The sequence below is a fragment of the Vulpes lagopus genome, chromosome 14 (assembly GCF_018345385.1).
Source record: "Vulpes lagopus strain Blue_001 chromosome 14, ASM1834538v1, whole genome shotgun sequence".
Taxonomy (NCBI): Eukaryota; Metazoa; Chordata; class Mammalia; order Carnivora; family Canidae; genus Vulpes; species Vulpes lagopus.
The window spans coordinates 28,217,799-28,355,720 of NC_054837.1; the positions used below are offsets into that span (position 1 = coordinate 28,217,799).

General features: G+C 42.3%; 4 protein-coding genes across 10 annotated transcripts; 2 read left to right on the forward strand and 2 right to left on the reverse strand.

The window, feature by feature from the left end:
* The first annotated feature begins 1,946 nt into the window (after positions 1-1,946).
* HVCN1 (hydrogen voltage gated channel 1) lies at positions 1,947-38,921 on the forward strand. 6 transcript variants are annotated; one of them, XM_041728482.1, is made up of 9 exons: positions 2,138-2,490; positions 2,880-2,958; positions 6,807-6,891; positions 7,811-7,850; positions 26,805-27,074; positions 31,465-31,569; positions 34,202-34,433; positions 36,658-36,770; positions 37,123-38,921. In XM_041728482.1, exons 4-9 carry the CDS (start codon positions 7,830-7,832, stop codon positions 37,186-37,188), a joined length of 807 nt encoding a protein of 268 aa, XP_041584416.1. In that variant the 5' UTR covers positions 2,138-2,490; positions 2,880-2,958; positions 6,807-6,891; positions 7,811-7,829; the 3' UTR covers positions 37,189-38,921. The 6 variants fall into 6 exon arrangements, with proteins under 6 accessions (XP_041584415.1, XP_041584416.1, XP_041584418.1 ...); XM_041728484.1 differs by having other exon boundaries at positions 2,138-2,386; XM_041728481.1 differs by lacking the exons at positions 2,138-2,490; positions 6,807-6,891 and adding an exon at positions 1,947-1,967.
* Positions 37,499-67,780, reverse strand: TCTN1 (tectonic family member 1). 2 transcript variants are annotated; one of them, XM_041728475.1, is made up of 15 exons: positions 67,482-67,780; positions 63,044-63,164; positions 56,608-56,738; positions 55,101-55,252; positions 52,644-52,731; positions 50,848-50,957; positions 49,329-49,355; positions 44,705-44,839; positions 44,036-44,161; positions 43,563-43,648; positions 42,873-43,013; positions 41,301-41,463; positions 39,192-39,317; positions 38,403-38,547; positions 37,499-37,587 (listed from the first exon to the last, which is right to left on the reverse strand). In XM_041728475.1, the coding sequence occupies exons 1-14, from the start codon at positions 67,699-67,701 to the stop codon at positions 38,404-38,406; spliced, it is 1,770 nt and encodes a 589-aa protein (XP_041584409.1). In that variant the 5' UTR covers positions 67,702-67,780; the 3' UTR covers positions 37,499-37,587; position 38,403. The 2 variants fall into 2 exon arrangements, with proteins under 2 accessions (XP_041584409.1, XP_041584410.1); XM_041728476.1 differs by lacking the exon at positions 63,044-63,164 and having other exon boundaries at positions 67,482-67,618.
* On the reverse strand, positions 47,138-49,251 carry LOC121475298 (U6 snRNA-associated Sm-like protein LSm2). Its single transcript, XM_041728485.1, has one exon. The coding sequence runs from the start codon at positions 47,837-47,839 to the stop codon at positions 47,552-47,554; it is 288 nt and encodes a 95-aa protein (XP_041584419.1). The 5' UTR covers positions 47,840-49,251; the 3' UTR covers positions 47,138-47,551.
* A 21,757-nt stretch (positions 67,781-89,537) lies between the features above and the next one.
* PPTC7 (protein phosphatase targeting COQ7) lies at positions 89,538-130,338 on the forward strand. The gene is made up of 6 exons (XM_041728705.1): positions 89,538-90,975; positions 114,534-114,713; positions 119,638-119,836; positions 123,310-123,433; positions 125,215-125,344; positions 126,438-130,338. The coding sequence occupies exons 1-6, from the start codon at positions 90,753-90,755 to the stop codon at positions 126,494-126,496; spliced, it is 915 nt and encodes a 304-aa protein (XP_041584639.1). The 5' UTR covers positions 89,538-90,752; the 3' UTR covers positions 126,497-130,338.
* Positions 130,339-137,922: the final 7,584 nt, after the last annotated feature.

Consider the following 137,922-nt stretch of genomic DNA (forward strand, 5'->3'; position numbering starts at 1 on the left):
CTGCCTGTGTCTCTGCCTCTCTCTCTCGCTGTGTGACTATCATAAATAAATTAAAAAAAAAAAAAAAAAGATTGCAGACAAGAGATTTTCTCTTTTCAATCTTTGTCCTCACTTCCTTTCTGGTCTCACTGCATTAGCTGGGGTCTTCCATACAATGTTGAACAGAAGCCATGACGGTGGGCATCCTTATCTTCTTATGCTCAATATTCACTTAACAATTTATGCAGTAGAACTGTAAAGCACCTACTATGTGCCAGACTCCGAGCCAAGGATAAAGATGGGACAAAATTGAGCTCTTTTCCTGTCCAACTGAGAAGACTGAGCACTAGAAGCATTCTGTGGACAGAAATATTGAAAACATCACTAAAGTCTCCCTACTTGTTATGCTGTTCTCAGGATCCTGATTCCTAAGAAGTATAGAAATAGGAACACCTGGGTGGCTCAGTGGTTGAGTGTCTGCCTTTGGTTCACGGCATGATCTTGGAGTTCCAGAATCGAGTCCCACATTGGGCTCCCTGCGAGGAGATTGCCTCTCCCTCTGCCTGTGTCTCTGCCTCTCTCTTTGTGTATATCTCTCATGAATAAAAAATTTTTAAAAAAATCTTAAAAAAAAAAAGAAGTATGGAAATAGGTCCCTGCTGGTGGGGGTCCCAGTCTCCAGGGCATGGGTAAGTGGGCACTGGCAGTGGCAGCCTTCCCGAGGACCATGGCAGTGCAGGACAAGGAGGCAGCACATGGGAAGGATGATAAGAGGTGCCTCCAGAAGGTGTCAACCCCCTCTCAAATAAATAAATATTTTTAAAAAAATGGACCAGATTGTGGTTCAGGGACTGAAATAGGAATGTTGCAATAACAAAATGTGACTGAGAAGTCAGACCAGACTGAGATCTTTTTTTTTTTTTTCTTTTTAAAGAGAGAATGTAGGGGATTGTGGGGGGAGAGACCATGGGCAAAGGGAGTAGGAGAGAGAGAATACTCAAGCAGACTCCCTGGAACATGGAGCCTGAGTCTGGCTGGATCCCAGGACCCTGAGATCATGACCTGAGCTAAAATCAAGAGTCCAATGCATAACCAACTGAGCCATTCAGGTGCCCCCAGACTGAGATGTTTTAAGAAAGCCTACTGCCGGGATCCCTGCGTGGTGCAGCGGTTTAGCGCCTGCCTTTGGCCCAGGGCGCAATCCTGGAGACCCGGGATCGAATCCCACATCGGGCTCCCGGTGCATGGAGCCTGCTTCTCCCTCTGCCTGTGTCTCTGCCTCTCTCTCTCTGTGTGTGTGACTATCATAAATAAATACAAAAAAAAAAAAATTAAAAAAAAAAAAAAAGAAAGCCTACTGCCCTACAGGAGTGGGGGAGGGGGCAGGATGGGGAAAAGTAGACTCAACAGAAGCCAGTAGAAACAATACCACTGTGCTAGGCAGACTACAGACCCCTCAGAGATGTCCCCATCCGACCCCCCAGGACCTGTGAATATGCCATGATACCTGGGGAAAGGGACTTTGTAGGTGTGATTAAGAATGTTGAGAGGGGAAGAGGAGACTGGATTATCCGGGTGGGCCCAGTGTCACCACAAGGGATTCCAGGAGCCTGGGAGAAGAGTCAGACCTAGAGGGGAGGAGGGCAGATGAAAGCAGAGGTCAGAGTGAAGCCACCAGCAGCTGAGGAATGCAGCTCAGAGACAAGGAACCGGATTCCCCCCTAGAGCCTCCAGAAGGAATACGGCCCTGCCAACACCTTGACTTTAGCCTTATTAAGGCCACTTGGACTCTTGACCTCCAGAGCTGTAAGATAACAAATTTGTGTTGTTTTTTAAGCCCCTGAGATCGTGATAACACGTTCCAGCAGGGACAGGAAACTAATACCGCCCAAGGACAGAGCCTCCCCCCACCCCCGATTACGCCAGGAGTGGGAGCCTCCATCCTGAGGTTTGGGAACACTGATTCCAGGGCAGTGCCCGAGACAAGTGTGAGCAGAGGGCTGGGGACGCCCTGGGAGGACAGGGACCCCAGGACGCCGGGCCTGGCAGGCGAGGGCTCGGCCTCCAGGCGGGAAGGCCCCTTCCTCCAGCCCCGCCGCCTCCAGGCCGGCCTTAGGGCCTCGCGCCCGCGCCCGCGCCCGCCCCTCCGCACGGCGCACTCAGCGGGTCCAGGCCGAGCCCGGGGCCACCCTCCGCGGGACGGGAGCGCGGCCAGAAGCCAGCTCGCCGGGGAGGGCGTGGGCCGGCCCCTCGGCCGCGGGAGGAAGGAAGCGCTGCCCTCCCCACGCCTTCCCGCAGGCCAGCCCGGGACGCGCCTCGGTCCTTCTGCGGGAGCGCGGGCCTGCGGCGGGGGCGGGGCCGACGGGAGGCGGCGGGCGAGGGCCGGGCCCCGGGGCCGCAGGAGCGGGTTAGAGGGCGGGGCGGGGCGGGGGGCAGCGGGGAGGAAGGGGCGGGCGCGGGCGCGGGCTCCGGGCTCCAGACCCGCGGTGGCCGCCGGCCGGAGGGCGCAGGGTGAGTGCTCCGGGGCGGCGCGCAGCCCCCGCTCCAGCCCTCGCGGCCAGAGCCCTGCGGGGAGCGGACCCCCGGCCCCGACTCGGGGCCCCCCGGCCCCGTTGCCCTCTGCTGCAGCGTTGCACGGCGCCTTCCAGCGCGGGCGGACCGGGATTCCCCGAGGGACTCCCTACCTGGTCCAGGGTCGGGTGGAGGGGCAGGGCCGCAGACACACAGCTGCCCCGGGACCTGGGGGAGGCCCCTCTTGGCCCCAGTGACCTCCCCTTGAAAGCGGGAGCGCGGACAGCAACTACCCTCTTGTGCTTACCTGGGAGGCAGGTGCCTGCCTTCATCACCTGCTGAGCGCAGCAACAGGTAAGGCGAGTACCATCCTTGTCTCCCTCCTACAGGTGAAGAAACCGAAACTCGGGCCAAGCTACTTGCCTTGGGTCCCCCGCCAAAGGAGGCAGAGACAGAACTTACACCCAGGTCTGTGTGAACCTCTAAATCCTTTGATTCATCACCTCCGCCTCCCTAGAGAGACTGCAGGGAGAGAAGTGAGGATAAAGGTAGTACTGGGTATTCCAGGAGGAGGCTGAGCTGAGCAAACCTCCAGGGCAGCAAATCCTTCACCTGGAAATACTTTTATGTTTTTTTTTTTTTTTTGAAGATTTTATTTATTTATCTGACAGAGCGAGCGAGCACAAGCAGGGGATGCAGCAGGCAGAGGGAGAGGGAGAAGCTGTGGAGCTGGATCCGGCTCCATCCTAGGACTCCGGGAAGGCAGAGGCTTAACAGACTGAGCCACCCAGGCCCCCCCGGAAATACTTTTAAACACTTCTTGGGGCAAGATGTGCTGAGGAATGAGAATGGTGCGTTGCGAGTTAAACTCCAGGACACAGAGGTGCAGCCCCCCTCCCCAGGAACTTACAGACCTCTACGTAGGACCTCTGCTGGGTGCCGGGGCTCTTGGAGGCTTTGCCTTGGGACTTCACCTCTCCATACCTCGGTTTCCTTGACTGTCTCATGGGGTTAAGCATGCTACTTACCCACAGGATTGCTGAGATTAAGTGAGATGCTTGGTATAAAGTCTCAGCCCAGCAACTAGCCCGAGGTTACTATGGAGCTGTTCCCCTCTGAAAACACTCTGGTTCCAGACGCTTAACCTCAGGTCAGGCAGGGCTATCTGAGATCTGCAGTATTTCCGGACAGCTTCACCAGCAGCTGGAAGCTTCTTGAGTAAGACCAAGGCTCGTGGAGGCAACTTCTCACACTCCTGAGTCCCTGGTGGAAAGACTTGCAGGAGCAGCATTTTGAAAATGGTTGGGTTGAGGCTTGCATAATTCCAGAACTACTCTGCAGTCCCTAAGCCCTTCCGGATCCCTGGCTTAGCAAGAAGGAGGAAGCCCAGAGTCTTATTGCCCCCAAATCCGCTCCTCATCTCATCCCCCACATCTAAGCCAGCAGCAGGTTCTACTCCTCAGCATATCCTGAATCTGGCCATTTCTCTGCATCCTCATCATCTTTTGCCTCCACTTGGCCTCCCTGCAACCACCCTTGACCCCTTGTCTACCAAGCCCTCTGTGAGATCAGACGCTTGTGTCTTGCTACCATCCTCCCACTGCAGCCACCCTGACCTCCTGTTTCTTCCTTGGACTTGCTAAGGGCCTTTTTGTTTTTCCCCACCTTCTTAGGGCCTGTGCACGTGGTCTTCCTTCTGTAGGAAATGCTCTCCCCGGTCATCTTCTTGTGACTTACCTCTTTGCAATTCAGGGACCGCTCTACAAGTTGCCAGATCAAGTCTTCCCTGACCTTGACCCTGGCAGGAGCCACACTTGCCTGCTCTCTTACTGCGTTCTTGTTTCTCTTTCTTCCCATGCTTAGCCATGAGTGATGCCAACTTGCTTATGTGTTTCCCTGGTTCCTTGTTTGTTCACTTGTTTGTCACCAGGGCCCTGACTTTTTTCTTTTTCACTTCAACCATCAGGGTTCAACTTGTCATTGCTTAACAGCATTCTTTCTGTTTCTACACAGACCTCAGAATTGTCATTCCTTCTAACAGCCCCTTGCCTTCCTCAGCTATTCTCTAAAGCGGGGCTTGTGGGGTCTTTCCAGGTTCTAGCCATCATATCCAAATTAGCTTGTCCACAATGCACGTGGTTTGGGTTTTTTGTTTTGTTTTGTTTTGTTTTTTTTTGCTACCAAATGATTTTGTTTGAGATAATGTTTTCCAAACTGATGTATTCAAGTCAAGAGTATGATTATTTTGAAGGCACTTGCCATTTATCACCAGAAGGTCACTGAGGAAAAACCATGCCTGGCCATATGGTGCAAGTTTTCCTGCAGCCCCACAAGCACTGAGTTTTATCGCTTTTGTTTTCTCTAGTTTAATGGGAAGGTCATGTATGTATGTTTAACTTTTCTGTTGCTTGAATTAGTGAAGCTAGGTGTTTTTCTATATATGTGCCAATTCTATTTCCTGTCTTGTGAAGGAAGGAAATCTCCAAGGCACCTTAATTACTCCCTTCACCTTTGCTTATACTAAATGTTCCGCTTGAGCCTGTCTCATGAGAGCAGGGCAAGGGCCCCCGGGGGCTAGAACAGGAACACATTGAGGCTGAATTCGGCTGGTTGCAGAAGCTGTTCTGCAAATCAACCAGCAGGAAACTCTTGAGAGTCCCTTGTGCCTGCAGCATGATACTAAGGAGAGAAAGAACTTAGTTTTCCTTAGTCTTTGTGAATAATTTTTTCTCAAATTATAAAAGCACATGGGATGCCTGGTTCTTCATTGGAACATTGGGGAAGCAAAAGATTGGGAAATAATCTAAATTCTGATCACTTGTGGGACTACACACATTCTTACGGAGTCGTCCCAAGGAGTGTACTTGATCTAGCACACACTGATCTAGAACAATCAAACATACTGTATTCATCTCCTATGGCTGCTATAACAAATGACCACAAATTTTGGATGGCTTAAAACAACATGAATTTTTTACTTTAAAGTGCTGGTGATCAGATGTCCAAAAGCAAGGTGTTGGCAGGGCTGCCTTCCCTTTGGAGGCTCTAGGGGAGAACCTGTTTCCTTTCCAACTTTTAGAGGCTGTTCACATTCCTTGGGTTGTAATCCTTTCCCTCCTCTTCAAAGCCAGTAGAGTAACACCTTCAAATCTCTGACTCCCAACTTTGCTTCTGTACTCACATATCCTTCTGTATCTGATTCTCCTGCTGTACTTATAAAGACCTTTACAATTACATTGGGCCCACCCAGCTAATCCCCACCTTGGGAGCCTTGATAGAATCACATCTGCAAAGTCCCTTTTGCCATATAAAGTGACATACCGATAGGTTCTGGGGGTTAGGACAGGTGTGCCTTTGGGGGTCATTATCGAGCCTGCCACACCCCAAAGGGAAGTAAGCAAGGTTCGGAGCAGTGTGTGTAGGCTCACATTTGTTTAGGTTCAAAAAGAGAAAAAGAATAAATATGGATCCACTTGTTAGAATACCTATGAAGGCCACATAGGAAACTGGGTAGGAGTGGCTGCTTCTGGGAAGAATGGGTAGAAAGTAGGCTAACTGGTCATAGTGTATCTTTTTTGAATTATTTCAGCTTTTTAGTACATGCATGTATCACCTACATTAAAAATAAATTTTAAGGGGCATCTGGGTGGCTCAGTTGGTTAAGCATCTGCCTTTGGCTCAGGTCATGATCTCAGCAGGGAGTCTGTTTCTTCCTCCCGGTCTGCCCCCTCCCAACTCATGTGAGCTCTCTCTGCTTTCTCTCTCAAATCAATCAATAAATCAATAAATAAATAAATAAATAATCTTTTAAAAAAATTTTTAAGAAGTAACACATACTCATTGTAAAAGTTTAGACCTTTCAGAATTGAAGGAAAATACCTACAAAAATCAGTCCAGGGATCCCTGGGTGGCGCAGCGGTTTGGCGCCTGCCTTTGGCCCAGGGCGCGATCCTGGAGACCCGGGATCGAATCCCACGTCAGGCTCCCGGTGCATGGAGCCTGCTTCTCCCTCTGCCTGTGTCTCTGCCTCTCTCTCTCTCTCTCTCTGTGACTATCATAAATAAATAAAAATTAAAAAAAAAATTTAAAAATCAGTCCAAATCACTCTTTTTGTCCAGCAATAATCACTGTAAAAGAGTTTGTCTATATCTTACAGACTTATTTTTTTAAAAGCATTTGTAATTTTTCATGTAGATGGGGTCATACTGTATTCGTTATACTGTAATGTGAATTTTTTTATTTTGCTATATTGTTTACCTCTTTCCTCTTCCCCATGTGAAGAAGCTTTAACAACACTAGGGTTTCTCACTCTTCAGATACACCTTAACTGACTTAACCAGACCCTCAGTGGTGGACATCTAGATATGTTGCTGCTTTCCAGAGCATTCTCAACACTGTAATGTACGTGTGTGTATCTTTTTTTTTTTTAATTTTTTTAATTTTTTTAATTTTTATTTATTTATGATAGTCACACAGAGAGAGAGAGAGAGGCAGAGACACAGGCAGAGGGAGAAGCAGGCTCCATGCACCCGGAGCCCGATGTGGGATTCGATCCCGGGTCTCCAGGATCGCGCCCTGGGCCAAAGGCAGGCGCTAAACCGCTGCGCCACCCAGGGATCCTCTTTTGTTTTTTTTTTTTAAGTTTAAACTGGAGTGAAATTCACATAACATTTTACAATTCAGTGAACATTTAGTGAACAATTCAATGACATTTAGCACATTCCCAATGTCACACAACCACCACCTCTATCTATCTAGTTTCAGGACATTTTCATCAAACCAAAAGGAAGCCCTGCACCCATAGAGCAGGCACTCCCACCCTCCCCACCCCATCCCTGGCAACCACAAGTCTGCTTTCTATCTCCGTGGATTGGCATATCCTGGGTATTACTTATCAGTGGAATCATGTAATATGTGAAGCTTTGTGTCTGGCCTCTTTGATTTAGTACAATGTTCTAGGGGTTCATGTATGTTGTAGCATGGATCAATACTTCATTTCTTTTTATGGTTGCATAACATTCCGTTGTATGGATATACATCTTTTATTATATCCATTCATCCCCTAATGGATACTTGGGTTATTTCCACCTTTTAGCTATGAGTATGTACTTATATGTATTTGAGTGCCTGTTTGCAATTCTTTTGGATATATACGAAGGATGTGCACCCTTCCACATAGGCTTTGAACTTTATGCTATTTTTAGATACTGTTAACAGTTAGCAAGTTAAAAATAATTTGTAACAAAGTGTTGCAGAGCACATACTAAGATAAATGATTGCAGGATGTCAGATCTAAAAAAAATGTTTTCTTATTTTCCAGATCCAGAGAAGACAGGAAAATGGCCACCTGGGATGAAAAGGTAAATTAATTTTGGTGGACGAGCCACATTAAAGGACCTCCCCAGGCCTGAAGAGAAATCTTTTGGGTGTCTCAAACAGGATAAAGGGAAAACACGTGTTTGGGATGTTCCTGCCATACCAAAGTGTCTATAAAACAAAGGTGAAAACTATAGCAGGAATTCATAAACCTCAAGATAGTCTAAAAATCTGAATCAGAGCCTTCAAATCTCACCTCTGCATTTTAATAACCATGTGTCATTAGGCCAGGACCCTCACTTCTCTGAGACCTCTGTTTCCTTATCTGGGGAACGGAGAGAAAGTAATCCTTGTTCCTGAAGGCTTATCGGGAAGAGGTGAGGAGACAGTGGTCTCAAAATGCTAGACTGATATTGAGCCCATAAGTGCTTTTTCCCTACTGCCCATTTTACAGGTAAAGACCCTTGAGCACAGAGAGGTAAAGCCACTTGCTCAAGATCACACAGGTAGGAAGTGGCAGAAATAGGATTTCACCGTGGTCTGACTCCAGAGCAAATGCTTTGCCTCCTGTACCATGTGACCATCCCAAGCTGAACTATTTTTTTTTTTAATTTTTTATTTATTTATGATAGTCACAGAGAGAGAGAGAGAGGCAGAGACACAGGCGGAGGGAGAAGCAGGCTCCATGCACCGGGAGCCTGATGTGGGATTCGATCCCGGGTCTCCAGGATCGCGCCCTGGGCCAAAGGCAGGCGCCAAACCACTGCGCCACCCAGGGATCCCCAAGCTGAACTATTAAACCCTGTCCTTGATATCTGGGGTGCAGGTATGTTGGGTTTAGGGGGACATCAGTTGTGAAAAGCGAGGATGAGGTAGAAAGGAAGTGTTCGCTTTCATTTCAGCTGTTCCCTAGGAGGGTGCAGGGGTCGAGCCACGTAGAGCTGTCAGGATGGTGCTGGAAGCTCCAGGTAGAAGCAGGGTAATCAGAGCAGGATCCAAGAAGCAGGGTCATGGGATGATAATGATGACTCCTTTAATTCCAAGAGTCATTTGGATTTTAGAGCTGTTTACAGTGTGGCAGGGGGAAATGGCCCAGGGTAGATGCTACCAATTCTGATTTTAGAAATGTTGAAATCTGGGGAAAATGTTCATCTTTAAATTAATGAAATACAGTGGCAGAAGTAGTAGCAATAATAACCTGAACAACATCTATCGAACACTCCGTGCCAGGCATTTGCTAAGGGCTTTCCATGACTTTGTTTTTTTAATCCTTACAACAGCCCTATGCATTAAAGCATTATTATTTCTTTCTCCCATCTTACAGATAGGGTAATTGATGCACAGCAAAGTTTAGCAATTTGCCCAAGGTCACACAGCCAGCAAGAGGTTCAAACCCATACTGCCTGGCTTCCAGGCCCTAATTACTGACTAGTGATTGCGCCCTTTTTCAAACACAGTCAATCCCAAAGATAGATGAGGTCTCCAGAGGGAAGAGAGCAGGGAGTGAGATCACAGGGGCAATCCTCCCCAGCAATCCTCTAGGGCAGATTCTTTCCCTCCGTCATTAATTCATCTAACAAATGTTTATGGACACCAGCTGTGTCCTGGCACCCACCATATCTATCAGGCTGTAGCAGCAGCAAAGCAGCAGACTGGTCCCTGCCTGCCTATGGATTCCTCTCTAGCGGAGAGACAGACCCCTATCAAATCACAAAACTGAGTGTGTAAAGGTGCACATGGGCAGAGCTGTAAAGGAGAGGCTGTGGTTGATGTGGGCCCCTCGCTGGGGCCACTGAGGTCTTCAGACCTTCTGACCAGATCAGAGCCTCTCTGACCTGACTCCTGGAGGGCCAGACGAGGTCACCAGGTACAGGAGGAAGACCAAGAGGGTGTCTTGGCAGAGGAAGCAGCCTATGCAGAGCCCAGAAGGCAGATGGAAGGGAGGCCTCGAGGAGGCCAGGGTGGTGCAGTGTGGTGGGGGGCCAGGAGGTGCTAAGTCTGGAGAGGCAGGGCCAAGCAGAGTGCAGGGGACACCGAAGGTTCTGGTGCTGGTGCTAAGAACAGTGGGTAGGCAGGGCAGCGACCAGTCAGGCCTGAACTTGGGAAAGTTTGTCTGGTGTCCTGTGGGGAAGGGAGGAAAGGCCAGCAAGGTGGGAGCCCTCCTATAGGAGAGTGGGGGCGTGCATGGTGCTGGAGAGAAACAAGCGGGTCAGGAGGGATTTGTGAGTGAAGTGCCCATAATCTGGGGGCCAGAGTGGCAGTGGCAGGTGCACAGAATGTGGGACTGATGTTCAGAGGAAGAAGTCCCCTTTCCTTTGGAGGGTCATGAAAGGTTCTGCAGAAGAGGGAACCTTTGGATTTGAACTTGGGGTCGAAGGAAAGGGCGTTTCCAGTGGCAGAAAGAGCATGGACAAAGGCCTGGATGCAGCTCATGTAGAGTTCCCCAGAGCAGAGGACATTTGTGGGGGGAGGGTGATGGTGGAGGTCCTCCAATGGCCAGCTGAGGAGACTGCACTTTCATCACAGAGAACCCTAGTTCTAGAGTGGATTTCCTGCCCACCTGGGAGATGGTAGCATACTACCTGCTGCCCTGTGACTCCAGGCCGTGAGCTCCAGTGAGAGCAGCTCAAGGCTGGAGAGCCTGGATTCAAATCCTATCTCTGCCCCTTGTGGGGCAGAGTGTGTGTGTGTGTGTGTGTGTGTGTGTGTGTGTGTGTGACCTCAAACCAATTTCTGAACCTCTCTGAGCCTCCATGTCCATGACCATGAGTGGGGTCAACAGTCCTCACCATGTAGTTGTGACCCTTCCTGGGAAGGTACTGGATGCACAGTGCCTGCCTCCTGAGAGTGAGGAATTCCAGGAGTTCCAGTGATTGTCATTAATCAAAGGCAAATGGAACCAATTCCTACTTTCCTTCATTTGTAGTTCCCTATTAAATCAGGCAAACCCAAACAAGCGGAAATGCTCGATGCTGGTTATTCCATGAAACCAGCTCATACCTAGTGAGGGGCTGGATCAACCCATACCACCGTTCTGGACAAAATACAATAGTCTGTGTCAAGAATCGTGAAAACGTTCATAATCAAACCTGGTCCTCTCACTTAAAAGGAAATAACCCATAAAAAGAAAACGAATGGATAGCACCGGATTTCGCAGCACATAAGGGGCCACTGATAATAGATGTCCATTATATTGTCCTATGAAGAAAATAATGCTGCCATTTACTATGACATAATGTGACATAACACTGAAACTGATCAATTGTGAGACATTCAGATTTCAGGAATGTTAAAATATGAGAAAATGTAGTCTTCGAATCGGTGATAAAGGTGCTAGAAATGAGGAGCAGCTGGTAAATGCAGTAGTGAGAGCGTTAACTTCTTGGTGAAATTTCTTGGCCATTAAAAAGGCATAAATTTGATGTGCATAACTAGGAGAAAAATAAGATACAAAATTGTCTGCAGCCTCTGATTATAATTAGACACCTTAGGCAGAAGATAAGGCTTGCATGTGGGGATTAACACGAATTTATGTCTTTTTGCTCATATTTTCACAATGCTGAAGGAAATAGATCTGGGGTAAAGGTCTGCCGGTGGGTGAATGACAGCAGGTAAAGCTGGGGATGGGGACTGTGCAGGGGGCTCTGAATGAAGCCAGGGAACTGGTGGGCTGGGTGGGGGGAAGGGGGATGGCTTAGAGCCACAGAAGCACAGAGTAGGACTGCAGAACCAAGGACCCACTGGGGGTGAAGGGTGAGGACAATTGCTGGGGGGATGGGAGGGGGAAGGACTCCCAGGAGGAGGGGCACAGGAGCCTTTTTGTCATGACACAGAGGCCAGGACAAGGGGATGGCAGCAGCAGCACTGTCACCAGCCAGGGAATATTGGGCCAGGACCACTTGTAGCAATTGAGCCTCTATTGATGCAAAGAGCAAGTTCCTTTTAGTAATTTATGCCTGTGGAGTGAATTTGTGTTTTAAAAAAATTGTTTTAATAGAATTGCTTTTAGGAGCTTTTTAATTGTCTGGCTGCCCTGGTGTTTAAGGGGAAAATGATGGTGTTGTAAGGAGAAACTGGCAGGGTTTTTTCAGACCCATCTTACTGGTAGCCAGCTCTGAGGAGGGGGGGCTATGGGGGGCCCCTTCCCACCTCCCTGCACCTCAGATTTTCTCTTCTGTGAAATGGGAGCGGTGATACTCCCTCTAGAGTTGTGGGGATGAAAGAAGCTCCTGCATGGATACCGTTCACTGAGCCAGGGCCCGGCTGCAGGAAAGAGCTTGTGGACCCGGTGACGAGGATGAGTTGGGTTCTTAGCCATCAGCTGACCTCGTCCTCCTCTCAGATGATTGCATGACACCAGCCACATCTGGGGAACTGGGAGCCAATGTGCTGAGAAATCGCTGTAGCCCTTTGCTCCTTTCTTGTGAAGCATCTGGAGCTTTCAGTTTTATTTACAGTGCTGGTACTCAACTTTGGCTGCACGTGGGAGCTCCCAACATGCAGGCCAACCCCAGACCACTGAATTGGTCCCCTCCCATGCCCCCAGCAACCGTCCTCACCCTTCACCCCCCAGTGCGTCCTTGGTTCTGCGGTTCTAAGCCATCCTCCTTCCCCCCACCCAGCCCACCAGTACCCTGGCTTCATTCATAGCCGCCTGCACAGTCCCCATCCCCAGCTTTACCGGCTGTCATCACAATCTTGGGGCCTGGGACCCAGGCACTGGGTTTTTTAAAAAGGTGGTTTCAAAGCGCAGGGAGGGCTGAGAGCCACTGGTCAGACTATGGCTGGGTAGGGCCTCTCTCCATGGGCTGCATCACAGTGAGGCAGGGTAGAGGGGTGTCCTGAATTCTGTTTGTCCCATCTTTTCCACAGCCAAAGCTTTTTAAGACGTTGGGGCCACAAGTTGCCTGGATGACTCAGTCACACTAGTGATAGGTCTTCATTTCTGGCCAAATAACTGTTTTTTTTTCTTGTTATATTTTTGTTTTCTTTATGCTTTCATAATGAAATAACATGACTGTGCTTTCCAGTTAACATGGCTGATGTCACATGCTTTGAACCAGGACTGTCTCCTCTCTGGCAGTCATTCCTCTACCCCAGGCAGATCGACCAGCCACAGCCTCCCCATGCCTGTGTCTTTCAAACTCAATCCATTGGTGACTCCTGCAATCCATTAATGGGGTGCTGTCAGTCGTTTAAGCAATGAAATGGAATAAAATGGAAAACATGAGTGCTCACACTTACAAACTTAGTCTTGGTTGTAGAACACACATATGTCGGCATGTATTACAAGGCAGGATTAAGATGGTTTTTTTTTTCTCATTGAGTAACACAGGGCTGAGCTCCCTGCCAGCTCTGAGCTCTTCCCAGCTGTGAGCCAGGTCCAGGGTGGTGTTCAAAGAGCAAGAGGAGTGGGCTCTGGGCCTGGCTGCCTGCCTCAGGATCGGAGCTCTGGTTCTCATTGGCTGTGTGCCCTGGGGCAAGTTGTTCCACCTCTCTGTTCCCGATTTCCTTGCCTGTAAATGGAGATGCTTCAGTCTCCACCTCCTGAGGCTGTTGCAGTGTGTTCACAGAAGGCTTCGTACAGAGCTCAGAAGTGGCAGGTGCTGGGAGTGGGGGGTTAGTTAACACTCACTACAGCTCCTGCTCTGGATGTTCTTTTCCACCTCATCTCCACCCAGCCTCACCATCTTCTTGCCAGGTTGGCAGACTGGGACAGGAGAAAAATGCTGCAGCATTTCTGGGGGTACCTGAGCCACTGGTTGGACTCCTCAGCCCATAAGCAGCAGCCCCCATAGTCTGATCAGCCACCAGTGGTGGTGGTTTACGTCAACCTCAGACTTCCTCCCCACCCTAGAGAAGGAAAAGCTGCCACGCTTATTTAAAGACTTCCCTGATTTTAAAAATAGGTATTCCTCAGAACACAAATCCCCAGGGGCTGGGGGCGTGGCACTGGTGTAGGTGACCTGCTGCTGGAAGTCTTCCCACCTCCCAACAGAGGAGACCTTAGCTCTGCCTGGGGGATTCATTTTGCCATCCAGGTAGGTTCAGCAGGAAACTGCAGTCTGCCAGGCATGAAGGGCCCTGATGGTGGGTGACAGTCTCAAACACCGGACCCTCCCAGTTCCTCTGGTAGCGAGTGGTGACAGCGTGAGGTAGGTGTCTACCAGGAAGCCCGTGAGGGACACGGTGCCTGAGGCTTCTGCTGGGGGCTGGTCACAGAGGTACCTTCTGTCCAGCACTTGCAAGATTCCAGAGTCCCCGAAGGAAAGCAAGTGTTCAACATAAACCCCATGGTGTACCCAGTCTAGGCCTGGTGAGCTGGTCGTATCAGTGAATGGTGGAACCCTCCAGATGCTAGCCAGGGCCAAGCAGGCCTTTCAAAGGACAGTAGCCTCCAGCCTGTCCTGCACAGGCAACAACAGGATTAAGGTTTGAGAAGTGCTCTCTGGCTGCTGATGGAGTGCAGGAGGGTAGCGAGGAGCTGCCCCATCCTCCACGTGAGAAGTGTGAGAAGTATCGGGGAGTCCAGGGGGTGGCCGAGGAAGGGAGGAGAAGGCTTAGTGATGCGTAGGCTATGGGGGAGAGAGAGAAGGAGGGGGTGGGTGGGTGGGCGGGCATTGGGGACAGCTTCTCTGAGTATGTCTCAAGTACCCTGGACTGGAAGATAAGAGACCCAGGCACGCGTACAGGACTGTCCCCTGACTGGAGACATTTGCTTTGTTGTAGGGCCTCAGTTTCCCCATCTGCTAAAGGAGGGAAGATGGCACCTCAGAACCTTGATTCTATCTCTCATAATATCATCTTCTTGTTGCTTTAAAAAAAACAGCTTTCCTGCCATACTTTCCCTCTCTGGCAGAGCATTTTAGAAAGAACAAAGCTGGTAGACTTGAGTTCATATGCTGGCGTTACCACTTATGTTTCTTTGTTTCTTACGGTATTTGTTCCATTGTTTCTGTCTTCTTATCCAGGGATTCCAGTAATATATATATTGGTTCATTCCCCTTCCTGCCCGACCCCCCAAATACTTCATTCAGCACTCAATTCTCTGTAGGTGGGATCTCCCTCCAAAAATGGATCTTTCTTATGGTTAAATCTAATAGAATAAAATTTGGAAGTTTCTCTTCACTCTCCAACTCCCTTCCCAGAGGGAAGGTTTGGGATTGGTTTGGTTTATTTGGTTCGGGTCATTGATTTGGTCTGGTGAGGTTGGTGTTTTTTGTTTTTGTTTTTTGTTTTTTTTTAGATTTTATTTATTTATTGTTGAGAGAGGGCAGGGGGAGGAGCAGAGGGAGAGGGAGAGGGAGAGACAGAGAAACTCCAGCAGATTCTGTGCCAAGTGCAGAGCCCAACATGGCCCTTGATCCCAGGACCCTGAGATTATGACCTGGGCCTAAACCAGTAGTCGGATGCTTAACAGACTGAGCCACCTGGATGCCCTGATTTTGTCTGTTTTTAACGAAGATGGCGTTGTATGATATCTGGCCCGTGGCTGGTTTTCACGTAGAGTTCATGTGATCAAGGACACCTTCCTGTGTCAGCATCTGTGGCTACACGGGCTGACTGCCTTCTGAACAGCTGCCTGGTATTCTCCAGTGTGGATCTGCCACGATGTATTGAATGATGGACTCATTTCCAGGTTTAGGCTGTTGTAGCAACACCATAGGGAGCATGCATGTGCTTATGTGAGTCCCTTGTCAGGTCCAATGATAGGGACATTTTAAATTTTGATAGAAACTGGCCAAGGCTGATCCCTTCCTTCACTCCCATCCATACCTGGCACGTTGGAGAAACTCAAACATTTTTTCAAAAGATGAAAGAAACTGTCCCTTTGCCCTCCTAAGAAGAACATACCCATTCGTGTGCCCCCTTCCCTAGCTAGCCTCTGTCATCCTACCACACCGTGTAACTTGGGGCAATTGGCCTCTCCTCCCTGCACCTCAGTGTCCTCTTCTGTGGAGTGGAGAGTCTGCCCTGCCTACCTCTCAGGGTTGTTATGAGCATCAAGCGAGAGCAGAAGGGGTGGAGGTGCCCTGTAAGCTGTGAGCAAAGGGAGGCACTTGCTGCCAGAATTGGAAACAGGCGGTTTTGTGACCTCTGAAGGACCCAGTTCTCTCCTCGGGGTCCAGGATGGATGTGTGGTCCACAAAGATAAAGGGAGGGAACACACCCTCCATGGCCACCCGTCATAGGCTGACTTGGGCACATACTTTCTGCATTAGCTTCCTGGAGCTGCTGTAATAACCACAAACCGGGTGGCTTAAAACAACAGAAATGTACTCTGTCAGTTCTGAAGGCTCAAAGTCTGGAATCAAGGTGTTGGCAGGGTTATTTCCTTCTGGAAGCTTTGAGGGAGCATCTGTTCCATCCCTTTCTTCCAGTTTCTGGCAGTTGCTGGCAATCTTTGGCATCCTTGGCTTGTAGATGGAACACTCCAAGCTCTGCCTCCATCCTCACGTGGTCCCCTGCTCTTCTTCTAAGAACACCAGTCATTGGATTTAGGGCCCATTCAGGATGATTTCATCTCAGGACCTTTAACTAGTGACACTGACAAAGACCCATATTTCAAGTAAGGTCATATTCTGAGGTTCCACATGGACATGAATTTGGCAGCCACAGTTCCACCCACTATACTGCCCTAGAAGACAGATCTCCAGTCCCTGGCTGTGTGGCTTTTTCTCAGCCGTGTGTTCTAAAACATGGGCTCCAAGTCACAGCAGCCCAGGAACAGATCCTGGCTCTGCCATTTTTTAAATGTGTGACTTGGTTCAAGCCAGCTGCCTTACTAAGACCTGAAATGATGGCCTCAACCTCAGGGAGTTGTTAGGAATAAAATTACATCATGCATTTAAGGAACTTTAGTGGTATATTAATATAATAAAACAAACTAATAAACAATAATAATAGATGTCACTGCTATTATGTCTTACTGGAGTTATAGGGCAGGAGATGTTGAATAATAAGCAAATCAGGCCCCCAGAACTAGGCTGTGGGAGGGAGCAGAGAAATGGGTACTTAAGGGACATCAGGGGTCTGCCAAATTTCTTTAAAAATACCTTCTTCTGTGATTGTTGGATGACCACAAAATAGGGACTTTTTCCCTCCTACAGATGGCAGCTTCTGACCAAACCTGTAAAAGCAGACGGTCACAAGAACTTTTTTTCTCTATCTCTCCTAGGTCTGTTTTTCTCATTTCCTCCCTCTCCCCAGGTAGTAATCTTTCTGGTGTGGTATGTGTGGTGTATAAAAGAAAAGCAGGCGATACATTTACCTTTGAGTGGTAGCTCTTGTGGTTTGATATTAATTCATTTATTAGACAGTTACTGAACGCCTCCCTGTGACTGAGGAAGGAAGAGTCCCTGCCCGCCCAGAGGTCGCAGACCAGGGCAGGAGACAAATAGTACAGAGATGCCACAGCACTCGTTAGTAAGCGGCAAGACAGGGAAATAGAGGAGGGACACCTACCCCGCAGCTGGTGGCTAAGGAAGGCCTCCCCAGGGAAGTAAAAGCTAGATGTCTGTAAGACCTGAAAGAGCAATAGCGTGCGAAAGGCAAAAGATGTACCAGCCAGTGGGCACAGGTGTGCAGAGTCCGAGAGCAAGAAGGAGTGAGGCTTATTTTAGAACATGAGGCATTGGGTGCGGCTGGGGTGTGGCAGAGGCAGGGGGCCTAGGGAGGAGACCAGGGCCTGGGGGGACCCAGAGAGCTTTGCCTTTGTCCTGAAGGCAGTGGTTAGGGGGGATGGGGGGATGAGAGGGAGACTAAAGGTCGTGGGGGAGGGGGCAGAGGCAGGTGAGAGCGGGGACACTGCAGAAAAGGCTTCCTGGCCACTACCATGTGAAGAAAAGACAAGGAAGGAGGCCAGTACAGGCATCCAGGCAAGAGGTGATGGCAGTAGGAGCGGGTAAGAGGGAGAAGAGAAGGGGGAGCGTGAGCAGCCATGTTTAGGAGGTTGGATTGACAAGCCTTGAGGGAGAGAGAGTAGCCCAAGATGACCTTTGGCTCTTGGCTTGAGCAACAGGGTGGACATGATGCTGTGCCCTAGGGAAACACAGAAGGAAGAGTGGACATGGGGGAAAGATAAGAGATGGATTCAGTTTGGGTCATAGCAAACTAATGACCTGGCAGGGTACCAGACATCATCAGGCTGGAGACTGATTTGCACATGAGACTGATTTGCACATGTTCTCAGTGTTGAGAACACAGGTGTGCTGAGACGGGCGAGAGTTGCCCTGCACAAGCACAGGGTCAGAATTGGGGTCTAGGGGACTTCCAGTGGCATGGGGCAGGGACATGGGGGCCAAGGAGGGTGGCTGGAGATGGGAGAGAAATCCAGAGGTGGGATTGTCAAGCAGAACCAAGTCACCAGTGAGAAGAAGCAATACTGTCAGGGTGGGAGCCCCTTTGTGGGCTTTGATACAGAAAGGTGATCCTGGAGAGAGTGGTGTCGGGATGTAATGGGATGGCAAAGGTTGATGCAGGGGAGATGGAGATGAGGGGTGTCTGGTGCCAGGGGCTCTACTGGTCTCAGTTGTTGGGGTTCCAAGTGACAGACACAACTCAATCTAGCTTAAGCTGCAAAGGGGATCTATGAGTTCATGTGACTAAAATGTCTGGGGCTCGCAGAGCCAGGCAGCAGGCTGGTGGGCAGAGAAGTACAATATCCATGGACGATGATGAAGTCAGGGGAGTTTAAATGAGAGTTTGTGTTGCCGAAGAGGAACGGCCAGCACTTCTGGAGGGGCAGCTCCAGGCTAGGCACCGAGGTCGAGGTCGGTGCTCACTGAGTCAGCCTTCCATCCTCCCAGAGCAGAGTGGGAGGAACCCCAGAGCCCACGGTGGGTGGAGTTGCCGAGGCCCACGTTTTCCTGATCAGCTATCTTTTTGACCTTTTCTGAAACTTCTCTGCTTTGGGTATACCATATTTTTTACTTAAAACCAGAGTTGTTTTCTGCTCTGCTGAGTGCCGTCAATATTTTCATTTTCATCCCAAATTACTGAAAGTTGCTTTTTACTGGTCACACAGTTTCAGAAAGAAAAATTTCCTCTCCAGTAAAATATAAATGTGGTTTTTGCAAAGCACTCCCATGGCTCCCACCACACTGAGAACTAGCACAGAAAGTTTCCATCTGCCAGGTAAAGTGTTTTGGGGGCAGGGGAATTATGGCCAGTAGCTGCCCAGAGGACCTCAGGATAGCTGTGGACCTGGCCCATGGCCAACCCTAGGAGCCTAACAATGGAGAGTCCAGCCTGAGATAAGCTGCAGCCCAGCATGGGAGACTGGGTATCAGTGCCCTCAGCCAATAGATGCTTGATGGGCTTCTGCTCTAGGTCAGGTGTCACATGAGACTCTGGGGACACAGGCCTTGCTTTCCTGGAGCCTAACTGCTAGTATGGAAAGAGAAGTAATAAATGGTCACACACAAAAAATCCTGATTAGAAACTGTAAAAAACAGAGGTTATAAAATTGAGAAGGGGTCTGATTTAGATTTTAGGGGTCAAGGAAGAGGGCCTCTCTGAGAAAGGGACATTTCAGCTGAGGCTCAAGCAGGCATAGAAGTGAGCCAAGCTCAGAGTTGGGAGAAGAGTAGTGCATGTTGAGGGAAGAGCCTATGTGAATACTGAGCCTGGGGACAGTGCAGAGCATTGGAGGAAGAGAAGGGCAATCAGCATGGCTGGAGTGTGGTGAGCAGGTCATGGGGAAGGAGATTAGATCAACTCCCACAGGGCTGTGTATGTCATAGGAAGGATCTTGGATTTTTATCCAAAAAGCAGGGGGCTGTGATATGATCAGGTGCTGGGATCAGAGTTAAGGGTTTCTTAGGTCTGCTCAGGCTACTGGTTGGAGAATGCACTGGAAGAACTGGGTCCAGGGAGAGCAATCTATGAGGAGACTGTTGTAGTCTTCTGGGTGACAGGATGAAGGCTTGGACTGGGGTGGTAGAAGAGGAAGAAATGAATAGCATATGTGGGGAGAGGAGAGCCAGACGGGCTCCAGAATCATGGATGGGGAAAGAATCAGAAGGTTCACTCTTAGGAGGTTACGCAGTGGTCATGAGCTCTCCTTGGACCTCTCAGTATCTGAGGAAGTCTCCAGTCGGGAGCTCCTAAGGCACCTGAAGCAGACAGAAGACTGAGCAGAGTAGGCAGTCTGGAATCCAAACCGTGGGATTCCTGGATATAGCATTTGAAGCACCACCCCCTCCACACACATCCCATACATCACCCTGCAGCCTTTGGAGTGCAGACTTCCCCAGGGCACTTAACCAGAAAATGGTGGAATTTAGGGAGGCTTCTGAATTCCAAGAGGCGGTGTCCTTTGTCCAGATTTGGAGTTGGGAAATGCACAAGGCCTCATAGAACAGATGAAAAGACAGTGGACTGAGAGCAGGAGAGTTTGAGTTCTCTACTCCCAAGTGCACTGAAACCTTGAACAAACCCATCTCAGAAACGCTCCCATGTCTGAAAGAGTGGGGAGATCAGACCAGGTAACCCCTTTGGACTCTAACCTTTCCTGAGCTCCTGAAACCCATTATGAAAAAATCTGAGTATTTATCCAAGGTGTATTATTGGAGAGAGATCATTTTATTTTACTTTGAAAAGTGTAAAAATAGAAAAGAATACAAATATTATCAAGTACTTAGATAATCATCATCTTGAATAAACAGCTATTAACATTTTGTCATGTTTTCCTCAAATCTGTTTTTTTTATTTTTTTAAGATTTTATTTATTTATTCATGAGAGATGCAGAGAGAGAGGCAGAGACATAAGCAGAGGGAGAAGCAGGCTCCCCCGGAGGCAAGGAGCCGATGCGGGACTTGATCCTGGACTCCAGGATCACGCCCTGAGCCAAAGGCAGACACTCAACTGCTGAGCCACCCAGGCATCCCTTCCTCAAATCTTTATGTAATTTAAAAAAATGTTTCTCAGGGGCACTTGGTGCCTCAGTCGGTTAGGCATCTGCCTTTGGCTCAGGTCATGATCCCAGGGTGCTGGGATGGAGCCCTGCATTGGGCTACCTGCTCAGCGGGGAGTCTGCTTCTCCCTTTCCCTGCTTGTACTCTCCCTCTCTGTCAAATAAATAAAATCTTAAAGAAAGGCTGTTTTTCAGATAGCACTCAGGTGTTTTTTGACTCCTTCCATTGTTGGCTCTTACCCACCTACCTGCAGGGCAACCACCATCATGAATTTGGTGTCTCCTTCCAGTCGATTTGTTTTTATGTTTGTCCTCCCTGGTGTTCATTGAGCTTCCTGGATCTACATGTTTATATTTTTCCATTAAATTGTGAAGTTTTGGGACTCCTGGGCAGTGGTTGAGTGTCTGCCTTCGGCTTAGGGCATGATCCCAGAGTCCCGGGATCGAGTCCCACATTGGGCTCTCTGCATGGAACCTGCTTTTTCCTCTGCCTGTGTCTCTGCCTCTCTCTGTGTGTGTCTCTCATGAATAAATAAATAAAATCTTTTTTAAAAAATTGCAAAGTATTTTTCAGCCCATTATTTGTCCAAATTCTTTCTGCCCCAGTTGCTCATCTTTTGGTACATGACGTACATGTGTATTAGATCACTTGATATTGTCCCTAAGGCTCTATTTTTCCCCCTTGCCTTTTTTTCTCACCATGTTTCCACCTGATATTTTCTGTTGCTGTGTCTTTAAGGTCACTGATATTTTGTCCTATGGTATCTAATCAGCTTTGAGCCCATTTTGATTTATATATATATATAAATATATATTATATATATATATGATTTGAGCCCATTTTGATTTATATATATATATAAATATATATTATATATATGATTTATATATATGATTTTTATATATATATAAATATATTATATATATATATGATTTATATATATATATTTTTTCCATTTCTTTATTAAGAGTCTCTGAAAAAAAAAAAGAGTCTCTGTTTGGGGCATCTGGGTGGTTCAGTGGTTGAGCATCTGCCTTTGGCTTACGTCGTGATCCTGGGGTCCTGAAATCGAGTCCGGCACTGGGCTCCCTGCAGGGAGCCTGCTTCTTCCTCTGCCTATGTCTCTGTCTCTCTGTGGGTCTCTCGAATAAATAAATAAAATCTGAAAAAAAAAAGAGGCTCTATTTGTTCCCTCATTAAGCTCATATTTTCTTTGAAATCCTTGAACATATTTATAATAGCTATTCACAGGTCTTTGTTGGCCAATTCTATTATCTCTGTCCATTTTAAGCTGGTAAGCTAATGTTTCCACTGGTTATAGGTCATGTTTTTCTGCTTTATCTGTCTAGTAATTTTTTTTTTAATTTTTTTGTTAACTTTTATTTATTTATGATAGTCACAGAGAGAGAGAGAGAGGCAGAGACATAGGCAAAGGGAGAAGCAGGCTCCATGCACTGGGAGCCCGACGTGGGATTCGATTCCGGGTCTCCAGGATCGCGCCCTGGGCCAAAGGCAGGCGCTAAACCGCCGCGCCACCCAGGGATCCCTATCTAGTAATTTTTTACTGCATGCTGTGTATTTATAAATGCTACATTATTGAGTGTTTTTTGTTCTTCCTAATAGAGTTTGAGTTTTATTCCAATAGGCAGTCAATTTACATGGGCATCTGCTTGATCTTTTCAAGGCTTCTTTTAAAGTGTATTTGGGACAGATCTAAGGTAGTTCTTACTATACAGCTAGATTATACCTACTAATATGGCATTACCTTTCTGGAATTTCTACTGAATGCTCAGGGTATTCAACAAGATATTTCTACTTTGGATGTTTGGAACTCACATATCTCCCAACCTTGCCTTGTGTCATCTCTGGTAGTTTTTCAGCTGTTTAGAATTCAGCTAAAGTTTGATTTTTTGGAGCTCCTTCTCTGTAGAGCTTCCATTTCTCAGGTACTTTGCCATGCAAATTCTTGAGGGAGGGAGGCTCAATAGCCTTGAGCTATGGTCTTTGCTGCTACAGTCCAGAAAGTACTCTAGGCAGAAAGCCAGGGTGAGTGTGGGGCTCACCTTACCTGTTTCTCTTCTCTCAGGGACCGCAGTAAATTTCATATGTTTTATCCAGTTTTGTAGTTTTTTTTATGGCAAGAGGCCTAATCTTTTTTTTTTTTAATTTTTATTTATTTATGATAGTCACACACACACACACACACACACACAGAGAGAGAGAGAGAGAGAGAGAGAGAGAGAGGCAGAGACATAGGCAGAGGGAGAAGCAGGCTCCATGCACCAGGAGCCCGACGTGGGATTCGATCCCGGGTCTCCAGGATCGTGCCCTGGGCCAAAGGCAGGCGCCAAACCGCTGCACCACCCAGGGATCCCAAGAGGCCTAATCTTCTACCAGTTATTCTATCATGACCAGAAAGAGAAATCCTATTCTTTAGTATGTTTACACTTCCACTTTATACTTATCTAAAACAGCATATAGTAATATTTTGCATGTATTTTTAAAATTTTACTTAAGTGATATTATATTCATATTCTAATATATCTTCTTTTTAAACTTAACATACATATTTTTTTTGAGAGGGAGAGAGGGTGGGGGAGGGGTAAGGGGAGGGGGAGAGAATCTTAAGCAGACTCCATGCCCAGTACAGACCCCAAAGGTGGGGCTCAATCTTACAACACCTAAGATCACAACCTGAGCCAAAATCAAGAGTCAGACACTTAACCAATTGAGCCACCCAGGTACCCCCAAACTTAGCATATTTTTAATTTTTTAAAAGATGTATTTACTTATTTGAGAAAGAGAATGCATGAGCACATGCACAGGGCAGGGCAGAGGGATAAAATCTTTAAGTAGACTCCCCACTGAACACAAAGCCCAGTGTAGGGCTTGATCTCACAACACATGAGATCATGACCTGAGCCAAAAACAAGAGTTGGACGCTCAGCCAACTGAGCCACCAAGGCACCCCTCAACATATTTGTAAAGACCTATCCACATTTATGTATTTATTCAGTCACTTAAATATTTGTTTTTGAGTGTGTATTAAGTGCAAGATACTGGGTGTGCCATTTGCCTGAGATGGAAAAAGTTCTCTCATGGAGCTTAGAGTCTGGGGGTGGAGGCAGATGATAAACAGATAAACAAGTTCATATATAATGTCACCAATAAGTGCAATAAAGAAAAATGAGGGGCATCTGGCTGGATCAGTCAGTAGAGCGTGCGACTCTTGATCTCAGGGCTGTGAATTTGAGCCCCACGTTGGGTGTAGAGATTACTTTAAAAATCTTAAACAAAAAGAAAGGAAAAAAATGAAGGACGATGTAAGTGGATGCAGTGTGACTGAGGAAGGGCGACCAGATAAGGTCTCAATGGAGGTGATATTTGAGCAGAAGCCTGACCTAAGTGAAGGTGTGAACCATACAGATGTCTGGGGGAAGACATTTCCAGGAAGAAAGCCTGAGTAGGCTGGAAAAAAAAAAAAAAAAAACCATGTGAAGGTTTTGTTTTGTTTTGTTTTTTTGTTTTTACGTGTGAAGGTTTTAAGGAAGAGCATGACATGATCTCATTTATATTTGAGAAAGTTCTTTCAAGTTGCTGGATGGAGAATGGATATTGGGAGGAGGTTAGAGGCTGCTGTAGTAATCCAGGCAACAGATAGCAAGAAATGATGGGGAGAAGTGGTCTTTATTGGAAAGTAGTTTACAGGTGGGGCCAACGAAATTTACTGTTAGGTTAGTATTGAATGAGGAGAGAGACATTTAAAGAACGATGCCAAAGTTATTGGCCTAAGGAACTAGACAAATGAAATGCCCTAAACTGAGATGGGGACTTTTTGGGTTGCAATTGAGTAATTCTGCTTTGAACATGCCAGGTATAGAAGATGCCTTTTAGATAACTAAGGGTGGATGTCCTTAGTTGAGGTTGGGATCAGAGATAGTGTTTCTGTATAATTCATGTACAGATGGCTTTTAAAGCTATTTCTCTGAGGGACACCTGGGTGGCTCAGTGGCTAAGCATCTGACTTCGGCTCAGGTTTTTATCCTGGAGTACTGTGATCGAGTCCCACATCAGGCTCCCTTCATGGAGCCTGCATCTTCCTCTGCCGATGTCTCTGCCTCTGTCTCTCTCCCTCTGTGTCTCTCATGAATAAATAAAAAATAAAATCTTTTAAAAATAAATAAATAAATAAATAAATAAAGCTATTCCTCTGAATGAGAAGCCCTAGGAACTGAGTGCGAAGAAGAGACACCTGAGCCTTAGGAATGTCAATACTTAAATATATGGTCTTTCTCTTAATGGAATCCAGCAAAAGAGACTAATAAGAAGTAACCATTGGGGTGGGAGGAAAACTGGGAGAGTATGGAGTCCCAGAAGCCAGTGAAGGAAGGATTGATCTACTGTGTTCAGTACTGCCAAGTGGATACCTGTGGATGTCATCAGTGATACACAGTAATGAAGCTCATTCATTTTAACTGCTATATAGTATTCCATTCCATGACTAGAGAAGGCTCATTCTTCTATCTCCCACCATTTAGGTGGACATTTGCAGTGATCATTCTTAAACATATCACTGATTTGAGCACATGGAGAGGGGTTCTCTTTGGAGACTTTTTCGGGATAGAATCACTAGATTATTAAGGAAAGATATGTACAGCTTTAACTTGACAAAACAGTGTCAGATTAGTTCCCAAAATGGTGGTGCCAGTGTCAATTACTGTGTTTAGTGTTCAAGACCCCATTGCTTCACATCTTTACCAACATTTGCTATTGCAGACTTTAGAATTCTTGCCATTCACATTTTCCTGAGTCCTAGTGAGGTTGTGTGTCTCTGCCATTTGGGTGACCTGCCTGTTAATATTCATTGACCAATTTTCAATGGAGTCATCTTTTTTTTTTTCTAATTTGTATGATTTCTTTATATATTCTGGATGCTAAACCTCTATTAAGTACATTATGTGACTGTGGTGTGTGTGTGTGTGTGTGAGAGAGAGAGAGAGAGAGAGAGAAACATAAAAGCTTTTAGTTTTGATGAATCAAATCTATCCATTTGTTTTGTTTTGTGTCTTATTTAAGCAACCTTTCCCTATTTGAAGATCATGAAGACACTTGCCTATATTTTTGTTGTAATACTTTTAAAGTTTTTTTTTTTAATGTATATATGTTACAGTTAATGCATCTGAAATTTATTCTGTGTAGGGTGTGAGGTAGGGATCTTTTATGTTTGTTGGTTGGTTTCCTATTGTGAAGGCCAGATGTCCTGACCTCTCTAGCCCTTTCCCATTGATCTGTACTGCCACCACCATCACATTCAGTTTCCTACAGGGGTATGGGTCTGGTCGGGCTCTCTTTTCCTGTTCCGCTGATCATATTGCCCATTCTTGGACTCATACCCCAAAGTCTTCATTATTGAACTTTATAGAAGTTTGATATCTGGTAGGGTAAGTTGGGCAAAGGGAGGATTATTTGCTTTTTTGCTTTGAAGTCATTTGTCTTTAAACAACTGTCCAAAAAAAAAAAAAAACAACTGTCCATAGTAGACTTAAAATAGCACTGGCTGAACTTAGGAAAATCTATTTGCTACTCACATTTCAAGAACTGATCTGTGGCATGAAGTGGGGCGGGGGGGTGGGCCTCACTTTTCTGTGAAACTCTGGGTACTTTTACTTTTGGCTTTCCACACCCCTGCCCTGCCAACTCTCACCTCCGGTTTTTCAGGTTGTGATGTCTCTGAACCATGGGGCCGCTCTTCCGGTATTTACACGTGGTGGGTATTTTGTGACTGGGCTGCGGTACCAAGTTCATTGGTTATTGCCATCCAGACCATAGTGACAGGCCTGATGGCTTCTGGGGTTTCCTGTTGCCTCACCAGCACTGAGACCCTGCATTCCAAAAATAAAAGCACAAGAAACCACCGTGACCTCACGGTCTCTGCTTGCATGGTGCTCTGAGTGCCAGGACACTGCACCCCTGTGGCCCGGCCCAGGCCCACTCCCTGCCAGAGCAATGTGAGGTCCGCATGGTCTGGACGCGCTCAGAGGGCCTGGTCTGAGCGCTCGCTCTCTCCCCACTTCCTCTAGGCCACCTCCCGCAGGGCCAGAGTGGCTCCGGCCGAAAGGATGAGCAAGTTCCTGAAGCACTTCACTGTCGTTGGGGACGATTACCATGCCTGGAATGTCAACTATAAGAAATGGGAGAATGAGGAGGATGATGAAGAGGAGGAGCAGCCGCCACCAACAGCTGCCTCGGGCGAGGAGGGCAGAGCCGACCCCACTGCGGCCCCCACGCCCAGGCCCCCCCTCGACTTCAGGGCCACATTAAGGAAGCTCTTCAGCTCCCACAGGTTTCAGGTAGGTGGGCAGAGGCCCAAGAGGCTGGGGTGGGGCAGAGCCATCAGCCAGGAGTCACGAGGCGAGTGTGGGGGCCTGTCACTGCCCTGTTCCTTCCATGTGTGTCTCCCGGGTACGAACCATGGCTCAGGTGCCCGCATGGCGCCAGGCGGATCCCATGTCGTCAGGGAGAAAACCAGTCATGGACCAAAGTAGGTGAGAGGTCTCCCACCTGACAAGTGAGTAAACAAGATGTGGTCTGTCCGTACCTGGCCGTGAAGAGGAATGAAGCACTGACTCCTACCATGAGTGGATGAACCTGGAGAACATGACACTCAGCGGAAGAGGTCAGGCACAAAAGACCACATACTGTAGGATTCCATTTATGTGAAATGTCCACAAGAGACAAATCCACAGAGATAGACAGCACAGGTGGTTACAGGTCGAAGGGAAGGCAGGATGGCAAGGGACCACTTCACGCCCACAGGTTGCCATGTGAGGTCATGAAGACATTACAGAGCTACATGGTGGTGGCAATTGCACCCCCTGGGGAATGTGCCCCTGCCCCTGAGCTATGTGCCAACTTGAAAATGATTCAGATTTTGTTATGGTAAATTTTATGTTATGCAGATTTTAGTGTACCTGCTCATAAAAATAAACGAAAGCGAAGATATTGGAGGCAGAAAAAACGTTCCTGCACTCACTCAGCCAACACAGAGGGCCTGCCCTGAGTGGAACAAGGCCAAGAGGGTCCTGTGCCTTACAGACTTATCACCACAGGGGCTTCAGTCTCTTATCTCGTGGAGCCCGGTGTCGCCCACCACCGACCTCCTGGTGCACGTACAGGAGAACCTGAGAAGGACACGCAGACTTCAGAGAACAGTGAGGGGTTCGGTGTCTATTGGCATCTGACTTTGAAGCACAAGTGCGGGTTGAGTCTGATGGGCGCTGTCTTAGCCCCCAGCCCTCAACTGGGCAGGCGGGTGTCTGGAAACCTGTTCTGAGAGGCCCAGGTGAATGCAGGAGACCCAGGGACACTAGGGAATCACGCAGCCTCTTGTCAGCCCAGGTCCCAAAGTGGAATCATTCTGGGGACCCTGTTGCAGGTGTCCTCCTGAACTGAAATAAACCAGCACCCCCCAGAGCTGACTTCCCTTCTGGAAGCAGAAACAGCCCTTGCCCCTCCCATCACTTGTCTTTGTTCCAGGGTAAAATAGAAAAAAAATTTTATTTTGGTCTTTTCCTTGCTTTCACGTAGCATAGAGAAATGAAACAGGCCAAACAGCCCAGCAGGCTCAGTGCATTCCTATGTGTCTGTGACAGGAAAGGAAATGTGGTATTAAGTTGTTGGGGTTGAAATCCCAAACCCTCAATTTCAGAAGCAGAAAGACAGAGCCAGTTTCCTTCCAGCTGCAAGGGGAACCCTGGACCTCCCTGCTCGGGGAGGGCCTTCATCTCCTGATTGGGTCACGGGGCTGCCCCCTGAGCCAGGACCTCTAAGGACACTCCTACTGGAGAAGATGACTGACCATTGAAACATAAGTAGGGCTGCTTAGTCATTCACTTGACAGTTGCTTCTCGAGCACCCACTGTTGTGGGGGGATAGAGTGTCAAGCATGGCAGATATACCCCGTCACTCTCAGAGGATCCATGGCCTGTGGAGAGGCAGGCGCTCCAGGTGCTGTCGCCCAGATGATGCTGGTTACAAGTGAAGAGAAACCCTCTGTAGGGAAACAGAAGGGGGCTCTAAGAGATCCTAGGGGTAGGGAGACACCTGACCTAGGATTGGGTGTCAGGGGATGTGTCATGGAGGAGATGACATTTCCTCTAACACCTGAAGGTTGGGCCAGGCTCTGAATGGGAAGGGGAGGAGCTTGCCAGGCAGAGGGGCTGCCTTTGCAGAGGATCTGCCACATTCCTGGAATTGAGAAGGGTCTACATGGCTGATGTGTATAGCAATTAGAGGGATAACTTGGCAAGAGAGGAGGTGCTAGGAGGTCATCTGTGGGCAGTGGGTGGCCATGGAAAATCTAAATGTATGGGTGGGATGGAGTCACACAACCTGATTTGTAGAGGGGCTTAGGGAGACCACTATGGAGCTGGGGATTTCAGTTCAGGGGTTTGATCTCAGCCAGTAGAATCAACGTGCAAGAAGATTCTGGTATCCCTTTCTTGGATGCATTCTCTACCTGTTTCCATGGTTTGAAGCAGCCTAGGAGACCTGATATATAGTTAATTGCCATCACTTCTCACACAGAATGGTACAAGCAAGGGAGAGAATGTGGGGTGTGTTGGGCTGCTGTGGAATCCATGGGTGGACAGCGTAGCTGAGCCAGTGGAGGACACTCAGAAAGGTCAAGGATCTTCACTTCATTACCTGCTCACTATGGCTGGGCCCTGTACTAAGCACCCCTTGCACATTACCTCATATCATGCTACCACTGTCGTTCTACGGTGGAAAATTTGGTCGACCCCATTTTCTCCAAGAGGATGTTAAAGCCTAGAGTTAACACCGGAGGCTGATCAGTCTTGAGAGATGCCCAAGGTCTAGGCTAGTGTGAGAGGCGGCCCAGGGCTGCAGCCCCAGAGCCTGTACTCCGTAGAGCTGCAGAGGCCTGGCCCTCTTTGCCTCGTCTGGATTTGGAACTAACCAGCTCACCTGAATTCTCAGCATTTCTCTTTGTGATGTGACTCCCCTCAGAAATAGTGCTGCCTTCGGAAGTGGCAAATTCAGGTTCTGGGGATTAGTTGACAGAGGCCAGGACTGGGCCCCACACATTGTGACCTTAGGTCTGTTTTAATTGAGGCTTTTCTTGAGAAAATGACGTAAAGTCGATCATTTTAAAGTGCATAATTCAGCGGCATTTATTTAGCACATTCACAATGCTGTGCAACCACCACCACCACCATCTCGTTCCAGAATGCTTCCATCACCCCAAAAGGAGAGCCAGTACCCATTAAACAATAAGCCCCTGGCCCCTGATAACCGCTTATCCACTTTCTAGGTGTACAGACTCACCTGTCCTGGACTCTTCATATAAATGGAATCAGACAATGTGTGGTCTCTGTGTCCGGCTTCTTTCCTCAGCATCGTGTCTTCTCCAGTCGTTCAGGTTGTAGCTCGTATCAGGGCGTCTTCCTTTTTATGGCTGAAAAGGAAGAAGCCATAAAATGTTTTTAATGTCTGTGCGCCTTGTTCTTAGACCAGATGAGCTCTCACATCCCTTTAGCTCTAAAATAAAACCAAGGATGAAGGAAGGGAGGAAGGGAGAGAAGAAGAGAGAAGAGAAGAAAATCAAGCTGCCAGAGGCTTGAATCTTTACTGAGCTACTGAATTTGGATACGTATGAAAAACTTCATTACAAAGCAATTTGCCATGTAATTTTCACAGTAAACCATGTCCTCAAACACTTTAATTACTGAAATGATTAGCTATGGGCTGAAATGGTCAAAAGGTTTACAAGTCCGTCTTTACTGGGGCCTGTTCCCTTCCAACCTGAGGGCACGGGCACTGCCAAGGAAATGGCAGACGGACACGCGGCATCTACCTAAGAGCAGCAGGTGTAGGACGTGGGGCCCTGAGGGACACAGTGAAGGCCCAGAATTCCCAAGGGAAGAGAAGGATGACACGGTGGCCTTTGGGGTTCTTCCCATTGCTGCCATTTCTGCCACCAAACCCTGTAGCCCCTTGCCCTGCCATTAGAGCCCCTGCCAGCGTGTCCACCGCCTCTGTCACTGTCAATGAGAGCACACAGGCGATGCACCCTGGTCCCCACCGTCCTCCTCCACCAGCAGGTCACAGAGCTGCTGAGATTGTCTTTCCCACACCTCTCCTCGGTCCCCAGGAACTAGGACTCCATCGGCCTGTTACCCCTAATGAGCACAGTGAGCAGGGGCAGGTATTGCCGGCTCCAGGCAGAAGCTATTTCATGCATACAGTGGACATCATCGTAATCTCACTACCCAAAGGAAAGCAGTCCCCAGCGGGCCTTCTGTGACTCAGATCTCTGAGGCAGATCTTTTTAATTATCTATTGAGCATCTGTTCTGGGTATACCCTGGCAAGAAAATCTCCAGAAATAGGAAAATTAAACTTAAATTTTTTTTTTTTTTTTTTTTTTTTTTTTTTTTTTTTTTTTTTGCCATCTAGGAATTAGCAGTTTTGCTTGGGAGATGCTGAGAAACAGTCAATGAATACAAAAGACCAGTGGTGACTGTCACCCATGCAGAGAAGCTCTAGGAGGACAGGAACTGGCTGGGGGGCGAGTGGTGGCCGACGGGCCTAGAAGGCACTCGCCAGTGGGCAGCAGGCTCTCATCCTTGGCATCTTCACCTAATGGTTTCCCTTAAATGTTTCTGGCCCTTCAAGATGAAAGGTCTCACAGTTTCTCGCTCCTTGCCTTGGTCTGCAGGTTATCATCATCTGCCTGGTCATTCTGGATGCCCTCCTGGTATTGGCCGAGCTCATTCTGGACCTGAAGATCATCCAGGGTGACAAGAATAACTATGCCACCAAGGTAGAGTGCCAGCGGCCCCTTACTACAGTTCACATCTATGTTTCCTGAGGTGGGCAGAGGGGGGCAGATTGCACCCACCTGGGAGTAGCAAGTCCTTAATGGACTAAGTCAATTGGGTGCTTTTAACGAAAGAGCAGAGAAAATGTCTTTCTTTCCAAAATTGTAGACAAGCATCTACTATAGAAGGAAACCTTCTCATTTTACTTGATGGCTTGAATCTCGAGTGGTGCTAGACCGCGAAGCTGGGGTGTGTCACTGCTTCTAGAGGGAGGATCTAACCAAGGGCGTGATACCATCCCATGTTTAGCAGCAGATGAGCTATTTCTCACAGCCTGTCAACATTCTGACGTGGTCCCTCTGCTGGAGATCTGCCCACTGGTTTTTCCCCAATTCACAGCTGCTGCCTGAGCCCATCCCAGACATTTGTCCAGCTTTCCCAAGGCAGCTGCTAGCTTTTCTTCTCTGGCCAGCCCAAGTCCTTCCGCAGATGGATGAATATTTTTCCTCTCTCTCCTTTTAACACAATCAGTGACATGCTTGCTGTACTTTTTTTTTTTTTCCTTAAGTTTTTTTTTTGTTTTTTTAATTCATTTTCGAGGGAGAGAGTGTGTGTACAAGCAGGGGGAGCAGGAGGGGCAGAGGGAGAAGCAGACTCCCTGCTGAGTAGGGAGCCCAACGTGGGGCTCAATCCCAGGACCCTGAGACCTGAGCCAAAGGCAGACACTTAACTGATGGAGCCACCCAGGTGCCCCTCACTGTCTTGTGCCTTTTCCCACAACTTTTTTTTTTAATATTATTTATTTATTTATTCATGAGAGACACAGAACATGAGAGAGAGAGAGGCAGAGACACAGGCAGAGGGAGAAGCAGACTCCCCATAGGGAACCCGATGTGGGACTCGATCCCGGGTCTCCAGGATCACAACCCAGGCTGAAGGCAGCACTAAACCGCTGAGCCACCCGGGCTGCCCTCCCACAACTTTTTAAAATGAAAAATGGCAAATACACTTTTTGCTACATTTGCTTTATTTCTCTATATATCCACAAACACACTCATGTATTCTTGACTATTTGAAAGTAAGTTAGACATCAGGACACACATATTGAAGTATTCTTCAATATGCCTCAGAATAAGATCTTTCTCTCACAGAACCGTAATCACATTACCACACCTAAAAAATTATAATTCCATAACCAGTTTATATTCAAATTTCCCTCATTTGTCCCACGAATATGTTATAATGCTTTTTTTCTTTTCAAACCAGACTTCTGACATGATACTTGGTTGTATCTCCTCAGTCTCTTTTAATCTAGAAGAATCCTCCCACCTTGCCCCCTGCCCAGAATCTAGCCAGTCATTTTGTAGGATGTCCCACATTCTGGACTTGTCTGTTTCCCCAGAGGTCCTTCAATTTGTTCATATTCTTACCTTGTCCTTGTTCTGTAACCTCTGTACACCAGAGGTTAGGTCCAGTTAGCAAGGGTCCAGTTAGCACTTTTCAGTGCTTGGCTGATGGGCTGTTTTCCTTATAGCGTGGCATGTCACTATCACTGATACTCAGTGGGATCACTTAAGGTAGTAAATGCTGAGCTGTTCCACTGTCCAGGGGCACTTTCCTGTTGCAGTTATAAATAATCTGCACAGTGACACTTGACTGCCATGTATAGATCCTCCATCCCCAATTAACATCCACCTGATGGTCACTGCCCAAGTCAATGAATACACTGGGGGATGCAAACTGAGATTTCTAGCACTCATTTTACATCTAGTAGGTGGGGTTTTTTGGTGTTTTATTTTTATATATATAAAGAGGAGCTTTCCTTTTTTCCCCATGTTTGTGTGTATCACTAAGGACTCATGGATTATTTTTTTTTATTCAGTGTATTACAATCATAGTTATTCTGTTCAGTGTCCGAATTGCCCCACTAAATTTGGTCACTGTGAGTCTCTTTAAGCTGACTGCTATATCCTTTTAACATGACTACATAGTCTTTGAGCATTTCCTTGCTTTCTGGCCCAATATAATGTCCCAGCTCACTTTGTACTTTCCCTGTCCTAGAATGGAAGTGGTTACTTGAATGAAAACTAGTACTTATAAATCAAGATCTGGCAACCCTCTTTAATTACCATCTACCTTGGTGATCATTTCTAGTCAGTACTTAAGAGTCAGCCTTGGTCTTTAACAATTACATAGAGCTCCATTTGGAGGCACTGTAATGCATTTGACAAGTGCCCTCTAACAGATATTTCTATTCTACAAATGATGTAGAAAGTCTTTTGTCTGCAAATGATGCTGCAGCAAATATTGCTACAACATGCCTTTGTGCACATGTGAGCGAGCATAGCTTTAGGCTAAATTCCTAGCATTGGAATTACTGGGCCAAAGGGCATGGTGGAGGTTTTCAATCCTGCCAATGGGAGCAGAGGGCAGAGCAGAGCCCTTGTCTGCGGTGCCCCAGCTGTAGCCCCAGTTGGAGAAGAGCTCTGGTGGAGTTTGGGATGGGTCAGACGAATGCATTCACTCTCTGGTGCCCGGGCAGGTGCGCTCAGGGCCAGGTCCTCTGTGTGCCGTGCCCCCAGCCTGTGGCCAGCCCTGGATCTGTTCTCACTGTGCCTCCTCTGTCATCTCCAGGTGTTCCACTACTCAAGCTTTGCCATCTTGACGCTTTTTATGATAGAAGTTTTTTTAAAATTATTTGTCTTCCGCTTGGAGTTCTTTCACCACAAGTTTGAAATCCTGGACACCTTTGTGGTGGTGGTTTCCTTCATCCTCGACCTTGTCCTCCTGTTCCAGAAGCATGAGTTTGAGGCTCTTGGGCTGCTGATTCTGCTCCGGCTGTGGCGGGTGGCCCGGATCATCAACGGTATGGCCCCTGCTCGGGGTAGCCACAGAGGGAGTGCTGGGTGGGTGGAGCCTGGGAGTAGACCCCCAGGTCCTGGCTCCATCTCCTCCTGATTAGTGTTTTCCAGAGAAAAATGAAGTGATCTGATTTGGTGTCCCACCACTGCCCCTATGGTTACAAACTAAGACATGCTCAGAGGGACCACTTTTCTCTGTCAGGCCTTATTTTCCTGATTACTAGAAGATATTTATAGAAGAGGCCAGACTAATCTCTGGTTAAGTCCCTCCAGCTTGGTTCCCAGAGCACCTTTGTTTTTAATTTGGTGTTTCCTAAGAACATTCTCCCAAGCCTCATCCCCGGGGGGTGGGGGCAAGGATGCTGAGAAATGCAGCACCCTGGATTCTGCCCCTTGGAGGAAGTCACAGCATTTGTTGGCATGAGGGAGACTCTGAGAACTCTGGGTTCCCCAGATTAACCAAGTGGACACCTCAGGTGGAAATAACCCCTGTTAACATGTTGTAGACTTTGGGTCTAGAGAACACACTTGGGGAGATAATGCTCTACCAGACTTCAGGTAGAGATCCTACTCCTTATTACACACATCCTAGTGGTGCAGAGAGGCTTTGTTTCTGAGAAGCCATGTTTCTGCTGTTAGCTGCTCGGCTCTCAGTGAACTAGTCGGAGGTACTCAAATCCATCTGTGAACCCACCACATCAGAATCACGTCCAGTGCTTCTGGAAGTCTAGGGTAGACCCTCACAGGGTATCTATTTTTGAAGTGCTAGCAGGTGCCTAGGGTGTCCAGCCAGGTCTGGGCATCCCCAGACAAGGGCTCAGCAGGCCAGGCTGTAGGTCATAGGCAAGGAGAGTGAGTGAGACAGGCGTGGAGCCCTCTAACGTGAACACAGGGAGCTGGCAGGTAAAGTGTCATATCTCCAACTCAGGGCTGTGTGAGGGGCTCTGCCTGTGGACACTGTGGGCTCCCCCTGGTTTTAGGAGCCAGTTCAGATCTACTGATGAAAGCCCATTAAGCATATTCATTTGGGCTGTCAAAGGAAACAAAGGAAGCTTTTCACTTATTGAATAAGCTTATACTAATTCATTATTCATTGAACAGAAAAATACTCTGTGCAAAGGTTATGTGCCATTGAGGTAGATGAACCATTACTAACTATGAATGACTCATGAACACAGTTACTACCCATTACTCTATCACACCATGGTGACATTTGCTTTTGCAGATAAAACCAGAAGCCTGAGATTTGTTAATTTTCTTTGTCTTAATGGTAGCAGGCCATAGGACTGCCTAACGCCATTGCCGCACTGCTATCAAATATAGTGGCAGGACAGTCTGAGAAGTCTAAAAAAGCAACACAAGCTTTAACTAGACTCAGACAACCAAGAATGCCAGGGACCAGGGGCCATTGCTCCCGGGCGTCATGGCCACCAAGTCCAGACATGGTCTCTCTTACTTGGAAGGTGCAGAGCATCCCCTGTTGCTGCACAGTCTCTTGAGGCCATGTCCCCACTGTGGTGTGGGCATTTATAAAGGAGCTATCAGATAAGGCTGATAACCCCTCTGTTGGCCAAGACATAGTTGATTACCTGACAGCTGACCTGGCTGTAGCTGTGGAAGGCAGAAAACTGAGAAAGTGACAATCCCAAGGCTAAGCTTGAGCATTTCCAGCCTTGAACTTTTGTGTACAGTATTGCTGCTTACATGTGAAGGAGCTTAACACTCATCTGGTCAATGACTATTAAGGAATTCTTAGCCCAAGTGAGCTGAAAGGAAATATTTTACAACTGGGTAGTGAGTAGCTCAGAAAAAAAAAAAAAAAAAATTCTGACCCTCCTAGTTCTGATGCCTTTAAGCAAATGGACTGTTTTGTCTGTCACCATTCTTTTTTTTTTTTTTTTTAAAGATTTTATTTATTTATTCTTGAGAGATAGAAGGAGAGACAGAGCCAGAGACACAGGCAGAGACAGAGCCAGAGACACAGGCAGAGGGAGAAGCAGGCTCCATGCACCGGGAGCCTGATGTGGGATTCGATCCTGGGTCTCCAGGATCGCGCCCTGGGCCAAAGGCAGGCGCCAAACCGCTGCGCCACCCAGGGATCCCTGTCTGTCACCATTCTTCCCAACTATATACACTTATAAGGAATACAGGGTTGTTGTTTTGTTTTGTTTTGTTTTCAAATGGTTAAATTAGAAACCTCTATCACTGAGACCCTCAGTTATTTTACAGGAATAATTATCTCGGTTAAGACACGTTCAGAACGACAACTGCTGAGGTTAAAACAGATGAATATACAGTTGGCCGCCAAGATCCAACACCTTGAATTCAGCTGCTCTGAGAAGGTAAGAAGACATTTTTGGGAAAATGCCATCTGTTTGCCTTCAGCACAGAGCTTCACTCCGCCAGGCCTTTGCTCAGACATCACCCTTTGCTCAGTCTTCCTTGTCCTTTCAGATTCAGATTAGGCATCACCTCCTTCCCCAGAGCTATGCCAGGTGTCCCTCCTCTGGACCTCCTGTCACTGCAGTCACCCACTGGGTCCCAGCTGACCGTAGCAGGCTCCACTGGCAGACTCTACCAGGAATGTAGCCTCCATTCAGCTTTGCATCCTTGGGGCCCATCGAATGATTGCCACGTCCCTGGCAAGGTTCAGAAGGTAAAACTGAGTTATCTGTCTGCTTTTGTTAATAACAGGAACAAGAAATTGAAAGACTGAACAAGCTATTGAGACAGCATGGACTTCTTAGTGAAGTCAACTAGACATGTACCTGCTTCGTCCCAAAGACAAGACTCTGCCTCACAGGCTTGCATCTCTGATGAGAAAGACAGCTGCCCCTCCTGGGGACCGTCTGGGGGAGAGATCTGGTTTGATGCCTTTGCCTCACCCCCCACCCAGCTCAGATTCTGGGGGGTTAGGGTGGGGGGAGTCTATGGGAAGGCTCACTCTTTCTTGGTGTGATCAAGAGCTTCCCATCCCATTCTCACCCCATATCACAATGTATTACAAACTATATTTTCTCATGTTGAACATCTAACTCTTGCTTGAAAATGAACAATGAAGCTGGTCAACTTCTAGTTGTATATAAAATTTAATCTCATCAAATGTACTTTCCCGTTTCGCATGTATGAGGAACCAGTGCATCTTTTCATGTGAGCATTCTGAAAGACAAAAGAAAAAAGGAAGCTACCTTGGCTACCAGCCCATTCTAGAAAAGTCTTATCTTTTCAAACTGTTCTAAACATTCCCCCAGGAGGTTGTTCACAGGTACCCAGCCCCCTCTCTGCAGCAACCAGCTTTCTAACTGGCTCCACCCTGTTCTGCCACCTGACAACATTTTCTCAATTACTGTACAATTAACGTATAAAAGAAACTTTTTCCCTTGAGCCCTCCTACTCTATTCTTTCCAGCATCAAAGGCTTGGAACTGCTCTGTGGCATCCCATACAGCCCATCAGATGGAGAGCTCCAGTGCCTGCCACAGAAACAGCAATTAAACCCAAGACTCCATGTAATGAAGACGACACTGGGGGGAGATCCCTTCACGAGACCGTGTACTCTACTCACATGAGTTTATATGCAGTATTTTGCTATTTTTGTATTTATCTCCACAGGACATGAACTACAATGAGTAGTTTAAAAATAACTCATGTTGAGGTGGATAAACTGGATAAACCCTCAACACCTATGCTACTTCAGGGTCTGTCCTCTTCCCCATCCTCCCAAAGGCTCAATTTGGTTTCTGCACGTGACCTATGTGCTAACAGTACTGGAAATCACCAAGACCAGGTGGCGCCACATTCTAAGGTCAACCAAGTAGAATAAAATTTCCAAAAGGAGGAGAGTGAATGGAGAGGGGAAGTGTGTGGTCTGAGGGCAACCCTGCAGATCTGTGGTAGAATCTCAGGATGGCTCCAAGGGAGCCCAGGCCCCTCGATTCTGGAGGTGCGGTGCTGTCTCCTTGATTAACAACTTACGTCAAACAAACGGAAAGAAGAAATTAAACGGCAGCCTGGCATTGATGGTTGGCCGAGCTCTGAAGCCTGCCTTCGCAGGTGCAGACGCATCCACAAAAGTAACCGCAGTGGAAATAAGAACCGTCCTCTCATTTCCTGAGTTGGTCTGTAATAAAGAGAGTGTTGTGAGTCCTGCTTCCAGTGTGTGCTCATGTGCACAGGGTCACAAGGTGGCATACCCTGTGCTCCCTTCCCTCCTGGGGCCACGGTCCGCCCATCTCCTAGGCGCATGCAGGGCTCCTCATACGCTCACTTGGATGAGAGGGTTTTTACCCAGGCTGTCCTAACCCACGAATGTCAACCACAACTCCATTTTCAAAGAATTTTAAAGATCAGCTCCAAACAAGAATACTACTGTGAATTCAACTGTTGTCAGTGGAATGTTTTTTTCTCTAAGAAAGTGCCAGATTATTTTAAGAATTCAGATTGTTTAAATTTCAGTAATCTTTTTCACAAAATAAATTTCACTATCACGCTTGAGTTTTGTCTGGACTTCTGTCTTTTTTTTTTTTTTTCATTTTTATTTATTTTTATTTATTTTTATTTATGATAGTCACAGAGAGAGAGAGAGAGGCAGAGACATAGGCAGAGGGAGAAGCAGGCTCCATGCACCGGGAGCCCGACGTGGGATTCGATCCCGGGTCTCCAGGATCGCGCCCTGGGCCAAAGGCAGGCGTCAAACCGCTGCGCCACCCAGGGATCCCTGGACTTCTGTCTTAACCCACACCTCGAAACCCCAGTTAGACCTACCTCAGGATAGGGGGATGAAATGAGACTTGCAGTTACGTTTACAATTTTAGCCTGTGGGTTCAGTAAGGACCCGTATTTGGTCCACTTCACTTCTATAAACAAAGCCACTGGGAGCTGGCAAGAATCCTGCAAAACAGAATGCCATTAATCAATCTGAACATTACACAATTTCATGTCAAACTTAATCTGCACTTCAGAGCTTTAATTATAAAGTGTTTCACATATTACAAAATGTTCTGAACAAGAGAGTGAAGAGACTCTAGAAGTTCAGATAAAAACAGCTGAGAGCACATATTTTAAAGTACTCAATATTCCCAAAAATATTTTAACACTTAAAGCATTTTTCCATCCTCTCCTGTTTCTAGAAAGGTCAAGATTACTTGGAAGTTGTGGAGATCCCAACAACAAACCGCAGAACCTTGGGCCTTAACTGCCCAACTTCATCCACCTCAGAGATTCTTGAGGGGAGAAGCTGGCATTGAGTGGGGAGGAGAGGATGGTGGTAGTCATAGAAATTAAACCTAATTGTGTATCACGTTAAGATGCACCTAGAGGAAATGTAAATGTTTTCTTTTCATTTAATTTCATCAGTTGGCAATTAAGATGTTACACAGGGGTATCAGCCGAGGATAAATTGTCAAAGATGCTAACTCTCCATGGGTGCTGCCTGCCTGCAGGCTGGAGACCTGGGAGCCAGCCTGAGGTCTCTGCCCCATGGCGGAGCAGGCGAGTGGGCCTTCTAACCCTTTCCCTGCCTTTACATTGTGTTTGTTGGCAAATGTGACAACCACTGAAGCTGCATGATGTAGAAGGGATTCCATTGTAATCCTTTACTTTTGTGTTATGTTTGAAATTTTCCGACAATAACAAGTTTGTTTGTTTGTTTAATATGCCTCTTCGGGGCATAAAAAGCTAGCAAGCCTGCTAAATTTGGTGCCTGCCAAAAAGGCACTGGTGGAACTCCTTAGCTGGGAACTGCCTTTTAGGAAGTTTGCAGGCTGAAAAAGCCTTGTGAGTATCTGTTATTAGAAGAGGCAACACGCAGTGGTAGAAGCGAGCCTAGCACATGCGCTTGTGTCTGCTGCCACCTGAGTTTCCTGCAAGGTAGGTACCAAACCTCTCTGGGCCCTCTGAGCTCCCTGCAGCAGCACAGACCCTGAAAATGCTAATGTCTGCACTGCCTCCCAGGCGGTTTTCCCTTCTTAGGGGGTAGTAATAATGTCTTAACCTGTTTCTGAGAAGCCAGAAACGATGTGGCTGGTTCCGAGGGGGCAGAGTAGAGACAAGAGCAGCAGAACAGCAGGGACTACTGATTAATGACGGGTCCCTGCTGGGGACTGAGGAGGAGGGCCGGATCAGAGCCAGAGAGCTAGTCCTCACCCTCATTGTCCCCCTGCTATAAATATGCTAAGCAGATAATGAGAGGTCTGAGAAGCTGTGACAAGCAAAAGCTGGGCAATTAAAGGAGAAGATGGAGAGCACGCCTCCAGTAACGCCTCCAGTGACTGGCGGCCTACACTCTGATGGCTGAGACAAAAGAAAAAGGTGGGCAGAGGAATCACGTGTGATCAGGAACCTCTTTGTAGGATGTCAACTTCCATTAAACTCCTCAGGCAACTTTGGAACTGAAAGCTCTCACTCACGTGGGGGCTGCCTTTACAGACCAGGGAATGATGGCTCGGGGAGCCCCGTGGACAGGACTCAGTCTCACTTCCTGCCACAGCGCTCACGCTCCTCTGCCCTCACACGATGCCTTGTGTCACACCAACAGTGATCATAGGAGGGGTCGGCATGGTGACAAGTCCCCATGTTTGGAGTAACAACTAGGCCCCACAAACGTTACTTTGTTTAACTCAACCACCTCAGGAAGCTGATACTCCAGCCTCACTCCCTATTTCACAGGTGAGGAAACAGGCTCAAACCCTCACAGGCGAGAGGGCTCACTAAGGGCACAATCAGGTCTCAAGACCCAGGCCCATCTGTTCCTGCCCACAGCTCTCTCTCCCCCTCAACAGGTGGCTCCCCTGGCTACCTCTACCTCCCCACTGGGCAGAAGAGCAGTGGGAGTAGGAGAGGCCACTTGCACGTGGCCTTCAACTTCCCCTTTACCTTCATGTGGGATGCCTGGGTGATGAAGTGGACAGGGACCCAGTCCAGCACATCCTGGGCCTGGGAGTTTCCAAAAGGGGCAACATAATCTGGGAAGCCTTGGCCCTTCAGGAGGTTCTTCACTTTCTTCACTGCGAGCTGACACGTGATGGCTTGAGGCAGTCTTTTGGGAAGGAAAAAGAGGTCAATGGAATGGGGCTGTTCATTCCAGCAGTTCTCACGGGGCTTATCTCACTCTCCAAAAGGATTATTTGACAGAAGCCAAAATGCCTCTGCCTCTAACTCTGAGAAATCTTGGTTGGCCATGGAAAGAGAAAACAATGTTTCCCAAACTGTTCCATTGAGAGGCTCTGTAGAAGAGATCTATGGCCAAAAGTTTGGGAAACAGTACATGCCTATGTCCCTCCTGGAGCACACTGGCATATTAAAGGCTCTGAGAAGTCCTTACAGTAAGGAATTACAGTTTTTGTTTTTAAAGAATTTTTGTTTTTTTGTTTTTTAAATATTTTTTTAATTTATTTATGAGAGACACACAGAGAGAGAGGCAGAGACACAGAGGAGAAGCAGGCTCCATGCAGGGAGCCCAATGTGGGACTCGATTCCAGGACTCCAGGATCACGCCCAGAGCCAAAGGCGGCACTAAACAGCTGAGCCACCCAGGCTGCCCAGGAATTACATTTTTAACTTTAATTGGGTTGTTCCTCAAACAAACGAATTGGATCACAGACATACCCCGACTAACTCTTTGGAAATGTAATCCATGGAACAGAACAGCCTCTGAGAAATATTGGTCTAAAGTGATCAGAATCAATAATGTAAATGGTATGTGTCAGTCTAACCAAAACAATGATATAATTACCCTGGAGGATGTAGGGATGAGAAGTGACTGAGTGGTAGGATAGTGACTGGGTGGTAGGGTAGTGGAAGAAAAGAGAAAGAACCATATTTTTGTCTTCCATAGTGGGAACTCAACAATTCATAAAACCAAAATATCAAATAATATTACACACAGGTTATTGACATATTTGGGAGTAAATTTCCAAAAAATCAGCTACAGGAGTTTTAAGTGATCTCCTGCGGAGTGGGGGAAATGAGGGTAAGGGCTGGTGTCTTTATAATAAGCCATGCAGGGCTGGTTGACATTTTACATATGTGTTTGGTGTTAGAAAGATAAAAACAGAGATCACATTCAGGCTTCTTCTTAATGGGTTTGTTACACCACATATATTAAGTCAGAAATATAGGAAGGATTTTCAAGCAATGTATTTTTGCTGTGAACTCAAGTGCTATGCAATCTTAAAACCTACACAAACGTTGGGATTTTTATCCTGCCACATCTGATAAGAAAAATGACTGCAACAGTTTTCCTTTGAATCATGACAAATGGTTTATGGAGGTGAAAATTAAAATTAGAAAACACAAGTACTGTCACTAGTGATAATGGGACTCACTGTGGCTTTCACAGGCGCTCGCTGGCTGATGCAGAGGTTTGATTAAAACGGGGAAGAGTAGGAATGCTTTGTTCTCTTATCAACACAGACAAGTTCCAAAAGAAGTAAGTTCCTCTCTTACCTTAGTTTACAGCCAGATTGCATATCATAACCAAATAACACTGGGGTCCGGATCCCCTCTACTGCTAAGCAGTCCTGCTCCGCTGTGCTACGAAGAATGGTAAGTTGTCCGTATCTGTTCATGGTCTGAATAATCCCAGATATTCATAAAAAGTTAAGGGACAATCACCCAGTACTAAAACAGTCCGATTCTCAGGAGATGGTGACATGTGTGTGACAGAAGAAATGAGTGAAACCCAAATATCCCTTCTCTGGGCCTCTGCGATTTTGACAGTTTTCCCAGGGCAGAACAAAAAAATAGTTCTATTTTCCTTGAGTAGTAGATCCTCAGAAGAAAAGTCCTCAGAAACGTTCCGCCAAAATAATTCCAAATTTTCAAAACTACTAAATTTGTTTAAGAGTCTCTGCTTGAGTATGTAATTAAATGTATCCAAAAGTCTGTCAACTTTTCTGTCTTGAGATTTTCATTATAAAACACATTTTCCTGGACCATCCTGTTTCACCCCCAACCACCAGACACACACAACCCCACTTGCTGTGCAGCTGGACCCACCACCCACCAAAGCTACCCAGAGGAAGTCCTGACCAAAACTAACCTCCAGCCCACAGGACCCTCACCAATAAAGAGAAGAGCCACACAACACATGGACAGGGAGATCAAGCTTCTTCTCCACAGAACCAAAAAGGATATCCCTTCTGAGGCTGAAATCCAGCAACTAATGGGAGCCCCACAACATAGCCAGGGTTTCCACTGAGAAGAACTGGCTTTGTATTTTGCTGAAAGACAATGCAGAGATGCCCCCAAATAATTCTCATTTTACTAAGGAAGTAGGGTGAAAATAAAATGCTTTTCACAGTAAAATCTGGGATTTCCAACCAATAAAAGAATTTCTCCCCCTACTCAGAACTATAAATATGTCTGCTGAGTGTAGGAGTACATCATTCTATAAAAGAACAAGCTCACGTGGAAGAGAATCTTATTCCCGGAAAGGAAAAAGACACAAGGACTCTGCCTGATTTCATTACAAACACATGCTCCATAAAGCCCTTTGTTTAGTACAAGTGGATAGGTGGTAATATTTCTAAACTGAGATTTTTTTTTCACTGACAAGTTATGATTTTTTACTTGCAATTAAATATGTGTACAAAATTGATCAAACTTACCTGAATGAAATGAATTTCAAACTTCTGCTCCAGTGGAACTACTGCCTGGCTCACTGTCCCCAGAAGGAGAGAGAGGCCAGCCTGTGTTATCTCACCTGCAGATGTGTATGTGAGGCTGTACTTCACCTAAAAACAAAATGGTACTCCAAATATACCTGTGCCCATTGCATTTTGGTAGCTGTATCAACTACTCAAAGTACATACAGGAGGCAAATCCTTTCCTATTTCTCTACTCATGGAAGCTTTTCTCTCCTGTCCCATCAGATTTCAGGAGGCAATGCCCCAGCACCACCCCCAGCTGACAGGGTCATTGGAGCCTCTCTGCACCTAGTTACATGAGTTCCAAATCAGCAGGTCTGAGTGGAATATGATCAATTTCTGCAGAGAAAATGTGTTAAAAACAAAAGCAATAACAAATTCTGATACATTCTTGAAAGTCACTAACTAGGTTTGCAGAGAAAAATCACATGTGATTATTTCAGAGACCTCAATTAAAGCAGCATCCTCTAATAACAAAGCATAAAGCCAAGAAGGAGGGAAATCAAGAACACCAATACCTGAGGATGGGCCAGAACACTCTTTGGAGGGCATTCAGTTACTGCCTCAGGCCTGTGCAGCTTGAGTCCACCACACACAGACTCAGCTTTCGAAGCCAAACTGGGCACCTACCTCAAGAACGACGTTAGTGCAGATTTTAACATCCCCAGCCTCAACCAGGGTCTGATTCAACATGACCGTGTCCTCCAGTTGGGTTAGTGTTTTATTCAGAGACTGAATGAGGATGGAGTGAACAGTGATAGGGATCTGCAAAGTAAAGGGAGACCTGGCTCACAAGGGACACTGTCCAACAGAGATGAGTGGGTTACAGTGATGAGAAACTGGAGACAAATCCTTGCTAATACACAGCTCAGCAGAGGAAAGCATGCTACAGAACAATATGCATACTCTAACTGCACACTTGTAAAAATTCAGATATTTATACGTACATACATTTACATACAAAATACTAGAGAAGAATATAACCAAAGCTTTGAAAGTGGTTATCTCTGAAAACCTATGTTCACACAAGAACTTGTACACAAATGTTCACAGCAGCATTCCTAACAGCCAGAAATAGAAAACAACATAAATGTCCATCAACTGATAAATGGAAAAATAAAATATAGTGTATACATGTAAAAGAATATTATTCATCCACAAAACGGAATAAAGTGCTGACTCATTCCACCACATAGATGAATCTTAAAAACATCATACTAAGTGATAGAAAGCAGACACAAAAGGTCATATATTACATGATCCCATTTATAGGAAATGTCTAGAGCAAGCAAATCCTTAGGGACAGAAAGCAGATTAGTGGTTGCCCAGGGGCGGAGGAAGAAGACTGGAGAAGAACAAGGAGTCCCTGCTAATGGGAACAGGGGTTCCTTCTGAGGTGATGAAAATGTTCTGGAATTAGGTGGTGGAGATGGTTGCACAAGCTTGTGAAAAAAACACTGAATTGTACACTTAAAAATGCTGAGTTTTGTGGTATGTGAATTACATCTCAAACATTCACACACACTCACAACTCCATCACACTACCCAACATGTGTAAATGTACTCTCACCTCCAAAGCACAGCTCCTACCAATAAATGCACTCGCCCTATACACACAGATGCATGTTCTCCATAGTCCCAGGACACAACCCCTGATCCCTACCCTCCTACCTGAATATATGCTTGACCCAATTCATGCACAACTTCTACGCACACCCTCACACATACACACTAGGTGGTGGGATCACTGGAAGAGAAAACAAAGAAAGACAAATCTTTCAAGCAGCATCAGGAAGCTCTGAATAACCCAGTGCTATTAAAGGGCATCTTTCATTTATGGCCATTGCCAGCAGAGTGACAAGCAGCAAGCAATCCTTTAAATGATTCAATCCTCTAGGGAGCTGGGCCTCTTCATACTGTGTGACAAATCTGACATTTGTGCTAAATGTCAGCACTTAGAAACCACTGTTCAGGAAGGAATCTACCTTGTATCTAGTTGTTTCTATTGCTTTGAACTTTGCCCTCAATCGTGTACCATGCTGTTTAGAATTCAAAATTACTAAGTGTTTAACTGTCATTTTATAGATAAATAAGTAGTTCTTACATGTCGGCTTCTATGACCAAGAAGACTGTAACTATCCTTATAAGTCAAACTCTAAGAATGTGACATGGCTCGGAAGCTGTCAGGTGACAAGAGTGGCAGAAGGGCCACCCCAATCACAACACCCTCCACATAACAAGCCCCTCTCTATGTAAAAGTTACACAGGGAATCCCGTGCTATGAGTCCATGAGCTCTTCAGTGTACATCCTCAGACAATCCTGGGTCCCTTTATTTGAACCTATTGATCCCTGGTTCAGCAATAATATGTGGTTCCAAGAAAATGTACCTCCTTCCACACCAGCCTCTGATGGAGCCGTTTGGGTGGTATGTGGGTGTGACTGTCAGACACCACAGGGTCCAGGTTAGACAAGCTTTGGAAAGATGGACGGATAAGGATAGGTGACAAGAGCTGCACTGGTACAGCCACTGGGATAGTCAGAGAGTGAAAATGGTAGGCCTACCCTGGTTTCCTGAATGTCCTATCGGGTCATATCCCATTCCCACACCACCCTGTGCAGATACTTACTGAAATTACAGAGCCAGAACTTCATCTTTCATTGATGGTTCAGCAGATATTAACTGATCCCAGGCAATCCTAACGGGCTGCACTTAATGGGGAGCTTGGATCCAATTTTTATATTCCTGAGCATCTAACAAATCTTAGAAGTTGCTTTTTAAAAAAAACTTTAAGCAAATCTCTGATTTGAGACAACTAACACACTTCAAACATGCAATGGACTTACTGTATGGCAGACAGTACACGCCTTCCATAACACCCATCATCCTCACAATAGGTCTTCCCTGCTTGACTGAACCTAAGCATTCACTCAATTAACACATAACCCACTGAGTGCCCAATACCTACTAGGCACCACCCTTGGCACTACAGATATATCATGATTAAGGCAGAGAGGGTTGCTGCCCCCACAGACAGTTCAAGTTTTGAATGGTAGAATCAAAGCACCTTTTAAAAATTTATTTATTTATTTATTTTGTGTGTGTGCATCATAAGTTTATTCCCGATGCGGGACAGATTCCTTCCATCCCCCAAATGAATCACATGCTGCCCTGGAGAGATCTAGGAGATTCTCCTGCCATATCCAGGGAAGGAGTGAGAAAGGCAGGTGCTGAGGACAAGGCAGGCTTTGCAGTTCCCCAGCCTATTATCGTCCCCTCCTCAACAGAGGAGAGCTACTCCCTACTATTAATAGTCTCATCCACTCATCCCTTAAAGAAAAAGCCTCCACTCTTTAAAAAAACAAACAAAAAAAAGACCAAAAAAATCCCCCTCAAATATGGGAGGGAGGAATCCCAGGCTGTGACTTGAGGTGAAAGGTCACTAACAGAAGAGGGAAAGGGAAGGGAGAAGGAACCATCACTGTTTCTGCTGCAAGGCCTCCTTCCTCGCTGCATCCTGCAGCAACTGTGTGTCCACCTCATCTGCTGGCAACTGCACGCAGTGGACCACTGAGCCACGGATGAAGCAGTTCTTCACTGACAACATGTGAGGATATTTCTCAGGGTCTGTGACACTGATGTCAGTTAGTTTGATGTTGAGATACTGATCCATAGAATGGAGGGTTCCACAGATGCTCAGGTCATTCTTGAGTTCCACGACCAGATCCTTGCTCACCAGGGACTTGAAAAAGGAATAGAAGAGCATGGCGCTCGAGACGTGGGACGCCGGTGGGACCGGGGAGGCGAGGGCCGGGAACCGCGGGCCTGGGGCCGGCGGCAACCCACAAAGCACTTTTTAGAGGTTAGAAGTATTTGAGAGCTAGTCTATTATATGGTTTTCAAACTGGATTCCTAGGATCCATAGAATTCCTCAGGAGGACCAAAGAGGAGAGAGATGGGAAGGCCGGGCAGGTGGAGGGCTCTGGGTCCCACCCCTGCTCCAACCAGGGGCTTTGGATTCAATCCAAATTACACATGGGGAGAGTTCTGCTTGAGATCACATTTGAAAAAGCTCTGTAACTAAAACAAATTTGAAAATACCTTCACAGATGAGGAAATCCAGGCCCACACACAGAAGTGTGAAGTCCAAAGTCACAAGACTATTTCCTTCCAAATGTCTATCTTAAACACATGTTTGTATCTTGAGACTTAATGAAATCAGTTACAGTAGGTATCACTGCCCCAAGTGCAGCTTGAGTGCCAGACACTGCACAGAGCACGTCATGTGCATTCTCCCACTTGAGCCTCACATCGGCCTCTGGGGCAGACACTTACCATCTACTGGACAACTGGGAGGAGTGAGGCACATGTCACTTGAGAAAATAATGGCAAAGCTGAATTTTGAAAGGAGGGTAGCCAATCCCACGAGCTCTGAAAGACTGTAACAAGGCCTAAGCCTTCGGCCTCCTTGGGAACTGTATTCACAGACCCAAAAATAAGGGGTAGATACATGTTCCTTTGCTCTAACGTAACCACAGAAGACCTTGGCCACCTGATCACAGCCTGATAGAACCTCCGGGCTGGGTTACAACAGAACCTCCATGCACACCTCAACCCCTGAAGCTACACTGGCAATGTTCTGCCCCCACACAGGTGTGGACACTCAGGGGCAAGATACTTCTATCGTCTACGGGCACAGATGGCATTCTGGGAGCTAGCCAGCTCTCCAGACAAGAGACCAAGAATATCCCAAGATATGCCAGGGAAAGCACAGAAACCAATCACGCCCATTGTCTGTCAAGACAGCTATGCCATTTAAATATGAAAAAGTGCCAACTGCAAAAACAGAGAATTTGAACATCTGCCCCTTTTGTAACTACAAAAGGGTTAGCTACTAGGGAGCTTCCCTATTCCATTACTGCTTGCCTTTTGGCAAATGATTTTGTTACTGACAGTAAGGTATCCTTGTAATCCTAAGTGTATTCATTTCAAAGGGCTTAGGAATAAGACAGTGGATTATAAACTACCTTACTTTCCATCAAGAAATACTCTTACCAGGACACCTGGGTGGCTCAGCGGTTGAGCGTCTGCATTTGGCTCAGGGCATGATCCCAGAGATCTGAAATCGAGTCCTGAATCTGGCTTCCTGCATGGAGCCTGCTTCTCCCTCTGCCTAGGTCTCTGCCTCTCTCTCTCTGTCTTTCATGAATAAATAAATAAAAATCTTTAAAAAAAAAATAAATAAATACTCTTACCTCTGCCTTTGCTCTTAAACCAGGTACCTAAACAAAAATAAACAAGTTTTGTTAAATACAATGAAAAGAAGCATTTTTATTACCTTTTCAGACTACAGTATAAAGGGCATAATTTTCTTATTAAAGACTTCATTAAAAAAAAAGACTTCATAAAGAGGAAAATAATTTTCTTAATCAAGACCTGCCACCTACATATTTATATATATATGTCACAATCAAAGAGGTAATTTTATGTCTTACTTCTATATTCATTTCCTTCAGATTGGAAGCTTAATAGAATAGACCAGCGTCACAGAACTGGTCTCAGATGCCTCCATGCTTCAGTATCATTATTCAGGACTTTCCACATGGTCACGAGTGACACAGCACTGTGGGAAAGACATGGCTCCTAGCCTTCTGGTCACCCTCCTGCACCTGTCCTCACTGGAAGGCCACCATCGCTGGCCCAGGCCACTTCCATTGCCTCCTAACTGCTCTTCCTACCTCTAGCCGAAACCCTTCAAGGGAGAGCTCCTACCTCCCCAACACAGCCAAGCACTCTTTCCAAAGGCACAACCTCCCTTCACTTTCCATCCCCATCTCCCCCAGCCTCACTTTTCATCACAAGACACCCTACGGGGCCAAAGGAAGATTTGGGAAAGGGGCTGAGTAGACACGTCTGGGGAGGTCTGTTCTGGGAGAGCTGTGCCAGACACCAGAGAAGTCATTTCTGAGACCACCAGGAGAAGTCAAATAACTGGAAGAATTCACAGGCCTATATACCTGACTTATGAGAAGAGGGGAAGAGGGAAAGTGAAGGGAGAGGAAAAGCTTAAACTTGATTCTGAAGGCTGCAGCCCGGATGAATACTGAGGTCATGGACCACTCTACTCCTTTCTTGTTCCCCCCAAAATAAGGATCAGGAGGTAGAGGTTCACAATAATGGAATGGTTTTCCATCATTGAAAAACCCTTCACCTCTCGTAACCCTCCATGCTATCCGCCAAATGGGCCAGTGGCCTCTCTCATCCCTTCAGGTTTCAGTCACTGCAACCAGAAAGAACTGATTTCCTGCCTGCTCTTTCCTATTTATTTCATCCGCCAACCAGAAAGTAGATTTTCTTTTCTTTTCTGGCCTGTTTCTCAGAGAGGTATCTTTTTGGTGCTAATATGATAATTACGATCATAGATATTAAGATGTTTTTATAATTTCTATGGTTTTCAGTTATTAGTCTTTTTTATTCAGGAGAAAGACATTATTGGTTATTCATCAAAATGAATGAAAGCCAAAAAACAAAATAATGAATAAAAGTAAAATACGAACTATATAAAAATAAAAATTATTTTAAGTGATCCTTTCAATATCTTTGATATCAGTATACCAAAGAACTAGAGAAGAAAACGTTAAACTTCAGTTGTCAATCATGTACTGAAATTATTCTATACTTGTCATATTTTTTTTATACTTGTCATATTTTAAAAGGGTGCAAAGAACAGAAAACAAATCTGACGAATAAGTTTCACTTCAAAATAATTCTTACCCTCAAAATTTTAGGGCTGCTGTAATAAGCCATGCTCAGGGCTTCAATTTCTTCACACTGTTCCAAATTGATCCTTCTGGTGCACTTAACAGCTTGGTTCACTAGAAATGCTGGAAATCATAACATTCCCAAGGGAAAAAAAATGAGGGAGAAGAAACTTTTCCATTGTCCAATGGTAACGAAAAAATTGTAGTCTAAGTAAAACCATAAAATAATTTAAATACAGATATACAATATGCTTAAAATAGGGCTTGAAATTATATTTTTAATAGGTAATACACTCACACGATTCAAAATTCAAAGGGCACAAAAAGATATTGAGAGACTCTCCCTCCAATCCTTGTCTCCTCCCATCTATCCCCCCAGCCACCACCAGAGACAACTGCTTATCCTCAGAGATAATCAGCAACAAGTTTGTTGTGTAGCTTTCTGGAAATATTCTATGCAAATAAAAGTGTGTGTGTATATATATTTTTAGTATTTCTTTCCCCTTTTAGAAACAAATACATGTTATATAGTCTACACTTCACTTTTTTTTCTTTTACTGAACAATGTATCTTGGAGTTTAGGCTATCTTAGAACATGAAGAGCTCCCTCATCCTCTTTTTTTTAAAGGGATAATTAGTATCCTATTATAGATATGTTATAATTTATTCAAGTTTTACATTAATAGACACTTAAAGTTGTCTCTGGCTTTGCCATCACAAACAATGCTGCAATCTACTATTTTGCATGTGGGCCAGAGATTCTGTAGGACCAACGCCTAGAAGCAAAACAATGGGTCAAAGGGCATATGCATTTGCAATTTTGATACATATTGCTAAATTGCTCTCCACAGAGGTTGTACCAATTTACAGTCCTGCCAGCTACATAGATGAGTGCCTACTTCTCCAGAGCCCTAAATTTCTTAAGCTTTGCTGATCCATTAGATGAAAATGGTATCTCAGTTTGGTTTTAATTTATACTATTCCTGCTGGGATGCCTGGGTGGCTCAGCAGTTGAACGTCTGCCTTTGGCTCAGGGCACGATCCCAGGATCCGGGATCCAGTCCCACATCGGGCTCCTTGCAGGAAGCCTGCTTCTCCCTCTGCCTGTGTCTCTGCCTCTCTCTCTGTTCCTGTTGCAAGAAAGATTGAGTGTCTTTTCAACAGAATCCATTTTTGTTCCTACATGAGATGATGTTTCATTAGGCCACATGCCACCATACACTACTTAGCTTCTTCACAGCAGTGCTGCCTTAAGGATTGGAACGCCATGCCTGCTACCTCCCACTGCCAAGACAGTTACTCCACAGACTCCATGATACTCCTGAAAGGACAAGCAGGTCCCATGGGAGGTGGCTATGTGGGCTACATCCCCACTCCACTACTGCCAGAGCAAGCCTGAACAAGAGACTGAATATTTCTCAATTTCCCCATCTAAAAAATGAATGACCTGACCTTGGAGGATTATTGTGACAGTCAAATGGAAAAACACATGCAAAGGCACAGTAAGTGCTTAGTATTAGCTATTAACAAACTTTAGCTTCAGTGAAGAAAGAACTTTCCAGAAACTGGAAGAGGTAACTGAGTGAGCTAGTTTCAGGTAGTGAGGTCCCCATCACTACAAGTGCTCAAAGCAGTGATTGCATATGGCAGAAAAGATGTGGTTGTGAATCTGACCTACATAATCCTTGAGGTCTCTTTCAACTCTAAGACTGTTTCTAGTTATGAAGCCTGTATAATTATGGTTAGTATAAGTTTAAACGAAGAGCAAACTCTGTTTATAGAGAGAAAGAAAAATACCAACTGTCTTACCTGCAGGGTTATCATCAGTGCACAGAGATGACGTAAGGGGAGAGGGAAATCTCAAGAATGAATCTGAAGTCTGCAGATGAACCCCATACTGTAAAGAGACCAACCTCAAGCTATTATGGTGCTATTAAAGCATTCATCCAACACTTACTGGACACCTACCATGTGCCAGGCAGCATTACGGGCATCAGGAGCACAGTGATGAGCAAAAAACAGATATGGTCCTTGACAGCATGGAGCTTACACCCAGCTGCCCCACCCCTTTCTTTGAAGGGTATATGTATGTTCCTGTATGTGTGCATATTATTGTATTTGCAGACTTTTTTTTTTTTTTTAAGATTCATTCATTTATTTTAGAAAGGGAGAGAGAGCAGGAAATGGGGCAGAGGGAGAGGGAATCTCAAGCAGACTCCCGACTGAATGCAGAACCCGACATGGGGCTCGATCTCACAGCTCTGAGATCACGGCCTGAGCCAAAATCAAGAGTTGAATGCTTAACCAACTGAACTATCCAGGCACCCTTGCAGGCTTTTTTATTACAGAATCCTTCTGGAAATATATAAACATATATATATAAATATATTTATATATTTATATATTATAAATATATTTATAAATATAAAAAGCTGACTTAGTGTCTGCCTCTGCAGACAGGAACTGTGTGGCCAGGAACAGGGGTGAAAGAGGTAATTATTTTTTACTAGCAATAATTACTTAAATAACAGATACAGTACACATTAAAATCATAACACGGACTGGCCTTCTTTCCCCAAACCAAACCATATGAAACCTTTCTCCAATATTCAAAACAAAATTTAAAGCTATTGTGCATAAAACCAATTTTCTCAAAAAGTATCCAAACGCTTCAGTGTCAACAAGGGTATGGGGAAACAGATCCTCTTCACTAGACCTGGGACTTTAAATTCCTGTAATCTTTCTAGAGGGTAATCTGATATGGATATTTTAAATCTCCATTCATTTTGGCCAAGTTAATCCATTATAGGAAGACATTCTCAGGATTCAATCAAAGATATAAATATCTATAAGAATGTTCATTATGGGGGATCCCTGGGTGGCGCAGCGGTTTGGCGCCTGCCTTTGGCCCAGGGTGCGATCCTGGAGACCCGGGATCGAATCCCACGTCGGGCTTCTGGTGCATGGAGCCTGCTTCTCCCTCTGCCTGTGTCTCTGCCTCTCTCTCTCTCTCTCTGTGACTATCATAAATAAATAAATAAATAAATAAATAAATAAATAAATAAATAAATAAATAAATAAAAATTTTAAAAAAAAGAATGTTCATTATGGATTGTTTATAATAGCAAAAACTAGAAACAAATATCTATTCATAATAGAATGGCTCAATAATAAATGCTGATACATATGGAGAAGGGATACTTTGTATCACTAAAATGTAGCTCCAATCCTAGCTCTGACAAGTTACTTTCCTATATGGAAGTTTTTCTTATCAGTTAAATGGGGCAATGATGTATCTCTTTTGGGGTTGTGTGAAGTAATGTCCGGAAAGCTTGCACATGGAAAATGCTCAAGAAATGTTAACTTTTATATTGATATGGGGAGATGCATATAATTCATCACTGAATAAAAATGGAAGCTTACAGAACAATATAGATAACTATAAATTCTACTTCTACACAACACTATATATTTTTATAGATGCATTTAAAAATCAGGAATACGGATGCCTGGGTGGCTCAGTGGTTGGGCATCTGCCTTTGAATCAGGGTCTGATCCCGGGGTCCTGGGATCGAGTCCCACATCAGGCTCTCCCCACAGGGAGCCCACTTCTCCCTCTGTGTGTATCTCTCATGAATAAATAAAATCTAAAAAAAAAAAAAAAGGAATATACACCAATCTGTTAACAGTGATTTACAATGTGCATTTTAGTGCACATTGTAAATAGGGGCCTTTCCCATAGGGGCCTTTCCATCCTATGTACCTCCATACTTTTAACTTTTAGAATTAGCACAGGATGCTTTTTTACTTCTCTTTAAAGATGCTTCTGAAAAATCTGAAGCTTATTCAAAGTTAATGAATATTGCATTTAAAAGTTTACTAATGAATAGATATAAAATAGCACACATTTTCCTAAAGTCTCTAAAACTAAATATAGCTTTGAAAAGAGGACCAGGCACCCAACCAATCCCAGCAGCATGACTCAAGCACTCTGCTGCATTTTTTGAGGTGAAGAAGCACAAAGAATTCTACAGAGACAAATGAAGGCTTATTAAAGAATAGACAACTTTAAACCCTATGTTAGAAATCAATGACTCATTTTTCGTTTCTGTGATCTCTGGTTTCTAGGCATGAACTTTAAGTTTTTCCTTCTATAATGTGAATTCTGTCTTGGGGAAGCCAGTTTTGCTGAGAACATACTGAAAAACTAACTTACAAGGACAAGATATTTACAACAGGATGAGTAGACTCAAGTTCTTGGCTCACCTTATATTTAGCAGTATCTGGAGTGTCCAACTGGGTTGTGAAAGAAAGCTCTGATTCTGAATTCAAGGAAAATCCTTCAGATGTTTCCATCAATTTATCAAAATTATTTTCATCAGGTTCTTCCGGATTAATAAAGAATAGTGCAGGTTTATCTGTTTTTAGAAAGGGTATTTTAAATCGACATACAATATGTACATTATATATATATAAATAATATTTTGGAAACAGTTTTTAGTAGTATTAAGGTTGATGTGAAAAAAAAATTGTGTCTTTTTCCATATTTACTTTACCCAAAATTTCTTGAGTCTTATTAATAAACCGGATCTCCAGACTCAGCCTGCTTCTCTAACAGCGTAGAAATACTAGTTTCTAAAGCCTGCAGGCAAATAGCACAATAGAAGCCAATAATAGCCAATCATTCTCCAGCTCACAGAATGAGGAGTCTCCTGCATTAACCTCTAAGGCAAAGTCCTCTGCAAATGGCCACAGGGACAAAAGATGTTGCTTCTGTCTTTACACAACCACCTCCAAATCAAAGCCCAGAAGAATGATGTGCTGTGTATAGAACATATCAGGAGATGGACAAAATGGGCTGGTATGTTCACTTGCCTGATGATGTCCTAGAACCTAACAATGACTGACTGGTCACTACTTTAGATTATAAATCCCAGAGCACTGGGGCACCTGGGTGGCTCAATCAGTTAAGTGTCCTACTCTTGATTTCCTCTCAGGTCATGATTCAGGGTTGTGAGATTGAGCCCCAAGTCCGTCCTGGGTGTGGAGCCTCCTTAAGATTCTCTCTCACTCCCTCTGCCATTCCCCTCTACTCTCTCCCTGCCAACAACAACAACAAAAAAATTGCAGAGCATTAGCCTAGTTTTCAACTGAAGGGAACAAATTCAAAATATACAGATGATCTGACAAGATGATGAAGCTTAATTGATGAAACATAAATACAATTCTCATCTTAGATATCTTGCTAACATTTTACACTTACAGGTACTTTGGATCTAAACACTTAGTTGAGCTAAATGCTCAGATAAAAATAAAGATCCTGTTTTCATGCAAATATTCTTAGTAAAAATAAAAGAGAAAAAAGGAAATTGAAACCAAAGCTGAACCTGATTTTTAATCATTGAACCAAGAGGAAATAAAATACATATATATATATATATACACACACATACATACACACACATATATATATGTATAACCTAAATAAATCTAGATTCCTTTGTGTGTCTACATATTGTAAACAACAGAGAAAGAAGTATGAGATTTCAAAAGACAACTTCATAAGCACATTAGTTTTAAAGAAAATGTGCATGCCCATAGGTCTATAAAGTTACTTGCAGTGGCCTGTGAAATGGCCTCAGAAGATGCACCTTAGTCAAACTTTAAAATGATTGCTTTAAATCTACCTGAATGAGACATTTTTACATATAACAACTTTTTAAAGAAAAAACTTTCCAGGGCTTCTCAAAGGGTATCACCATCAAATACTTACAGTTTGTAATATGAATGCAGAAAATAGATGGATTAATCTGGTCGACAAGTTTAAATATCCTTTGAGGTGGATTTGCTGTAAAATTCAATGAATAGATGGCTGCTTTTTGACTACAAAACTGACTATCGCCCCTGAAAATTAAAAAATAATAATACAAAATTGTTAAGGCTTTTGCACACAATCTTAGCAAGATTATTTAAAAACTGTCAGATGCCTGAACTGTACTGTGTTAACAACTACATGGAAGATATTTATGAAAGTGTGATGTTAGACTTCAATCCATTTTTATTTAGTTTACTCGGTGTTAAAATGTTTAGCATTTGAAACTTTTTCCTCTAAAAGGTAAAACATTAAGACAAATCTTTAAGGAAATCTCGTCAAGTACGGAATACAGATCAGGGTATAATTTTGATGTAAATGAACCTTGTAAACTCTGACACATCAATCATATAAAATTTTGCAGAACTTCAGGTTGTCTGTAAGTAACCAGAATGGATCCAAAATTCCTTGTCTTTAGAATAAAGCAGTCTTCAAAGGACTGTGAAAATCAGAAAATGTGAAGTCATCTAGAAATCTGGGGGCTTAGAAGTTAGGATATAGTCAAGACCTCAACCAATCCCAGACTTGACAAACTCTAATCAATTTGATACAGACATGGTGTGGAGGGGCACCCAGGTGGCTCAGTCGCTTGAGCACCTGCCTTCAGCTCAGGTCATGATCCTAGGTTTCTGGGATCCAGTCCTGCATCAGGCTCTCTGTTCAGTGGGGAGCCTGCTTCTCCCTCTCGCTCTGCTGCTCCCCCTTCTTGTGCTCTCTTGCTGTCAAATAAAGTCTTAAAAAAATATGGTGTGGAGATACAGATGTAACAAAAAAGGGATCATAATCCATCTACTGTTTTAAAGCCTTTTCTCAATGTGTATTGCCCAATATTTCCCAAGTCATTGATATGTTTTTACAATATTATATGAAATGGCTTCATTGTATACCAACTTACTACAATACTCTAAATGTTTCAGTCAATTCTCTGCTGTTTGGGTTGTTTCTAGTTTTCCCTGATTACATATAATGCTATAACATCATCCTTGCACATATATTTTTATGAATGTCTCCAGCTATTTCCTTGGGCTATGTTCCCTGAAGTGGAGTTGCTGGGTCAGAAGTTAGATGTGTTGCTCAAGACTTCTAAGACCTATTGTCACATCTCCCTCCAAAAAGGAAAGATGTGTGCTCTTGCCAAGAATAGATACTATCCAGTTTCTACCCTTTGCCAATTTCATGGGTAAAAATTTATCTCATTTTATTTTGAATTTCCTCATTTACTAGGGAGCTTAAATGTTTTCCCATATAGTTATTGCTCACTGGTATTTCTTCTTCAGTAAGGTGCTTCTTCACATCTATTGACCATTTTTTATTAGAATGTTTGTCTTCTCATTGGCTTGTGAGAATCCATAGTTTTAAGAATCCCCTTTGAGTATCATATGTTGTAAATATTTTGTCCCTGTTTGGCTACCTTTCAATTTTACGGTGTTTGCTAGTAATTTTAATTTTTTTAATAATAAAATTATCAATCTTTCCTTTTGTGGTTTGCCTGTGGGCTTATGCTTAAAAGACATTCCCTAACCCAAGATTAACAAATGTTTACCTATATTTTTCATTTTTTCATTAAATTTTTTGAACACTTCACTCCTTAATCTATTGGTAATTTACTTTGGTATAACGCTATGAAGCAGAAATCTAACATTTTTATTTTTCAATAGTTATCTTACATCATTTACTGAATTTATCTCATTGTTGTAAAATACCATATGTACTATACATTAAATAAATAAGAAAAAAATACATGATACTTCTTTAAAATCAGTAGGCATAACTGATTGTTGGTCTTTCTATTCTCTTCCCCTGATCTACCTATCTTGAAACAATACACATTATTTTCATTACTGTAATGTTACAAATGTTTAAAACCTGATTGTTTGCTCTTCTTGTTCAATAATGGAATGTCTTGGCTGTTCTCACATTTATTTTTCTAGATGAATTTTAGAATCTTTTTTTTAAAAGATTTTATATATTTATTCATTTAAGACACAAGGAGAGAGGCAGAGACATAGGCAGAGGGAGAAGCAGGCTCCATGCAGGGAGCCCGATGTGGGACTCAATCCCGGGACCCCAGGATCACACCCTGGGCCGAAGGCAGATGCTCAACTGCTAAGCCACCCAGGCATCCCAATTTTAGAATCTTTTTGACACATTACTCCTTCCCTGACTGGAAGGACACTTATAAATTAAGTTTTTATGAGTTAGTTTACTTATATAATGATTCTTCCCATCCCATTACATAAACTATTTCTCCATTTATTCAAATGTTTTGTCTATTTCAAGTTTTCTTCACATAAATTCTGAGTACTTCTTATGTGACTTTTTTTTAAAAGATTTTATTTATTTATTCATAAGAGACAGAGAGAAAGGCAGACACAGGCAGAGGGAGAAGCAGGCTCCCCACTGGGAACAGGGTACAGGACTCCATCTGGGAACTCCAGGATCATGCTCTGAGCCAAAGGCAGACACTCAATCACTGAGCCACCCAAGCATCCCCTTATGTGACATTTCTATTGAGTGCTATAAGACCTATTTCCATTATGTTTTTTGATGATTATTGCTAAAGTATAAGGAAGCTAAAGTGACCACTTTTCAAAAAGCCCTGTATAGTTCTAATGGTATATTAATCATTACTGTGGGCATAAAAATATTTTTGAAAAAATATTAGTATTTATGAGAAAACATCTAGCACTGATAAATTTATGAGGCCTACTATGTCTTAAAGGATGTGCACGAGTCAGACAGAGAAGGAATGGCTAATCAAGTGCAAGAATGGCATTGGCCAAGGATGGGTAATGTACTGGTGGGGTCTAGAAAACTCTTGAGTACCAAAGTTAGACTGCATGGAGGATTCAAGATGGGGGTTAGTAGGAAGAAGGATCTGAAAGAGTTTGGGGATGGATCTGAATCCAAGCTAAGGAGTCTGTAGGTAATGAGAGCTTCTAAAGGCTTTTTAGCAAGTGAGTGACAAGATGATATGTGAGCTTATACAGAGGGAGTAGGAATGGACAGACACAAGGGCAATGCAGCAGAAATGCTGCAGGAATGCAGGCAATGCTGAAGGAATGCAGCAGAAGGGGACTCCTTTTTCTTTTTTTTTTAGAAGGGGACTCCTAACTCTTCCTCTTCCAGTCTGCCCACTCTCAAATCCTGCACAGTGGATCAGTATCAGTTCTGTGTATCTCTCTAGTCATGGGGAGGAGGGTACCTATTCATCCAAATCTGCAACAGTTTCTTACTCGGCTCCCTGCTACCAGGCTTAGCCCCTGTGACCACTGACCTTGAGGTTTTGGTTACCTCTTTAGCTGGCACCTGTGCCCCAAGACTCCTTCATGGAGCTTCCTACTGGAAAGGGGTTCTCCCAACCCTGGGACAGGGATGAAAGGAACTCGGAGGAAGACAAGACTTTGAGGAGGATCCAGGAGTAAATTTTGATGGGATCAGAGAGGGCATCCCTCTGAGCTCCCTGTCTAGACTGTACAGCCTTCCCAGAAAATGGGAGCAAAGCTGTACCTACCTCCCTGAGGCCCGAGACTATACCAGGAGGAGGAGGTTCTGTGCAGGAAAGCCACCAGTGGTTTGGGGGTATGAAGTCCCCCAGGGCTTCAGAAGACTGGCTCTTTGGGGTACAGGGTCCCGGATTCTCCTGTGAGATCCTCTCCCCTGGATGAAGGCCAATGACTGGGTGGGTGGGAGACCAGAATGAATGAAAGGCCATTCATGCTGCTTAAGATGGGAATCGAATTGCCTCACCCCCTGATGCCCTGCAGAATTCAGGACAAAATCCAAACCCCTCAGCATATACTCAAAACCTCTCAGGCTTGGACCCCTGCCACTGTCGCACACTCTTCTCAGCCTCCTTCTCCAGCCACACTGAGCTACCAGCAGTTAAAGCAACAGTCATACTCCTTCACCCCCAAGACTCTGCCATGCGGCTCCTTTAACCTAGAATGCCTTCCTCTGATACTATGCTGGCCAATTTCTACCTGTCCTTCAGGACCCACTCAGATCGTCTTTTCTAGAAAGCCTTCCCTAGTCCAATTGCCCAGGTTAGATGCCACTCCTCTGAGTGGTCTCCATGCTTGGGGCAGAACTGTCACCCACTCCTCTATCTCCCTTACTCCACTCCTTACTCAGTGAGCTCCATGAGGGCAGGGCTACACCTAGCCCACCTTATAACCCTAGTGCTCATGAAGGTATGGTAAGGTATGAAAGAAGGCTAGATGGGAGAAGGCAAAGGGGAGGCAGGAGTCAGAGTAGCCTCCAGGTTCTGGCCTACTTGTCTGCCTGAGAAAACAATGGTAGAGAAGCCAAGAAAAATACTAGAGTGTTGGTTAGGGGTGGAGGGGAAAATTTTATTCATCGATTCAACTCACTTCCTTTTTTTTTTTTTTTAAAGATTTTATTTATTTGTTCATAAGCGACACACAGAGAGAGGCAGAAACACACGCACAGGGAGAAGCAGGCTTCATGCAGGGAGCCCGACACGGGACTCGATTCTGGGACTTCGGGATCATGACCTGAGCCAAAGGCAGACCACCCAAGCGCCCCCGATTCAACTCATTTCTAATGAGGGCCAACTATGTGGCAAAAATTGCACTAGGCACTAGGGGCATAAGGGATATTATTCTTGCTCTTATGAAGTTTACATTTAGTGAAGAAAACAGACATTAATCCACTAGTCTTAACAATAAATTTACAAATCATTAGATGATAGGATTAGCTGATGACAGTTTAGCAGATGTAAACAAGCCTTTCATGAATTAGAACCTACATAATGAGAATAATCAATTAATTGGGATTATTAATTTTAATTTCATTATTTCCACACTTCATATTTAGAAGAAAGTCATAAGCAAAACTAACTCAAAAAAAAAAAAAATCATGAGGTCCTTTCTTGAGGGCACTATGGATTCAGCTCTAACTTCTATACCAGAGGTCCACAAACCACACCTAATTTTATAAATAAAGATTTACTGAAAGTTAGTCATGTCCATTCGTTTACATGGCTGCTTTTGCTCATCAATGGTAGAGGTAAGAAAGTTGCAACAGAGACCACTGGCTTAAACCTTAAAATATTTACTATGTGGCCTTTTACTGAAAAAGCTTGCTGACCCACATTCTAAATAGTTTATATCTAAATTTGGTATTGACTAATACAAGAAAAAATGACATTCTAAAGTATGATCTCCAATGGAGCCAAAATCTGACTCTCAGGCTTATACTTATTAAGGCAGAAAAGCAGAATGATTTCTAACAAAGACTGAACCACTCAGTAGTCCAGATACCCAGAAAAAATAATCTAATTACAACATACCATTCTCCAAACATTTTTACAATACTATAAGCAGATTCAATTTCCCATGGGTCATTAAGGTAGTTTCTCATGAGGGGAAGCTGGATGGGTCAGTTGGCTACGGGTCTGACTCTTGTTTCAGCTCAGGTCATGATTCATGGGTAGTAAGATGGAGGATGGAGCATGGAGCCTGCTTGAGATTCTTTCTCTCCATCTGCCTCTGCCCCTGCCCCTCCACCTGCTTGTGCACATTTGTGCACTGTCTATTTCTCTCTCTCTCTCTCAAAATAAGTAAAATCTTAAAAAAAAAAAAAAAGATAGTTTCTTATGGGAAAAACACATTGTACTTCCAAAAAGCATTCAATCTATTAAGTATCAATTGCTACAATTTGCTACAAGTCTAAATTTGAGTTGGCTATCTCTGAATATTATTTGGTCCCATTCCAAATAATTAACCTCTTTTAAGTGCTGTATTTTTCAAAGAGCTCTGAAATCTGAATTACAAGAAACAAATCATTCAGAAGATATTATTTACCTTGTAATCAACTGGGAATATCCTTTTCCACTGTTCTCCTATACAACGTGAACTGTGAGAATCCCTAGATTTACATATCAGAAAAGTATAAACAAAGCTTTCCTGTTTAATTTTTTGTTACAAGTACTATGTCCACAACAAAAGCTGTAAAATTCAACTGCATTTTCCACCTTAGGCTATATACATGAGACTAGTCCACTTACACAAAAATGTGCACATTATCTGTTTACAAATCAGAGTGAAATGTAATTCAATCTCTGAATACAAAGATTTCCTTATATTCTTAACAAAGTATACCCTCTCTTCTTTTTTCCCTGCACTATCATCTGGCTGGATGCAAATAAGGGAGCGATACTCTTCCACATATTGGTTTGGACAGCATGGCTTCTTAATGCAAAATACTGGAAACCAGGTTTGGGTTTTTCAGCCTGGAAGATTTCTCACTTTTTGTCCCTAGATTTTATAATCTCGGTCCAATTTCATCAAAACTGCATGCGTCACAAACTTACGTGACAATTGGAACTGAACAGGCAGAAAAGACACTGAAATCCATGGAGCTGCAATCAGGATCACAACAGCAATTGACGTCACACTGTGCTGGAGTCAGGTCACAGACACACAAAGCAGCAACTATAGAAACAAAAGAGGTGGGATGCAGAACTTCACCATCAGCAGGGTGTGACTGCCCCCTGCCACTGCAAAGTACCAAAAGTCTATTTCATAAAAAGGTCCATTTTATTTTTCCTATTGCACTTTGGGGAAAACCTGTGAAGTGAAAATTAGTCCATTTGGATGCTTCTTAATCTGAGATTTCCCCAAAGTAGCTAATCATCTGACTCACTGGGAAATTTCTGTTTGTCTCAACCTATAAAGGCTTATTTGGTAAGCTATGAAACCCAGGCATTTGTGTTTTTCAAAAACTATCCAGGTAATGCTGATAACTTAAGAACCAGCAAGCTAAAACATTTGCTGGACCGTAAGAACCACTGGTCTAATAGAACAGATTCCCAAGTTCCTCCTGTGGAGATTCTGATTCAGAGGAAAAGCCCAATGAAGGCCACTAGGAATCAAGAGTTCTCAAACTTGTTTCTCTCTTCAAGTGTCACCTGTGGCTTTGAAGTTGAGCCCACATTCACAAACTATTGACCAAGAATCAAAATGGCTCAGGTGCTTTGTACTTGGCATTTTGGAAATATCTTTGGTAATTTAGACAATAAAGCATATGGGGGATAGAAATCTTTGCAACATTTTTCCTTTTTTTAGAGAGAGAGAGAGAGAGAGCCCTAAGGAGGGGTTGGGGGGGGGGGAGGGCCTGAGAGAGAGAGAATCTTAAGCAGGCTTCATACCCTAGGCGGAGCCCCCAGAGGGGTCCAATCTCACAACCCCGAGATTATGACCTAAACCCAAACCAAGAGTTGGACATTTAACAGATTGAACCACCCAGGTGCCCCCACATTTAATTTTTAATAATAGTGACTCTGGATTTTTTTTTTAGGATTTTATTTATTTGAGAGACAGCGAGCAAGCACAAGCAGGCAGAGCAGCAGAGGGAGTAGAAAAAGCACACTTCCCATTGAGCAGGGAGCCTGGCATGGGGCTTGATCCCAGGACCCCAGGTAAAGGCTTAACTAACTGAGCCACCCAGGGTTTATCATTAAGCTCTTTCATCTTTAAAAGGGTCTTTTCCCCCATTTGGTAAAATAAAATAGGGAACTAAAAATCCAGAGAGCCGGGGCACATGGGTGGTTCAACTGGTTAAGTGTCTGCCTTCGGCTAAGGTCAAGATCCCAAGCCAGGCATGGGGCTCTCTGCTCAGCTGGGAGTCTGCTTCTCCCTCTCCTACCCCTCCCTCCACTTATGTATGCACTCTCTTGCTTTCTCTCAAATAAAATCTTGAAAAATTTTTTAAAAGATTAAAAAATAAAAATATTGAATTAATGGTAGTAATTATTGCTGGGAAGGAGAGAATAAAATCAAGCTTCAGTCTTATGTCTCCTTTTTCAAAACAATAATCTCATGCAAAACAAGGATCTCAAGCAAATGGTGGTAGAGAGTCTACAGCATTCTGATTTGCACGTATGAACTATTTCACAATAAAAATGAGCTTTAGAAAACCATCGCTCAATAAAGGTAAAATATTTTGGAAAGAAGTGTATGAATACAAAGAGGAAGGTTTTGCCAATAAATACATAAACCTTTCTCTTTTTTTTTTTTTAAAGATTTTATTTATTTATTCATGAGAGACACAGAGAAAGAGGCAGAGACACAGACAGAGGGAGAAGCAGGCTCCATGCAGGGAGCTCGATGCGGGACTCAATCCCAGGTCTCCAGGATCAGGCCCTGGGCTGAAGGCAGCACTAAACCGCTGAGCCACCTGGGCTGCCCTACATAATCCTTTCTTTTTTTTTTATTTTTTATTTTTTATTTATTTATGATAGTCACACAGAGAGAGAGAGAGAGGCAGAGACACAGGCAGAGGGAGAAGCAGGCTCCATGCACCGGGAGCCCGACGTGGGATTCGATCCCGGGGCTCCAGGATCGCGCCCTGGGTCAAAGGCAGGCGCCAAACCGCTGTGCCACCCAGGGATCCCTACATAATCCTTTCTTAATCTGAGACACAAAAGTCTTCCCCCTGAAGCTTACATACTTACCCTCTAGACAAGCGCTCCTTTACGTGCTTAGTAAAATGAAAAAGCAACTTGTGCATGCTGGAAAAAATTGTGTTTAGGGCAGCCCCGGTGGCGCAGCGGTTTAGTGCCGCCTGCAGCCGGTGGGGGGGGGGGGGGCGGTGTGTGTGTGATCCTGGAGACCCTGGATCGAGTCCCACGTCAGGCTCTCTGCATGGCGCCTGCTTCTCACTCTGCCTGTGTCTCTATGAATAAATAAATAAAATCTTTAAAAACAATTGTGTTTAGGTTCCCTGTCTTATGTGTTTAAAATTACAATTTTGATTTTTCAGAACTCAGAACCTTTGTAAGTAGCTCTAAGACTAGTAAAGACAAAGCAATCATGTTTAATAACTACACTCAGGGATGAAAAAACCAAAAAGTCCCTCTCTGGGATGTGAGTGTCCTTAAACGGCCAACAAGGGTCTACTGAGCACTCCCAGGCTCTAAGTAGCACTCAGCTGCTCCTCTACACCTCTTAACATGTACATGCCTGGCTCTAGAGAAAGACACTAAGGAACAGAGCTCAGATCAAGAAGAAAATTATCACTTTTCTCTTCCACCTGTAACCCATCCAGCACATGGTGTCCAGTTATCCACTCAGAGCCCCTGCTCCAACACAGGCCAAGACTGTGTTATAATATCAAGCAAGGAATTGACCTACCTGAAAAATGGGGATAATCCACATCATAAGGGATTAAATGAGATACATTACAAACCAGAAGCTTAGCACAGGGCTTGCTATACAGTAAGCAGTTAATAAATGCCAGCTGTCATCTATTATTATTTTCATGGGTCTTAAGAGGGGTCCTTTAAGAAGATGAAGTGCAGGAATGCCTGGGTGGCTCAGTGGTTGAGTGATCCCGGAGTTCTGGGATGGAGTTCAAATCTGACTCCCTGCATGGAGCCTGCTTCTCCTTCTGCCTGTGTCTCTGCCTCTCTCTCTGTCTCTCTCATAAATAAAATCTTTTTTAAAAAAAAAGATGAAGTGCAAATTCATCCCCTCTCCTGGTGCTGGAAAAACAGCCCTGAATACATGCCCTAATAACAATGATTCAAGAATAGCTTCATTTTGGGGAGAAATCACATAAACAGATGGAATACTTAAATGGATAAAAAGACAACTGAGTCCAAAAACCTTAGAGAATTTTGGATATCGAACACTATGCCATCATCTGTCCCCATTTATCACATATTTACTTCCCCCGACTAATTCATGAAGTCCAATATAAAAGCTTTGTTTATATACACTAAGATACAAAATGTATTTCTCTGTACTTTTCCTCACTCATTTATTTTTACTTATACATTTATACTTACTCCTCACTAATTTAAAAAGGAGGCCCTTTGGAGAAATGATGACTCAGGAACTGAAATCCTAGAGTCCAGGAGGTCACCCGAGGATGAGTTTTCTATTTACTAATACTGAGCCTTACTTAAGATCTTTTTCTCTTATTAAGGGGGAAAAATAGTGCATACCTATTGGAGTTAGAGGACTTTTTTTTTTAAGTCAGAGGACCTAAAGGGGTTTTTTTAGATCACAAACCCCTTTGAGAAACTGCTCACTGCTAACAACCGTCATCGAGAAAAATGCATATTCACAAAATTTTACACTCGGAGTATCTCAGGGTCACAACTATCCCTTCCAAGTCATCATGTCAAATCCGATTATAAAATATTCACTAATGTCCAACTCCAGAATTAGACCACTTTCTGAGAAAGAGGTTAATTATCCCTCATGATGAATCCTAAGTGGGCATAAACCCTCACCCCATAACTTCACACCTTCAACTCAACACAGGAGGCATCCTGGGGTTTCATAATTCGAGTCAACAGAAAAGGGCCTAGTCACATTTAGTAAACTAGACTTTTGGCGTCTCTTTTTGATAAATGAAAAGTTCAACACATCTTAAATGCATACCATTTCCACAACTGCCCAGAAACTTTGGATTTACATAATTTCCATCGCAGGCTGCAAAGGTGCAACGACTGGTGCATTTATTACCTTAAGCGTTAATGTTGTCCAGGACCACCGGAAGTAATTTTATAGGTTTTATATTGTCCCACCTACGCTCTCTTGAGCCTCGGTTTTCCCTTCCGTATGAAAGGGACAATGAGGTCTCCCCTACCGGTTGCTGAGACAATTAAGGCCCACGAAATACTCAGCAATGCCTGCGTACAGTGTTCAGTAAACGTTCGCTCTCATTAGGACATCCTCACCCGGGCTACCTGCTCCAGGTTGGATCATTCTGGATCCCTAGAACTACCACTTGGTACCCACCGTCCGTGACCGGGGTGGGCCTGGGGCCAGAGGATGGCACGGGGGCCTTGGGGGTTCCAGGGGGCCTAGGAGACAAGGCGGGTCGCAGAGTCGTCCGGGCCGCCTCCGCAGAGTTGAGGCCTTCCGTCGTCACAGGCTGAGGGGCCCTGGTCTGGGCGCTCACGGAGGCCCAGCAATCCAGGAGCATAAGCAGGAGCGGCGCGAGGCCCTGCGGCCCCATGGCCCCGCGGAACCCCACGCTACCAGCGGCCGGGACCGCGCGTTGCCTGGCAACCGCGGCGGCCTGGCGCGGGGCATTACGGGAAGGGTCTCACCGGGCCGCGCGGAGCGGCGGGGGCAGGGGGCGGGGCCTGAGCGAGACCGGCCTCTAGGAGCGAGAGCAGGGATAGGGGCGGAGGCGGGGGTGGGGTGGGGGTGGGCACGGGGGATGGGGTGGGGACGGAGGTGGGGGTGGGGGTGGGGACAGGGGCCGGAGGCGGGGCCGGAGGCGGGGACCGGGCGGAGTCGGGGTGGGACGAGGGATGGGGAACTGGGGGGGTGGGACGAGGGATGGGGAACTGGGGGGGTGGGACGAGGGCCTCGGATCTAGGGCTGTGTGATGCTAGTCGGGGCAAAGGTTTCCAAGCAGACTGCAGTGCTTGCGTATTTCCAGGTCCTGTCCCGGGATTCAGACTCAGTAAGTCTGGGGCAGTGTTCAGGAATCAATATTTTTAACAAACGTCCTGACAAAACTAGTGAGGGGGACGGAAATTTGGGATCCTATCTCCTAAAGCTACTATCGAAAGAGCATAGAGAGCGCTTCATCGTCCTGGAATTTTCCGTCACGCACTGTCAACACTAGCTTTGCCTTTTTTTGTTTTAGATGGCCAGATCTAAGGAGGTCGTCAGAGAACTTCTATTCACCCTGCTGTGATGAGGGGGACAAATGAACACAAGTTTTTTTACAAACAAAAAAATTGACAAAAATTAACTAGAATGATATATACGTTTTAAAGGAAAAAAAAAAAACCAAACCTGTACATGACTCTATAACATGACCTGGGGACCACAAGTTAGGAAAGCGCCTCCAATCTACATTGGCTTATTTATAAAGGTACCCCAGTGGAGGGATGCTAGCTATCTTTGACACTTAATCTCCTTACAATTCAGAAGCAAATGTCAAATCGAAATGTCATGGTATTTACTCAAGAAACACATTTACCAATTCAGAAAAAATGCCAAAACATACATATACCTATTTATATAGCAAAGCTAAATCATCAGAGTGGCAGCTTGAGCACCTTTCTCCGGCATACCTGACAAAGCGTAGAAAAATATAATTGGATCAAAGGTGTACTACAGATAGTTCCTTTTTTTTTTTTTTTTCTTTCTACAAAGGATTGCTTTAACATCTGACTGAAATTCTGGACCATTTTTAACAGCTGATGTAATGCTTCCCTTAAAAAACAAACAAAACTGTATTTCCCAAACCTTTATTTCGTAACTTCTAAATCCAGGATTTATTGTTTTTATAAACCTTCTCTTTACTTCCAGGTACTACTTCCTTTTCTATTCCTTGATATCTGTGAATTTCTTTGTCTTGTTTTCTGTTTTGAAATTAGGCTGTTGGATTAAACTTTGATGAAGAGTCCTTTGACTCACATTTTCATTTTATGGTTTGGGAAATCATCTCACCACCCTTTTTGTCCAATCTCAAACACTTGGTAGGTTGCCCAAAGGTAATTTTATGACATCCTGCAAAGTTGAAATGAGGGCTACATTAACTCAGATCCATTTTGCAAATCTTGGGAATATTGAAACTTTTCACTTCGCAGGTGATCACTTCTGCCAGGCTTTTTTCATCTTTCTCCCTTTTTTCTGCCCTGCCCTTGTTAGATTCCCTCATTAGGATGGAAGGACACAAGGAAAACCAATATCAATTTCCATATCTTATCTAAAACTGCATCATTTCAGTTGTGCATAAACGTTTGTGATTAAAAATGTCCATCTGTTTCTCTAGGATTATTGGCGATTTCAATTCCTTACAGCCTGTGCCAACATTGGGAGGAATAAAGACAATTCAGCTTTTTGGAATTCTGCATTTGGAAGCTGCCTTATATGAGGAGCCTAAAAATCCAAAGACAGGAGTGGCTAGGTGGAAAAATAGCTAAGGCTGACTTTCTAAGGCAGCATTAACCACTGTCTTGGTCTTTGGTGTGGTTTGGGGTGAACTTGTTTCTAACCTGTCTATAATTAGGTATCCAGTTTTTTCTATCTTTATTCAACTTAGCCAAATATTTTATAGATAGGGAGGCAGAACCATCAAGTTTCTAAAGGAATTACTTAGCACTACAAAGAGATCAAGGTTGTGTGAGAATAAAGGATTGACTACCATTTTGACTGAAGTGAGCAGTCCAGTAATTGATTTCTAAATCAACACCCAGGAGAAAAGAAGATAATCCTCAGCTTCTCTCCTCTTCCCATTCTTCATGTGCCCAGTCAACCACCAGGCACTATTCTTGTTCTGAAACATTATTGGGACAGGAAGACTATTTGAGCAGACTTCACATTCTTGGAAGTTCCCAAATTTACAAGTTTGACCTTTTCTGAAATGAAGTAATAAATATAGTCACAGACACTCGCAAGAATGAAATAAGAATTCCTTGTTTGCCAGACAACTTTAAACCTGCATCCTATTAATAGACCATACTGCAGTTCCAATAAACTAGTTGGATTTTTTAAGAATCACTTTCGGTTTTATCATTTGCATATTGAAACATTTCAATCACAATGAAAGTTACTAAAAAGAACACCACTGGGATCCCTGGGTGGCGCAGTGGTTTGGCGCTTGCCTTTGGCCCAGGGCGCGATCCTGGAGACCTGGGATTGAATCCCACATCAGGCTCCCGGTGCATAGAGCCTGCTTCTCCCTCTGCCTATGTCTCTGCCTCTCTCTCTCTCTCTCTGTGACTATCATAAATAAATAAAAATTAAAAAAAAAAAAAGAACACCACTGAACACTGTACTGTGATCAGATTTGACATTTTGCCATACTTACTCCATATTTCTTTTTAGTCAGTTTCATGAGGGATAGTTTATATACAGTATAAATTTGTGTACAGTTTTTGCCATACAGGTTTTTCTTATGCATCAATGTACAGCTTTTTTGGTATAGTTTTATGAGTTTTAACAAACACATACAATCATGCCACCACAATTATAGTCAAGATATAGAATAATTTTACCGCCCCCAAGCCCCTCCCACTAGCCCAGGCCTTTAGGACAGTGATCTATGTTCTGTCCCTAAGGTTTTCCCTTCTCCAGAATGTTACATCAATGGATCATACAGTATGCAGCCATTTGAGCCTGGCTTTTCACTTAGCCTAATGCCTTTGAGATCTATCCATGTTGCTTATGTCAACAATCCATTCCTTTTTATTATTATTGTGTAAAAAATACATGACATTAAACTTACCATCATAATTTTTTAACGATTTTATTTATTTATTCATGAGAGACAGAAAGAGAGAGGCAGAGACATAGGCAGAGGGAGAAGCAGGCTCCCTGTGAGGAGCCCGGGATCGTGACTTGAGCCAAAGGCAGATGCTCAACAACTGAGCCACCCCATGTCCCCCATCATAATAATTTTTAAGTGTATAGTTCAGTAGTGTTGAGTGTTTTCACATTGTTGTGCAATAGATCTATAGAACTTCTTTCTCCTAAAACACTAAATACTAATCCCCCTGCTCTTCCTCCCAGACTTTTCTATCCACCTTTCTATTTTCTGTTTTTGTGATTTTTTTTTAAAGATTTTATTTGCTTGAGAGAGAACAAGCAGCAGGGAGGGGCAGAAGGAGTGGGAAAAGTAGGCTCCCTGCTCGACGCAGATGCCAGGCTTCATCTTTAGGACCCTGAGATCGTGACCTGAGCTGAAGGCAGATGCTTAACTGACTGAGCCACCCAGGTGCCCTGTTTTTGTAATTCTGACTGCTTTAGATATTTCATATAAATGGAACCATACAAGTGGTTCCTTTTGAGACTGGCTTATTGCACATAGCATAATATCCTTGAGGTTTATTGAGGTTGTAGCATGTGACAGGATTTCCTTCTTTTTAAGGCTGCGTATTATTTCATTATATATATAAAAAATATATATTTCTTCTTTTATTTTTTAAAGACTTTATTTATTCAAGAGAGACAGAGAGAGGGAGGCAGAGACACAGGCAGAGGGAGAAGCAGGCTCCATGCAGGGAGCCCAATGTGAGACTCGATCCCAGGCCCCCAGGACCACACCCTGGGCCAAAGGCAGGTGCTTAAACCACTGAGCCACCCAGGGATCCCTACCACATTTCTTTTTGAAAAAGAATTTATCTGAGTGTGGTTGACACCCAATGTTATATTAGTTTCAGGTGTACAACATAGTGATTCAGCAAGTTTATCTATGATGCTGTGCTCCCCACAAGTATAGCTACCATCTGTAACCATATAATACTATTAAAATATCATTGCATAGTCTTGGCACCCTTGTTGAAAATCATTTGGCTATATACGTGAGGGATTATTTCATTCCACTCCTTTTTATTGCTGACAAGTATTCCATGATGGATATACCATAATTTAATCATTCACCAGTTGAAGGTATTTGAGTCTTTCCACTTTTTGTAATTACAAATAAAGTCACTGAAAAAAATCATATATGGATTTTGTATGAACATACGTTTTCATTTCTCTTGGGATTATACATCTAGGAGTAAAATTTCTATATTGTATGGTGGGTGTCTGTTTAATTTTATAAGAAACTGCTCAACTTTTTTCCAAAGTGATTTAACATTGTACGTTCCCACGAACCATGTATGAGATTTCTAGTTGCTCCACATGCTCATAAAAACTTGGTAGAGTCAATTTTGTTTCCATTTTCACTTTTAACTATTCTAATAAGTGTGTGGTGGTATCTCATTGTGGCTTTATTAGTTGGCTTTTAATAAATTCAGTCATCTCATGACGACACCCTTACACTGCATTTTAATCTTGGGGTGCCAAAAGCATTTGCCAAATATCTTTTTTTTTTTTTTTAAGATTTAATTCATCCATTCATGAAAGACACAGAGAGAGAGAAAGAGAGAGAGAGAGGCAGAGACACAGGCAGAGGGAGAAGCAGGCTCCATGCAGGGAGCTCGATGCGGGACTCAATCCCAGGTCTCCAGGATCATGCCCTGGGCCGAAGGCAGACACCAAACCGTTGAGCCACCCGGGCTGCCCATTTGCTAAATATCAAATGAAGAAACGAATTCTTAATTTTTCTGTAAACAAAGAGCCTCAAAAAAATGGGAGTTGGCCCTTTGGTGCCACAGAGGGACACTGCTCTTTCCTTCCCCCACTTCTATTTTTATTTCTTTGCAGTAAACATGTTTTCATCATTGTCCTCAGGACCTGCAGGTAGTTCTGCTTTTATTCAGCCCTTACTGGAAACCTGTTAGTGAACTCTTCTTAAGGCCTGAACCTCCTTCATTTTGCCCTGTCATGGGGTCAGTCACTTCTGCTATAGCTTGTTTCAAAGCATGTACCTTTTATTAACCTAAATTTATTGGAAAGAATCTGGAGACCAAAGAAAAATAAACACAAGATTGGGTAAGTCTATGTCAAAAGCATCAACCTCACACTGTTAAAGCCCGTTTTCCTTACCCAAAATCAGGACCCATGATCTCGCAAGTCTGTGTGTGGTTATGAAGACAGTGAAAAAAATTGGAATGTCCTGGAAACTTCAGATTTATCACGGCCATAGTTATGAAAAATCTGGATGGAATAGTCACTAATCCCAAACTCCAGAATCCCCATTTCTACATTATTGTCAATTTATTAAGGGGAGGAAATGGCCTGATGAAAAAAGATTTATTTTATCTAGGTCTGTTTGGACATGCAAGCAAACCGATACCTCTTTTTGATTGAGATCATTTGTGAATTCCTTAAAAGAAAGAATAAATGTCCTTCCAATCTGAATCTAGCTACAAATTCTCCCTCAAAGGCGGCTTCTTACTATATGGAATAATAAAATATTAGTCATATTTTAACTTCTATCCCTTCCAACATAAATCATGAACAGGCCTAAAAGTTTCCTTTTAAAATGTTCTCTTTAGGGATCCCTGGGTGGCTCAGTGGTTTGGCGCCTGCCTTTGGCCCGGGGCGTGATCCTGGAGCCCCGGGATCAAGTCCCACGTCAGGTTCCCTGCATGGAGCCTGCTTCTCCCTCTGCCTGTGTCTCTGCCTCCCCCCCCCCCAAATGCCTCTCATGAATAAGTGAATAAAATCTTTAAAAAATAATAATAAAATAAAATGTTCTCTTTAGGATATAAGCTGATAATTCTAACAGTTTCTGGGGAGGAGGAAGGAAGGAGAGTCACTCTTCAATCTCTTGTGCCTGTATTACTTTTCAGATAAAATCAAATTGATTTTTCTTGAGGTACCTGGTTGCCTCAGTCGGTGGAGCATGTGACTCCTGCTCTCAGGGTTATGAGTTCAAGCCCCATGTTGGGCATAGAGCTTATTTAAAAAATAAATTGATTTTTATTTATTTATTTTTTAATTTTTATTTACTTATGATAGTCACACAGAGAGAGAGAGGCAGAGACACAGGCAGAAGGAGAAGCAGGCTCCATGCACCGGGAACCCGACGTGGGATTCGATCCAGGGTCTCCCGGATCGTGCCCTGGGCCAAAGGCAGGCGCCAAACCGCTGCGCCACCCAGGGATCCCTGATTTTTCAATTAAATGAACACAACAACAACAAAAAAAAAAAACCCAAAATTTTAAGACATATGTTCCTCCTCTTTTTAAAAAATGTTTTTAAAGATTTTATTTATTTTTTTGAGATAGAGAGTAAGCACAAGATAGAGTGAGCGCACAAGCCAGAGAAGAGGCAGAGAAATGAGGGAGAAGCAGGCTCCCTGCTGAGCAGAGAGCCTGATACAGGACTCAATCCCAGGACTCTGGGATCATGACCTGAGTCAAAGGCAGATGCTTAACTGACTGAGCCACCCAGGTGCCCCCACTCCTCTTTTTAAAAAGGATTTTATTTGTTTGTTTGCTTGTTTATTTGAAAAGCAGTGAAGGGAGTGGAAGAGAGAGAAGCAGACTCCCCTCTCAGTGGGGAGTCTGACCCCTGGGCATGACCTGGCCAAATGCAGACACATTAAGTGTCACCAAGGCACTCCTATGTTTCCCGTCTTTTTTTTTTTAAAGATTTTATTTATATATTCATGAGAAACACAGAGAGAGAGGGGCAGAGACACAGGCAGAGGGAGAAGCAGGCTCCATGCAGGGAGCCCGACGTGGGACTCGATCCCCGATCTCCAGGATCACACCCTGGGCTGAAGGCGGCACCAAACCGCTAAGCCACCCTGGCTGCCCTATGTTTCCCCTCTTAATCATCATTCTTACATTCCATTAGGGAGAACAATTGGAAAATAGGGAAAAATCCTTCCTTCCTCCCAGCTTTGCCCAATGTCTACTGCTTAAAGTAGACTTGAAAGCACATTTTAAAGGTTGGGAACATTTTCAAGTCTAAAAAAAATTAGATTCAAACAAATACTGTAGGCTTCTATGATTATACCGTAAGAAGTGTTTACTTTCAGTGATGCCTGGGTAGCTCAGCAGTTGAGCGTCAGCCTGTGGCTCAGGGCATGATCCTGGAGTCCTGGGATCAAGTCCCTCATCAGGCTTCCTGCATGGAGCCTGCTTCTCCCTCTGCCTCTCTCTCAGTCTCTCATGAATAAATAAAATATTTTTTAAAAAAAGAAGTGTTTACTTTCAGGAATTATTGAAAATATATGTCAGTCTTCTTTAAAAAAAATTTTTTTAAAGATTTTATTTACTGGGGACTCCTGGGTGGCTCAGTGTTTGAATGTCTGACTTTGGCTCAAGGCGTGGCCCTGGAGTCCCAGGATCGAGTCCCACATCAGGCTTCCTGTGGGGAGCCTGCTTTTCCTCCCTCTGCCTGTGTCTCTGCCTCTCTCTGTATGTCTGTCATGAATCTTTTTTAAAAAAAGATTTTATTTATTCATGAGAGACACACAGAGAGAAGCAGAGACACAGGCAGAGGGAGGAGAAACAGGCTCCTTGCAGGGAATCCAATGTGAGACTCAATCCCAGGACTCTGGGATCATGCCCTGAGCCAAAGGCAGACACTCAACCACTGAGCCACCCAGGTGTCCCTTAAAATTTTTTTAAAGGGATGACACTGAAGGAAATCATTTGGCTACCTGGTAACTTCTGTTGGCCAGTAGTCACCATGATTTGCAGACTGGCCCTCTGTTTTGACATTTCAGAAACAAAATCTTTCCAGATCAGCCCAGAATTACTGGGTCATGATAAGCAGATCTGCCAGAGGTCAGAAGAGATGTCCATTTATTGCTCCTACTTATCTTTCAGATTTTACCTCTTCCAGGAGGCCCTCCACCCCCGACCCACCAAGGAGGCAGACTTACAAATTTTAGAGCAACACCAGTCTGGGCTAATCTAGTTCCATCTCTTATTAACTTGGTACTTTTCTGATAAAAGCTTTCATACTGATGATTCCAACTAAAATCAAGACTATGAGGCACCTGTCTGGCTTAGTTGGTAGTGCCTATGACCCTTGATCTCCGGGTTGTAAGTCTGAGTCCCATGTTGAATGTAGAGATTACCTAAAAATCTTTTTAAAAATAAAAAAATAGGGGATCCCTGGGTGGCTCAGCAGTTTAGCGCCTGCCTTCGGCCCAGGGCCTGATCCTGGAATCCTGGGATGGAGTCCCACGTCAGGCTCCCTGCATGCAGCCTGCTTCTCTCTCTGCCTGTGTCTCTGCCTCTCTCTCTCTCTCTCTTTGTGTGTGTGTCTCTCATGAATAAATAAATAAAATATTTAAAAATAAATAAATAAATAAAAATAAAATCAAGACTAGAGGGGTTTTATCTAACTATATTCATCTTGCATATGTATTTCTTTTGTCCCAAACCATAAAGGTTGGTTCCCAATAACTTCAACATAATTTATTACTTGATTTACCCCACAATACACACTTAGCACAGTGCTAAGTCTCAGAATAACAATTCCAATACTATCACCAAACACATGGGTATTTTAAAAATAGGAGATTTCTTTTTAGCTGCATGCTTTCATTTAATCCCTGTGTTTTTATCATGTTGCCACCACTCTTCTCTGAATGCTATCTCTGAACTTAGAGCTGTTCTGTTTGTTGTTCTCCAAAGAATAAACACCTAATCCTCTGCGAGGATCAAGGCAAGGTGTCACAGGAGGGGAATCTGAGGTTATGTTATTGGATTCCTAGTACATGTTACTGGTACAATTAATGGTCTGCTTTCAATCCCATCTCTCACCCCAGGCACCTGGAATCTTCGATCCCTGAGCCCTTCTAGGGCTCTGCAGCTGCAACTGACTTGCTCCTCATTGGCAAGACCTTCTGTAAGACCTAGGGTTTTTCCATTGAGCTAAACCATCCATCTACTTTCTAGCCTACAAAAGGGATTTGACCTCTCTCACAAGCAGTCATCACATCACCTCTTTGTGAGAATTTAGACCTTTTTCTTCTGTCATGTTAGTTAGTGTTTCAGGAGAGCACAGAGATAAGTGCATGGGTTCTAGCCACCCGGTTTCTTTATGTAAACATTTTCCATATCAGGAGTACAGAGGTAGCAGAGTGAATGGTAAAAAGTACACCCACAGTGTTTGGGTTCAGATCCCTGGTTCTGCTACTTGTGAACTGTGTAATCTTGGGCATGCTTTCTGCACTCAGATTCCTCACTTATAAAATGGGGATGATAAGGGGACTGGTTGCAAAATTGTGTGTGTGGCATGGTGTTGAACACTTATTAAGCACTCCAAAGCACTTTAAAAACGTTATTAAAGAAAGGGTATAGGGTTCCTTCATTGGAAAGGACGAAATGGAGTGCCTGGCAGGCTCAGTCAGTAGAGAATGTGACTCCTGATCTTTGGGTCATGAGTTCAAGCCCCATGTTTGGCATAACTTACTTTTTTTTTTTTTTTAAAAAAGGAAAGGACAAAATGATATCGATTAATTCTGCCAAAAGGTAAAGGAGAATAGGGATCCCTGGGTGGCTCAGCAGGTAAGTGTCTGCCTTTGGCCCAGGATGTAATTCTGGAGTCCTGGGATCAAGTCCCCCATGGGGCTCCCTGCATGGATCCTGCTTCTCCCTCTGCCTATCTCTCTGTGTCTCTCATGAATAAATAAATAAAATCTTAAAAAAAAAAAAAAAGACAAAGGATAACAGTTAATTCTCTGGTGATATCCTGAAGTTGACTGTATTATCCTCAGGGCTTTAGCAGCTCTGAATCTTGCAGTTTCATTTTTGTCCTCCAGGTGGCAACCTTTATCACCAAAACTTTGTTCCTCAGCCAAAGCTGACCCTGAGGGGAAAATATACCCTCTATTTTTATTCTTTCATTGTTTTGATCCTTTAGTCAGTAACTATTTACTGAGTACCTACTCTGTGCCAGGAACCTGAAAACAGCAGTAGTCAAGCACATACCCCCATTGTCTTCTCAGAACTTAATGATTTGCTACAGCTCTGGAATTTAATTCAAAGAAGCTTAAGAGGACCCTTCTTCCCCCACATTCCTTCCTCCAGAAAATCTTCCCCCTGAATAAGCAAGCATGAGGTACAAGCCCTAACTGGAGTCCTACAAAGAAACAGAATGTCCTCTTGAGTGAAAATGATGCTCTAAAGGACATTATTTATTACCAATAATTTTTCAGGCCTACTTGCACTTAAAGATTTTCATAAGTTCCACTCTCCAAGGGAAGAAAGGGTTGGGAGGCTAAGGGGCATCGAGATAATCACCAATGCAGAGATGGGTATTGGGGTGTTGGAGTGGGTGGATGGGAAGACTTAAGTATTAGAGGCCAGAGATAACAAAATGCAAAATCTCAAAATGCAACCCCCAACCCCCAATTTTAAGCCATACATCTTTTGAAGAAAAATTATCCAGAATTTGGAAATAAGACCAAGAGAGGGCAGCATAGTTCTTTCTTTTTTTTTTTCTTTTTTTTAGCATAGTTCTTTCAATGTTATCTAGGACATTGTTGGACAAGCCCATCCTAGGATGAATTCTCTAGCAGGGGTCTAGAAACTTCCTGTAAATGTCCATATGGTAAATATTTCAGGCTTTTAGGCTATATGCTCAACGATTCAACTCTGTTGTCTTAACACTCTCTCGTAGAGCAAAGGCAGCCTCAGACAACATGTAAACAAGTGGCTGTGACTGTATTCCAATAAAACTTTATTACGAATATAAGCAGCAGGGCCAGATTTGGTCCCTTACTATATATGTCAGACAAGGAATATACCTTTGTTTGCCTAGTTATTTACTATTGGTTAAAGGCTCAGTTTTTTTTGTTTTTTGTTTTTTTTTTTTTTGTCTGGTAGAGTTTCAAATTTCTATCCAGTACAAAAAAAAGAACCCTGAAACTTATAGTTTTTATAACCCTGTAAAGATTAACCAGTTTTGTATTTAAGTTTCCTACTTCTCAAAATGCTCTCTGAGCTAGTTTTACTGCCTCACTCTTTCCTCTTTAACAAGTTGAATAAATTTTTCACATGGGTATATCCTCTGTTTGAATGAGTCATGTTGTAACTTTTGAAATTGTTTTTTGTTATACTTATGTTGTTCCCCAGAAGTTACTAAAACCCATTTCCTTGGAGCCCTGTGTTATCATGGAGGGTAGCAAAGAAAGAATTTAGGAATTGCAGTCCAATCTGTTACCAGACTCAGAGGAGAGAAACCCCCTGTAGAAGGGACAGAGTTTTTGTGCTTTTGGCAACGAATTTTTTTAAAGCCCGTATCATTTCTCCCCAATTCCCTTTGACACGAATAAGGGACAATTCTTTATATTTCCAAACAATAGATTATGGGAGGATTCGTTTTATCTTACCCAGTCTCAGGTGATCTCTAGGATTTCACTTCCACATTTTAGTCCTGAAATCCTGGCCTCCTCCAATCTATTTTTTTTTTTATTTTTTATTTTTTTTTATTTTTATTTATGATAGTCACACACAGAGAGAGAGAGAGAGACAGGCAGAGGGAGAAGCAGGCTCCATGCACCGGGAGCCCGACGTGGGATTCGATCCCGGGTCTCCAGGATCACGCCCTGGGCCAAAGGCAGGCGCCAAACCGCTGCGCCACCCAGGGATCCCCCTATTTTTTTTTTTTAAAACAAGCTCTTCGCCAGGGTGTTATAAACTGAATGTTGACATCCCTCAAAATTCATAGGTTAAAGCCCTAATCCCCAGTGTGACTGTAATTGGAGACAGGGCTTTTAGGAGATAATTAAAGTTAAATGAGGTCATAAGGATGGGGATTATGGATGATGTCATAGGCAAACCAAAAAGAGAGGCCTCAGAAGTACCTAACCACACTGGCACCCTGATCTCAGACTTCCAGAACTGTGAGAAAATAAATGTCGGTTATTTAAGCCACTCAGTTTATGGTATTTTGTTATGGCAGTCCAAGCTAAGGCATGGCCAAACGTATTCCCAGCCCAGCAGGTTTGCACTGGCTGTTCCCTCTGCCTGGAATGTCCTTCTTCCAGAACTATGAATGGTTGGCTGTTTTTTCTCAACTTTTCATTTAGGTTTCAGATCAAAGAATACCTTTCAGAGTGGCCTTCTCTGCTCACCCTAATGGAGCCTCCCCGCTGCACTCATTTACCTGATCACTAATGAGATCAGCTATCTCTTCACATGTGTATTGGACAACTAGGATTTCTCTTCAGAAATGCCCTTGTTAAAAGACGAACTTGAGGCATATTAAAAATTTTAGGAGTTTACTTAACACAATCCATTTGAATCAGGCAGTGCCAAACCAGAAGTGGTTAGAGGAACTCCACTAACAGGAGCTAGGAGCAAGACTTCCAGAGAAAACCAGGAAACACAGCAAGGAAATCTCCTGACTGGTTGTACCTAAAAGTGATTGCCTTATGTGAAAGAGCCCAGTTTGGCTGTTTGTGACAGGTTGTCCTTGGGTTTGAATTTCTTAACCTTGAGGAATTCACAGACTTAGGCTTAGCTCTGAGTTTGCTTATATAGGTTCTTAGGGCACTAAGCCACCTCATTCTAACGGTCTCCATGTTTAATTAATTTAACGCCTCGTTAGTAATTTTTCTTTCTTTTTTTCACTTTTCTATTTTGTTTATGTTCTTTATTAATGTGAAGAAGCTCTTTATGTATTCTGGATACTAATCCTTTTTTGACTTTATGCATTACAAATCTCTTGATCTTTGGCTTATCTTTTTTTTTAAAGATTTATTTATTTATTTATTTATTTATTTATTTATGATAGACAGAGAGAGAGAGGGGGAGAGAGGCAGAGACACAGGAGGAGGGAGAAGCAGGCTCCATGCTGGGAGCCTGACGTAGGACTCGATCCCGGGACGCCAGGATCACGCCTCCGGCCAAAGGCAGACGCTAAACCACTGAGCCACCCAGGGATCCCAGGCTTACCTTTTTTAAAAAAATATTCTAATGATGCCTTTTGTTTGTGCAGAAGCTTTTAAAAATGTTACCTGTGGTAAAATATGCATAACATAAAATTTAAGGTGCCCTTTCTAAGCATATGTTTAATTTTTTTTTTTTTTTTATTTATGACAGTCACAGAGAGAGAGAGGCAGAGACACAGGCAGAGGGAGAAGCAGGCTCCATGCACCAGGAGCCCGACGTGGGATTCGATCCGGGGTCTCCAGGATCGCGCCCTGGGCCAAAGGCAGGCGCCAAACCGCTGCGCCACCCAGGGATCCCTAAGTATATGTTTAGAGGCACTAAGTACATTCACATTGCAGCCATTACCATCACCCATCTCTGCAGCCATCACCATCATCCATCTCTAGAATTTCTTACATCTTGCAAATTGAAACTCCATATACATGAAAAAATAACTCCCCATTCTCTGTACTCTTCAGTCCACAGCAACCACCATTTTCTTTTCTATCTTTATAAATGTGACTACTCTAAGTACCTCATTTAAGTGGAATCCTATAGTATTGATCATTTTGTGTCCGGCTTTATACTTACTTAGCATAACATCTTGAAAAGTCATCCATGTCCAAGCAGGTATCATAATTTCCTTCCTTTCTAAGGCTAATATTTCATTGTATGGCTAGACCACATTTTGTGTATCTATTCATCCGTGGCTAAACTCTTCAGTTGCTTACTCCTTTGGGCTATTGTGAATAATAAAGCTATGAACATGGATGTACAAATAACCATTCAAATTCTTTTGGGTATATGCCCAGAAATGGAATTGCTGGATCATATGGTAATTCTATATTTACTTTCTGAGGAACCATCATACTAATTTCCATAGCAGCTACAACAGTTCACATTCCCAACATTTCATAAGGGTTATGAACTAACAGTTCATAAGTGTTCCAACTTCTCCACATCCTTGGTAACATCTTATTATTTTCTAGTTTACTATTATTACTATAATAATAATTATTATAAATAAAATACTATAAATAAAAATTATTATTTTATAGTAACCATTCTAATGTATGTGAGGTGCTATCTCTGTGGTTTTGATTTTTATATCCCTAATTAGTGATGTTGAGCATCTTTGCCTGTACTTCTTAGTCATTCATGTATCTTCTTAGAAATTTCTTTTCAAGTCCTTAGCCCATTTTTTATCCTTTGTGTGTGTGTGTGTGTGTGTGTGTGTTGTTGTTGTCGTCGTCGTTGAGTTGTGAGAGTTCTTTATATATTCTGGATATTAACTCCTTATTAGATATATCATTTGCATATATTTTCTCCCATTCCATGATTGCCTTTTCATTCTGTTGATTATGATCTTTGATGAACAGAAATTTAAATTTTGATTTAGTAGGATTTATCTATTTTTTCTTCTGTTGCCTGTGCTTTTGGAGTCATAGCCAAAAATCACTGCCAATCCAATGTCTTCTCTTCTATATTTTCTTCTAAAACTTTTATAGTTTTAGCTTTCATATATAGCTCTTTGATTCATTTTGAGGAACTTTTAATGTAGTCAAATTGGTCAAAATTTTTCTTAACAATGTGTCTTTTTAATAATTTTTAATAAAATTTTTATAAAAATTTTTTATAATTTTTATAATTACTGAATTTTTCTTAACAATGTGTAATTATATTATAATATATATTATAATATATATAATATAATATAAAAATTTTATAATTTTTATAATTACTGATTTTTTCTTAACAATGTTTTTTTATTTTTATAAAATTTTTATAAAAATTTTTATAATTTTTATAATTACTGAAGCCATCATTTCTTACCCAATATTCTATATTTCCTTCCAAAAACTTTAAAGATTTGCCTTTGACTCCTGGAATTTACTCTAGTATACTGTGTGAGTTAGGGGTCTAGTTTAGCTTTTTTTTTTTTTTTCCCAGAGAGATAACCAATGTCCTCACACCATTTAAAAATATTTTTTTTTCCTTGGGGCACCTGGCTAGCTAGGTTGGTGGAACATGTGACTCTTGATCTTGAGGTTGTGGGTTTGAGTCTCATGTTGGGTGTAGAGATTACTTAACAATAAAATATTTTTAAAAATAATAATAGCGGCACCTAGGTGGCTCAGTCTATTGAGCATCCAACTCTTGGTTTCAGCTCAGGTGGTGGTTTCAGCATCTTTGAACGGAGCCCTGATGCTCAGTGTGGAGTCTTCTTGAGATTCTCTTCCTCTCTCTATGCCTCTCTCCTGCTTACACTCTTCCTTTCTCTCTTTCTCTCTTTAAAATGAATGAATAAACATTTAACATAATAATAATAATTTTTGTCCATTAAACTGTAATATTACCTCACTTCCTCTCAAGTTTCCATAGATGCATGAGTCTCTTCCTCCTCTTAATATCTGCCTAGCTGAGCCTTTCCCTTTCATATCTGTCTGGTCAGTCTACTAAGACCATGGTTCTAGCTTTAAAGAAAACCCTGCCTTCTAGTGGAGAAAGCTAATCCCGCATTTGTGTTGCATTCTTCCACTGGTTCTGTTCTGTAGCATGACAGAAGCATATTTTTTTTTCAGAAGCATATTTTTAAAAACAACTTCATCCCTCCCTGATAGTCTCAGCAAACCTGTTTCCCAGAGACAAAGTCTTCTGGGCATAAGCTTCATTAACTGCCTTCTTAGCTGCTAGGTTTTCATTAGTTTTCTCTAATTCAACCCATAAAGAAACATTATCTCCTATATAATAAGGGCCCTATTTTTTCATTTGTTGTCATTAATAAAATACACCATTCTTTTTTTTTAATGATTTTATTTATTTATTTGAGAGTGAGAGAAAGCACAAGCAGGGGGAACACCAAAGGAGGAGGGAGAAATAGACTCCCCACTGAGCAGGGAGCCTGACTTGGGACTGGATCCCTGGATCCCAGGATCCCAGGATCATGACCTGAGCTGAAGGCAGCCACTCAACCTACTGAGCCACCCAAGTGCCCCTATACCCCCATTCTATAGGTAAAGTCAGAGTCTGGAGCTCCCTAAATCCAAAGCCATTACCATGGTTAATACAATTAACAAATCAAAGCCATTCTGGGATCACAGTCATGAAATGAGCCTTACCAGCCAAATGACAAACCAAATGTGAAGAAATCAGTCCCTCCATGGGTCTGGTTCATTGCCCCAAAGGAAGCTCAGAACAACCTACAGAAGGGTGGATTTTGGGCTGTTAACTCTGTGGCATCCACCTACACCCTGTGTTCACACTGCAAGGAAGCTACAATCTCATAAAGAGCTCTGCTGACCCTGTATAATTTAGATGCCTTTGCTGTTTTATACTTTAAAAGCTTTGTTGGAAGCTTTGTTGGAAGACATAGTACAAGAAGCAAAATCTGTCCAAGAAGCAAAATGTTTAGAGACTAAAATTCTGCCCTCTTTAAGGTAAAGCCTTTCCTGGGACAAAAAGATTTTTCCCCCAATCACCTAATCCCTGTCCTTGCCACCTGCTGAGGTCAAAGCTGTGCTCACAGGGGTTAGGTCAAGGCCAGCTCAAGAGGCCTTTGTACTCAGGCCCCTGCCAGTTAAAATCCTGCCAAATGACTGTAGCTGTCACAAACTGCCCAGGTCAAAACCCACTTGACCCACAATTACCTTTGAGCCTAGAGCCCTGACTGCACCAGAAACTTGATCTCCATGTTCTATTTTAGCCCCAAATGCCAGTCCTCATGCCTGCCTCTCAAAGTTTTCTAAAGAGAAAATTAACATGTTGGGGGTGTATGAAGCAATCATTGATTGACCGCTCTCAACCTTTCCAAATTCTAAACCCCTGAGAAGTAGATGTATGTATGAATCAGGCAGCTGGGGCTCAAAAGTATCAGCTTTACTGATAAAGCTGATTGGTGATTATGGCTTCTTTATGATCTCAGTTTCCCCTCTGGGTTACATTGAGTCACCTGATCATACAGGCTGGATTACTGCAAGCCTCTCTCATAGGGACAGGTTCCCCAAGATGGAGGAGGAAAAATGAGTACCCAAAGTCAGGCCACAGCGAGAAAGAAAAAAAATAAAAGGGACTGGGCAGCATGCTCAGCATCTCTTGCCAAGCGTGCTAATCAGACAATCACTCCTTAGCCTATGGAGGTACAAAAGGAAGAGCTCAGTAATTTTCTTTCACTAGTTTTTCTAGTGAGGAGTGAGAGCTCCTCCTCCTATATGTGAATAAGCAGAGGATAAGTTCCCTTCTTGCAGCTCTTTGGTTTGGGGACTTATTCTTGGTTCAATAAATGTAACCATGGTACCTGGGTCACATGATGTGTTTGTCAGGATTCACAGTATTGCAAACCAAACTCAAACAGATTAAAGCAAATGGGGAATTAGTAGGAGTTCAGGGACTGCTCCTTTTTCAGGTAAACCTGGATCTGGGGGTTTGCTCAATGTCACCAGGCCTGTTTCTTACCATCTATAGATTCTGCTTCTCTTTGTATTGCCTTTATTCTCAGGCTTTTCCCAAGTAGTGGCAAAAATGACCAGGCTTGCATTCCACCAGCTTACAAACCCTGGTGAGAATTTCTCCTTTTTTTTTCTTCTGATTTTATTTCTTTTGAGAGAGGGAGAGAGAGCCCAGAGGGAGAGGGAGAAGCAGACTCACCCCCTGAGCAGGGAGCACAATGCAGGGCTACAACCTAGGATCCCAAGATCATGACCTAACCTGAAGGCAGACACTTAATTGTCTGAACCAGCCAGGCGCCCTGAGAATTTCTCCTTTTTATACTTTCAGCAAAATTGCATAGTGGAGTTTTGTTGGCCTACCTTGGGTCATATGCCTTCCCTCTGATCCATCACTGTGACCAAGAGAATGCAATGCTCTGATTGGTCAGACCTGGGCCATATGTCACCTCTGGTCCAGTTCCACCCAATCTGCATGAACCAAGGGGGTGTTGGATTATACCTCCAAGGAAAATCAAAATACTATTATCAGAAAATGGGGGGAATGGATTCTAGGTGGGATGGATGGATTCTAGAATCATTGTATATGACCATCACATACAATGCAAAGCAAGGTAAGTTCAATGAAAAGAACAGCCTATGGGTAGTTCCTTCAAAAGGGCTTTGCAAGAGCTTCCTGGACACCTCTCCAGTTCAGCCCAGCTCCATCTTTTAACTTCATATGGGATGAACATGTTACTTGCTCCCTTTCTTCAGCTGTAAAATAAGTTGTTCTATGCTTCCTCCTCTGCCTGTGTGTGTGTGTGTGTGTGTGTGTGTGATGAATAATTAAATCTTTAAAAAAATAAACTAAGATGTAATTCACATACCATAATATTTACCCTTTAAAGTGTACAGTTCAATTTTTTTTGTATATTCACCACTATCTAATTCCAGAACATTTTCATTACCCCAAAAAGAAACTTCACACCCATTAACAGTCACTTCCCATTCCCACACATCCCAGCCACTGGCAACCATCAATCTGCTTTCTGCCTCTATGAGTTTGCCTATTCTAGACATTTCATATAGAATCATACAACATGTGGTCTTTGGGGACTGGTTTCTTTAATTTAGCGTCATATTTCCGAGGGTCATCCATGCCCAGATATGTGTCACTACTTCACTCCTTTTTATGGCTAAATAGTTCCTAAACGACTTCCTTAGCCCCATTTCTCTTTATTCCTCATTCAAACTCTAAGGCTGAAATGCACTGAACTACTTGTTCTTCTCCAATCCTACTCTGCATTTGTTTAGTTTCTATTTCTTCCGCTCGGAATGGCTATCGCCCTCTTCCTCAGACCTCTCTCTCCTACAAATGTCACCTCTTCGTGAAGTGCCCTGACTGTTCTCCCATCCCAATGGGTCCCATTTCTTCTCCCCATGGTCCTTTCTTATTTTAATCGATAAAGCTTATTTTTTTCTATATATTTACTTACCTTTAACTGTTCTGCTCTACTGTGATTGCCATGAAGGCACCAACATTTTCTTAACCTTATCCCACAGCCTTAGATGTAACAAGTGCTCATCAAGTATTTGCTAACTTGCATGTCATTGTTATCACCCAGTGGTTCTAAACTGGGGGCAATTTTGTTCCCCAGGGGACATTTAGCAATATCTGGAGACATTTTTGGCTGTCCTAAGGGGTAAGGTGTGCTACTGGCACCTACTTAGTAGGTAGAGGCCAGGGATGCTGCTAAGCTCCCTCCAATGCACAGAACATCCCCTCAAATAAAAAATTACCTGGCCTCAAATGTCAATAGTGCCAGGGTTGTGAAACGTTGCCATAAACTAATTAGTGCTCCTTTTGAATAGGTTAGCAAAAAGAAATGAGGAGAGATCAGTATACCACTCTGGCAGAAAAATCTTATTAGGGATTTTTTTTTCTTTTTTTAGGAGCTGGGGGTGACTCCAGTGCAAAGCTCTTTCCTAATGCCACAGAGATGCCCTGGGAGCACAGATGGTATTTTCACCACTTGTTCGCCTTTGAGAGTGACAACTGACCTCCCAGGAATCTTTGAAGTGCTAGGAATGTAATTCTGTTAAGGAAGAAAACTCTTACGGCTTTTTAAATCTACCAAAATGTCAAAAGTGAATTGTGCTTCTAGGGAAGGGCAGGGGAAGGTTTTTTTTTGTTTGTTTGTTTGTTTTAAGTATCCTTTTCTGACTTCCCTCGCGATGGTGAAACTTTTCAGATCTGTCTCTGGAATAAATGATTCAAGGGAACCTGAGGAGCTCTCGCCTCTCCTTTCCAAAAACTGCTAAGGAGCTTTAAGAAAGGATTCTGTTCACATGGTGCTCTGGTGAGCAACTCATTTTGCAGGAAACTCAAGGCACCGGTATCATTTACCTGAAAACAGCTAGCCCCCTCAGAGCAGCAGAGGTTACCAGCTTCAGAGTCATATCCTATGTTCCTGCTCACCTCATCTGACCGGTTCTTGTGAGTGACACGGAAATTAGATAATATATGCCCTGAAAATGAAAGGTAGGAGCAGTCTGAAGAAGTGTGATGAGGCAAGGAATAGAGGTTAACATGCTATTTTAAAAAGTTTGTCCTTGGGGTAGAATTACCTGACAGCCTGGCTGGGATTTGGTAGTGGTGTGTGCCCGAAAGAGCAACCTTTAGCACAGCTGGCATAGACATAAATGCCAAGCAGAGGATCCACAAGGCTCCACCCCCTCTTCTGGGCGTGCTCCAATTCTTGTGGCTCATAAAAAATAGCAAGGTGTGAGTGTCATCTTGGAATCGCCACATCTTTTATCCAGTAAATGAACTTTTTCTTAGTCTCCATATTTGACAAAACGCCACTCACTATGCAAAGTCATTTATTCAGTCCAATTTTTATGAAAACCCTTAAGGGCAGAAACCTATAGAGTACTTGGCACACTGTGAAACAGGGAAGTGTTTTTTTTTTTAATTTTTATTTATTTATGATAGTTACAGAGAGAGAGAGAGAGAGGCAGAGACATAGGCAGAGGGAGAAGCAGGCTCCATGCACTGGGAGCCCGACGTGGGATTCGATCCTGGGTCTCCAGGATCATGCCCCGGGCCAAAGGCAGGCTCCAAACCACTGCGCCAGGGAAGTGTTTAATGATGACAGTGATTAGAGTAATGGAACAATGTACTTTGAGTGAATGTTTGGCAGGACTTTAGCTATATTAAGAAAGGTATAAAAAAGAATCATTTGAAGAATGAAATGGGAATCCCCAGAGTAACTACACTTCTCTCAAAAGTGAACTAAAAAAGGACCAATCCTTTGGGGTGACAAATATTTAGGTTTTAATAAAACTAAAAATTATTCCAAATTGGATCACTTACCTCAAACTCTAAATTTTCTTTTATTTGTAACTACCCTTCATTCAATAAATATGATTTTTTAATATTATCTATGGTTCCTATTCAGTTTTTCCTTCTTTTATTCAACATGCATTTTTTTCAAACTCCTGTACTATGTGCCAGGCAGTACGCTGGATTCTAATAATACAAAGGCAAATGATTCTTGCCCTTGGGCAATTTAGGATCTAGTGAACTATTCATTCATTCTCTCATCCACTTATTTTAAGTATTTACTGTGTGCCCATACATTCTGGGGATACAACAACAAATAATATAGGACCCTGAGATAATAAAATTACATTCTATTAAGTAAAAGGAAGCAAAGGCCCTGAAGCATCTGTGAGCATGTCTAGAGCCCTGTTACTGAAGGGGACATGGCACCAAATGGGATGGAGAGATACACAGTAGCTAGAATATGTATAGCCCCACCAGGCATGGTATGTAATCTGTACATTCATACACGCATACAAACATATTACACGTATTTGGTGAACTAATCTTTCCATTAGACTACAAACTCCCCATTAAATTATTTAGGAGAAAAAATTAATTAGGAGAGAAAGTAATTAATTTCAGAGAAAGTGAGTTAATAATAATAATAAAGATCTGGAGAAGGCTACTGTGGATGTCTTTGTGGGATGGACTGAGAGCTTAACAAAAAAAGTAAGGGAGCTGCTTTTCTTCCTTTTTTTTAAATTTTTTTTTTTTTTAATCTACGATAGTCACACACAGAGAGAGGTAGAGGGAGAAGCAGGCTCCATGCACCGGGAGCCGGACGTGGGATTTGATCCCAGGTCTCCAGGATCACGCCCTGGGCCAAAGGCAGGCGCCAAACCACTGTGCCACCCAGGGATCCTGGAACTACTCTTCTTGCCAGGAGCTGTCCTTCTGAAGAGAAGAGGTGACAGCTATGGAAGGAGAGAGGAAGGGTCCTCATCTTTGCAAGTCTTTGGCACTGCATAACCTATCTGGGCATCCAAGCCAGAGGTCAGAAGACTGGCATAGACAAGTGGACCCCCCAAAAATCAAGATTTGGGGCAAAGAAATTTGGGGTCTGGAATTTTTTATTTCCAAACTGGCAGAACCATTTGCAAAGCTGAAACACTTCTTTCTATATGGCATACCTATGGTGGTCATTTCTGTATCTCTATCACTATCCCCCTGGTCACCCCCAGTCTAATATGGAGAGTAATATTTCCTTGAATCTTCCTAAATAATATACAAGACGGCTCTTCTTTCCAGATATCCGCCTCTAAACCCCTCCAATATATAAATTCTGGAGATGTCACTAGAGATGTGTACTTCAGTTTCTTAATATAATGTACTACAGAGTAATACTACATGACTTGACGCTGGTTTCTTTTGGGTTTTCCTTTGAAGGGATGGTGGCGTTATTTAAAACAATAGCCTTTAGAATATATGGTTAAAACAGGAAGGAAACTTTCAAACAGCCCACCTGTAATTCACAATAATTTAATTTTAGGTCCCTCGTCTGGGTGAATCCTCCTAGGTCCTGTATGCTAGGCAGTGAAGTAAACAGCGACTACAACTCCCAGAAGACATTGCGTCCACACCCTCTGCGCAAGCCTAGCCTCGGAGACTGCAAAAGGCACCGAGCCCGAGGGGGCGTGGCTTGGAACACACCGTAGGCGGGGCCGTGGGCGGGGCCGTGGAGGGGGCGGTGCTACCGGCGCGGCCCGGAACACGCTAGTGGAGCGGAAGATGGCGGCGGCAGCGGTGGCTGCAGCCGGGATCCCAGTTGGGCTTAGGCGGAGGAGCCGCAGGCTCTGACCTCGCTCTGGCTCCGGTGCGCGCGGCGGAGCGTGTGCGAGGCCCCGCGCGTCGGGCAGGGGCGGCGGCGGCGACTGTGCGCCGCCCTGAGGAGCGCCCCGGCAGCGGCGCTGCTGCGGCTGAGGAGAGAGCCGGCTCCGGGCCTCCGCGTCCTCCTGCTCCCCGGGCCCCCCGCCTCCTCGGGGGGGCGGCGGCGGCGATGTTCTCGGTCCTCTCGTACGGGCGGCTGGTGGCCCGCGCCGTGCTCGGCGGCCTCTCGCAGACCGACCCCAGGGCCGGTGGTGGCGGCGGCGGTGACTACGGGCTGGTGACGGCCGGCTGCGGCTTCGGCAAAGACTTCCGTAAGGGCCTTCTCAAGAAGGGCGCGTGCTACGGGGACGACGCGTGCTTCGTGGCCCGGCACCGCTCGGCAGACGTGCTCGGTGAGTCCCCGGCCCGGGGCCCCCCGCCCCAGCCCCGGATCCGCCTCCTGGAGACTCCCCTGCTCGGGGCTTCGCGAGTTCTTCCCCGGTTCCTCCGGGCGGTGAGAGGAGCCCGAGAGCCAGTAGTAGCTGTAGGGAGGGAGCGCTTACTATGTGCCAGGCGCCGTGCCAAGCGTTCCAAGGTGCGTTTTCCTTTGGAACAACCCCCATTTTAGAGATGAGGAAATTGAGCTGCAGAGCGGTCGAGCTCTGTGCTCAAGGTCACACAGCCTGACAATGTGACCAGTTTGTCCGAGTCCAAAACCGCACTGTTAGTCACTTGGCAGTGCCAGTCCCGACGACCTCTTCCCTTCCCCCGGAGACACCTGCAGACTCCTAACCTCGCTCCTGTTCCCTCCCCGCCTCCTCCCTCAGCGTGCCCCGGAGATCTCTGACTCTTCGCGTGCTCCTGACGCCACAGCCTGGCCACAGGCTGCAGGATCCAGAGCGGACTGACTGTCGTGAGCCCCAGACAGCCCAGCCGCATTCTTTTGCCGCCTCGATGGTGCCCGGGTCTCCATCCTTTTCGGAGTCTCGCAGGCGGTGGCGCTGGCCTGGTGAAAAAAACACTCGCAGTGTAGTTTCCCAAACTGCTCTTGCCCACTTGAGGTCACTTGGGGTGGAAGGGAGTCTCCTTGACCCAAAATAGAATGGTCGAACCTTCTTCAAATTGCAGCCAAGAAAGCCTTGAGGATTGGTGAAAGCATTTTCAGGCCACAGGTGCTTCCAAAGGCCTGCCTATTCCTGTTACACCTTTGAGGCTGGGAGACTAGCGTTAAGAGCTTATAAAAAGGGCTAAATATAATTCACAAGCAATCAGAAAGTTTATCATAATGTACCTCTTTGGAGACAATGTGTAAGCTATGGAATCATATGTCATTAAATCTTCTTTAATGAGTAAAGCACTTTCTTTGAAATTGAAGGACATGCTGTCATTGAACTTGGGTTCAAATGTCACTTTGGTTTCGCTTCTCAGATAAGGTTGAGCTTTTGATTACTTTAAATTTCATGGGCTGAGGCACAGTTTGGCATTGGAACAAATGGTCCTGTAACTTTTTATGACAATCATTATTTTTTAATTTGATCTCAGAATAACTGCCTATTATCTTTGTTTCTACTACATTGTAGTGTTTGTGAACATGGTACTGGAAAGGTTGTTCTCAGTTTAATTTATGAATGACCCCATTACCTGTGTTGAAAAATCATTTAGCTTCTAGGCAAGACTCGATGTTAACTCTAAGAGGGTGGGGGAGGATTCCTTAGGTGAAGGAGCTTGTAGATAGAAATCATACAAATCCATTTTGAAGTCAGCTTGACCCTGACTCAGTATCTTTTTTAAAGGGCTGTCAGTAGCTGTCTTTTTCCATTACATTTAGAAGCTTCGTTTAATGAGCTTGTGACCTGTGCTGCTTCTTCAGATTGTAGTCAGTACAACAGGATAGGTGATAATGAGCCACTAACATTCCCCCTTATAAATCTGTGTGCTGGCTTTTGTGAAAGAGTTGCAGTTTGATTGGTGATTTGGGGACATTTTAATGAGTCAAATCTCAATGCTTAAGCTTAATTTTTTAAAAAGTTTTTTTTAAGGGACGCCTGGGTGGCTCAGTGGGTGAGCGTCTGCCTTTGGCTCAGGGCGTGATCCCTGGTCCCAGGATCAAGTCCCACATCGGGCTCCCTGCAAGGAGCCTACTTCTCCTTCTGTCTATGTCTCTGCCTCTCTCTATGGTTCTCTCACGAATAAATAAAATCTTTTTTAAAAAGTTTTTTTAAGCCTTTATTTATTTGACAGAGCAAAAAAGAGCAGACAAGCAGAGGGAGCAGCAGGCAGAGGTAGAAGCAGGCTCCCCACCAAGCAGGGAGCCCGATATGGGGATGTGGGACTCCATCCCAGGACCATGGTATCATGACCTCAGCTGAAAACTGATGCTTAACTGATTGAGCCACCCACATGCCCCCTTAATTTTAAAATATTTGAAGGCTACCTTTTAGTGAAGTGGGGTATTTATAAGGATATGGGGAATTTTGGTCAAACCCATTTTGAAAAAAGTATAAATGTACCATCTTGGCAGTAACCCTGCCAAATATGATCCTCAGCTTTACAGCCTGGCTCTGTGGTATGTGGTGTTGGGCAAAAGCCTCTCAGCTCTTTTTCCTCAACTAGGCTAGAGGATGAAGGGAGTGGACTACCAGACCCTTAGGGACTTATGATCATTAAATGATCATAAGTTTTGAAACAACCATATCCTTTTTTTTTTTCTTTTTTTTCACCTGAAATAACAGGCATTACCTCCTATCTTATTCACATGGGTACCTTCAGTATATTTCTCCTGTTTTATATTTGGTGCTAAACCAGTGGTTCTTAACTTTTCTTGGTTCATGGCCTCTGAGGATTTTTGACTGCCCAAGGGCTCTCTTTCCAGAAAAATGTGCATAGAGACAGAAATTTTGCGTAGGCATTCAGGGACTTCACTGATCCCAGATCTGTGTACCACTTAGAGGTCCATCCACAGGGACTAGATCAGGAACTGCAGCTCCGTAACCTCTCCAAAAGGAATGCTGCCAGGCATAACCAGGCAGGCATTGCTTATGTGACCTAGGGATGGTCTTTGGCCTTATTTGACAAAGAACCATTTTGAGAGAAAGAGAGAATGAGTGTATGAGTGTGTTTGGTATACAAATCAGGAGAGAGAGGTTCTCTAGGACTGTCCTGTTTTGGAGGAGCTCTTCCAGAAAGCCATCTTGGGGTGCCACCTGAAACCGCTTCTGAGTAGGCCTCATTTGATCTTTGGCTTCCACAAGCCAGTTTGTGTGATGGTGACTTGTATTTTATTGATACTATCTCATCACAAGTAGGTCTGATTATTTCTTGCCATGAAGGAGGTGAGGCATCTCAGCAAGTCTTTAATAATGTATTTTCTCTGGAAGTTGGAGTTGTAAACTGAAAAGCATTAAAAGACTATGTTGAATAATATGTTGAACCTCAGAGCTTTGAACCTTCTAGTACCACAGGTTAATTCATTTTCTTTGGGTTGACACTGTTTGTTGCTATATATATGTGCAACTCACTGTGCTCATCTGCAACTCCTTGACTGGAATAAAAGCTGTTTCTTTTTGTATTAGAAAAAGCTGTTTTATTTCTTTAATTTAGAATTCATCTGTTTTAGTAGTATACAGTGACTAAAAGTACTTGGTGCTTTACAACATTTTTGTAGAGTCCCCACTGGATTTCTTTTAGGAAAAACCAACTATGGTGGGTGTGGTGAGACATAGGAACCAATCCTATCCCCTGGAAAATTGGCAAAGGTCATTTCTCTTTATTAGGTCCAACAGGAGTAAACCAATACCAGCAGGAACTATGAACTGTGTGCACTTTTCTTTTTTCTTTATTGTGCTTAATCCTGAGTTCTCTCATTACTCTATATGGCATAGATGCCTAAGTACACAAAAATATGAGAGCTGCCCAGTGTGTAATTGCTAGGCCTCCCACAGCCCTAAGCTGCTTAACAATAGAATCAAAAATTAGAAACCTTGGAGTCCAGTGAACAAATGGAGGCCTACAGAGGGTCAAATGATTTTGCTAAGGTTATTCCACTAGTTAATGGCAGAACTAGGACTAGCACCAAGACTGCCCATTACAGTCCACTTTCCGTCGTATCACTGGTTAAGTTTTCTTGATAAGATAGGTGAATTCGGGATCCCTGTGTGGCGCAGCGGTTTGGCGCCTGCCTTTGGCTGGGGGGCGCGATCCTGGAGACCCGGGATCGAATCCCACGTCGGGCTCCGGGTGCATGGAGCCTGCTTCTCCCTCTGCCTATGTCTCTGTCTGTCTCTCTCTATCTGTGTGTGACTATCATAAATAAATAAATAAATAAATTTAAAAAAAAAGGTGAATTCAAAAGGTGAATTCAAAACCGGTCTCTTCAGGTACTGTTTGTTCTTCTAATGCTTTTCCTGCTTAAGGGTGTGTGTATGTGTATTTACAACGTCTCTATTCACACTATGACTCATAATTAAAACGCAACAAAAACTCCTGCATGCTAAACCACAGTTTACTGAAACCACTTCTTTAAAAAATAACAGCATGGTCTATGCCATGTAAAATTTGATCTCTGAGTAGAGTTGTAAAGTAATTCTTATAACTGCAGGATGTTTATTGAAGCTTGATTTAACTTGAAACCTTAAAGAGAAGTGAAAACAATTTCATATTCTAGTCTTTGAATATGATATTGATTGTGGCTAGGATTTTTGAAGTAATTTTGTGAGTAATGCCAATCTTAAAAGTAGTCTTGGGGGGATCCCTGGGTGGCGCAGCGGTTTGACGCCTGCCTTTGGCCCAGGGCGCGATCCTGGAGACCCGGGATCGAATCCCACGTCAGGCTCCCGGTGCATGGAGCCTGCTTCTCCCTCTGCCTGTGTCTCTGCCTCTCTCTCTCTCTCTCTCTCTCTCTGTGACTATCATAAATAAATTAAAAAAAAATTAAAAAAAAAAAAGTAGTCTTGGGACGCCTGGGTGGCTCAGCGGTTTAGTGCCACCTTCCGCCCAGGGTGTGATCCTGGAGACTCGGGATCGAGTCCCACATTGGGCTCCCTGCATGGAGCCTGCTTCTCCCTCTGCCTCTGTCTCTGCCTCTGTCTCTGGGTCTCTCATGAATAAATAAATAAAATCTTAAAAAAAAAAAAGTAGTTATCTTGAGGTATAAGGATTACATGAGCAATGTAAGGATCAAAAGTTTATTTAGGAAGTGAATAGATTAGGTAGAATTTTATGTTTTCCAAGTCATGATAATTTTAATATATTTGATAGGACCTCAGTATCTGAAAGCGAGTTATCCTTTTAGTAACAAAGTAGTAACCTTGAGAGAGAGTGCATGTGTGCTAATTTAAGCCTTTGAAGAAGACGTTTTTGGAGCTCCCTCAGCTAGATTTTAAACCATGTCAGGAAACTAGTCTCATTATTATATAGTCATAATTTTCTGAAATTTTAGCCTGATCTATCTCTTGACAGCAGACATGACCCTGATTGAATTTTTAAAAACTGAGATAATAGAATTCATCTGCCATAACATTTCCTTTTTGAAGTAAAAAAAAATTTGGTAGCATTTACTACATTCACAGGGTTGTGCAACTACCATCACTGAGTAGTTCCAGAGCATATTCATCACCACAAAAGAAACCCCCCTATGCTTTAGCAGTCATTCCTCAATCTCCCCTCCCTCAACACCTGGCAACAGAAAGTGTAGGCTGACTATGGATTTGCCTCTTCTGGACATTTCATATAAATGTAATCATACAAAATGTGGTCTTTCTGCCTTTTTTCATTTAGTATAGTTTCAAGATCCAACCACATTATAGTTTGAAGTATCAGTGTTCCTTTTTATGGCTGAATAATATTCCATTGTATGGATATACCATATTTTGTTTATCCATTCATCTGTTAATGGACATTGGGTTGTTTCCACTTTTTAGCTGTTGTAAATAATCCTGCTGTGACACATTCAGGTACAGGCTTTTGTGTGAGCATATATTTTTCATTCCCTTGGGTATATACCTAGAAATGGAACTGTTGGGGCTTATTGTAACTATAAATTTTTGAGGAATATAGTCGTTGTTTATATAATTATTTTTTATATACTTGTAATATAATTATTTTATCCAAGGGAAAATATTTTTTAAACGGCACCAATCAAATGTAAGTTCTAAGATTAATGAATACTTTAAATATGCCTGTTTGCATAGTCTATGTGCTTTCAAGAGAAAATTGTGGAATATTAAGGAAATAGAGAGTTGTGGGTTTAGTAAAAGAGCTTTCTAGGACTCTTAGAAACAGCAGGGAGAAGCCATTGACCAAAAAGAAAAAAAAGCCACAGATTTGACTAGTTGCTGTCTGACTTTCCTGGGTGTTCCGTCATTGTGTAATAAGTAAGATGACAAGGTTGAAGGATAGAAGAATTTTGCTGTTTGTTTTTTAAATTCTTGCTCTCTGATATTTTTCTCATTTTGCTATACAGATATATTGTACTTTTTATAAGGCTCTTATAAGGCACATTATTTTTAGTTATTTCCTTTTTTTTTTTTTTTTAAGATTATTTATTTATTTATTTATAGAGATGCAGAGAGAGAGAGAGAGGCAGAGACACCGGCAGAGGGAAAAGCAGGCTCCATGCAGAGAGCCGGACGTGGGACTTGATCCAGGGTCTCCAGAATCACGACCTGGGCTGCAGGCGGCACTAAACCGCTGTGCCACTGGGGCTGCCCATTTTTAGTTATTTCCTCATTTGTTGTATTGTCAAAACTACTTTCCTTTGTTCAGTCTTTAATATAGAGATTCTCAAGCTTAGTTTTCAATTTCCTAACTTTCAGCCTTTCTCAATGTGTTCATCTTTTTCTTTTTCTTTTTTTTTTTTAAGATTTTATTTATTTATTCATGAGAGAAACAGAGAGAGAGAGAGAGAGAGAGAGAGAGAGAGAGGCAGAGACACAGGCCGAGGGAGAAGCAGGCTCCAGGCAGGGAGCCCGACATGGGACTCCATCTGGGTCTCCAGGATCACACCCTGGGTTAAAGGCGGCGCCAAACCCCTGAGCCATTTGGGCTGCCCTGTGTTCATCTTTTTAAAGGGTTTTGGATGAATCTTTTTTATAGAACAAGTAATTGAATTTTGAATTACTGTTTATACTTTTTAGAAAATATATTTTTGTTAAAAAGTCTTAAATTAAAAAAAAGTTTTAAATTGTAGTAGAAGGTAAAATGCTGGTTATGGTTACCTGGTTATGGTGGGGTTTTTTGGGAGGCAGAAAGGGCTGGATCAAAGGAAGCTGTTCCCTGAACTTTAGCACTGCTTTATGAAACTGGACAATACATGACTTGAATAGTTGCAACAGTATCCAAATGGAGTTTGTACTCATGTGTGACTCAAGAAGCACTATACTCAGGCTACAGTATTTGACTTAACAACGGTGTCCTTTGAGTAAAGGCTTATGTCAGGTTCAAGCTAAATGTCAGATGCATTTTATGTAGGTCCCCATGCCTTTTAGAGAGGCCTTACTTGGGACTTTAGGTTCAGAATTTTCAGGAAAATGCTTTAGAAAATTAACAGTATTTTCTTTCTAAAGAAGTTTGACTTTTCAAATGAGAAGTTCTAGTTAATTGAAAACAGTGTGCCTTGTGAGTTTGCCTTTCAAAAATAGTGTTAGCTTTTGGTCTCATCTTAAGAAGTGATGCCCTGGATCCTATTTTTTTGTCATTAGTAATAAAATTTAGTGATCTGTCTTGTTTAGAAGTTATCAAATATTTTAAAAATAAAGTAGTTTTCTATCTTCTTGAAAGCAAAGATCATTTTCCTACTATTAAACGATGCACACAATTTACAGAATTGCATCATAAATCAAGACTTTTTGCAAAAGCTGACTCACTGTAGAGGGCTATAGGCTGATAATACATACTTAATCATTTAAAATTGATTTGGCAGGTGGCACAGCTCTTTCAATTTAATTTAAATTTCTGAAGAAGAAAAGATGCTCAGTTCTTGAATATGGTCCCAAATAGGACTTTGGGTGGATAGAGAGGTGGGATACAGAGCTTTTCCTTAAAGAATAAAAAGTATTTCACTCTGTTTTTCCTAAGCATTTATTCAATATTTTGACACAAAATATGATTCATCTTATCAGTGCTTTATGTATAGAGCTTTAAATTTTACAGTGTTTTTTGTGTTTTACATTATTTACTCTTTTAACTATGAATAGCTGCTTTTATCTCCACTTAATTTGCATCTGTTTCCTTACCTGTAAAGTTGACTCATCAATAAGGTCAGTACAGCTAGTATCATAGCTGGGACTTGTACCTAAGTTACTTCTTCTGTGTCTAATGCTTTTAAGTAAATGCTTTTGTTTTGTGCTTATAAAAGTAACACACGTTCATAAAAGCACAGTATAAAACCCCTGTAACTCATAACTGAGCTATAGTCAGTGTGGTTTCCGCCAGCTTTTGTGTATATACAATTGTATGTATACATACTATTAAATTGTGTTAACATGTATATTCTGCTCTGTAATGTTATTTTTATGTAATGTAAATTGAGCATAACTGCATCCTATTTTTCTGCATGTATAGCCCATAATTTGTATAATAACCAATCCTCTATTTTTAGTTCTTTGATTATTTCCAGTTTTCTTTTATTTAAGTAATATCTACACCCAATGTGGGACTCGAACTCACAACCCCCAAGATCAAGAATCACAAGCTTTATGGACTGAGTCAGCCAGGCACCCCAATTTCTAGTTTTCTGTTTTGAGTAACATTAAAGTGAATGAATATCTCTGCATTCTGAATATTTCATTGGAATAAATTCCTTGACGAGTTCTTGAGTCAAAGGCTATAAACATTTGCAAGGTCTCTGATATGAATATTAGCATAGGTCCCTCTAGAAAGGTTATGCTAATTTATACGTGTCCAATTGTAATGAACTTACTCTCATCAAAAGCTTATTGTTGATCTTGAGTCTGACACATTTAACAATTTATAAATTTACTAGGTTCTTAAATAGTTGTTTTTGTGGTGAATAAGTTTGGTGAATAGTTCTAGAATTGATTGAATTGTTGGTATGAATCCCACGGACTACAAAATGACTGCAAAAACTTTGCCAGAGACTACAAAAGTGACTTACTACAAAGAGTGCTTTCTGTTGAAAGACCCAGTATTATTTTGACTCAGGCCAATTCCAACACATTTTTATACCGATTTTTCTTCTACTCATTAACAGACTATTTTGAAAAGAAAGAGAATTTCTTTGTGTGTATGTGTGCTGCTATGACAATACATTTTGATCTTTCAAGGATGTTATCATCGGGAAGTTTTTTGACTTACCAGAATTAGTCTATGCTGTCATTTAATGTAAATGAAAAAGATTAGCTGTGCTGAATGAAGCAAACAAAAAGTGCTTCTCTTTTCACATCAATGTTTGGATAGCAGTTTTGGATAAGAAAATAGATGTGAGCTATTTGCGTAAGAGCTAGAAAACTGTTCATGGCCTCTAAATTGACCACTAATTGATAATTTGGTCTTCAGTGTTTCTATGAAATGAAGTCTAAACAAGGATGCATACATTGTATTTAAAAATTCACTTCTCTTGGTTCTTGAGCAGCAGCTTTGATCTTACACTTGCTTTTCTTGTTCATGTATACACTAAATTCACTGAACAATGGTCTTTGCATAACAAAGTTATTGTTTTGTGAATACATTCTATGTATACGTATTAATCTATTTACAGATTATTTGAATTCAGTGAAGTAAATTAATACTAATCCATAGCCATCTTTTATTCTTTTATCAGAATTTCAGATTGAAAAATGGCTGGCTGAACTTTTTGTTAGTTAGGTTTATTAGTTAATTAGTCTTTGGTTAGTTAGGCTTAAAGAAGAAACATTCTCTAACATTTTAGGTGGTTAGAACTAAAGTAAAAGGACGTGGGGCAGTATTTTTACTCTCTGAATCATTATTGAAACGCCTCTGAAAACTTTGATGGTGTAATAAGGAGAAAGGGAAATTTCAGAAGGCTGAAATGGAGCCTTTGCTTCAAAATTAGTATCTGGAATAAATGTATTGTTGTGTGTGAAAAGTAAGGCATAGTTGTACGGTAACCTTTATTTTATAGTTTCTAAAACAGATTCCCTTTTCTTGCAGTATGACACAGAATCCCAGAATCTTAGATCTTAGAAAAAGGAACTCTTGAGAGAATTTGTCCTCCTGCCCCTTATTTCACAGATGAGAAAACTAAAGCTTAGAGAAGTGATTTGGCCAGTGTCCTATAACCAGGTAGTGGCAAAGAAAATTGGGAGTGGTGTCATCCCCTGACTCCTTTTCAGGGTTCTTTCCATCATACTTTCTTACAGCGGTCTGTGAGAGGAGCGTCTTGTAGCTAGCTCCAACCCGGGGCACACCACCTTCTGTAACTCTAAGGTGAAATACTGGGTTCATTCTCTTTTTGGAGTTCTCAGGTGAAAATTCGTACACCAGAGAGTGTTGGTATTCTAACTTTTCAATACAATCAACTAAATTCATTGTTTACTGGTTGTTTCCTCTAAGTCCCTAACAGGTGCTGTGGAGAAGACCAAGAACAAAACAGACTAAAGTTCTGAAGTCTGGCAGGGAAGGCCACAGGAACACTATAAGGAATACACACACATTAGGTATTATGGAAGCATGGAGATAGGTCTCAATAGATGGGTTTTTCATTAATTGAGAAAGGTGAGAAGAATGGTAAAGCTCTCTAGATTGAGGGATCAGCAGACACAGATTCTCCAAACTACGGCTCTTTGGCTAGAGAGTAGTTTGGGCTGGCTGAGTGGGTTCGAGAGGGCAGTTGAGAATTGTTAGAAAATAGGTTGAGGACCAAAAGGTCACAATTGCCTCGTTAAATAACTGGGTTTCATTTTGGGGTTTTTTGTTTTTGTTTTTAGGAAGCTATAGATGTTTTTGCTTTTGTTTTGCTTTTGGTTTGGTGGTTTTTGAAGAAACACCACATTCAAATGGTACAGAATTCAGAAGGTATTCTAAATTTAAAAGGGTACAGAGTGAAAATTCTCTCTCTCTCGTCTTCTAGCTGCAAAGTTCCTCTCCCAGAAAGAAACTCATAGTATCAGTTTCTGGTGTATCCTTCCAGAGAATATTTTTACATATACAAGTAAAAACAGTGTAAATAATACATGGAAGGTATTTGATTAAAGAGTAACATGGATATAGCAATCTTATAAAAGCAAAAGAGAAAGAAAAAAGAAAATGATACAGAGAACATAATGGGAGAACAGGAAGCAAAAGACCAGATAGAAAGCTATTGAAATAGTCTGAGCTAGAAAAGGCTTAAACTAAGTAGTTGGGCTTCAGAAACATTGCAGACATAGAATCAATAGGACTTAGTGATAATTGGACGAAGAGGGTGAAAGAGAAAAGATGAAGTTGATTTTGAGGTTTTGCATCAGGAAACTTCCTTAAGTTTCTAGCCTACAAGTGTGGGTGGGCTGGGGCCATTAATCAGGTTAGAATATGCAAGAGAAGGATCAATTTGGGAATGGGGAAACAGGAGATTGCTTGGTGGGAGAGGCATTTCAGAGGCAGAATCCTCTAACTCATGGAATGCTGAAGCCCATCTGGCCTTTACTGAATTCTGAGTGCTCAGCAGTGATTCTCATTAGACTCACCTGTGCAGTTTGGTGTTCCATACTTTGCTGGGAGGCCGGGGCCCACCTTGGACATACTGACTCAGGAGGAGGGGCTTTGGTAATCTCTGTGTGTGGCAAGAATTGAGAACTTTTGTGCCAGGTACTAGGTCAGCCCAGAGATAAAAAAGATAGTTGGTTGTCAATGTGAAAGAGACTCAGCCCTGAGGGGGAGTCACATTATAGAGAAGGAGAAAGGAGACAGGAAAGTTATGATAGAGGTGCTATAATTATTGTAGATATTTAAGGAAATGGTTTAGGCCAATTTATTTATCACTAGTTGCTATAGGATTCTCCATTTAAAATAAGGAATATCTATGTCTGAACCCTGGCACATAGGAGGCAGCAGGCACTTAAGGGACACTTGTTAAATAAGGTTACTTCAGAGTCACTTCTGGAAAAAGAAAACTGATTTCTCCAAAGTGCAGGTGGATCTATTTTTCCTTGTGTGTTTTTTAGAGACATAAGTTTGTCCCTTAGTTACTGTTAAATGTTTAATGAGATGTTGAATGGTGGTGGATGTGTGATGGGAAGAGCTGAATGGACCACTCATCTTTTACACATTATCTGTGAGTGAGAATTGTCTTTTGGTTGTGACCACAGAATAGTGTTTGTAAACTACAAACACTGATCAAAGATTGTTTTTTTCTGATTGCTACAGACTGTACTGTTTTATATGCTGTTATTTAGACTTTCTTTTTAAAGATTTTATTTATTTATTCATGAGAGACACACAGAGAGAGAGAGAGAGAGAGGTAGAGACACAGGCAGAGAGAGAAGCAGGCTCCATGCAGGGAGCCCGACGTGGGACTTGATCCCGGGTCTCCAGGATCAGGCCCTGGGCTGATGGAGGTGCTAAACCACTGAGCCACCTGGGCTGCCCTTATTTAGTCTTTCTGAAAGAAAAACATAACTCTTACTGCGTGTGGGCTGGTTGCTGAGCATGGGGCAGGCACTCTTAACACAGTATCCCTGTTCCTCACATCAGCCCTGTGATATCCATTACTATACCCTTTTACAGGGGAAGATACTAAAGCTCAGAGAGCTAGCTACCTAGGGACACTCTTGGTGCACTTCATTCTAGTCCAGGAGCTGCAGTTTGTTTGTTTTGTTTTTGTTTTTATTTATTCATGAGAGACACAAAGAGAGAGGCAGAGACATAGAGGGAGAAGCAGGCTCCTTGGAGGGAGTCTAATGTGGGACTCGATCCGGGGATTGGTGTCCTGCCCTGAGCCAAAGGTAGACGCTCAACTGCTGAGCCACCCAGGCGTGAATCCAGATCTGACTCCACAGCCCTTGCCTAGTGTATATATACACTGCTTTTCAAGTCAAATGACCATTTAAAACTTGGTTTTATTGATGTGATCTAAATTTACTGAATCTGAGTAGTACTTTGACTTAGCTATTCCTAGGCTAATAGTTGAGCAAAGCCCCTTCATTAAACCAAATAAAGGCCTCAGTTGAACTAGTTCAGTGGGCCATAGGGACTTGAGTGGCTTCAGGGCCAGCCCTTTCCTTCTGGGGAACTCCTTTATGCCTGAACTCCTGTAGTACATCATTTGGACTGATTGCTGGTTGGAGGTTCCTGGCAGGAATGTAATAGGCATTTACCTGGAGGTCAGGTTTCTCTGCTCTTAGAGCTGTAACCTCACCTTTTATTACTGTACTATATCCATATTAGTCAGAATTTTAAGGAACTGCCCAAATTGCCTCTATCCTCAGCCTTCTCCCTCATTACTCATGTTTTCATCCTTAAGGCTCATATCAGGTACTTTTCTCCATGAATACTTTTCCTGATTCCTTTAGCTAGATATAAGATGATCTTCTTACTATAGTTTTTATTGATGCATATTTAGAGCCATTTATCGTAAACCTCTCCAAACCTCTTTCCCCTACCACAGTTACTACTGCTTGATTTTAAGCTCCAGGAGCAGGAACTTTTATTATATGTAAATCCCTTTAGCTGTTTTTCACTACAGTGTCATGCATATAGAAAAGGTTCAGTAAACTGTATTGAATAACTTTCATATTGAATGTAAGTGTAAATAAATCCTAACTGGATTTATTTAGTTTTTATAATCCCTTCCATAAAGGTAACATACATACTCATTATTGAAAAATGGGAAATGTGGAAAATAAAAAGAAGAAAAAACCTGTTCCTACCACTCAGTAATCATTAATTAAATTAACAGCATGTAGGGAAAAAAATATAATTAGTATTTAGAAAATAATGGACAGTTCTCCACTTGGCAGGCTTATTCAAGAAATTGTGTTCTCGTTTTTTTAAAAAAAAGAGTGTCTGTGCCAGGGGTACATTTGACTCTTAACCTCTCCCAGAGGGTGGTATTTTAGTGAAGGCCAGCTTTTATTTTTATAGAGGGATGAGAAAAGCAGGGGAGTAAATAGTACCCTCTTTGGGGTTAGGTCAAGGATATATAGCTTAATTGTCATAAATATTAGGTTAACCTTCAAGACCAGAATTCTAGATCTAATCTTATAAACAGAAGGAAAAATTCTCCCTTAGCCTAAAGGGCCAGTATAAGTAGGTACACATCAGATAGCTAGACTTTAATTGCTGTTATTTTCTTACTTAAATGTTAAATTATTAGGTGTTCTATAACATTTTCTAATATCTAGAAACTAACAGGAGCCCCGGCTTTAATAGAAACACTTAATTCTATAACACACCAAGGACTTGCCCATACTGTCCATAATTCACAATAAGTGTAAGCCCATGATTTACCTGTTGTTCCCTTCTGTTCAGAAAGCATTGCTAACATCATTTAGCATTTGAGGAAGATACTGTTGCAGCTCAGAAAGGAGTGAAGTGACTTTTTCTGACTTCACCTTCAACTCTTCAGTTTATGTGGTGAGAAGGTATGATTCCCACCCAAGTCTATCAAGGTCTCCAGGCCACATTGAGCCAGATGTTCCAATTTAAGTGTTTGGTATTTAAACAGAACTAAAGTTAGAGGAAGAACGTTTTTATTTTTAAAAGGTTGGCTTGGGACCCCTGGGTGGCGCAGCGGTTTAGCACCTGCCTTTGGCCCAGGGCGCGATCCTGGAGACCCGGGATCGAATCCCACGTCGGGCTCCCGGTGCATGGAGCCTGCTTATGTCTCTGCCTCTCTCTCTCTCTCTTTCTCTCTCTCTGTGACTATCATAAATAAATAAAAATCAAAAATAAGTAAATCAAAAGGTTGGCTTTGGGGGCACCTGGGCAGCTCATTTGGTTAAGTGTCTGATTCTTGGTTTTGGCTCAGGTCATGATCTCTGGGTTGTGAAATTGAGTCTGCTTGGGATTCATTTCCCTCCCCACCACCTCCCGTTTGCTCTCATTTACTCTCTCTCTCTAAAATAAAATAAATCTTTTACCAAAAAAGAAAGTGTGACTTTGAGTTTCTTTGCCTTCACACTATCATTTCCTTATCCTCTTTCCAGCATTTTTCACTGCTTTTTTTAAGGCAAAGCAACTGGACACAATAGTCTGGAAGTTACTGTCTCTAGATAATGAAGTATTCTGGACAGTAGGTATGAGTGTATGTATGTGTATACATTTTAATTTAATTATTTATGAAGTAATTGTTTACTAAACTAGAAAGGAATAGCTATTTTGTTTGAAATTGTGTAACATAAAATGGATCATTTATTCCTTTGGAATCCTTATTTGAGTTTTGTTAACTGCTTCAGACAGTTCCATTTAGCAGAATTTGAGTTTTGTTTATAGGTTCCACTTTCACACATTTTATTACGGGATTGAACCTTTCTTCCTTTCCACTCTGAGTTTCATTGCCTCAGCTTTTGAGTTAGCTGTTCTGCTTAAAGATCCTGAGTTCTTGACATAGACTCGATCTCTGCAGAATCACAAGAAGCAGGTTTCATCGTGATTTTTTTTAAATTTTTATTTATTTATGATAGTCACGCAGAGAGAGAGAGAGAGAGGCGCAGAGACATAGGCAGAGAGAGGAGCAGGCTCCATGCACCGGGAGCCCGATGTGGGACTCGATCCCGGGTCTCCAGGATCGCGCCCTGGGTCAAAGGCAGGCGCCAAACCGCTGCGCCACCCAGGGATCCCAGGTTTCATTGTGATTAATGCAGAATGGTTGCTTTGGGGAAACTTTGCAAAGGGAATATATCGCTTGCTTTTTTTTTTTTTTTTAAGATTTTATTTATTTATTCTTGAGACACACACACACACACAGAGGCAGAGACACAGGCAGAGTTGGATAAGCAGGCTCCCTGCTGGGAGCCCAATGCGGAATGCCATCCCGGAATTCCATCCCGCTCCGTGATCACACACCTGAGCCAAAGGCAGACACTCAACCACTGAGCCACCCAGGTGTCCCTCACTTGCTTGTTAAAGCAAGGGAAACATCTATATAATTTCACCTGTAGAGAACTGAAAGGACTGTTAGTCAAAGCAAATTGTACTTTTCTGAATAACTCAACTGTTGAATTTTTTCTCCAGTAATCCTGTTTTTTGTTCCCATTGGGATAATTATTTGCAGATACAACATTTCACAGTCCTGAATCACAAGGGAGTGTTCTTAATGCCCAAATAGTTGAGGCTTTAGCAATGTTGATACAAATATGATCTGTTCTATTTGATAGAAATTGAGTTTATACTCTGATCTCATTTTTCTTTAGTTATAGAGCTTCATGTTGTGATGACTCTAGACAAATAAGGTTGGCTCTGAGAACACTATAGTATTTGAAGAAGAACCTTTTCATCTGAAAAGAAGCTTGCTGTAGCACTGCAGTAAATACCACCTAGCCAGTGCCTTATTTAGATGAATACTTGCTGCAGAAAGTTTAAAACCAGATATCTTTATCCCTCCTTTTTCAGCTCTTGTGATCCAGCCATATTCTTACTCAGTTTCTCTTCTGGAATTTCAATTCACTATCAAGTACCCATCCTAGTAGATAGATGTTTCACGGATGGAAAAACAACAGAACTGTCTTGCTTCATTAGAGTGTGAGGCTCAATCTAAAGGTGCCTTGAGATCATCAAAGATGCAAGCAATAAAGCTATTACCTTTGGATACTATTTAGTATTCACAATTCTGCCAGAATCTAGTTTTGGATAAAATAAAATTGTCAATTTTTTTTTTACTGATACATATATTAAAATTGAAATTGAAACTTAATTTACTCTCTAGGTATCACTTTCTTCTGGAAAATGTTTGCTTTTTAACTAATTGTATGTCAGTCTGAAGATAATGTAGAAGGGCTTAAGAATGGCAATGATGCTCATGGCTAATGATGGAGGACAATGCTAGAGAGACACAGGCTAATGTTGGCTTAGTCTTTCAGGGTGAGCCTTTTGCAGCTACACAGTTAGGTGATCATAAGTAATTGGAAAAATGGGATTTTTAAGCTTCCACAATTTCAACTCACCAAACCTTTTTTCCTTCATCTTTTGGCATAAAACAAAGCTAGTAAATAAAATTCTGAGTTTAATAAAAAGCTAAATGATTTTTAAAGTGCAGCAAAATTTTGTTTTTAAATGATTATAACTAAGGCAAAGACAAAAGTGTGTTAATTAGAAAAATGAAAATTGGCTGTTACTTTTAGAATTTTTTTTATAAAAAGATACACTTAAATAATGGGAAACCAGAATTATCCTTTCTCCTTTTCTCTTAACTCTTCACTTTAGAAAAATAGTCTACGAGAAACTTAACCAAAATATTATGTGAAAAATTGTAATTATCATGTATATTTTCTGGTTATCTCCCACCTCATAAAATTGACATTTCTATGCAAATAATACACCTAACGGAATTATCTGTACTCTATAGTCTCCTGTCAGCCTTTGGCTTGACTATTTCAGATATGTAACCATTATCTTAATCTAATAATTATTTTAATTGGATTTTTGGGTCAAAGGAAACGCTTAAGCTAGACGTATGCTGACAGAATGTTATTAATGGAGACATAAGATGATTACAGTAGCTTCTATATTCAGTGTAAACTCTCTCTTGGCATTCAATGCCCTCCCAGTTATTAACTCAGCCTATCTTTGCAGCCTCACCTCTTTTCGCCTCTAAAAAAATTATATCATTGTGCCAAACTGGATACTTCCTTAAACTCAATCAATTATCATATCTGTGATTGTAATTTGATGCCTGGGGTAAGATGCAATTCACAAATGAGCTATTTGGCTAGGAATTTTCATTCCTATTATACCCACTTCTTGAATTTATAACTATGCTCCCTGAGCCTGTCACCCACCCCTAATAGTGTCAGCTCCCGACCTTTATCAAATATCTTGCTCCGATTGCCTTCCTAGTTGCAGACTCAGAGTTCCTGACTTCATACAGAACATTTCCACAAAAATGTCCTTCTGATGCCTAAAACTGCATACCCAAGACAGAATTCAGTATTTTCCAAAGGCATTTCCACCCCTTTCCCAACTGGGGAATCATCTAATCAGTACTCATTCCTGAAATCCAGAAACCTATTGATATAAAATATATTGATATCAAGTCCAGGTATCTTTCTGTATTCATTCCTTTGTATTTACAGTGATTATTCTTTTTTTTTTTTTAAGATTTTATTTATTTATTCATCAGAGAGAGAAAGAGGCAGAGACAGAGAGGGAGAAGCAGGCTCCATGCAGGGAGCCCAATGTGGGACTTGATCCTGGGTCTCCAGGATCATACTCTGGGCTGAAGGCGGTGCTAAACCACTGAGCCACCTGGGCTGCCCTCCAGTGATTATTCAATTTTTCTTGCTACCTCTAACCTAAAAATCTCTCAGCTGATGCTTGACCTCCAAACTCTTCCCAACCCATTCTCTCCACTGCTATCAGGATTATTTTTCTAAAATACAGGTTAGAGGGCCACCTGGGTGGCTGTCGGTTGAGTGTCCAACTCTTGGTGTCTGCTGAGGTCACGATCTCCTGGGTTGTGGCCTGTGTGGGGCTCCTCTGTGTAGGGAGTCTGCTTGGAAGGGGAGTCCCTCTGCCCCTTCCCCCATGTGCACGTGCGCTGTTGCTGTCTCTTTTTCCCTCTAAAATCTTTTTCAAAAATTTTTTTTAATATTTAAGAGATAGATTGGATTATATCACTTCTACCCAGAAACCTTGATAACTTTTTATTGTCTATAGCAGTAGTGTCCAATAGAAATATACTGTAAACTACATGTGTAATTTAAATTTTCTAGTAGCTACATTTAAGAGAGTAAAATGAAACAGATGCAGTTAATTTTAATTAATATATATATTTAACCCACTATATCTATGATATTTCAATCTAGTCAGCATAAACCTATCACTAAAATATTTTACTATTTTTTCGTACTATATTTTGGAATCCAGTGTGTTTTACATTTAACAGCACATCTCAGTCCAAACTAGCCACATTTCTAACTCAATAGGCACATCTGTCTGTTGGCTTCCATATCAGAAAGCACAAGTCTATAGCATAAAGTTTAAAATTCGGGACGCCTGGGTGGCTCAGCAGTTTGGCGCATGCCTTCGGCCCAGGGCATGATCCTGCCAGGCTCAAGTCCCACATTGGGCTCCCTGCATGGAGCCTGCTTCTCCCTCCACCTGTGTCTCTGCCTCTGTCTCTCTCTCTCTCTCTCTCTGTCTCTCATGAATAAATAAATAAAATCTTCAAAAAAAATAAAGTTTAAAATTCTTGGATCATAGGGGTGACTGGGTGGCTCAGCTGGTTAAGCACTCAACTCCTGATTTCGGCTCTATCATGATCTCGGTCCTGGGATTGAGCCCCACAGTCAGGCTCACATGCTCAGCAGGGAGTCGGCTTGAGGATTTCTCTCTCCCTCTCCCTCTCCCTTGGCCCCTCCCCTCCCCCACCCCGCCCCGCTTATGCTCTCTCTTTCTCTTAAATAAATAAATCTTTTTTAAAAAATTAAGTTCCTGGATCACAGTTTTTGGCCCTCCACAACTTCAGCATCTGTCCTGCATTTTTCAACTTCTCAGCACTTACCCAAACCCCAGCCACACCTAATTGCCCGCCATTCTTTTCCTGTTACTACTCTCCCTTGCCTGTGGAAATCTGACTTACCTTCCAGGGCCTAATCTGTATACTATTTCCTAAACAAAGGCTTGCTCCATTCCCACAGTGCCCCGTGCAGCATTAACCATTTGTTCTTTACCCCCCTATAGCAGCATTTATGGGAGCTGTTTGTCTAGTTCCTGTGTGAGTAGTCACTGCCCACTAGAGAAGGTGAGCTTCTCACAGGCAGGATGTGTCTCCCTCGGTTCTCTATTCCTAATATTTAATGTGGCCTCCATTTGCTCTTAGGGATATTCATATTTTGCACTGTTTCATATCTTTGGTATCTTAAGCAGTCTCTCCTTTAACAGTTGTTTTCTTTACCTTTGAAATGTATTCTGAATGAAATTTATTTCTAAATTAATTCCACGGTTTAAAAGGTGTTCTCCCTTTATGGATAGAAGCTTTTGCTTGTGCATGAGAGGAAATACTCATTTCCTTGTAGAAATAACTGCCTAATATGAATTAGACTAGGTTTCAAATGTACCTGTGGTAGGTTATTCTGGTTTTAGCCTAATTCTAATCCCAAATAGGTCTCTTCCTATTATATAACTTGTTCTTTGTAAGTAAATTATTTATGTATACTAAGGCCTTTTTCCCACAGCTTTATTGAACAGTTCATATGCTTTTTGGATCTCATTTTTCCCCTTAAAAGATTTTGCCAGCGGAGCTTTGCCGGGTATCTTTTTCCCATAGAAAAGCAAACAGGTGCTTGAAAGGTTACACTCTATTCTGGGAGAAATCTGATTAATGTTGAAGGGCTGTGTCAGGTCAGACTCTATAACCTGCTGACAGATCATTTAGTGAGTGCCAGGATCAACTCTCAACATTATCTCAGATTTTAATGGTTTTCTTGTAAAGGGCATTTGTAGATGAAACCACTTTGTATTTAAAATAAATTGTGGCTCTTAGATTAGAGACTGGTTAAAGAGAAATTCTTTCCTCAGGCAGGCAGTCATTTGAAAAGAATGAATGATTCATCAGATGGAATTGCAAGGATTATAATTGCATTCTGTATTTTAACACAAATTGTTGCATTTAAAATAATAGTGAGGGGTGCCTGGCTGGCTTATTTGGTGGAGCATGCAGCTCTTGGTTGTGAGTTCCAGCCCCATGTTGGGTATAGAGATTACTTAAAAATTAAATCTTTAAAAAATAAAATAAAATAATGGTGAAATTTTACCCATAATATTTCTCAAAAGAAGCGTCTGTTAAACTATCTTAAATTCTCTTAAGAATTTCCAGATTTGGGGGATCCCTGTGTGCCTCAGCGGTTTAGTGCCTGACTTCGGCCCAGGACATGATCCTGGAGTCCCGGGATCGAGTCCCACAGCGGACTCCCTGCATGGAGCTTGCTTCTTCCTCTGCTTGTGTCTCTGCCTGCCCCTTCCCCCATCTCATGAATAAATAAATAAAATCTTTAACAACAAAAAAGTAATAAAAAAGAATTTCCAGATTTGGGGCGCCTGGATGGCTCAGTCAGTTGGGCATTTGCCTTGTGGCTTGGGTCTGTGATCTTGTTGTCCTGGGATTAAGCTCTGAATCGGGCTCCTGCTCAGTGGGGAGTCTGCTTCTCACTCTGATCCTCCTCCCCATTTATGCTTGCTCACTGGCTTGCTCTCAAATAAATTAAAAAAAAAAAAAAGAATTTCCAGATATCCTCAAAACTGCTTGAAAAACAAAAAAAAAGTAATATTTCTTCCTGGTAGGGTAGACTTCAGTCATCCTTGATACTTCTCTCTCTCTACCACTGCCCCGCCTCCATCTAGTACACCAGTAAATCCTTCTCTTTCACTGGATCTCAAATCCCTACATTCTCACTACACTGCCACCATTTCATGACCAAGCTACTAAGATAGACTCCTGACTCATCCTTGTTTTCTGCTCTTGCTCTCCATGTAGCCAGCAGAAGAATCTTTTTTCTTTCTCATCATTAGTTCTAGTTAAACTTTGTATAATGGAAAATTTCAAATATGTATCAAAGTAGAGAGATGAAAGTACTTCTCATTCCACTTCAGTTATCCATTCATGCCAATCTTGTTTCATCCATTCCTCCCATCACTCCTCCTCTCTATTATTTTGAAATTCCAGACATCATATCTTTTTTTTTTTTTTAAGATTTACTTATTTTAGAGAGACCAAGAGTGCAAGTGTGCACAGGGGGCTGGGGGGAGGGGGTGGGTGGAGAGGGAGAGAGAAAAAAAGTCTTAAGCGGACTCCTCACTGAGTGCAGAGCCCCACTCAGGTCTCAATCTTGTGACCCTGAGATCACAATCTGAAACCAAGAGTAGGGTGCTTACCTGACTGCACCACCCAGGTGCCCCTGGACATCATATCTTTTAATCAACTTATTTGGAATTGCCCCATAGTGAAATTTTGCTTACTGGTTGGTCACAAAAAATGGGGGTTGCTGCCCCAATAGTGATGTTGTCTATCACCTTTTTATACTCTCTTCCAATTATGTTTCCTTTCATGTTTTTCAGGATATATTCCATTTCTACCAGAAAACACTGAATATCATGTGTTCATTTCATGTTAAGTCATTTTTTTTTTTTCAGGGATGCATTATATAGGCACTCTCCTACTTTTGTACCAAATAGGTTCTTTAAAATGTGTGTGAAAGGTTGAATATGATGTGGGGTGGATGTTTAATGTTCAGCAAGCCTTAAAAATTATAAAATTCCTAATTAATGTTTTTATTTTTTTAAGCTTTTATTTATTTATTCATGAGAGACACAAAGAGAAAAAGGCAGAGACATAAGCAGAGGGAGAAGCAGGCTCCATGCAGGAAGCCTGATGTGGAACTCCATCCCGGGACTCTGGGATCACACCCTGAGCCAAAGGCAGGTGCTCAAGCATTGAGCCACCCAGGCATCCAATATTTTAATTTTTATTATAAAATCAGTACATGATCATTATAAAATTAGATGTCAAACAATGTAGAGCAGTATGAGGTAAAAACTTAAAATCTCCCCATTTGTTCACTGATCACTTTCAGTCTCTTATTTCCAAGACTACTATCCATACTTCTTATAGGTCCTTCCAGAAAGGTTCATATATAGTCATTTAAATCCTTAATAATGTATATATCTGATCTCTTAGTTCCCTCAGTTTGTTTGAATTTAGTAAACAGAAATTGATTTTAATGTTGAACAACTAGCTTAGTGTTTTGCAAGGGGTTGAATAGGAGATAGTATGATATTGACTTTTGATCTCTTACTTTCTTGAACACTAGTTTCCTCTTGGTAAAGGAGTCTTGTGGAGACTCTGAACTCATCAACAGCTCTATGGACCTGTAAAAATCTCTTTACCATTGCTATCCAATAGAAATACAATGTGAACCACACATGTCATTTTAAATTTCCTAGTATTTGCATTAGTTAAAAATAGAAACAGGTGAAATTAATTTTAACCTTTAGTACACTATATCCAAAATATTTTTTACTAAGTTTTCAAAAGCCAATATGTATTTTATACTTTGATGACTTCTTAATTTGGATCAGCACCATTTCAAAGGCTCAGTAGTCCTGTTTGGTAGTGGCAGTTGTGTTTAGTGCAAGCCTGTTCAGAAAGGATAGAGATTGCCTCTGAAAGAGGAGTAAAGAGGATGGGGTATGTTTTTAATTTTTTTCTTTATTTCACAGTTACTGACCAAAATTTGAAATTAAAGTTTGCTGTGTTGGATATTCTAAATGATTGCCAGCTCTGGCTAGCTGTATTTAGTATCAGCACTTTAAAAAAAAAAAATCAGTTTACATTCTTATAAAATTGAACAAAGATTAATAAATAAATATTTTTTAAATATTTTATTTATTATTCATGAGAGACACAGAGAGAGGGGCAGAGATACCGGCAGAGGGAGAAGGAGGCTCCATGCAGGCAGCCCAATGTAGGACTCAATCCCAGGATTCTGGAATCACGCCCTGAGCCGAAGGCAGATGCTCAACCACGGAGCCCCCCCAGGCGTCCCAATAAATAATATTTCTATACAAAGATGATAATCTTTGTAACTTTGAAATTGAACTCTTGGCTAGTAGGCAATGTCACCCTGTGGTAGCTCACATATTCATTCATCAGCATATGAAAGATCAAATTCTAAGTAGAAAATAAGGATTAAGAGTATTAGTGTGTATAATACATTAAATTTGGGCACTTCTCATTCTGAATTTCAGGGTAAATTTAGGTACTAGCATAGTAGGAAAATTAACTGTTAAGACAGAGATAAGAATTCCTGGGAAGTCAGCAAGAGCATCCTTTTAATGTAATTTTGTTTTGTTTTGTTTTTAGGAGTTGCAGATGGTGTAGGAGGATGGAGAGACTATGGAGTTGATCCGTCTCAGTTCTCAGGGACTTTAATGCGGACGTGTGAACGGTTAGTAAAAGAAGGACGGTTCGTCCCGAGTAATCCCATTGGAATCCTTACTACAAGCTACTGTGAGTTGCTGCAAAATAAAGTACCTTTGCTTGGTAAGTAGATATACTATGTGTTTTCCTTTGTAAAGAAACTCAAGAGATGGTTAACAACAAAATGAAAAAAATCACTTAGCTGCCCAGCTTTTTTTCTGAAGCTCTTTATTAAACAGAGTTTGATAGAGAAGCTGTGAGCATACCAGAATACATACTACTGCTTTGAGAAAATGTAAATAGGTATAGCCAATTTGGAATTACAGAATAAAGTTAAGTATAAATAGATAGTATGCCGTAGCAGTTCCACTTCTAGGTTTATACCTTTAGACTAGAGAAACTTGCATATCTGTGTATTAAGATAGGTACAGCTATGTTCATAGTAATATTGCTTATAACAGCAGAAAACTGGGAACAACCTAAAAAGTCCATTTATTGTAGAAAAGCACATTTTGAAAGGGAAAGACTTAAAGCTGCATGCAATGCTCAGGAACATGTTATTGAGAGAAAATAGAACACTGCAGAGTACCACCTAACAGACTCCATATTTCAAATTCAGAAACATAAAAAAGTAAAACCATATTGTTCAGGGATTCCAAAATATGATAAAAGAAGAAAGAAAAGTAAGTGGTTGTATAATTCAGGATAGTGGTTCTCTCCCAGGGAGGAAGAAAGAGAATGGTATCTGGTATGTAAAATTAAGTTGGAGAGTTCAAGTTGCAGATGGCACCCCAGACTGCTAGCAGGTAGCTGATAAGTCTATGAAATAGCATGGCACAAAATAGATCCCCGTTAATCTTGTATTGGAAAACTTCCAAATACCCAGTGTGTGTTTATCTGGTATGCTAATGGAGCATCTTTGGCTAGGCTTCTACGTTTGTTTGTTAAATGGTTTCCTGGGAACTTAACCCAACAACTTACCCAGCCTTCTGAGCAGGCTCTCAGAAGGGTGTTATTAAGTTTCTGCTTATTGCCAGCATCTTACTAGAAGTAGCCTCCCTCCCTGTTACCATCCACATGGAAAATCAACCTCTGTTCAGTGTTAATGGTATCTCCTTGTTGTAAAATTTTGCCTTCGATTTAAATCTTTTACAAGAAGGGGTTCTTTCTATCACACTGCCATCTTCTGTCTCTGTGCTGTGACTAATCAGCTTTGTTTTCCTTCTAACTGAAGGGAAACCTTGTCTTGAGGTTTCAGTATACCGCTTTGTCTTAATCCGCTATTTTTGACATGCAATCTGGAGCTTGCCTGGCACAGTGAAACATCCTAGATTCTATTTTTAGCACCTCTCTGTCGACTTGCAATATGACTTTGGGCAAACTACTTAACCTTTGACCCCCTTGCTTCATTTGTTAAATGGAGGGATCTTTTTTTATGAAAAGTAACAACTCAAAGCTTCAGGCAATATTCAGAAACATGTTGAGGGAAAGAGGACATTGTAGAATACTATCTAATAGTCTTACATCTAACAAAGAGCCTATAGACACAGATTCTGGGTCCCAGCTCTCACATGTTCCCATGAGTTCTCTGCTGACAACCCCCTTATCCATTTACTGAAAAAGCAGTTGGAAAACACCTGTCCTAATTTTGCACTTTGAAAGCTTCCTTTTTTGCTGTGTTTCTTCCTTATCCCTCCTTCCTTTCCTGTCTACACTCATGTAGTTTGGAAATCTTAAAATAAATTTAAGGACTTACTAGAAGTTTTCTTGTGCTGAATATAATCATTTTTTTCTCCTAAAAGACATGTTGAAATAATCCTTCATTACTATGTTTGACATACATACACTTCTCTCACCTAACACACATACCTCTCTAAGCTGTTTGTAACTAAAGCATTTTTTGGCAAAGACAGCCTTATTGAACCTCAGATATAATTGCAAATGATAACTTTACAAGATTAAGTCATCTTTTTTTTAATCTGCAATTGCTAAAAAGCCTATAACACAATTCCAATATAAAGGTCAACCACATATTTCCTGAGAATCTCTTGCTGCTTTTAGATCTGGATTGACATCAGAAACCCTTAAATGGAGTTAAATCTTATGGAGCCAACATATCTTAAGAATTGAGGGGTCAATCCTAATAAGGTTCCTTCTTTCTGTGCTGCACAAAAGGTTTCACAGTTTACAAAATTAGAGCCCAGTGATAAAAATATTTTCATTTTGGGTTCCTTTCTGTATTAGTCGATGGTCTGAACATCTGACACTGTAGTTCTCAACACTTCTTTTCTTCTTTTCCTGCTTGTTCCTAAGTACATAAGAATAATGAGTTCTTCTCCCAGTATTAGGCTCTCAGGGCCTTAGCCATGTGAACACTGCAATTATTTGAAGAGGCAGAGGAGGAGTATACACTCCAAGCCTACATGATTCTGTAAGGCTGAACTTGCCTTCATTGGTGCCGCTTTGCATATTAAAGCTGTGTCATTCACGAGGACCGTTTTGACTCAGTGGGTGACGGTGACAGCCACCGGGGTAGCAAAATGATAGCCTGAGTATGTCAGTGAGTAATAATGAGTCAACACGAGTCCTTCCTGCCCCAGGATTTTCAGGGCTCTGCTACTCATTTGTCATTTTTCTTCCTCAGATTAATCCCATCAGCTTTAGAAGATCTTTTGTGTGGTGATTCTATTAATGAAAAATGATTAGAGTTTTTGTGCATTGAGTTAGGAAGGAAGGGTAATTGGTGATCTTACCTCTAACATAAGCTATGCAGCAGGTTATCTGGCACTAGTTAGTTACAGTACTATGTTTTTCTTGATGTTTGATGGGTAGAAACTAGATAGCTTAGCATTAGGCTATCAGGTTAGATAACAAGAAAATGGAATTTCTGAATGTTGTGATGAGATAAATGCTTAAATTTAAGTGTTTTTGTATTTTATACATTTTCATCAAGGAAAATTAATAACAAATTTTCCATAATTCTATTGAATTAATATTTTAGTGATTATGCTCCCTGATTTTTCTTTCATGTATGTTTGTGCATAGAATAATGGTAATGGGGGACTCCTGGGTGGCTTAGCAGTTGAGCATCTGTGTTTGGCTCAGGGCGTGATCCCGGGGTGCTAGGATCGAGTCCCACATCAGGTTTCCCGCAGAGCCTGCTTCTCCCTCTGCCTATGTCTCTGCCTCTCTCTGTGTGTCTCTCATGAATGAATCAATAAAATCTTAAAAAATAATAATAATAATGGTAATAGGAATTGTGAATATACTGTGTGCTTACAGCAGGCCCCGTGAGGTAGGTTCTTTTGCTTTTATTTCCTATTTTGTTGGAAAGAAACTGAGCCCTAGAAAGAATAAGTGACTTGCCCACCATCACACAGCTAGAAAACGATGGAGTCCTGGGATTTAACACAGCTGGTTCCACAGCCTGTTTCTTTTGTTTTGCTTTTAACAGTCATCTTAACGATTTAGCTTTTGCCTACTGTTGGTTTATTTATTTTTTTAATTACATTAAATTTTACTTTTTTTGATGTACAATTTAAGTTGATAATACTTTTTATTTAAGAAAACTTTAATACTATCTTGAAGTCTACTTGTTTCATTTATCTTCCATTTTCAAGTATATTTCTCTAACAATTTTAGTGGCTACCAAATAGCTAACACTTATTATGTGTTGCAAGTGTTTAATATGATTTAACTAATTTTATCCTGACAAACAACACTAAGAGCTAGTTTCACATTCTCCCTATTTTGTAAATGAGGAAACAGGTGCAAAGAGGTTAAGTAATTTGCCCCAGGTCACACAGCTAGTAAGTTAACAGAGCCAGCATTCAGATGCAGGCAGGCTGACTCGAGTCTACACTCCCAAGTATTATATGATAGCGTATAACCTTCTATTGCATGGATGTACTATAATTTATTTAACCAGTCCCTTAATTTTAGATGTTGAGGTTGTTCTCAGTTCTTCTTGATCTTAAACAGTGTTTTTGTACTAATTTTGTTTACATCTCTAGTTGTTTCTTAGGAATTGCTAAATCAGAGGATATGCACTTTTTTCAAAGTTATGCTGCCCTTTAGAAAGAAGGCTGTGTAGTTTTATTCTCTTGCCATCATGGAATAAGAGCACGTTCCCTGGACTCTTGCCAACACCATGCAGTACCCTTTTTTGGCTTTTGTTAAACTGACAGGCAAAATGGCTACTAGTATGATGATGATTTTTTTTATATACTTACCATTTACATTTACTTCTTGGTGAACTGTTTATTTTTCTACTTTGCCATTTTTTCTGTAGGTGTAAGTTTAAATTTTAGTACTTGAAAGCAGTCTTACTAGTTGTACATCAGCTTTTCAGTCTTGGGAAGGTCATGTGAGCTGTGGGCTACAAAGGTACACAGAAGCTTTTTGCTTTTTGCTTTCTGCTTAGAATGTGGTCTCTTCCCTCTGAACATGAGTAGTTTCTATAAAGTGAACAGGATGATTCCATAGGCTACTTGGGAAAATTGGTCTTGTCACTTCATAGTGAGTCTCCAGTGAAGTTTCTTCATGACCTCAACAGATGGAAATCTGGTTAAAAATTGTAGTTATATCCCTGTCTTAAATTTTAGTGAATTTTGCGGAGAAGCCTTCCTGCCAGTGACTAATGAGAAATGTCAGGAAAACATAACATTCTTATTCTGGCATTTAAGTATTAAAACTTAATACCTCCACAACATGCTTTTGAGCATTTGGCATAGATTATAGAACTACTGAAATGAAATAGTATGATTAAATACCAGCCATTTTTATTTGTTTTCTATGTTTCCAAATGGAAGAATTCAGACTTCAGAGGCTTGCATACTATATATAATATAAATAAATCCCTTTTTCTTACCCCATCGTATTGACCCTGATCAGGTTACTATTGCTATTTGTTGGAGATAGGAGCATGACTAAGACAGGCAAAGAAGGTTCCAATGTGGCATGTTGCTTTTTGAGATGATGGAATCAAAATGTGGATGCAAAGATAGCCTAGGAAGAGAAAATAAATGGAGATCATTTTTGTTTCTAGGTAGCAGTACTGCCTGCATCGTGGTGCTGGACAGAACTAGCCACCGCTTACACACAGCAAACCTGGGTGATTCAGGCTTTCTGGTTGTCAGGGGTGGTGAAGTTGTGCACCGATCAGATGAGCAGCAGCATTACTTCAACACTCCATTCCAGCTCTCAATTGCACCACCTGAAGCCGAAGGAGTCGTCCTGAGTGACAGGTAATCTCCCCTGTTGGCCATTAAGGGTGAGCAGGGCATGGCTCACCTGCATTCTCCTCCCATCCCTCTTAACTACAGTGGAGATGGGCATTTTTGTCATGTGAGATAAGAAGGCACAACGAGAATACTCTCACCAAAAGGACCTTTTAGTTTGACTTTGAAAGATATTTTGCTGGCTCCTGCAGCCAAGTTGAATTCAAATAAACACCCAATAATTTGACAAGACTGAAAATCTCTTCAAGCTTACAGAATATCAGTTTTTCGTACCAAAACCAACATATGGTTATATTTGTTAAATTGTGCTGGAGAAATGAGTCATTGTCCATGCATGCCATTGCCTGTACGATATTTTGCATATGTTGTTAGGGAAGAGTTCAAATAGACATCTGCTTTATTTATCAGAATAACTTCCTGATTCTAAGGGCCTCCTATTATATGCATCACATAGAACTTTTAAATTGTCAAGACATTTTCAAGACAATAACTACTCTTTTGAATCAACTTTTACAGTTTATCTTTTCTAAGATGAGAGTACAGAGTAAAGCTAAGACAGTCTCCTATTCCTCTGCCTTTAACAACTTTATAGGACCTGGCACAAACCTTGCCGTGATTCATAAATGTTGCTAAATGGGTAATGAACCTTATGTAAAAATAGAAGTAGTCTTGCAAGTGCCTACTGTCTCTACCTAATAGTTCTTTTTTTTTTTAAGATTTTATTTATTTATTTATTCATGAGAGACACAGAAAGAGAGACAGACAGAGACCTAGGCAGAGGGAGAAGCAGGCTCCATGCAAGGAGCCCAATATAGAGCTTGATCCCGGATCCTGGGATCACACCCTGAGCCAAAGGCAGAGGCTCAACCACTGAGCCACCCAGGTGCCCAACGATAGACTTTTGATGGACAATCCTGAATACCTAATTATATAATACTTATTACAAGTTTAAAAACGGCAGTGGCAACTGCCATTTTATCTTAGTTTGCACTCAAGATTCTTAATAAGAACTATCAAGTAGAGGGACGTGGCTTAGTGGTTGAGCATCTGCCTTTGGCTCAGGTCATGATCCCGGAGTCCCCAGATCCAGTCTCGCATCAGGGTCCCAGCACGGAGCCTGCTTCTCCCTCTGCCTATGTCTCTGCCTTTCTCTGTATCCCTCATGAATAAATAAATAAAATCTTTAAAAAGAAAGAAAAAGACAGACAATTGCTGACTCTTAGAAGGAAGCATTTTTTTTTATGTCAGGTTAGGGTAGGTTACCATAACTGGAGGAATATTTCATTATAGGCCCTTCTTCAGTTGGCTGTAATATATATTCATATTCACCATATTGGAATGAGGAGAAAGCAAAACCCCAAGGGCTTGGTGGATACCAGGTTCAACTAACAGTTACAGAGAGCAGTGTTTTAATTTTCTCTTATTTGATTCTTGTTGTTTGGCTTCTGAGTGCTAGAGCTGCCCTGCCATATCTCACACACTATCTTTGGGACCATCTGATTAGGGCAGTACTCTGCCTGGCCTGCCAGTGAGGTGGAGGTTGCTTCCCTGGAACCCACAGACAGCTTGTGAGCATGTGACTTCAGCTCGTGTTTCAGTGCAGTCAAAAGTTTCCAGCGGCACAGTATGTTCAATCAAAATGGGCAAAACTGCAGCTGGCGGAACACCAAGCTCATGGGTGGGAGTGTTGGGAGAAGAGGACAGACTGTCCAATGGTAGCGAGCCTCGGCAGGCGGGATAGCAGAGGACACTCCTAGGGAAGAAAAACCTCAGCATAAAATAGAACTTCACTGCCAACCTGGTCATTAATCTAAACTGCTAGAATCTGATTTGTTTCCAAAGTCTGAGCAACTGGGAAGTATCTTGTATTGTTTTTCTTTATTCCACAGAAGAAATCGACCTGGTTTCCATCAGCTTTACAGTCTTTTTCCTCTGCTGCAAGATAGCATTTACATCCTATTTTACCTAGTTCCTCTTATCTAGAAAATATAATTTTAACCTTAATTTACAGGTTTTCCTTTAGTAACTGTGTTTACAAAGTGGTTGTGGTAGAAATGTGTGAGTGAAAGTTCCTTGCCAAAGCCCATCACAGAACTTTTAAACGCTATTTCTTTCCTCAGTCAAGAGAGGGTGAACCAAAAATTTTCTGTGTACTTTGTGTAGATCTCTCGTAGGCATTGGTGGGTTGTTTGTTTTTATGTTTTCTCTTCACATATTTTATAACATGTCAGTTACATAAGTTTTGAGGTCTTCCTGTCAAGTTTAGGGTACTTTGGTTCTGGCTCCTCCTTTCTGGGTCAGTGTGTAAATTTTTTCTTTGCACTTGTTGCCTAATTATAGGTTGAGGCAGACTTAGATATTTCATCTTTCCCTCACCTTGGAGGCTTGGATTCAGTGAAGCTAGCCTTTGGAAATGGCTGAGAACCAGCCTTTGAGAGGGCCATTAACTCTTTGAATATACAATCTTTTCTCCCCACCTGGTGTCCCTTCCCTACCCCCCAGTTCTGGTATCTGCTTTCATCAAGTTAGAGAAAAAAAATCTCCCATCTATCTTTTTTAAAGTTTTATACTAAGATGTAGTGAAAAACCTACCTCCTATCTCATCCCCAGCAACACAGTTTCTCTCAGAGACAGCCAATCTATTTCTTGCGTCATTCCAGATTTATTCTCTGCATATAGAAGCATCTGTATCTATGGATCTTCCGCTGACACACACACACACTGTTCCTTTCTTCATTAACAATATATTAAGGAGGTTCCCCTCCCACACAATTTGGAGGGTTATTTACTTTGTTTTCTTCCTTTATTAGATATTTCTTCAGGATCTACTATGTGCCACACACACTAATAATTAAATACTTATGTGTGGTGTGAGCATTCTTTAAGCCCTGAGAGACCAGTCCTTATTCTGCCTTACTAGTCCACACTAGTAATAATACACTTGTGATAATACTAGTAACTACTAGTATATAGTAAGAAATACAGTGTAGGCATTTCATGTGAATTCTTACAGTATCTGTATTTGCAGGCTCTTTTCCAGAGTGCTCTATTGTTCCACTATGCTGCAGCCTCCTGAGAGCCAGAGTCAAGCCTGAAGGGAAACTGATGAGTAGAAAATGAATAAGAGAGGATGGAATTTGGCTGTAAATAATTAGGAAATAAAGACTCATTTCTACTAGGACTTTAGAGGCATGTTAGAAAAGAACCCTTCCTTCTTTTAAGCCATATGTGACTAATCATCAAACTCAGTTTTACTTAGTAGTTTTAGTTAAGCTTTTGAAATATTTATATCAGATTCTTCAATTAATTGTTTTCAAGGTTAGGGATTTCAAAATGACTAGTTTTTATTATTGATTCTGTTATTATAAATTGCCTTTTTTTTAAAGCCTTATTACATTGTAACCTAGTGCCTGTTGAAAACTTTGAACCTTATCTCTGAAGGCCTCTCGTAACTTTGCCCCATCCTGTCCTTGTCACAGCCCGGATGCTGCTGATAGCACATCTTTTGATGTCCAGTTAGGAGACATTATCCTGACAGCAACAGATGGACTTTTTGACAACATGCCTGATTATATGATTCTCCAGGAGCTAAAAAAATTAAAGGTAATTAACTCAAAGGTTGGTTCGTGGAAACAGTGGCCCTCTCTGGGCAGCTAGGTTTTATTGGTTTAATTGTATTATCTCTTTTTGTAGTTTTGGAAAAGACTGTTTTGAGAATTTAGGAAAATAATGGTTCTGGTCATTCAAGCAATTGTAAATGGAAATATTCACAATTGGAGAACTTGAGGGAAAAAGAGATTTCTCCCCCATACCTATAGTAAAGTGGTAAAGGTAGGAAAGCCCAGATGAGAAATTTCTTGTATTTTTTTTTTTTTTAAGATTTAATTTATTGATTCATGAGAGAGAGAGGCAGAGACACAGGCAGAGGGAGAAGCAGGCTCCACGCAGAGAGCCTGATGTGGGACTTGATCCGGGGTCTCCGGGATCATGCCGTGGGCTGCAGGCAGCGCTAAACCGCTGCGCCATCGGGGCTGCCCAATTTCTTGTATTTTTAATGGTATTGGCTCCTGATTGTCTTTTTCTCCTCTCATTCTTTTAACAAACCCAGCAGGTGTTGAGGTTGGGAAAGACAGGAAATCGCCATACCAGAGCCAGCCAAGGGCAGCAGGCAGCTAGGGGCCTTGATATGATCTGAACTGTCACCAGTAATGAAACAGTTCAGACTTGGCCCATACAGAGAGTGGAAGGAAGTGAAAACCAGTTTTTCCATATTTTCCTGGCTTTGTAAGAGTACAAACTCTAGGGGAAATTAGTGTTTTCCTATGTTCTTACCACTAAGCAGTGTGACTTTAAGTTTTTAAAATTGTTAAGCAGTGTTTTCCTCACCTTTAAAATGGGGGTTACCACAGGTCCACTTTATAGGGTTGTGCTGAGGGTTAATTAAGACTGCATATGAAATCCTCAGAGTCGTGCCTCATCTGCGGAATGCAGTAAAAGGTCAGGTGCTTACATGGTGCTGATACTGTGCTCTGTGTGGTGATGGGGTGGTAAGTAGAAGTATCACATTCCCTCCCTATATGGAGCTTATATTTCTAGGGGAGGGAGACAGAAAATACAGAGAAAGAAATATATGGTGAATGTTGGTAGTAAATAAGAAAAATAAAGCAGGGTAATGGAACAGAGAATAAAGAGGGCTGCTATTTTAGAAATTGGGCAGGGAAGACTTTTTGAGGAGGTGACATTGAAGCAGTGGCCTTTTATTATTTATACTGAAACTATCCCAAATCTTAGAATGTTAGAGCTAAAATGGACCTTGTTTCCCATCCCCATTTTACAGATGAGAAAGTTGAAGCAGCAAGCATAAGGGTATGACTCAAGATTACACAGCTAAACAAGAATCTTTCATCATGCTATAAAATTCTAAAGGTATTTTCGGTAGGACAACTGGCAGCTCTTACTCAAAGAGCAAATTATGGTTGGCCAGGGTTGCATTCCTAAACAAGGAAACTTTTGAGGTCATCCCTAAAGTGCTATCAAAATCCACCTTTTCAGTCCCATCCAATTTTAGCAAGAATACCTTAAGAATTCCAAGTGGGGAAAAAAGCAAAAATGAAAATCCAGACTTTAGGACCCAAGGCCATCCTAGCAAAGGGTGACATCCGATTGACATCTTGTGCAGGCAGCACTCACTTGTGGTCTTGTTCATTTTACTGAATATGTAATGTTGTAATGTCTTCTCTAACTATAATATAACTTAAATGGTGGAAATTGTGGTTAGATAAATGTTACTGTCTCAAAAAGTGATATCTGCAAGAAGTATACTTACACGCAGAAATCATATGAGGCATTTTGGTAAAAATAACTCCTTCATCCTTTCATCTTAGAATTCCAATTATGAAAGTATACAACAGACGGCAAGAAGCATTGCTGAGCAAGCCCATGAGCTGGCCTATGACCCAAATTATATGTCACCTTTTGCACAATTTGCATGTGACAACGGATTGAATGTGAGAGGTAAGCATTCCTTAGGAAGGTCATAGGGACTAACTGGGGACATAGTAGGATGGGAGCATTCTGGGCTCTGTGGTGCAGTAAACTAGCATACTGGGGTGAGACGGTGACGTGTCCTGTTCCAGCTGTGAACCCATAGCTTTGAGCAAGGTCAGCAGGCCCTAACACTGGAGGATTAGAGCAAGTGCATGTCACCATGTCTTCCTCACAGAGGATGCCCTCCAGAACGGAACTTCATTGGCTGTAGAGGCAGGTGGAACCTGAAGCCCTTTATTGCCACCACTGCACTGCCTGGACCTGAGCCCAGCAGGCCTCCAAGTCCGCCTAGAGGCCCTGGACATTCCTAACAGTTTAACATTCTGCCCTTCACGGGTCTGACATTTCACTTCTCCCTTCCTCTGGCTTTGTGGGACTCGTTGACAATATTTGCCTGCCAAATTACCACAGCAGATTTTGAAGAGGGAAGCAATGTTAAACTGTCCTTGCCTAAGTCCTCCTCTCTACTGAATGATACGTAACTTTGGGAGCAGGCCAGTAGCTCAGTCTTAGAGCTGGGATGACATGTTGGTGCTATCATATCAGAACTCATGGAGTTGGTCAGTTTCTTGCTGATACAATATTATGACATGTAAAGCATTTCTTAGCCCTCCAGGAAGTACTAAAATAGAAAAAAGCACATGCCATAGCTGTTTGGCAGATTAGAATACAAGACTATTCCTAGTTTCAAAACATTAGATATGTTTGTCCAAATTAGGATTGTCAGTAGAAGCATGTAACTTTCTCGTCAGGCAGAATTTATCTTAACCAGATTTTGTCTCTACTGTGATTGCTATAAACAGAGGATATGGTGGCCATTTTAATGGAGCGCCTGTTGTAAAGAAGCAGTGAAGATTTTTTTAGACTTCATATAATTAAGTTACATGTAATTTTTTTAAACTATTTCACTTTATCAAATATGTTTTTTCTACTAGAGATCAAACCAAACCTCTCTGAATCGCAAGCATTTGTCCTCTTAGTACATTTTTAGGCTTACATTTTTAATTGACTTTTCCTTTTAAGATGTACGAAGACATTGTCATTTTCATTTTCATTTTAGGTGGAAAGCCAGATGACATCACTGTCCTTCTTTCAATAGTGGCTGAGTATACAGACTGACTTGCCTTAGTGTCAGCTCTGGCCTTCCTTTCATCTTCCCAAATTCTCCCCTGCCATGTGTGCTGATCCTGCTGGCAGGACCATGTTTCTTTGCCACTGATCTCAATGGCCAGTGATGTAAAGCCTTTGCTTGTCTTTTTGAGACATGGTTGAGATCTTCGTGGAGAACCACTACTGTCATTCACTAGCTCATATCTGCCAGCCATTTTGAAGAGAAGCAAGATGTGAAGATCGACCTTCACTTCTTACCATCCTTTTTCATGATGGGATGGAGGTTTTCAACACCAACATGGCTATTATGTTTCAAAAATGGTTTAAGTATTGAAAATGAGTGATGTTGGTAAAGTGAATTCAAAATTACAATGCGTAAAAGGAATTTTAAAAGTTTAACACAAATTGTATGTTATGGTACATCTACTAGAAACATGCATTTACATTATCATCAAAAGAAATGTTAAACGTGTACTATACATACAGTCTTTGTTATGATGATTGGGTGTGGCTTTATGTTTTCATTATAAACTCCTATTTTTCAGGGGCTTATAATTCTGCTCTAAAACCTTGCTCTGGATTATGAAATCTTCATCCTAGGAGCTTTTTTGTTACAAATCAGAAGAAAAATTCAGTTTAATTTTGTTGATGCAAATGGCTTTTGGTTTTTAAAATATGCCTAATTGTGCTCCTGATGAGGAAAGTTTTGGCAGTTTATTGATTAGTCCAAATCACAGGCTGATGGCCTGATCTGCTGGAGGGGTTGGGGAGACTCCCTGCCAAATTTTTTCAGTGGAAATATTAAGATCATAAAACTCCTCAAAGCCAAGAAATGTAATGTTATGGCTGAAATTCCCCCCATCTGTCTGATACAATAACCCTGTGCAGGAGCCCTCTCCCTACAGGCCTAATAGAGAATGGACAGCTGTAACTGAATTTTGTTGGGTTTTGATGGTCCTGCTACTGCTAGTCTCACTCTCAGACTTTTCATTACTAGCCTTGCTATCCGTAGAGCATGCACCAAATTCAGGGAGTCCGTATGGAAAGAGCACCGTGGGCAGTGGCAACAGCACAAGAGTTAACGAAGAAAACTCCTAGGGATGATCTGACATTTGCATTGCCCTACCCAGAAATTTAGGGGTTTCTGAATCAAGCTTAATGTTTACAGTTCCCGAATAGCCATCTTGCAGTGTATAGTTTCCTTATAAAACTACCCCGCATTCAGTTCTCCCTTTATCTGCAAGCTCAAACTTATTTTTAAGGTTTGTGTACAAGTCGACTGCTGTAAAGATATATATTTTTGGGTCAGTTTTTTTTCCTTCATTAACTTGGTGGTAGAAAAAATATATACTTAGAAATCCTTAAATTAAAGCCATGTTTTATATATAAGTCAGGTAACATTGGTGTATAGATGAGAATGCAATTAAACCTGATGAGGATCTACTGGAGGAGAATACAGAAAGTGTCTTTCTCTCAAGGAGATACTTATTCCCTGGTTTATTGCATTAAAACTTATGTTTGAGGTTACCTCAACTTGTTTTAAAAGATTTTGTTTTGTGAACTTGTACTGTATATTTGAGTAACTGTCAAGCTTTTGTTTTATTTAAAATTGTTTAACATGTACCATGTACATGTCATTACTATATTTCAATGCATCATGCTTGTAACAGGCATTTCATTTATAATAAGAATGAGTTATTCATTTGTAAGCTGTTCAGTAATTTATCTACTATTCCTAAATTGGCATAATGTTAGATATCTATTTTGAATCACCTTTAATTACATGTCAGAATGCCTTAACTACCCTAACTTGACAAAACAGAATTCTTTGGTAGAGAAAATAGCAGACAGGGAGGGGAGGGATGGGTGGAGGGAGACTCCATTTAAATAATGAGTACCCATCGTGCTATGATAAAACATGGAAGCGTGAGTGGCAAGTGGCGGGGTATTTATTTTGCACAAACTGTTGCAGTCTCTGTGTATTTAAAAAGTAAAGAAAGTTGCATCCAGAAGGGTTTTGTTGAAAGGAATACATTTATATTTGGGCTGGCAATTTCAGTTCTTTTGTTTGGGTTTTTAATTATATCTGGTCAGAGGTATGTCGCCTTATGATCTGGATCTATTTTGCATTAATTTTCCAATGCTTACATTTAATTCCTTGTAAGAGCAATGCTGGTCAAGTCACTGGCTTTTTTCTGCTCTTATTAACCCATCAAACAGTCTTTATAACGCTAGATTGGTGGTCTTTTACACAACTCATTTAATCAATTCAGTTATTTGTTTTTTTGGCTTTTTTTGAGAAATGACCATTAGAAATCAACAATGTGTTTGTGTCAGTGATATTGGAAACAGTGGGACAAGAACTGAGTTTCACAATGGAACTGACTTTGGACCTGGCCCATAGATTAGTGACACAGAATACTTTCTCTATTTTCTTTTTGCCCTGTCCTTTGTATGTTATGCACTTAATTTTATGACCGCCGGGGTGGGTTGGGGGTGGGAGGGGTGATGATCAGTTGGAGTGCTGCTTACAAGTAACTCTCCTTCCACTCCCAGAAGTCAGAGGCTCTGCTGGACCCATACTGGAATATTCCAGGTCACAGAATCCAAGTCTCTGTGGGGTGTGACTGAGATATACCACTTGGTGGGTCTGATTCTGAACTTAATGTGTGTTAATTGTATTTTAAATCAAGCAGTATAAAATGCATACACATTTGCCTCATGTACTGGACTTTTATAACAAAAGAGAATTTGGATTTCTAACTTACAAATGGCAAATTATTTATCCCTCTCTGGATGCACCAAAGACCAGTAAAAGTTTATAGCTTTTCCATCTATATTTATAAAGCAATACTGTATTATAAAAATCAATATTTTTATCACATGCTTGAAATTTTTATTTTATTCTGTTTTAAAATGTGCACTCTAAACATATCAGAACCTTATTTCTTCCTGTGAATTTAAGCTGCCTGCGCACAAAAAATTTACTGAATGGATAATACAGTAGAGTCTATAGGCTCTTAAAAAACTGAAGAAATGGGGATGGGGGAAACCAGTTATTTGTCCTGAATTACTGTACTGGCTTGACATGGTTGATAGGTACTAAATCACAAAAGAATCCATTCCAGGTATGCATGTCTGGGGGGAGGGGGGGCTGTGTCTAGAGTAGAAACTACATTTCAAGCTTTGCATGATGGGAGAGTGTGTCTCCTCTCCTATCAGCTGCATTTTTCTGGCTAGAACAGTAGCCTTCAGTACCACCAACCTACCACATCGAGTAACAAGGCAGGAATTGTGGGAATTCACTGAGTCAGTTTTCAGCATTTTGGAGATTGTAAACAAGATTGGCTAGAACTGTAAATGTTTGTACTTTCGAATAAGTTCATGGTTCCTTGTCACCTTATACCAGCGCTCTTTGGTAGAAGCTACAGCATCCAATTTCCCTGGAAAAAAATCACATTTCTCAATATATAAATGTTAATTTAATTTGTATGTATACATATATATAAATCTGCTTATAAAATTGAAAATATGAAGCAGAAAGCATTTGGATTCTATTTGTTTAAAAATATTTTTTGCAAAATTGAACTTCTCAACTAAAAATCAACAGTGTCCATGTCAAAATTTTAAGTTAGCAGGTAGTTTGTGGCAAAGATGGCTAAATACTGAAGCAAATTTGAATTTGTGTATACTAATGAGCTGCTTTTTTCTGTTGAGACTATCATTATTTGTCTTACCCAAGAGGCAATGACCTGAATTGGATGTCTGAAATATAACTTATGCAGGAATAGTTCTGTAAATACATTTAAATAAACTGTAAAGATATTTAATAAATATAGTATTTATACTAATCTGTGTAACTTCTCTTAATTTGAACCGTAACTAAGACACCAGCCCTAGACATTCTGTTGGGTCTCTGTCACGTCCTCATTTCCAAGCCTCTTAGTCATTCTAACAGGGACTCCTTACTTCGTAGCTATCATTTTCTGTCTTATTAGTTTATCCCCCTTAGCTCTTTATCACCAGCTGGTTTACTACATCAGTTTAGTTGCCTCCAAAATTCCATCAAAATGGACTGATTATTGAATGTAAAATATAGACGTTTTCCCAATTGATAAGGATTTTGCATCTTTCAAATGGTAAGGAATGAAACCACAAAAAAACTGATTTCATTTAAACTTAACATTCTGTATGTAAATTCTAAAACTCAGATTCTATGCCATTTAATACTGTAACTATCTTTTCCAGACTGATGTTGCATCCAGGCAATTACTGATGATGATGCCTTCACAACCTACATACACCCCTCTGCCCTTTTCAGTGAGAACCAGAAACTTCATCCTCTGCAAGGAGACCTGTAGTTACCCGGGTATACATGCTCTCCTTGTCGTCATCTGCGTTTTCAGGAATACGTGAAATTCAGTGTTAATCATCAGTGTAAGCATAAGATATGTAAATCTTTAGCCTACAGTATGGAAGGACTTGAAATTATGTGGGCATTGCCAATTTCCACAAAAAGCTCAGTGAAAGCCCATTTTCATTCATTGAGGAACATTTTGAGACAAACTTGAGTTTTTATTAGGTTATTGTGGGTAGCTCTGACTCAGTACTAAGCTACAAGAGCCAAATTCATTCTGATTTTAGTTAGAACTCTGTTCACAGTTCTAAAGTTTACTAATTCACTCAGCCACCTTTGTGTATGAATTCCTCACAAGATGTAAAGTACAACTGCTTGCCAGTTAACATTTTCTTTGTTGGTTTCACATAAACTTCATAGAAAGATGTTACAGAAGTCAGGAGTTTGTCAGGTTATAACTGACTATAAACAGGTTTGGGGGAGGGAGAGGCATGCATCATATTATGTAACAATGGTTTGTGCCAGATTTTTTAATCTGTTCAGGTAAGAAGCTAATTCTTTTTTTTTTTTTTTTTAAGATTTTATTTTTTATTCATGAGAGACACACAGAGAGAGGCAGAGACACAGGCAGAGGAAGAAGCAGGCTCCACACAGGGAGCCTGATGTGGGACTCAATCATGCGACTCCAGGATCTCCCCCTGGGCTGAAGGCAGGCGCTAAATCTGAGCCACCCAGGGATCCCCAAGAAGCTAATTCTTAAAGGGGCAAGGAACAGAAACATTCATCTGTCTCATTTTACTCCAAACCTAGGCTCTCAAAAGTGGAGGTTGCTGCTCTATGTCAGATAATATAGAAATAATTTTTTGCCATCAATTCCATTAAATTATTTTCTGCATCACACTGTGAAATATAAGAATCACATATGAAAATCAGAACCATTTAAGGCTAGAAAATAAAATTTTACAATATATAAAAAGACTCCAAAAAGAGGGGGGATAGCTACATATTTTTATTCTTGACCTTTTTTTTCCAGGGATTATTTTACTTAAAATCTTAACAAAATAGGGCAGCCTGGGTGGCTCAGCGGTTTAGTGCCGCCATCAGCCCAGGGCCTGATCCTGGAGACCTGGGATCAAGTCCCATGTCAGGCTCCCTGCATGGAGCCTGCTTCTCCCTCTGCCTGTGTTTCTACCTCTCTCTCTCTCTGTCTCTCTCTGTCTCTGTCATAAATAAATTAAAAATCTTTAAAAAAACATTCTTTAAAAAAAATCTTAAATTCTAAAAAACAATGGACAAGAAGTTACGGCATTACATGGGAAAAGACTGCATAGCTTTTCACTATGTCTGAAAGCACCAAAACCCGATGTTTGTAATGAAATACAAAAGCTACCTATTGGTCACAAAACTACAGGCCATATTGATGCACTCCAAATGGCTGCTGAAAAAAGTCTAAATACCTTTATAAAACTTGCAAAGAAAATGCTAAAAGGCTCTAGTGAGAATGTGCATTGAAGAATTCTAATAAGCTTTTTCCCTGCACAGACCACTCTTCTGCCTCCAAGTAGCATAATGAATTCAAAGCAAATATGTACACTTAACAAGCAGCTATTTCTAGATATGGCTGTTAACACAAAATGATGTTTAGCAAAGCAGAAGCCCATCCTCCATATCAAGGAAGTAAGTCCAAGACAGTATCTTTATGGACTAAATGTGAAAATGTGTTTGAGGTGCAAGTGAGCCAGCAAATGGGCTGGGGGCCAATTCAGCCATCATTAAGTGTTAGAATGTGGAAGAACTGCTATTGTTCATGTCGTCTTCTTCATTGTCACTTGCTGTTGCCAGACTGTCAAAAGGGTGGTTGAAGTGTTCTCGCTGGTCAGAAGAAACTGCTCCAAAGAACATGCAAGAAAATTGGAGGGAAAAAAAAAGTAACTCCACTGTTTATTTGAGCGAAAGTTAGTGCTCATTAGATGCTCCAGGTAGCAGCCCCTTTTCAGAAACTTGGCCCATGTGGTCTCCCTAACTTTGATGGTGAGATGGTTCATGGAACACCCAGAACCTTCATGACTGGCACAGCATATCCTATAATGAAACCCTTCCCTGACTAAAAGGCACAGTTTGGAATCAGTGATCTTCTGACTCCTCTGCTGGAGCCATTAAAACTCACACCAAGGCAGCAAGAGACAAAGAGACCAGAGACCGTCTGTGGCAATCCTACTTGACTAATCCATCTTTTCCCCTTTCCCTCCTGCTGTAGCTGAAGCTACCACTCCCAGCTATAGCCAATCCTTCCCTCCTTGTCACTGCCTCCCAGGCCCTCCCATGCCACTCCTCTGTTGAATATGACTATCAATACTTTAATCAAATGTGTCTCATCTTTAAAATACAAAATAGCCTTATCCTGCCCCCTGCCCAACTCCCTTACCTCTGCTGTCAAGCTGTCTACATTCACTGTCTCCATTTTCTCATTTTTCTATTCCTCAGTCCTATCTGAAAAAGCTGCTGACCACCCCACCCCACCCCCACAGACTCTTATGGTCACCAAAAATCACTATATCCTTAAGCCAATGACCATTTTTGGTCTTCATCCCACTTGATACTCACTCTGACGCTTTATTCTAGTACCTTTTTCATGCCACACTCTCCTGGTTGCTTTTAGACTTTTCAGCTGGCTGGCTCTCTCCTACCCATCCTTCAAATTAGGCTTTCTCAATCTCCTCACTACTGACATTTTGGGTCTGATGATGTTTTGTTGTGGGGGCTGTGCTGTGCAGCAGAGAATGTCGAGCAGCATCCCTGGCCTCTATCCACTAGACGTCAGTAGCACACACACACACCCCAAACTGTAACATCCAAAAACTCCCCAGATGTTGCTCATTATCCCCCGGGGAGCATAACTGTCCCAGGTATAAGAACCACTGCTTTCTATGACGGCAGTCCTCTCCTCTGTACCCTCTCCCTAGGAGATTTCAGTCACACCCCTGGCTGAAATTATCACCTATATATGCCAGGGAGTCTCACAGAATTTGAACTTCAGATATTCTACTACCTACTTGGTTTCTATAACTTAACATATCCAAAACTGACTGTGATCTTAGTGAGAGGTGAACCTGTTTCTCCAAACCTAAGTCTTTCTGGAACCTCCTTTTCCCTTAATCCCCATAACCAATCCATTACCAATAAAAAATTCAATTCTATACAGTGTACCCAAAATAGTAAGATATCTAGGAATAAACATAACCAAAGAGGTAAAAGACCTGTTCTCTGAAAACTATAAAAAAATGATGAAAGAAATTGAAAATGACGCAAAAAAAATGGAAAGACATTCCATGCTCATGGAAGGAAAGAACAAATATTGTTAAAATGTCTTTACTACTCAAAGCAATCTATTCATTTAATGCAATCCCTATCAAAATACCAACAGCATTTTTTTTTTTTTAAATGGATGGTCCAGGATTTGCCCTCCACTTTTATTTCACTTTTTTTTTTTTAAAGGTACGTGCCCAGTGTCTATACACGCGGCGGGTTTTCTTCTGCTTTGCTTCTTCTCGCTCCCCTGCTGCAGGATTCCGCAACCTCTAGGTGCATTTTCTTTTTTAAATTTTTATTTACTTATGATAGTCACAGAGAGAGAGAGAGAGAGGCAGAGACACAGGCAGAGGGAGAAGCAGGCTCCATGCACCGGGAGCCCGATGTGGGATTCGATCCCGGGTCTCCAGGATCGCGCCCTGGGCCAAAAGCAGGCGCCAAACCGCTGCGCCACCCAGGGATCCCCACCAACAGCATTTTTACAGAACAACAACAAACAATCCTAAAATTTGTATGGAACTACAAAAGACCCAGAATAGCCAAAGCAATCTTGCAAAAGAAAAGCAAAGGCTGAAAAAAGAAAGAAAGAAAAGAAAAGAAAAGAAAAGAAAAGAAAGAAAGAAAGAAAGAAAGAAAGAAAGAAAGAAGAAAGAAAGAAAGAAAGAAAGAAAAAGAAAGAAAAGGAAAAAAAGAACAGAAAAGGCTGGAAGTATCACAATTCCAGACTTCAAGTTATATTACAAAGCTGTAGTAATCAAAACAGTATGGTACTGGCACAAAAACAGACACAAAGATCAATGGAATGGAATAGAAAATCCAGAAATAAGCCCAAAATTATATGGTCAAATAATCTTTAACAAAGCACCTAAAGAATACCCAATGGAAAAAAGAATATCTCTTCAACAAATGGAGTTGGGAAAACTGGACAACAACATGGAAAAGAATGAAACGGTACCACTTTTTACACCATACACAAAAATAGATTCAAAATCGATTAAACATCTAAATGTGAGACCTGAAACCATAAAAATCCTAGAAAAAACACAGGCAGCCCCTAACAAAACTACACATGCACTTTTAAACCAGCAACACACTTTTAGAAATTTGCCTTGTAGTACACATAAGACAAGGTGAAAACTTTAACATGTATAGAAGGGTATTCATTGCAACTTTGTAATTGCAAAATATAAGGCGGGGGGGGATCTAAATGCCCACATATAAGAGAATGGTTGAATTATCTACAGTACATCACACATGTAGTTGTTGGGGGGGGGAATAAAGTGACATGGAGTGATTTTTAGTACATACAGCTAGGTGCAAAAAGCAAAGTGGAAAACAGCATTTCTAGAATAAGAAAGAAGAAATAAAATATATATGCATCTGCTCACTTGAGCAAAAAGAAATACAAATAATAGTTAAAAACTAGTGAGATTTAGTCTCTACAAAAGGTACAAAGATGCGAGGGAGTGCCACTGCTCTGCATACACTCTTTGTATAGTTCTGACTCTAGCCTGCAACTAGGTCAGAGCTCAAAGACCAAAATCAACAAGGATCTGGGGAGAACCAAAATGGAAGACAAACACACACAGCTACCTGCATTAAAGGTGATTAATATAACCATACTGAATTATGAGTGAGGGAAGAAAACTAACTTAAGTAACTTTGAAAAACAGTATTTTTAAAAAAGATTTATTTATGTAGTTCAGAGAGAGAGCACAAGCAAGAGGGACAGAGGGATGGAGAATCTCAAGCAGACTCTGTGCCAAGCATAGAGCCCGACATAGGGCTCCATCTCCCAACCATGAGACCTGAGCCCAAACTGAGTCAGACTCTTAACCCATAGCACGACCTAGGTGCCCTGAAAAACAGTATTTTGAATATACACTTAATAGCTAAAGACAAAATAATATACACAAATGTTGTACCTCTGTTATCAGATTCATTTTTTCCAGGGGTATGGATTAACAATTCTGAAACTATGTGTTCCTGGATTGAACAATAAGTAAACATGTTGTGGGGAATAACAGCCCAGTTTCTCACTGTCAGACAAAGAAGTCATAAAGAAACAGGGGAGGGGGGGCAGCCTGGGTGGCTCAGCGGTTTGGTGCCACCTTTGGGCCAGGGCCTGATCGTGGAGACCCAGGATGTCCCACGTCAGACTCCCTGCATGGAGCCTGCTTCTCCCTCTGCCTGTGTCTCTGCCTCTGTGTGTGTGTGTGTGTCTCGAATGAATGAAGAAAGAAAGAAAGAAAGAAAGAAAGAAAGAAAGAAAGAAAGAAAGAAAACAGGGGAGGGGTGCCTGGGTGGCTCCGTTGGTTAAGCATCTGCCTTCAGCTCAGGTCATGATCCCGGGGGTCCTGGGATTGAGCACCATGTCATCATCAAGCTCCCTGCTCAGTGGCAAACCTGCTTCTCCCTCTCCCTCTGCTCCTCCTGCCTGCTCAGGTTCTCTCTTTCTCTTGCTCAAATAAGCAAATAAAATCTTTTTTAAAATAATTTTTTAAAAATAAAGAAATGAGGGAGGCCAGTATGAACCCTGTGGTGTTGGACCGGAACTGGAGGTATCAGTATGAATTCATGGGTTTAAATGTACATATGCATGTATGTATGTATACAAATAGATATAAAAATTGATCAATATGTGTGTATGTGTCAATAAATAGCATATGTTTCTTAGCTTTGTCTGCTAAGAGGGCCTAGAAGCAAGGAAATCCCAGTAGAAAAGAGCACACCTACCACCCAGAAATTGTTTCTGTTTGCCATCACTAATCAAAGGAACCAGGACTCTTGGGAGAATGGCTGATTCTATTTGGGTTGAAGTTGGGAAATACAAGTTAAGCCTAGAACACTTTAAGTTTTCAAAAAGTAAGGAAGTGCTCAAAAAACGCTGAAGACATGTCAAAGAGACAGAGGCTCCCAGATTAAATAATAGTAATAGATTATAACCCCCTCAAATAAAATTAATATCCAAGAGTATTTTGTGACATAAATAACTGAGTATCAAATGGGGAGAAGGAAAGTTATTAAAGTGGGGTTTCATCTGATAATAGAAAAATTGCCATTTGGCAAGCATCACTTTAATAACTATTTTAGACAAAAAAAGCATCAATGGATGCTAAAATTAGTAGGCAAAAAAGTATGATGAGAACAGGATATTTACATAGTTTCAAAGGGTCTCCTAGGAAGCCACTTTCAATTACTAACAGAAAACAGTAACTTTCCTATGGAGAAACCTGGCAGATAACACCTTAACTATATGATAAAAATTAGGATCACCAAGAAGGAGACAAATCTCCATTATGTGCTTTCAGATAAGATGTATGAGAAGAACACAGCATTGTTCTGTTGTATTCTTACTAAAACTGCAGAGCTGAAATTTAATCATGAAGAAATCAGAAAATGAGTTTAGTTGTAATCCTATGGGACAAGGGGAATGATCCAAGCATTTCAAAGGCAGGAGAGTGATGCATAACAATAAACTAACATTCAGTGAGCACTAGCCATGTGCCAGCTCCATATAGTAGTTCAATTAATTTCCACAGTTCTGTTTACTGGGCAGTCCTATTATTATCTCATTTTACTGATAATAAAATCAAGGCAAAGAGGAGTAACTTGTCTAAATCACACAACTAATAAGGGGCAAGCAGGGATGTGAACCTAGGAACTCTAAATCTTGAGCCAGTGCTCTAAACCCCTGTGCTTCATTGTAAATGTAAAGTTTGGACAAAATCTTCTAGTTCACTGGAGGAGAACTAGAGTGGAAGGGAAC

Bases quoted from the DNA above. Each gene is read 5' to 3' on its own strand.
- PPTC7 (XM_041728705.1), top strand. From the start codon at position 90,753: ATGTTCTCGGTCCTCTCGTACGGGCGGCTGGTGGCCCGCGCCGTGCTC. The intron at 114,714-119,637 runs GTAAGTAGATAT...TTTTGTTTCTAG, and splicing joins AAATAAAGTACCTTTGCTTG to GTAGCAGTACTGCCTGCATC. The intron at 123,434-125,214 runs GTAATTAACTCA...CTTTCATCTTAG, and splicing joins AGGAGCTAAAAAAATTAAAG to AATTCCAATTATGAAAGTAT.
- TCTN1 (XM_041728475.1), bottom strand. From the start codon at position 67,701: ATGGGGCCGCAGGGCCTCGCGCCGCTCCTGCTTATGCTCCTGGATTGC. The intron at 50,958-52,643 runs GTAAGACAGTTG...TATGATTTCCAG, and splicing joins CACTGATGATAACCCTGCAG to CATTTCTAGTGAACCAAGCT. The intron at 41,464-42,872 runs GTAAGAGAGGAA...CCTTCCCAAAAG, and splicing joins CAATCTGGCTGTAAACTAAG to ACTGCCTCAAGCCATCACGT.
- LOC121475298 (XM_041728485.1), bottom strand. From the start codon at position 47,839: ATGCTCTTCTATTCCTTTTTCAAGTCCCTGGTGAGCAAGGATCTGGTC.
- HVCN1 (XM_041728481.1), top strand. From the start codon at position 7,830: ATGGCCACCTGGGATGAAAAG. The intron at 27,075-31,464 runs GTAGGTGGGCAG...CTTGGTCTGCAG, and splicing joins TCAGCTCCCACAGGTTTCAG to GTTATCATCATCTGCCTGGT. The intron at 31,570-34,201 runs GTAGAGTGCCAG...TGTCATCTCCAG, and splicing joins AGAATAACTATGCCACCAAG to GTGTTCCACTACTCAAGCTT.